This window comes from Condylostylus longicornis, unplaced genomic scaffold (assembly GCF_029603195.1).
Source record: "Condylostylus longicornis isolate FDR11 unplaced genomic scaffold, ASM2960319v2 ptg000105l, whole genome shotgun sequence".
NCBI classification, from domain to species: domain Eukaryota; kingdom Metazoa; phylum Arthropoda; class Insecta; order Diptera; family Dolichopodidae; genus Condylostylus; species Condylostylus longicornis.
In genome coordinates this window covers 516697-630000 of record NW_026578073.1, presented here as the reverse complement: position 1 = coordinate 630000, position 113304 = coordinate 516697, and the positions used below count along the sequence as shown (strand labels likewise).

The following is a 113304-nucleotide window of genomic DNA, read 5'->3' as shown; positions in this document are numbered from 1 at the left end:
TTTTCCAAGATTGATCTGGTCCGTGCTTACCATCAAATCCCTGTGGCAGAAGAGGACATTCCCAAAACCGCTGTAATTACACCTTTCGGTTTATTTGAATTTTTACGCACGCCTTTTGGTTTGAAAAATGCTGCACAGACCTTTCAACGATTCATGAATAAAGTCCTAAACGGATTAGATTTCTTATTCATTTATTTGGATGACATACTTATAGCTAGTAAGTCAATTGAAGACAATAAAAAACACTTGTGTACTCTTTTCGAACGGTTAGATGAGTTTGGTATAAATATTAATGTACAGAAGAGCGAATTCGGAAAATCCGAAATCAATTTCCTTGGTCACACGATAACTGCGGCAGGTATTTCTCCTTCAAAGGACAAAACTGAAGCCATTAACAATTTTCCGCCCCCTAATTCATTAAAAAAACTATAACGTTTCCTGGGCATGGTTAATTTTTATCACAGGTTCATACTCGAAATAACGCAGATGTCAATTCCACTGTTAGATCTTTTGAGAAAGACGAACAAAAAGACAGCTATTAGAGAATTTATCTGGTCTGACTTATGTCAGCAATCCTTCGACAATATCAAGAAATGTTTCGGCGAACATCTTCTACTCGTCCATCCGGCTGCGCTCGCACAAATTAGCATATGTGTCGACGCATCCAGCGACACTGTTGGAGCTGTTCTGCAGCAAATGTAGGGGGAAAATACGAACCCATTGCTTTATTTTCAAAAAGATTGACTCCCGCGCAAAGGAAGTATTCTACGTTTGACAGGGAACTTTTAGCCATTTACCTCGCTGTCAAACATTTTAGAAATTTTATCGAGGCTAGGAATCCTATCCTTTTTTTTGGACCATAAACCCTTAGCAAATGTATTACTTTCAAAATCGGAGAAATCACTTAGGGAAACTCGTTATTTAGATTTTATTGCACAGTTTACGAACGATATCCGTTATAAGAACAACTAAAGGATGCAAGCATAATGCAGTTCATTAAAGATACAAAAAAACAAACGTGATAGTTCACTAATTTTTAAAAAAGTTTTCATTCCGGTTGAAGACCAAGAGATTTGGTGTGAAACATCAACCGGTACAAACCGACCTTTTGTGCCACTTGTGATGTGGAGAAACATTTTTCTTACTCTACATAATCTTTCACATCCTGGAATTCGGGCAAGTAGAAAATTATTGAATTCCAAATATTTTTGGCTTAATATCAATAAAGATGTAGGACTATGGACAAAAACCTGTAATAATTGTCAGAAAATAAAAATAACTCGACACACTGTGTCTCCTCATGGAACATTTGAGGTTCCGAGGGGTAGATTCGACCACGTACATTTGGATTTGGTTGGTACGCTACCACCCTCACGAGGCTACACATATCTTCCTACTATTAAGGACCGTTTTTCTCACTGCCCTGAAGCCATTCCTCTCAGGAACATTTCCGCAGAAAATGTCTGCGATAATTTCACTATAAAAAAAACACTTATTTTCTTATAGATAATTCATCCTTTTTCTAGACGATTCTAATTTAATTAATAATAATGCATGTATTGTAATTTTGGAGTGTCTGTAATCTTTTGCATTGTCTTTATTTTTAAGTCTAAATATGTAAATCTGAAGTCAGTCTAAATATGTAAATTGATACGTATATTATATTGTAATATGCTTGAGCTAAGCATGTAAAATAAATTAAAATAAAATAAAATCATTAATCTATGCAGTTACTTTTTGCTTTCTTTAAGAAAAAAAAACTTCATAATTTAATTTCATTTGAATAATGGCACGAACTGCTCGATTAATTTCGTTATTCATTAAGTGAATTAATATTAATCCAGTTACTCGGTAAGTGAATTACCTCTTACTTTAATGACGTATTAGAAATAGCTTTATTCACTATTTATCATGTTTTTTTTTATAATTGCCTTTTAATGAATTTTCTTAAAAACTACAAGTATTTGCCTAAGATAATCGTGTTCGACATATTTATATCGGCTTACCTACTACTTGAACATGTTGACTCTTGCAATACAAATTTCTTTATTATTAACGTTAACATTATCTAAATACATAACTTGTTTATATCAAAACGAATTATATAACGTCGGCATATATTTAAGGGTAAGCGTATTAATAAAAAAAAACATAAAAATTAACATTAACATAATGCAATTTTTAAATTTATTTATTTTTAAAAACAAAAGAACAAATAGTTTTTAAAAGTTTTTTTTTTAACTTTTCTTTTAAAAATAGTTAGAAAGGTTAGTTTTAATTGTTCCTTTTTAATTTCATGGTAGTCCTTAACGAACCTTTTTTTGAGAATATTACAAGTTTAAAAAGAGTTCAATAACAAACTTGCTTATACATACATACACTAAGTAGAAAAAGTCTGCGTACACTGAGCTTTCCTATATATTTTGCATTAAAAAGATCAATTATATTGTTTAGAAATTTAAATTTTTTTCAATGAATTTTATATATTATTTAATTTTATAAAAAAAACAATAACAAAAAAACAAACAAAAACAAAATTCTATATGAAAATGTTACATAACGTTCTTTTAAAGTCAGAAGTACTGTTAAATTATTAAAAATTTTTAACATGAGCTCAAAGACAAAAGAAATATCCATAAGAGAACGGGAAATGATATTAAGTTTCTGGAAAGAGGGTAAAAATTTTACAGAAGTAGGCAAAATTTTACAGAAGCCACTCTTCTGTGCAAAAAGTAATAAATAATTTTAAAGAAGCAGGTTCTCTAGTCTCGAAGCCCCTAAACTGACGCCTAAGAAGAAATGCGACATAGTCAGAAGTGTCAAAGTGAATCGACAATTTACGGTTTCTGAAATTACGCTAATACTGTGCGCAAAACTCTCAAAATGGCTACTTATAAAGGCCGAGTGGTACGTAGAAAGTCATTAATATATAGAGTAAATCGTTTAAAACGTATAGAATTCGTGAAAAGGCATATAAGTAAGCCCCTTAGTTTCTAGGAAAAAGTTGTATTTTCGGATCAACGTAAATTTTGCATTTTCGGAATCCAACGACGTCAGTTGGTGAGGAGAAAATGTGGTAGAGCGCTTAAGAAAAGAAATTTACTTCCAACAATAAAACATGAGGAAGGTGCAGTAAGAATTTGGGAATGTACGGCAGTCATTGGTGTGGGAGTCTTAAAGTTTATAGAATCAATTATAAAAAAAGAGGATTATTTAGATATTTTAAAAGAAAATTTAAAGAATTGTGTTGAGAAATTAGGTTTTCAGACAGAATATTGCTTTCAGCATGACAATGACCCTAAGCATACCGCTGAAATTGTGAAGCTGTGGCTATTGATCCTGTAGTATTAATCCTGTAGAATATTCATTAGATTTGTTAGAGCGTAAAATCCGTAAAAGATTCATACGTTCTAAAGGCTACGAGAAGTTTTAGCGATAAAAGGCTAGCCAACTTCATACTAATATTCCGAATTTATTCACATTGGTTTAAAAATTCAGATGCTGTACGCAGACTTTTTCTGCTCGTTTTTCGTATGAAATTTTGTTTTTGTTTGTTTTTTTGTTATTGTTTTTTTTTATAAAATGAAATGTTACATTTTGAAAAATTATATTCTATAAAAATCAAAAAAAAAAATTGGAATATCTAAACAACATAATTGATCCTTTTTTAAAGCAAAATATATAGGAACATTTAATATGATTTAAGTACCCTTCACGAAGTGCAGGGTATATAAAATGTCAGTTCATGACTTTAAAACAAATTTCATAGACAACAATATTAAAAAAAAAAGTTTTTCCTATTAATCTGCATATACTATTTTTTGTGATGTTACCTTATATGAAAAAGAAACGCAAGTCCCTTTAGAAGTAGCCGCACTTTTTCATACCTCAGATATAGCTGATTTGTATGAGTAGTATAAATTTAATATTTTAATTTATATTTGAGTAGTAATTATTTAATATAAGTAGTAGTTTATATGAGTACAAAAGCAAAACTGAAAAAGCCAAATATGAGTACAAAAGCAAAACTGAAATTTTTGGACATTTTTGAAATTGATAACCTTCTTCAAGCTATTGTTGAGTTCCATATTAAAACTATGTCAGTTTAATGTAGAAGTAATGTAAATACATTTTCTTACCCTTTCAAAGTTTGGGTTAACCGCTAAAGAAAAACAGTCAAATTTCGCTTATGTGCACAAGGAATAGGAGGCCAAAGTGATTTTAAAATAAAAATTAAAGAAGTTAAAAATAAAATACGTTTATTGTTATTATTGTTTACTTTTAAAATTAAAAAACATAAACATGAAAATAAACAATATACGAAATGGATTAACGTAAATAAAATATATACTTATGAATAAAGAAATGTAGAATTAGTAATATGTAATTAGATTCATTCTGCAGTTTTTTGAACAAGAAATAAAGATTGACCCTGTAGAAGCAAACTATTTCTTACTCAGAACCGAGTATTTTTTTTCCTAATATATATTTCGTGCACTACATACGTAATTTATCAAAGTTTTAGATAGATACTCTAGCACCATTCACATTTAACTTTGGTGGATTTGCTAAATTTTTATTTGTCAAATTCGCATGTACAGATTCACTTTCTTTTAGCTTTATATTTCATTTATTTGTCCATTTACTTACATCATTACTTGCTAGTTGTCATTTTGTCGATTTTTCAACATTAAGTCCTTCTTCCAATTCTATTGTATCGTACGCCAATGTAGCCACAGTTATATACCCCAATTCTGGAAAAGCTCTTCTATAAAGTACGTATAATATAGGATCTAAAATATCGTCCTGGGGCTTATCTGCTCAAATTTCTTTAAGCGTCAGTCTTGTTAACAACAATTTTTCAAAAAGTTTTGATATCGTTTTGTATCTGTTTTTTTTATTACGATAACTTCTACTACTTTCCAAGCATTAGCACCTAAGGTTTACTACTGCACTCATCAATTTTTTTTCAAAAATATTAATTCAATTCTCTTATTATTTCAGCAGTAATAACAATAAAACGTGGGTTTTTATTTGATTCAGGCGGTTTTATTGCTTATCAAATTTCCTTTGTGTAAATGGATCTATAGTGTTTTCACCCATTACAAAATTGTGTACTAAACAAGCATTAGAACTTATTTCATTTACCTGAAAATTTTTTTCTAAATGGAAGGGTTTTCTAAGTACTTTTCGTTATCTTCGATAGCGATTAGTTTGTTTTCTTAATTACCGATAAGCTTTTTAAATAATTTTTCAGTATCATACTGATTTTAAATTTTTCTTTAGAAATTTATTCACAATCGTTTCATTGGGTGGGTGACGGGACTTTTACCACTTAGGTCTCAACCTTCTTTTTTGTACTAATCAGTTATATACTTAAAATAATTAGTTATATACTTAAAATAATTAGTTGATCCGGGATTTGTTGGCATCTTTAAACCAAATAGTAGGATTCAGCCCCTGCTTGGCAAAATTTCCCTACATGTTTAACATATGGAACCTCTCGCATTGAGGACTGGCCTCCTAGGACCTAGTTTTTGCTTTTTCTATATATTTTATTTATGTATGGCTTTGGTGTAATTGAATGACAACAAGAAGAAGAAAACTTTGTTGTAGTATTTATGTAATTTTCTCGATTGAGTGAAGATCTCAATTTAGTGTTGTTCAGATCTCTCTAATTTAGTGTTCTTTACTTCCAATAGCGATTCCATTTCTGCTAAAGTTTTGACTTATATCTTCTTCGAGTTTCTTTTGGTTTTAAGAACTCAATCAGTTTCTTTAACTAATTCCTCCTCTTCGGTTTCGTATACTGCGGCTATTTGAAACAGTAGTTTCCCCATAGAGAAACATTCAGCCTAGGTCTCGAAGACAACCGTTGTCTCTGATCCCACTTGGGTAGATATCCCTACCGGATTTATATTCGTTTTATTGGACATTTTATACTGTTTTAATATACGTATTAACCTAAGCCAAAAAAGGTAAGAAACCTTGGCGTTCCTCTCGGATGAGACGCAGACCAGGTTGTCGTCCATTCTAGATCAAACGCATCTGGATTTTTTAGACTCTTACCACAAGCATGCCTACTGTGAGTATTTCTACTTCCTAAACCACTAGATGTTTTAAGTAAAAATAAAAAAAATTTAGGGCAAGTCATTTAACAAATTTAAAATTTAGTTAAGTTATAAATTTAGTGTAAAGGTAGGTTAAGCCAGGTGTACGATTTTTATATGAATATATTACATATAAATAGATTAAATATAAATTGATTATGTTTTTTATGGTTGTCTTAATTAGAAGAAAACCAGATTTTATAAAGTGTATAAATTAACAAATGTAAATATTTGCTTCCAAATAAAAAGGAATTTTTTTATGATACATTAAAAATTTTACATCACTATTACGGAAATATAAGAACATTTTTAATGAACATTTCTGAGTTCCCCTATACTTAGCAGATAAAAGAAGAGAAACAAAACGTAATCAAGAATTTTCAAATGTCAAAAACCCATTTTTTAGTACATGTTAAATTTATTTGTACCGTTTTACCCTTAATACTTATATACAAATTCATTCAATTTGCTATTCTGCAACGTCTTAACCAAGTTTCTAAAAGTGCAAATGTAAGTCGAATTATTCAAATGAAGAACTTTCACAAAGCAAATATAAATCAATTTCATAAAATTTTCTTGTTTGAGCTAATTTTATTTCAAAATTATAATAGCAGCGAACTTATACATATATAAAGATAAAATCCTTTAAACAGGTTTCAGCTTCCAGCACAGCACTCCCAGATTTTTAGTGTCTCTTAAAACTAACGAAATTCGACTTTTTTGAACGTTGCTTTCATACTCCTGCTAAACAGTTAATGCGATTATATTATATACAGGGTGATTCAATAAAGAGTACAATATTATATATCATTGTTTAAGGCATCAAAAATGGGTAAAATTTTTGTTTGGAACTAGTTGTCAAAACTCAACCTAAGTAGTAAATAATGAAAGAAGTACATATGTAATTTAATTTTTAGAAGGACAGATCCCAATCCTTGCCCAAAAAGTGTGGTGCCTAAAAACGATGCTACTATTAGGAATTTCTGTAAAATGAGACCAAATCTATTCAATAATTTCTCAATATATTTCCGGAACATAACGAATAGTAAATATTCTAATAAATTTAAACAAACGCATTTGAAACATATAATCGCATAAATGAAGCGTTGTGTTTATTTTGTTACTGAATATTTTTACATTTGATCAAAAGTATTACTTCTTTATTGTAGAAATGCGAATCAATTTAAAAAATAACTTTAATTCACAAAATTTTGTTTGTAGTAGTAGTAGTAGTAGTTACCCACGTAAAGCCCCCAACATGTAAAAGAACCCAATGTACAACAACCCCAAAAACTACCTGCCTACCCTCTTGACAAATCTTCAAAACCGCGCCAAAGACTCCCCGGACAAGTACTCCATTTTCTTTATTTGCGTGTCCACTACTGGATGTTAGCGTCTTAAAATAATGTTACAAAATATAATATACAATCTGAATATATAATATACTGGAATATATCAAATCATCAACTGTTCCGATTCCCGTCCAATTCAGTACAGGTTCTCGAGGCCATCATAAAGCAAGGCTCTCAAGTAGCGCCTCCTCTTCCATGAAGAGGAGAATTCATTTGCAGAATTTCATTTTCCAGAAAGAAAATGATCCACATTCTCCATCTGTCGTAGCGACTCCAAGCCTTTTGGATATTTTCTCAAAGAGACAATACCCCGTCAGCACCCAACAACGCTTAGGCCCTCTTTTCATCCGTACAAGGCCACATCATATTAAAAATGTGCTGTTATCATAATTATTATATATTATTTCAAAATATCATAATTATTATACTTTCAGCGGTAAACGATTTTACTAATATGGTTGCTATAATTCGTTAATCAAATAAGTATTCGAAAATACTTACTCGAAAATCTATCGATATTTCAAAAAATTACATTTGAAATTTTGAAAAAGTAGGCAAAGTGAATAGGGTAGTCACAGCTCTGATACAAAAAAAAAAACAATTTAATACATAACCACTGTCCTGGTTAGGATAAGGCCTCCGTGCAGAGAGGGTAAATCTCATTTTCCTTTCATGTTTTGAAAATCGTGTTTTGAAATGTATAGAATTTATATGAAAAAAAAATTATCACCATTCTTCTATGTTTTAAGTTGTTCACATCTTAAAATACTTAAAAATTTTTTTATACAAATAAATTTTAGAGTCTTATTTTGAAGTTTGCAAAAAAAATTGTCTAAAGTTTGTTCAAAAAGTTTGCATTTAAAATAAATTTTATTAAAAATACAAATGTGTATTTTCCAAAATTTATAGAATATCAATCGATACATTTCAAATGGTACTAAGTTAGTTAATGAAAGAAAAATCAAAATAAATTTTGAATTTTGAAATTTTCATATAATAAATTCACCAACCTCTAAGCATATTTTCCTTTTACTACAAAACTTTACTGAAAACATCTTTATATCCAAGGCATAAGGAAAACATGTTTATATCCGAGATTAGGTATTTAAAATAATCAGTGCTCACTTAGGATTAATACAAATTATCTTCGACAAGTCAAAACTTTGATACCTGCCAAAATAGTATTTTTGATAAAAAAAAAATACGTTCCACAATTGCAGAATGTCCAAATTTCTAAGACATAGTTAAAATTTTGTTTAAACACAAAATTATTCCGAGTTTGAAAAATATTTATTTATTTATGTTTAGCTCAAACATTTTACATAACTTAAAATTAAGGAATGCATATACTGATACATATTTTTTAGACAGAACAAATTTTTGACTTAAAAATTAAATTTAAAAATTATACAAAATAAAACTTATTAGTAATAATATTCCATCAAATATGAATACAAAGAATGAAAAGCTAGAAAACAAACAAGAATTTGTTAAAATAAAGAAAAGGGCTATACTTAACTATAAGTAAATAGAAGCTTTTTCATCGTGTCTTTCTCCATTATTGGATCAACTCGACTAAGAGCTTGGCCATTCAAAATATAGTTTGTAAAAAACGGCCGTTTTTGCCTAGAGTAGCACATTTATGCATGTTTACTTACATTGATTTTTAGGTTGTTACTTGAGCACCAGCCGTAGAAACCACTAAAATTATTCTGAAGACACAACGCATCATTTGTAAAGCTTATTTTTTTTTAAATTTTCATGTCATCAGCATATATGCGTGCGTTAGCATGGAAACAACATCATTAATTGAAATTATGAATACCAGTGGATCTAAGTCAGGTTGGCTAAGCAAAAATGGTTAAAAGAACAAAGTGATGAAATTGAAAAACTTCAACGTATTCATGATAATTTCAATCTCCATAAAAAGGTTAAAGAAATGTCTGGAATATATAAAAGATCAAGTCCATCCGCACTAACTAATAATGGTCCAATAATTGTTGATAAGGTGGAGAAAAAAGTGATCTGGGAGAAGTATATTGAAAATTTGTTTGCTGATCCAACTAGACCAACCAATAGTTCAGACCGGCCTACAGCAAGGACTGGCTGTTCCATTACAAAACAAGTAATTATAGCCGCCATTCGAGTTTCAAAAAACAACAAAGCGACAGCGTTAGAAGATGTTCCAGCTGAAATAATCAAGTTGATTGATGACGAAAATTTAGTTTTGCTACATAGACTCTTTAACAATATATATAGGTGTCTACCCGGCAGAATGGCTTACCTCGACATTTATTCCGTTGCCAAAGAAAACCAAAGCCAAAACATGCGATGATCATCGCTTAATATGTTTAATGAGTCACACGCTTAAGATCTTCCTCAAGGTGATTTATAACCGTTTGTATCCGAAAGCAGAAAAATATATGGGTCGGGCACAATTCGATTTTAAGCAAGGTATGGATGTTAAGGAGGCTTTTTTGCACCCAGGTACTTGCACAGAATTGCTGCGATGTAAGAAAGGACGTATTTATGTGCTTTTTGGACTACGAAAAAGCTTTTGATAGGGTCCAGCACAAAAAACTTATGAACATATTGAGCATGATTGAAGTGGAAGAAAAAACTCTACGATGCATTGAAAATTTGTACTGGCATCAAAGGGTGAATGTACAAACAGACGATGGCTTAACGAATAGTGTAAATATTAAACGATGATTCTGACAAGGTTGTTTACTGTCACCGTTTCTTTTCAACTTGTATGCAGAGACCATATTTTGTGAAGCATTGGAGTTGGTTAATGTTGGAATCAAAGTAAATGGTGTATATATTAATAACATCTGATACGCTGATGATACCAAACTATTAGCAGATAACATAAACGATCTTCAATATTTGGTGGATATAATAAATCAACACAGCAAAAATTACGGCCTAAAAATGAATGTAAACAAAATTAAATTCATGATAATTAGCCGAGACGGGACACCATATCAAACGGCAATAATTAACATAGATAACATTCCTGTGGAACGCGTTACCAGCTTTATATATCTCGGGTGCTGGTTGACGGAAAAATGGACCTGCGAGCAAGAAATACTGTGCCGAATCGAGATTGCAAGAAGTGCATTTTGCAAGTTCGAAAAGGTTTTATGCTGCAGAGATTTAAATCTAGGATTACGTTTACGCTTCATGAAATGTTACATTTGGTCTATTTTATTATATGGCGTTGAGTCCTGGACGTTGAAGGTCCCGCAAATGAACAAATTGGAGGCTTTCGAAATGTGGCTATATCGACGAATGTTAAAAATTTCGTATGTGGATCATGTTAGGAACATTTAAGTCCTGCAACGCATCAAAACTCAACGAGAACTATTATCAAATGTAAAAAGAGGAAAAACGGCGTATTTTGGACAAATAATACTGATTGTGGATTTGTAGATTTGTACAACGGGGTAACAATGCACCGCGACCACGTGTAAGGATCTATTGTGCGCCCCCATCCTAGTGCGGGGCATGCCCTACAACACACGCTCCAGACCCACCCTCCTGATGAACTCAAGCAACTTTTGAGGACCAGAAGACCGTAACTCCACCGCTGTTAGAGCAAAGCCTCCCAGCACCTCCATCCTCCTACGAGCAAGAGCATCACACTCCCCCAGGAGGTACACTGAGGTCTCTCCATACCCCCACAAAACCTGCAAGCATCCTCATTTTCCAGGCCCAGCCGACTGAGGTGTTCCCTAAGCCTGCAGTGACCCGTCAAAATGCCAGTGAGAACTCTCACCTGGTTCTTGCCCATCCTTATAATTTTCTTAAATCGCTTCTGGTCATAATCTCGCAGGAGCTCTTTGGCTTGCCGCAGCCCCGGAAAACTTCTCCAGCGCTCCGACCGCCTTCTTTCTGATTCCTTCCTTAATTCCCAACGAATAGTATGGCCCAAGAAGAGGTGTATTTGCCCCCTTCCTTGCAAGCGCATCAGCGGCCTCATTTTCTTCCACGCCCACATGGCCCGGCACCCAACACAGTGTGACCCGGTTGCATCTGCCTAACTCATTGAGCTTCTCAAGCCAGCCCCATACTGCCGCGAAGGATACTGAAAACTAGTTCAGCGCTCCGATCGTAGCTCGGCTATCCGACATAATCATTATTTCTTGTCCCCGATACCCCCTTTCTAGACTGAACCGCACGCATATTTCAATGGCGTGCAACTCAGCCCGAAACACACTCGGAAAAGTTCCCATGGATTCAGAGAATTTGGTCCTTGGCCCAAATACCCCCGCACCCGTCCCAATACTGGTCTTTGACCCATCTGCGGACCATCTAATAACGTGTGTTCCACCTGGAGGCCCGAAAAATCACGCTTCCATTCCCTTCTGTTACTCAGCAACGAGGCAAAATTTTTCGCGAAGCTGTACCTCCTTACCATGTCGTCTCTAGGCATCGGCAGCTTTCGCTGCCATCTCCACAACAAGGTGCAAGGGGGTCAGTCCCAAAATCACCTCCATTGCCGCCGTTGGACAAGTCCTCATAGCCCTTCTTGACCATGCTACAGCTCCGTAAGTTAGGAGCGGCACAGCCATCATGGTATACATCCACCACATGATAGACGGGGAGCAGCCCGGCGACCTGCTCGAGATGGCCCTGCAAACCATAAGTGCCCGAATTTTCCGTGTACACAAAGCTTCCTCGTGACTTCGCCAAAGAAGCTTGGAATCAAACACCACTCCTAAGTATTTGACCTCCGATTTTCTCTCTACAGCCGCTCTGCACACGTATATTGTGCGCCGATGCTCCAGCTTCCTTCTCTTAGTGAAAGGCACCAGGGCCGTCTTGTTAGGGTTAAGCCTGAGGACCACAGTATCACACCAGGCCCGGGCTACTCGTAATCCCCTTTGGATTATATCACAAAGAGTTCCGTCAAGCTTACTTCTAGCGATGATGACTATATCATCGGCATAAGCCTGGACGCCAATTTCCTGACGAAGCAGCTCATCAAGGAGTTCATCCACCACCAAACTCCACATTAGTGGGGACAGAACCCCACTCTGTGGGCTTCCCTTGGCCACGCGCATTCTTAGGGTGCTCTGCTCCACAGCAGTCTCTGCTACTCTCATAGCCAACATATTGGACATACATAGAGAGTGCTATCATCCACGTCTCTACGCCTCAGGGTGGCCGCAATCGCCTTATGAGAAGTGTTGTCGAAAGCCCCCTCGATATCCAGGAACGCGCATAGCGCCACCTCTCCCTGCTCTATTGTGCTTTCTAGGGTACTGGCAAGGCGAAACAGAGCGGTCTCTGTCGACCTCCCCGCCCGATACGCATGCTGGCAATCGCTCAGCGGCCTCCTCGCCAACACACCCGTCCGGACATAGTTATCAACCATTTTCTCCATCGTCTTCAATAAGAACGACGCTAATCGGTCTGAATGACTTGGGCACCATGTCCCTTCTTCCCACTTTGAGAATAAAAACAACCCTAGTCACCCGCCTGGACTCGGAAATGTATCCGAGAGCCAAGCTACTCCTAAATATTCTTATTTAGAAAGGCATAATTGGCTCCAGCCCGTGTTGCAGAAGTGCTGGTGAAATCCCATCCACTCCCGAGGCTTGAAGGGCTGGAAAGTGCCAACAGCCCACCTTATCCTTTCCTCCGTAATTATGCGCGCAGCTCTCCGCCAATCCTCAGGACGTGGTGTCCTGCATTCCCACGCCACGGATCCGACATACGGAGTACTGCCAGCGAAATGCGCCTTCAGGAGGAGAAGAGCCCTTTGCTCCTCGTTATCCGTGTAGCCGCTATCCGGCCTCCTTAAAGAAGCAGTCACTGGCACCATGTCTCTAGCCAGGGCCCTGTGCAGCCTCGCAGCCGCCGGCGTCTCCGCTATGCTCCCGCAGAATAATCTAAAGCTTCCGCGCTTAGCCCTGCGGATCTCCTTGATGTAGGCTGTCAAGTTCATCTTGTACTCTTCCCAAGTACCCTCTCGCTTAGCTTTATTGAAAATCCTGCAAACCCCGACCGTCAAGTTTTCCAATCGCGGGGTCCACCAAGGTGCATCTGTGAAATCCCTTGGCACACCAAGCGGGCAGTTTGATTCAAAAGCTTCGATCATAACTTCCCTGAGCTCCTCCACAGCCCTTTCCAACACCAGGGGATGCCTGGCCACAGTTCTAACCGAGGCGCCCGACAATTTTGCCTCCAGGTCCCTTCTGTATCCCTCCCAGTTTGCCCCCCTTGGATTTCTGAAGGAAGATTTCTCCTCCGTTAACCCACCAAGACTAGGATTCTATGATCTGACATAGAAACCTCCCCCGATACCTTCCAGTCGCGTACCCAAAACCAACCCCGTTCTTTCGGGCTGCCCCATTCTGAGCCCGTGTACAGGGATTTTCCCGAACCGGTACCGCAGAATGTGACCGCCCCGCCAGATGGCTTCCGCGGAAGAGTTATCGACCCCTATTCGGAGAACCTTTCCGCCACCGTTCTGGAGTTGCCCCATCAGCTTCCACACCCGGGTGTGTATTCCCCCCTTTTGGGCCTGGAAGATGGCCAGCGTTTTTTCCTAGGCTTGGCCCCCGCTCCTGGGGACGAAGACAGTGATTACACAAGACTTAGGGATGTCATCTCCCTTCCTTGCCATCAATTCTGGTCCGCTCCATGTACCAAGAACTGACACTCGCTTGATCAGCCATTCAGCTGTCTCCTCATCTGCACAATCGACGAGTACCATCCCGGGCCTTAAGTGTATTCCTTCAAATTGGATGATGTTATCCCAGCCCTTGGCTACCTCGTCGATTGTCGCCTTCTCCAGCTGGGTGAGCTCCTGCTGGGTCAGCATTATGGAGGGATATTCCCTCGACAGAACTGCCACCTTCACAATTTTGGCGGCCGTGGTATAGCTAGTGCCCGGTTCCGTTTTCGAGGTGGAAGGTATGAGGTGCATTCCCATATTCCTTCTTTCAGCCGTCTTCCTTATTTTGGCCTGCTCTTCTTGGGGTGTCAAGGATTCAAGTCCACTCTTACCCCCCGGTGCCAGTGGAGGTACGTCTTCAATAGGCCTCTTCGTTTCTTCCGCCAGTTTCCTAGCCGCATCAGGTGATTTTCCCTGCTCCAGGAAGCGCAGGTACCATCTGACAACTGCATCGCTGAGTCCTCGTCTCCTCGGATCATCCAAGCCTCCAGTTTGACCCAGTGATGGCAGATAGGAGGGCTTCTCCCTTCTGGCCCCACGGTGCATCTCGGAAGACTTGCCCCCAACATCGATAGCCTGCGAGGATGCGGAGGGCTTATTCCGACTTTCCTCCATGCCATTCCTCCCTTTTTCGTTATTGCAAGGGGTATCACGGAGGTTAGTCTCTATTTCCCTTGCAACCGTCTCCTTTTTTATTATGTCCGGTTGCTCCCGGACCATGACGGTGTTTTCCCGTTGTATCGATTTTTCTATTTTTTTTGTTTTGTTCCTTCCATTCATGTTTTGGTCCCACGAATAGCTAGGGAAAGGGTAGTCCGCTATGCCAGAGCCCCGCATGACGTAGTAAGGTCAAAAATACTCTCTGAGGTGAGCCGGTATCAGAGAGACTCCGTTCGCGGTAGCCAGTATACCCCCCGGCTACCAACTAGTCCACCAACGGGTCGTGTAACACCATTGGATTGGGCGGGGGGGGGGGGGGACTTATTGAAGGTAAGCTTACGCCGTTACTTCATGCCCAAGAGATTCTCTTGGTTTTCAGGTCTCACTTTCGACCTTGTCGGTATGGTTACACCTGCCAGACACCGCAGAGTCGTGATATCCGGCGACATCGCTCTTAAGATCATTGACTCTACTTCAGCTCCTTCACCATGCAAGGTGGAATCCCATCGAAGGAGATATAATACTGATAGTTCAAGGGAGAATTGAAGGCAACAGAGGTATTGGAAGAAAACAGTATAATATATAATATAATACTGACAGTTCAAGGGAGAATTGAAGGCAACAGAGGTATTGGAAGAAAACAGTTATCATGGTTGAGAAACATCAGGAATGGGACTGGCATTTCCAACATAGGCGACTTAATCCATGTGGCGACGAACCATGAAGAGTACAATAACATCGTTGCAAGAATATAACAACAACAGCAATCGCCAACGACATATGACCGCTAACATCCAGAAGTGGATATGCACATTAGAGAGAGGGTACACCAGAATTAGACGACAGAGGCAAGAAAATTGCTGAACGAAAGAGGACTCTGTAAGTCCTGTCAGATAGATATCACTATATCCAGGCTAAGAAGTTGTTAGCGAATCCTAAGAGCTTCAATTTTAAAATAATAATTTCATGTGGTAGTATGTCAAAGGCTTTGTTAAAGTCTGTATAAATTACTTCCGTCTAATACCCATTTCCCATATTATTTGAGGAAACTGTCGTGGCTTCAACTAGTCACCGTGGACTTCTTTTTCAAGAAGCCATGCTAACGCGCACTAATGAATGGCATACAATGGAAATAAATATTGTCATATACCATCAACTCAAAAACCTTAGGAATTGCTGATAGTTTAGCTATAGAACGATAGTTTGACACGTCATTTTTATTGTTTTTCTTATGGATTAGCCTAATGAAAGCTTCTTTCCAGACGGGAAAATGCCCGAAGAATAAGACTTATTAAAAATTACGGTTAAGATGGGCACGCACTTGCTTAAAATAATCTCAGGAACTCCATCTGGTCCAGGAGAAGGACTTGAATCCAAATTGCAAAGATATTTTTCCACCGCAAAAGAGTTCGTGACAAAATTGGTAAATGTAGTTTTAGGACAGTTATCAATGTGCCGAAAGTTGTCGACATTTAATTGAAAAGATGAAAAAGAGTAAGATTCGGCGAAAAAGTTACGAAAAAATTCGGAAATAATTTGTAAATTATTACTTGTATTCCCGCCGAATTTCAAGAAGGTTGGATAACTATCACTTTTCCTCTTATGGTTTATGAACTTGCAAAAGACTTTGGGATTACGTATTAAGTTATCCGAAGTTTTATAATATAGTAGTCGTAACGTTCTTCTGTTGTTAATTTAAATTAGCAACAAATTTAATCATACGAAAATCGGAAATTATCACAGTCCCTGTCGCCTTTAGTGGAGAGATATTTGCGCCACAGCTTATTCTTTTTGTTGCTAAGTACCCTCAACTCTTGTGAAAATAATGGAGGGCCAGAGCTAGTATCTTTAGTTTTCAACACAGGAATAAACAAATAAAATGCAGCTAAAATGATTGCGTAAAACTTACCCGTCATAGGCTCAATATCAGTAAAGTTAAATACTGAAGAGAAGTCGTAAGTAGAAAAGAAATCATTCAGCAATACGAAATTCGCCCTTTTAAAATCAAAACGATAGAAATGCAATAAGAGAAAGATATCGGAGGATGAAAGATATCAAAGTTAACCAACTGATCCGGGACAGTTATAGGTAAACAATTGTATCAATTGGAAGTAAAGATTAGATCCATTTGCCTCGATCGATGGTTTTGTTATTGACGAAATTTGTTGCAAATTATTTAGATGAAAGGTATCTATAAAGTGCAATTCCAACTCACTAGAACACTCAATTGAAATCAAAATGGTTCCTCATCATGAGTCATCCATCTAATTTTGGGGAGATTAAAATCTCCAAAAACAAAAAAACTCATCCTCAGGGTTAAAAGAATTGCATAAATAATCAATTGGCGAAGAAAATTTCACATATAACTCGTTATTTGAGTTAGGCGGTATATAGCAATTGACTACGAAAAGCGTTTTGGATTTTAGCTCAATTTAAACTGCGATGATTTCAAAGTCATCGGAGTCTTGAATGTCAATAATACTAACTGATTACGAGTTTTTAACGGCGATTAATACCCCACCTCTCTTTGGTATGTGTCCCTGCAAGAGAAGTGCATGTCGGTCCTTTCTAAAAACAGAAAATGAGGAATCGAATAATTCAAGATTATTAATGAAGGGGGACAACCAAGTTTCCGTTAGAACATAAATATCACAGTCAAGAAGAGAAGAGTTGAGCAGGACGGTGTTAGTTTTAGTCCTAAGTCCACGGACGTTTTGATAGTACAAAGAAAGTTGTTTCACAGTCGTTGTCATACTATTTCCAAAACCAGTTAATTGCACCAAGTTATTGTTGTTACGAAAGCTACTTGAACCATCTAGACGATTGGGCTGAGGTCGTCGGAAAAAACTTATTGTTTGCTTTCCTCATCCTCTGCAAATAATCAATCCATTTACTTTTCATATGGTTCCTAAATGTTTGTAAATCTTTATCGACACTAGCGGCAGATATGATTAAAGTGTCATGAAATTTTTTGAATTAGCTATATAAAATAGTATAGTCAGACGGAAGGCCCTCACTTTCAATAAAAACCTGAACACCTAATCTAGTTTTACCATCGTGGTGGACATTCTCCGCCGCGTCGTGAAGATATGCCAAGTACAATTTAACATTCTCATATACAGCCCGATCTTTGAAGCGTGATAGTACATAAGTACTATCGCCATCTTCAACGGACTTTATAGCATAGAAAGCGGATATCATAGGATAGAAATAATAATTTATAACTATTGGATACATTTTTGTGTATACATATAACTAATAACATTTAACCAATAAATCTGCAAAATAAAATTTTTAATTATTAAATATTTTTAATTATTAGCTATAATTATGCAAAAAACTATTTTTAAGATTTTAGGTTAGAAGAGGCTATAAAGGAGCAATTTAATTGTTCATTTCTCTTATTTTATATGCAAACAAAAATAAAAAAATATTAAGCAAACAGACTTACTTCTTCAAAAGTTTTTTTCAAACTAAAAAATAATTTCTATAGAAAGTAAATTCAGGAAAAACATACGAATTGTATCGAAGTTAACCCGATTTAAGTAGTTCGGAAAATTTTTTGAATGCGGTGGCCTGATCCTTACCTGGGAAGTGGTGTAGTAATTATAATAGTAAATACATTTTTCAGAAATTTAAATTTTATTTGATATTTTAACATTTTCAATTTATGAAATGAACGAAAATATGTTTTCATTGAGTACCGATTTCTTTTATTGTGGTGAGAATACCAGTAGCTAAAACGAGGGAACTGCAAATATTGACAGCATTCGATGATATATGTATGTGTAGGAGATCAATAAAATCCATCGGAGTTATCAGAAGGTTCATTTGAGTTCACAAAGCGTTCAACTCCGCCGCAAAGTTCACCCACATTTCATTCAAAATATTTTTATATGTCATTAGTTCTACAAATTTCGGGAACTGCTTTCGATTTTTTTGTTAAACTAAAAATTTATACGATTACTTTTGTTTCGCCATAAAAGAAAATAGGTGTATTACCTGCAATAAATGCTATATAGATATTATTTATTAAAAAAACAGTCTTTTTCATTACAATTACCTTGTTATAGGTATTTAAAAATTATAAATGTTTTACCGCTTTTTCACAATAGCCTCAACATCATAAAAACTATTAACACAAAATTTTGAAATTTTTCACATACAATTCGTCTAGTTTTGACATTTCTGTCGAAATAATTTTTATCATATCATTTAGCAATTCGAGCACAATGACAATAGCTTCTCGTGCCATAATAAACCTATAAATTATCGATTGTCTGTTTTACTTTATATGAATGGTCTATCACTGTTACGATTATTAAAGAATTGACTACATTTACAGTTTTTATAATCACTTAGTTTAGGGTTTGGGATATAAAAAATTTATTTTCAGTGAGGTGGTACACAGCAGAAGATCTACTAAAACAAATTTTCGAATATTACAATTTGTTTTGCTTAGTTACTGATATCTAGAGTTTCTTAAATTATATTTTAATAAATTTAAAAAAAAAATGTATGTTTTCAAAGTAAGTATATAAGAATGTATTTATAAATAATTTTTGAATTTAATGTTAATGGTTCATACATATATAAAAAATTGTTTTTGATTATGTATGTACCTAAAAATTTGTAATCTTATACATATACATTTATACTTGTACGTATGTATTTATACTTGTACACACTGTGCATTCATATATATACATTGTATATACTTAAACATACATATAATTGTATGTATAAGTATATACAAACAAAAGACTTAAGATGGAAACTTCAAATGTAGAAAGATGATGCAATTTGCAGAATCTATGGTGATAATTATTATAATTTTTAATCTCTTTGTCAAATTTTCATATGTTTCTGTAATTAGTAACATAATTAAGTAAGAAATGATTCAAAAAGGCTTTAAATGCTTTAAATAGATGTGGTATTTAAAAACTTAAACAATTTTGGAAGTGCTGCTATTGCATACTTAGGTATGTACGATAACAATGTATGAATGGATGAATCTGCAAAGAGGAATATTTAAAAAAAATTCAATTACATAAATACAAACATATAATTTTATCCTTACAATAAAATGAAAGCAAACATAAAATAAGTTAAAATTATAAAATTTAGCCTTTTAAATATCAATATAATTTACAATATTAAAATTTTCAAAATTAAAATAAATAATCTCATAATTAACTGGATAAAATACAATTCTAATTTATATTCGTTCTAAAAACTAATCTTAAAATTTTGCTTCAATTAATAAATACCCTATTTTTTTTTTTGTGTTGCTAAATTAAGAATCGTTATTAAGCTTGTTAAAACAATAGTCTCATAATGAAACTATTTTACATAAACTCAAAATGTATAAAGTAATCTTATAATGACTTAATCTTAAAAGTAATCGCATTATGACAAATAATAAGTACAAGCATACTAATAAAAAAATTGTGAATAAGTTGAGTATTAAAGTTAATAAAAGCGAATATACAAAATATCAAAAAGTAGAATAAAGACATCAGAATAATAGGGTTTTTTTTAGAAATTTGTTCGTTAAGTACCTTACACCAAAATTCTAAAAATCCCATTGTCTCATTGTCTTAAACTTGAAACTTAGAAAAGGGAAAAATATAAATTAACACGTAGAAAAAATGCACTATTTTTTAACTTACAAAATATACTGATACTTCTCCTAATATATAAATTTGTTCTCAAACAACCTCAAATTAAGTGAAATTAATTCTCAAACGACCATTATTTTTCTTTTTTGACAATTTGTTTTTTTTTTTTATCGTACGTTTCTTGATCATGTTGCAATTGACTCCTGAACATAAGGTTAAAAAAAACATATTGAACATTAGAAAGAACAACACAACTCAGAAATCGTACATGCAATCTCGCTCCTTTGATTACATCATCCATCTGTTCTGCAGCTGTATGAAGAAATTTTCATTAAGTGTATTATTAGTGTAATATACGTAAGCACATTACTTATTATTTAAAGCAACTACACGTTGTATTAGTAATTCAGTTTCATATCTCTATCGACAAAAAATTTGCGCGACTATATGTGACAAAATAATGTGATAATTTAAAAAAATACGTATAGCAGAATAACATTATTGACGCTTTTTGTGATAAATAATAAGACGCTCGTCTAGTAGAGTAACAAATCTTTCACCTCATATTTTTATGTGCGACGACTTCAATAGAATAAAGCTAAATAAGAAACTTATGTTTATTTGCAAACTTTTCGTATAATTTTACTTTTACTATTGTAATTTTTTTGTATATTATCATCCCTATTATGGAGTCGTTCGTAGCTCTGAAATTCGGAAAATTGCGAATATTATATTATCAATTACGAATTATTAAAATTCCGCTCCGCATATTCGTAATGGAGCAATCATAAATTACGTTCGTAGTAATAATTATCCTCAAATGTCCATGAAAGACATAAATATAATAAGACATAAATATTATAACAAGCAATTTAAAGAAAATAGTCGTATTAAATTTTAAAATTTTACATTTTTTTGTTTGATTTTAAGTTACTTTAACACAGCTACCATAAAAGGAAATGAATTCATATTGCCAAAATTTTTTTTCCGCTTTTCACAAATATTCAAAAACTAAAGAAGCTGCAAAACTTTTATCGAAAATATTATTTAAAAACATATTATTTTGTATGAAAGTCATTTGCTCTAATAGCAACAACAAAACATAAATTTACACTAAACAACAAAACATAAATTTACTCCGAAAAATGATGCTGTCATTGGTGATTCATAATCTCTACGAAAGGAACTCAAAAGTGATCATTCAAAAATCTACGTCGAAGTTATGTTCGTAATTCGTAGGATTCTACGAATGGAATTCATAATAGGGCTGTTTATTACGAATATTCGCTTTTATAAAAGTTTTGTACAAAAATAGCATAAAACAACATAAATAAATAAACATTTGACAGTTGAAAGAAAGTACTGCTTTTGATACTCCGAAAAGTTGCCATTGCTGACTCATTATCTCTACGAGAAGAATTTGTGGTTATTTCAAAGTCTACGTTGAAGCTAAATTCGTAATTCGTAAACTCTAAGGCGGGAATTCATGATAGGGCTGATGCAGTTACTCACACATGTCATACATGTACTAATAAATTTTGGAAGCATACTACTGGATAAAAAGATACTAGCGCTAAAAAAAAATTTATATATATCCCATCCTTGTAAATAACAAGTCTGTTACTTCCTGCTTCATTTTTAATAAATGTAATATGTCTATCTGATGTTTTCTCTTGATTTGGTAAACCTAAATTTTTGACTGCTGTTTCTTTCAGCCTTCTTTTCTGCAAAGGTAAATTTATGTTATTACTTTTCAAAGAATAAACTTCTTTACGAAAATAAAATGCATATAAATATTGTAGCACTTTCTGCAAATTTTAATCCTTTACTTCAACATGCATTTATCTTTGTTTTTCGTAATTCTACGTTTTTTTAAAAATCTATACATAAATCACTACAGAATTTTTAGAGAATAGCGAAACCTTATTTACAAATTGGAGGCATCGTTTCAAAATTGTTTTTTTAAATATTTTCTCTTTAGCACTTTTCCAAAAATTTTTTGAAAAAAAAACTCTTATTAGTTTCACTCTGCCCGTCCGTCCGTCCGTGGACACTTTTTTTGTTTACAAAACTTCTACACCCTTTAAGATAGAAAGCTGAAATTGAACATGTACGTAGATCTTTACTAGAAACTTATTTCCGTAGAACAAAATTTTTACCTATCTCCCCCCCCCCCTAAAAGTTATACCACCCCAAAATCCTAAAAATGGCCTTTTTTAACTATTTGTTGCAATGAAACCATAAGCAGTTTTGAAATTTTGCAAACGCATAAAGACAGTAGCTTGCTTCCCCTAGCGTGGTATACTATAGTTAAACTTTAGAAAAACAAAATGGACGTTCAAATTTACCGTTATCTAAAGTCTTTTTTTTCCAAATTTTTGATGTCGTTTTTCTTCTAGACTCCAGCCTGTAGAAGGTTGAAATTTTAGGGGCTTTTAGAGATTAGTAAATACTTCATTTCGTTAGAAGAAATTTTTTTTCCATCTCCACCCTAAAATTTGTAAAATTTGAATTTTTGACACCTTATATTTCCGAAACCGCAAGCTTTTTCAAATTTCTATAAACGCAAAAAGCTAACGGTAAATTCCATGACATTAAAAAATATAATTATTTTTCTTAACTCACACAATTAACCCTTAAAATATTATATTATTTTTGAATTAACCCCATTTTATATTATTTTTGCTTTATTTCAAAAACTGCATATATGCGTCATCCTAAATATATGCAATCCTAGAAATAGTTTTGTATATGAATGAAAATAATTTTAATAGTGTGATAGGTATACATAGACTGCATTTAAAAGCAGAATTTTCACTTGTTGAAGGGAAAAGTACTACAATACAAACCATTGGTTTGACCCAACTTTATTAATTTAATTAACTTGTTTTTTATGGCGCCACAAAAATATTTCTGAACAACTATTCAATATTAAAATTAAAAAAAATTACATTTAATTTTTTTTTTTAAGCAATTTATATTTACTTTCTACTTTTTAATATAATGTAATTTATAATATTCGTTTTTTTCACACTTAAATGTTCGAAATACGTTTTGCCACAGTAAAAATATCAAACCAAATGAAAACAAATGAAGTAACGTACATAAAAGAAAGCGACAGACCATTTTTCAATGAACGTTCCTTGTACCAAGGCTAAGTCATTTTTGGTAATGCAGTTCTAGTGCTAATTGAAGTTGTCGTTATTGTATTTGCCTTACGTATGAAATCTAAAAAATATGGATTATCGAAAAACATTTCTTTAAAATTAAAATTTTTATCCTGCAAAAGGAAGTAGAAATAAAAGTTTATAAATTTTATAAAAAGCTTTAAAAAATTTTTTTTAAATTTAATCGTCATTTTCCATCTTAACTAAAGCTATTGTAGTTAAAGTGTTAGAAATGAGATGTTGCATGCTATTTCTTAGATGTCTTAGTTCCAGTTGTTGTTTTCAAAGAAGCTAATATTGCCGTTTTACATTTTTAAGAGTGTTGATTTAGAGTTTAAGCAGTTCTTATTATATCTACACTGCAATCTAGTACTAAGTGAGAGCTGCATTTTCAGAAGAATCTTTACTTTCATCAAATGTAATTTTTAAATATTCCACAAATATAATTTTTCTACAAAAAATTTTTTCAATTTAAATGAATATACATATGTCAAAATTTTTAAAGCGAAATGCGGTTTTATATTAAACATATAATACATTTATTTTTGCTTATTTCCTATACATTTGTTTTCCTACAATTTTTAAATTTTCCTACAATTTTTTCAGCCGACTTTATATTGAAGAGATTTGTGATGATGTGGAACAAATTAATAAGTTCCGTAATTTAATATCTACGACCGTGAGGAGACCATTTAACATTCAAAAAACTTTTCATTATGTGTACTTGAAAATATTTATATATGTTTTTTTTTCTTTTTCAGACATTCCACCTTGAATTAGCTGTTTGTGTCATAGCCTTTGTAAGTTTCAAAAATAAATAAAAGCATTTTGTTTCTATTTGTATATGTTTTATTTTGAAATACGTTTATTTCAGAAAGTATAAATTTGTTAATTGTTTTTGAATTGCATTGTGTTTACAATGTAAATTATTTGTCTGAAAGTATGAATGAGTTAACGCTTCAAACCTTGTACATGGAACAAGGTTAAGTTCGCATTTGCAGTTCTAACTAAGAACTGCTATTTCAGTTAACAAGTAAAGTTGTAAGGCGGTAAAAAGTTCTGAAATTAGTTTTTAATATGATTACAATTCCAATCGAATTTTCTAATACCAGAGTTTTTGTAGCCACCAGGGTTGTTTTACTAGCCTTAGTGCAGTGTAATTTCAATTAATAAAATCCGCTGCAGTCAGAAATGTGAACACAAACACTAGAACTAAAAAACATAACACCCCCAACGAATTAGAAATACTTAAGGAAGGAGCATTTGTTTCTATTGTTCTTACACTCCCTAAAAAAATATATCTTAAAAAAAACATATTGAAGTCAAAAACTTCAGGTCGGTGTCTTTCTTTGCTCCGAAGATTTTCAAACTGAAATTAACATTAAATGCCAAATGTTGTTTTTTTTTCTTAGAAAACTACGCGCCGTCATGTAAACAGTAAGAAAAGAAGATTTTGTTATTTTATTTATAAAATTAGTGCAGTTTTTAAGTAAAATCTGTATTATGCACATTTTAATTATTAAATATTACTTGTAATCGAGTTGAGTTTAACATTAACAGATAGACATTATATATTAACTTGTCTTTTCAATCTTTCAATCCGCATATATGAAGTCGATTTTCATGTCAATCTAACAATTTTTTCCCCACATCCCTAACTGTATTCTACAAATTTTCGTTTAAAATCACATTAACTCAATTATTTTCAATACCTTTTTTTATTATTTAAAATTTTTCTTTTTACTTTTTTCTTATTATCGTTTGAAAACTTTAAGTTTTAACTTTTAACGTCAACTATTTTATCATCGTCAAATTTTAGATGCCACTTACACATCAGACTAAATCTCCGATAAAATCTGATGAATATTTACACACAATGACGGCAATGTTGTTAATATTTGTAATATATAAACCGCTAAAAGCATTTCATTTATTCCGTAGTGAAAAAAATTGTCGAAATAAAATAAAAAACATCACGTTCAGCCGTGCTGCCACTTTTTTAAAAACCTAACAAACATCAGCGAAACGTTTTTCGTGCTTGCACACCAGGTTCTTCATTGTCCGTATTATGTTGTGCTGGATGGACACATACGATGGTTACTCTATGTCGCATGGTTTCGAAGTTATAAGCATTTATTTATATGCAGGAAAACTCTGGTACCTATATTCACCAGACTATAGCTCTAAAACGAGTATATCTCCATCCCCTCTGCCCACCCATACAATTTTTAGGCTGGAAATTAATTAAAGAATGATTTGCTGCCTTATGCGAAACACCCTGAAACATATGTAGGAAAAGTGTGGTACCTTTATTTTCAACAGGCTATAGCTCGAAAACTATTTATTACATTACATTATTTTAATATAGAAATTATTTTATATCATTTCATTATTAACAGGCTGCAGCTCGAAAACGAGAAATTATTATATATCATTTCAGTATTAACACCAGCAGAAACAAACCTATGCAATTATAAAATTTAAAAAAATACACTAAATTTATATGTAGCTTTAGTAGGTTTAAGTAATGAAAGCGGTTCTTTTATCATCACAATGAATCGTTATAATTTGATATTAATTTAGAAGAGCTTTATTTATTTTTTAAAATTTAAATTTTTAATGTACATATGTATATATGTCTCAATAAATTAGAACAGTATGATTTATAATATGATATGAAATTAAAAAAATTAAAATGTGTATGTACTTTTACATTTTTTATGGAACTAGTACTTTAGACTATTTTAAGAAGGAAATCTTAAAAAAAGGTTGATACTTTAGGTTTAGACAAACTAATAAGTTATATGTGCGAATTCCTTTTTTGTTTAGTAAATTTGTTAACATTAACATTCTTAATAACTTTACTGTTAAAAAACTGATTGCGAAATCCGAACATAAGTGTATTACAAATATTATATGATGTAGATTGTAGATATTCAATTACACTGCATAACAAAATCAACATAAGAATCCTTTTAAACATTTAAATTAATTTATTTAAATCCTTTTTAATAACTCCATCGGTTATAAAAACAATTACGAACGTATTTAATTTTATTATAATTATTATTAATAAATTTATAATTAATTTAATTTCAGATAAGCGCTGCTTGTGTCATGAGTGCGAGGATTCAAAAAGATACACGTGAGTAAATTTTATTTTTTTCTGTCAATACGTGTGTTTATATAAATCTCTTTTGACTCTTGTGGAACAAATCTCCTTTGAATCTTGTGGTATACAATATTTCTGTATTGCATTTCTTGTCCGATAGCGTCTGACTTTTTCGGTGTCTAATTTAAGAAGAAGTCATAGTTGCGCTATTAATTCTGATCAGTGATCAGTATTACGGAAAATTTCCGGATTATAGGAACTTTTGCATTGTAGGCGGTATCTTGCAATGCTAGGTAAACCGTTGCTTCTTTTGCAGTGATATATTTTGTTTATTGCAAACTTAACTTTTTTTTTCGTATCAGTATCAATTCTTTTGATTAGGTGTTTTTATATTAAAAGTTCTGCATTTACAAGATAGTAGAATTAAAACCCATATATTTGCAAAATTTAAAAAAATAAAACTAATGATAAGGTTTTATTCCTTTTTTGAAAAATACACATTTTGCTATTATAAATGTGTTGCTAAACCCCGTTATTTCACAAACAAAGTCGTAGTAGAATCAAAATTCTACAATACATATAATTAAATGTTTAAAAATCCTTTATTTGCAACAAAATCCTATGTTTGCTTGGATTGTAGTATTAGTAGCCGTAAAATGTTTCAAAATGCATTACTTGCAGATCTAAAGTTTAACGTAATCGCCCTTATTGTGAATTTCATTAGAAAGATTTTATGAATTTCAAACTAAGTTACGCACGTAGACTTTTGAGAATTATAAAAATACTTGTAGAGATTATGAATCTGCAATGGCGACACTATTTTTCGGAATGTCAAAATCGATATTTTGTTGCAGCTTTCTAGTGTCAATATTTAAATTCTTCGAATTTCATAGTAGACATTAAAAAAATAATAAACATTTCATAAAACAATAAGCAATAAAAAAAAATTAATTAAAATGAATTCGTTTTCCTTCAAAAAAATTTTGATGTGACATAAATAAATTAAATTGTTCTAAATACTTGCATTTTCTTCTTTTACATAAAAACATCTTAAGAAATAAAAACAAACTTAAAAAAAAATTTAAAACTGGCTTTTTACGTGTTAAAATTTCATTAGTACAATTTTGACATTTATTTTTATTACGAGTGTGGTTAATACTTATTGTATTACGAATTTCGGGATACAATTCTACTACTACGCGATATGAAATTAGTAACTTCTCCGTATTTTAGTGTTACGAGTGAGATATTAATTGACGAATTTCATATATCGGTAATGCTTTTGAGAGTATGTACATAATTTATAGTAAATCATTTTATGGCTTTAGTAAATCAACAAAATGAATTGTGAATAAATTTCAAACGTTTATGCTATTTCTAGTTCTTAAACAGTTAAAATAATTAAGCAATTAAGCAGTCAGAAAATTTAAAAATTATGTGCAAGGTTAGCAGGATAAATTAAAATAAATTAAAAAGTAAAGTAGAAAAATGGCTGGGAATGATTGAATGAATTGCACAATATTCAAATTAACTTATAATTGTTTATGAAATTGAAAGCTAAATAAATCGTAGATCAATGCTTAATTGTAATGTGCTTTTATCTGATAAAAAAGATAGAGAAAAACTTAGCTTAGATAAACTCACGAAAAAATAGTTTGAATTTTATTAAGCAGTTCAAATAACACTGCTTTAGCAATGAATTTGCAAAAGATTTTTCTCTATTATAACTCTTTGATAATATTGAAATCTTTACAGAAAACAAATCGAAAAGTACGATTGGTATAAAAAAGCGCGTTTAATATTTTTGAATTCCTTATACTAACCTTGTGCTAACCTTATTCTATTTACGTTGAATTAGTTCCTTAGATGTGAATTTAGCGTTCCCGTTTTGACATCTTTGTGCAAAAGTTTGCACTTTTTGAGAATTTGTGCACCTTTTTTTACACTTTTTTTTTTAAATTTTGCGTTTTTTTTCTAATTTTAAAAACAAAAATTTATACTATCACATTTACCTAACAAATATTACAAAACTGATTTTTGCAATTCCTACAAATAAGTTTTCAGAAGAATATATCACATAAGTGACTCGTAATATTTCGCTTTAATGCTGCATTGTTTACACGATTTATATTATGTGTATGACTTCTGAGTTTTTAACAAAAAAATCGGGTCTCGAATTTTGATTTAATTTTTGATTTAATTTAAATATGTACCAGAAGCTGGCTGGTTTACTTTCCAAAACTAATATTTGTTTCTTTTATATACATATATGAAAAGGCAATGCAAATTGTAAGTTATATTACGAGTTAGAATGTTGTTTAAAGTTTTCAGAGCAGTCACTTTTTGAAATAAATAAAGTAAATTTTCAAAAAAAAAAAGAAAATTTGACATTCTATACTGTAAACAACAAAACCCGTGACTTCAATAATGCTTTATAAAAGGCTTAAGTACGGTACTAATACGATTGTACTACTGTCTCAGAGCTTTTAATATCTTTACATTGTAAAAAAACTGCTAAAGCTTTTGATACATTTTGGAATACAATTTTTACAAATTTAATAAATACTTTGAAGTTTGTTTCAAAATTTCAATTTAAAATTCTCTTGTAAGCGTTAAATTTTAACAAACGTTATCACTTCATTGAAATATAACATTTCTATGCTGCATTTGGTTAAAAAATCTTAGCACCTTACTGCTGAAAATATATGCTAGTTTATTTAATTGGTTAACTTGCAACATTTATACACACATTTTATTTACATGTATAAGAAAAGCGTGCTCGATTTTTTATCGATACCCGATTTACTTTTACGTATCCACTACGTATAAAACGCATCTAGGAAAATTGTACAATATCAAGAGCTTTTAAGCTGGATTCAATGGTTCGTCGTTTTTGAGCTGACCTATTTGAAGTCGAACTATTTTTTTTCTTGATTGTTCAATGGTTCGTCTGAAAAAAGTTGATCGTTTTTTTTTATTGTGATGCATTTATTACTTTTTTGACAAGAATTATATGCAATTGCAATAGTTCAGTTAACGTAAATTTGACGTTTTAAAAAACCTCTGCACTAAAGTTGAAGTTGATTCAACTTTTTGAGAGAGAGAAAAAAAAACTGTACTAAAAATAAAGAGAATGTCAAAATACAAATTTTTATACAAAATACATCAGCTCGTCCAGTGAATTCAGCTTTACCAAACTTTTTAGAATGCGATACTTTGTAAAGTTTACGCTCTAAGCGCATTATTGAAGTCACGGAATTTTTAAAGAATATCCTATCACGTCTCGTGAATTTTTTGAAAATAAAAGTTTTTCTGAAAATAATTGCATTTTTTTTCGTACAAACAACTAAAATCAAAAATATATTAGTATTTTATTTAGCTCAGCTTAATTTCACAATGTTATTGCAAAAGTAAAATTTTGCCCTTTTTTTTTGGAAATTGCCTTTTTTTTGCACCTTTTGAAATTTCCCAGCGAGAGCACTGGATGTGATGAGAAATGTAAAACCGATTCCGCGAATTTTCATTTGTTTACTAAGCATGTCTACAATTTACATAAAAGTACATAAAATATGAAATAAAGTAATATGTTAGTTTGAAGCCTTTTATTAAACATTTTGCCTGAAGCTCCTATCAGTTTTCTACTAAATTCTGTAAAATACACATTTCGGAATGACCCCGTAAATAAAACACTTGACTTAAAAAAAGTACAAAATTATAATATTTTTCATATAACGTTGCAGTACTTTAAAAATTTGTAAATTATGTTGCAAACTAAACTACTTTTCAACAGAAGCTTACTTATTTATAAAACTACTATACTTAAATAATAAAGTTATACCAACATTTAAAATGATTTACTTATACTTGCTTATACTTAACTTAACTTAAATAAAAGTAGATTTCAATATATTTTATAAAACAAATTTCGATTGCAATATGCTCAGGACTTCTAGTCTGTTACAGTATTAAAAAGTTACAATTTTTTTGCATTTTATATTATGCAACAAAAATTTAATTTAAATTATTGTTCAATTTAAATGAAGTTGAATAAAATTGGGGTGAAAAAGGTGTCTGATCAAAATCGTAGCAACAAAAATCATAATTTGCAGCTTTAATTGCAACAAAATCCATTACTTGCGTATAATTGTAACAAAACCCCACATTTGCATTGTCAAATTTCGGTTTTTATTCTGTCTTGTTTATCATTTATATTTTTTTACAAAAAATCTTAAGCTCATCTTCTTTATGAATATAAATATATAATTTGAAATATAAATGTTGAATAACTCACAAAGTGTTTTTTTTATTTTACTCAAAACTAATTAATTTGCAAATATATGGGTTTTATTTATACAATCTTCAGTCCGTTAAAATTCTAAATCTAAGAAAGTTTGTTTGTTTACCGAAACGAGATTATTACACTTATTGTTACCACAGTTAATTCAAAAATTCGTATTTTCACCTTTTTCAAACCCTATTTTTTCCCATATAATTTCTCTTTAATATTTTTTTTTTGTTTATACATACATATACATCTAGCATTTTACTCAAATAAAATACGTATTTAATCATTTAACAAAACAAAAACATTGCATTTATTCAATTGCGTAACTTAATTAATGATAATAACTTACAACGGGTGCTTTCATTTCGGAATGTAGGTAAGACTATATCATTCAAAAAGCCGCAAAATGAATAATAAGACTTTTTGTTTTTGATCAAATGTCAAAAATGCATTTGACCGAAAATAAAATGTCCCATTACTTGTTTTAATGCTCGGATTGCAAAACAATTCTACCACAGAAAAAAATTTTTAAGTCAATTCTATGCTTAGGTATAAATTTTTTTTTTTTCGTAAGTATCGTTTGGATTCCACAAAAATATAAGGTTTGCGTTAGGAATAAATGTGGTAAAATTTATATTTTTTTTTAAATTTAAATTCAAATTTAGAATGAAATGCTTATTAATAATAGGTCTGTCTGGGTAATGTATTTATATCTAACAAGTCCCAATGCTCAGAGAGAAACCTAAAAGCACGACCTTATTTTATATGGGTTTTTTTAAATGGCTATTTAAAAAAACTATTGAAGTGGCTATTTTTTGAGAAGAAATTTTAAAATAAATTCACACTTATTATAAAGCAGGTAAATTTTCGAAAATATATTTAAAAAATCAATTATATATATTAATATTTTCGTTCATAATTATTTTAAAATTCTTAAAATACATATAAAAAAGCGGAAAAACAACGAGTACAACCTTCGCCTTCAACATTTTATATGTTATTGAAAGCATTTCATTATTTTTAAGTGAACAGCTTTTTTTTCTAATAGGGTAAGTTAACTCAAGAAATTGAAAGTAAATGTAGTGTCAAGTTGAAAATATAATTAATGAAAGATAATTATTAAATATTGATATACATATATGTACATAGCAAAGAAAAAATTTGAAGAGGGAAGTAGAAAATAATATCTAAAATACAATTAAATATTATTTTTCTAATACAAATTTTATATACACTTTTAAAATTTTTAAAACTTAATATATGTATTACCTAAGTAAAAAAATATTTAAAAGGTTTTGGAAAAGACAATAATATATTTTTATGACCGGATTCGAATATCTTTTTTATTTTTGAAATAAATAGGATCTTAGCAAATGACTCAAAAACTCCGATTGTAAAATGACAAGTAGTAGGTACTGATATCCGTAAATTTTTGTCCGTTTGCTTTTACTTTTAAAATTTATACACAGGCAGGACCATTTTATAAATAGATCGCTCTTGTTTACCCGCTAATAAAATATGAAAAAGAACACAACAAAATTTTTGAAGCACTCAATATAACATGTTTGAAATAGTTTTAAAATAATTATTTAAAAAAAAAATTGATTGGAGGTAGGTATTTATTTTTAATAACGTAAAAACTAACTGAAATTATTTGAAACAATTTTATAAGTAACGTATAAATAACCGAAACGAGATAACTCAAATTGTTGAAATATGTCAACCTATATTACTTTTATTAACATTTTTGTTAGCCGATACTACTGAACTTGCCTTATTGGGAAATACAAAATGTGCATCAGAAATCATACAACCTTCCTCATTAACAGTTGAAACCATACTGAAATATGAATATGCATTTTTTACACCCTGCACTTCGTGAAGGGTATATTAACTTTGATATGGAGTTTGTAACTATATATTCATGCTCAGCGTCATCCGTCCGTCCGATCCCACGATAACTCAAAAACGAATAATGATATCGAAACCAAACTTTCACAAGTTTTTTCTTTTGTGCCAAGGACGAACCCTATTGTAATTGGGCTAATTCGGACAACGGGTTCGGATAGCTGCCATACAACTCAAAGAGTTTATTTTAAATATTTCAAAAACTAACAAAGCTATCAATATAAAATTTTGTATACATGTGTTCAATTATATTCTACATATTCTCTAAAAATTTTAATGGAATAGCTGCACCGGTTCGGGTGGCTGCCATACTACTCCAAAAGCAAATTTTTTATATTCGGAAAAATAATAAGGGCAGATTAATGAAACTTGGCAGTCACATGTCCAATTATAGGTCAGATATATTTCTGAAGTTTTGGCTGAATTGCTTGACATGTTCGAATAGCTCCCATACAAGTCTAAAAGCTATTTTGAATATTTGGAAAAATAATAAAGTCACATTCATAAGACTTGGCAGTCGTGTGTCCAATTATAGGTTAGATATATTTCTGAAGTTTTCGTGAAATTGCTTGACAGGTTCGGGTACCTGCCATACAACTCCAGAAGCTAATTTTAAATATTTGGAAAAATAATAAAGTCAGATTCATGAGACTTGGCAGTCGTCTGTCCAATTATAGGTCAGACATATTTCTGAAGTTTTGGTGGAATTGCTTGACAGGTTCGAGTAGCTCCCATACAAGTCCAAAAGATTATTCTAAATATTTGAAAAAATAATAAAGTCAGATTCATGAAAATTGACAGTCGTGTGTCCAATTATAGCTCTGACATTTCTGAAGTTTCTATAGAATGGTTTCACAGGTTCGAGTAATTACTATACAACAACGAAAAGTGCAGGGTATAATTCAATCGGTTTATACCGACTGAAACGTTTTTACTTGTTTTTCATTTGTTCTGTCCTTCTACCTTTCTTTCTTTTACGTGCAATTGAATTTAAATACGAAGCTTTTTAAAAAATGTGTATAATATCCTGTAATGTCTTTACATCTTACAAGTCCCAATACTCATTTTTTTTTAGAAATGTTACGAATTTTTGGCTTCGCTCCTGTTTTTTTTTTAAATGCCATTGATCGTGTCATATTTTATACTTCATATTTCTTTGAGAAAAATTTTAATTCAACATAAGAATTATGAATAAAACCAATTACTTAAAATAAGAAAAAAAACAAAGAAAATTGAAATAAATATACTTATATATAAAACGAGAAAAAAAAATAGAGTTGACCTTGTCAACTCTGTAATACCCGTGCGAATTTGTTATCCTATGTGCAATTAAAGATTCCTTAACTAACTTTGGGACAGACTATGACTTTAAGTTGCCGTATTACCATATTAATTTATGCAAAATTTCAGTACTGTGTGTTTTTCAAAATACTGTGTGTGCCAAACTACTATTTAAATTGTATGGCAGCTACCAGAAAGAGCTAAGAAATTTTAACAAATTTTATCAAACACATTGGCCCTACTTATATATTCGCTTGTGCGAAATTTCAATACCATAGCTTTTATAGTTTCTGAGATATAGCCAAATAACTTTTGAAGTTGTATGGCAATCACGCGAACCGGTACCCCGATCTTGTCCAATTTAAATAGGGTTCTGGCACTTAGTACAATAAATCATTTGTGAAAATTTGGTGAACTTAGCTCAATTAGTTTTTGAGTTATCGTTGGGACGGACGGACGGACGGACAGACAAAGCTAAACCAACTCAGAATTTGACGCTGATCAAAAACATACACTTGAGTCTATATCTAAGACCGTTATTTCTTAGCGTTACAAACGGTAAGGCAAATTTAGTATACCCTTCGAACATACGTTCGTACGGGTATAAAAATATAAATCATAGAAAAATAATATGTTCGTGAAAAGTTTACAATGGAATTTCCCACGATTTTTAGCTTTTTTCCCTTCAAGGTTTTTATATAATAAAATTACTAATATTTCCTAAAATAATTCTTTTTTCAGGAAGTACTAATAGTTACAGTTTTTACAATCCTTCCATTCAAGTGGAATGTAAAACCGATATGATGTTAATAATGATTGAGAATAATCCAAAAGAGGGTCACACAAATAATTTGTTTAGTGGAATGGTATACCCAAAAGGTTTGCCAAAACATTCAACATGTTTATCAGAATATAGGTAAGTTTCTTTATTTTAATGAAAATTTTTGATTTATTTTCCTTTATTCATCAAATTAAGTTTCTTTTTTTTTTTTGTTTCCATCGTAAAGAAATCATGAAGGACCTTTGCGATATACACTACCTTTGAGAAGTTGCAACACAATGCCTCAAGAATCTGTAAGCTAAATTTCATGTTTTTTTTTGTTTTTTGTGAAAAATTGTGTAAGTAATTTGTTTTAACCTAATTTTTAATATACTAGTTTAATTCGGTTCTAGTTCTTAAAACGAAATTTAGCAATTTTTTTTATTGACTTTAAATGCTTAAAAACACCTTATAATAGGATCAAAGATTTTTTTGTAGAATTTTTCTAGACCATTTAAGTCAAATTTTCAAAAGACCTTTCTCAGAACCTTGAAGGATTTATTTTTAAAAAACTAGAAATAAATAGAATATCTAATGCCATCAGGCCTCCAAGCTGAAAATATTTTTCGAAATTTTGAATTGGAAAAAGAAACAAAAACAATTCTTAATGTTTCATGTTTTCGAAGTATGCCGATTGAAATACTTTTTTAATTTTTTTTGTGAAATTTTTGAGTATTCTTTATGAATCTCATTTTATTTAGTATAGTTTTAAAAGCCATCTAGATTAAAATTATTATTTTTTTGCTTTTTTCTTCAATTTATTTTTAAATTATATTTTTTATTCAAAAGTTTTACTATGTAATTCAGTACCCTTCTATTTGGAAGACAAAAAAGGTGGTCTGCGCTAAAAGTTGCATTTTTTTATACCCGTACGAACGTATGTTCGAAGGGTATACTAAATTTGCCTTACCGTTTGTAACGCTAAGAAATAACGGTGTTAGATATAGACTCAAGTGTATGTTTTTGATCAGCGTCAAATTCTGAGTTGATTTAGCTTTGTCTGTCCGTCCGTCCGTCCGTCCGTCCGTCCGTCCGTCCGAACGATAACTCCAAAACTAATTGATCTAAGTTCACCAAATTTTCACAAATGATTTATTGTAGTAAGTGCCAGAACCCTATTTAAATTGGACGTGATCGGGGTACCGGTTCGGGTAGCTGCCATACAACTTCAAAATTTATTTGGCTATATCTCAGAAACTATAAAAGTTGTGGTATTGAAATTTCACACAAATGAATATATTAATAGGGCCAATGTGTTTCATAAAAGTCGTTGAAATTACTTTGCTCCTTCTGGTACCTGCCATACAACTTCAAAAGTTATTTGACTATATTTCAGAAACTATTAAAGCTATGGTATTGAAATTTCACACAAACGAATATATTAGTAGGGCCAATATGCCCCATAAAAGTCGTTAAAATTACTTGGCTCCTTCTGGTACCTGCCATACAACTTCAAAAGCTATTTGGCTATATCTCAGAAACTACAAAAGCTGTGATATTGAGATTTCACACAAGTGAATATATTAGTAGGGCCGATGTGCCTGGTAAAAGTCGTTGAAATTACTTGGCTCCTTCTGGTACCTGCCATACAACTTCAAAAGTTATTTGACTATATTTCAGAAACTATTAAAGCTATGGTATTGAAATTTCACACAAACGAATATATTAGTAGGGCCAATGTGTCTCATAAAAGTCGTTGAAATTACTTGGCTCCTTCTGCTACCTGCCATACAACTTCAAAAGTTATTTGGCTATATCTCAGAAACTATAAAAGCTGTGATATTGAGATTTCACACAAGTGAATATATTAGTAGGGCCGATGTGCTTGATAAAATTCGCTAAAATTTCTTGGCTCTTTCTGGTAGCTGCCATACAACTTCAATAGTAGTTTGGCACAACCAGTATTTTGAAAAACACATAGTACTGAAATTTTGCATAAATTAATATGGTAATACGGCAACTTAAAGTCATAGTCTGCCCCATAGTTAGTTATGGCACATTAGTTATTCGCACATAGGATAACAAATTCGTACGGGTATCACAGAGTTGACAAAGTCAACTCTACTTTTTTTCTCGTTTTTAAATAAATTTTTCAGATGGAATTTGCGAACTGATTTTTTTGAAATTTAAATATTAAATTTCGAAAAATATGTAGAATCAGTAGAGCCAAAAATATTGATCAATTTCCTTCACACAAATAAATTCCGACACATCTTCCATTTAAACTCCATATAAATTTGGAATTTATTTTTGATTTGCTCTCTGAGCTTGATGGCCTGTAGATATATATGGCATTAAAATATCGAGCAAAAGTGATACTTTTCAAATTCTATAAAGTGCGAAGGAATAGTTTGATGTTTAATCTTTCAAAAAAATGTAATAATCATTATATTTTATGAGCTTAAAAAAAACAATTACTCGATGCTAAGAATATAGAAGTCACCTTGCTGCGTGACTAAATTCAATATTTTGTGAGAACATGCTTTGGTCTTTTTCATATTAAGAACTTGGCATATAAAAAGAATATTCAACAATATTTAGGAATTTTCAGCAATGTTTTGTTAAAAATGTTTAATACATTTTTGTCAAAGCCCTCAGAAGTGTTCAAGTTCTTAACGGTATGAAGAATTTAAGCTAATAAGGTTTCCTTCACCTTTTCAGCAACACCTGCCGTATTTGAATATAATGACATGGTTATTTGCGATTATTTCGACTTCGATTTTATAGAGAAATTGATATTTTTTGCCATGTTATAAGACTCGTGCTTCCGAATTTGAGATCATGTTACTTGCTCAGTTTGTTCTTCAATTTCAACATGAATGAACTAGTACAAACAAAACACGTTCACTTCAGAGTTCCAATAATATTATATTAATATATAACTAAGTAAATAAAATTCCTAACTATGAGTTAAAATTTTTGAACTTTGTATTTACGCACAGAAACATTTTATTCCTAAAACAATCAAATTAAAAGAAAGCCTCTCAGAATTTCTGTAAGTGTATATCTATATAGTTTATCGAGTTGAATCAAGGTTGAATAAAAATGATTTTAATCCATATCTGTTTCATCTCCGAAATTCCGCTTGTGTATATTTAATAAATTCTTTTCTGCTTTACTTTTTCGTTAATATTTTATCTCATCGTTTCAGGACTCAGGCGAAATTGAATTCTTTAATACGATTGTTGTTCAACCCCATTTAAAATTAGTAACAGACTTAGGGCGTGGGTTCCACGTTCGCTGCACTTACAAGAATCGAGAAGCAATTAATTTAAACAATATTCATCCTCATAATTTTTCAGCAGACAACATAACATCAGTTAAAAATCCAGAAGCGTACAAGAGCAAACTTACCTCCAACGCAGAAATTCAGATTTATTCTCAAAATGGAAGGCAAAATTTTGGTAGATCAATTGATTCGCACTCATTAAATTCGAAAGAAAAGGCTTTTGAAATAAAAGGCAGTGAATTACAGAAAAATGATATAAATAATTCTCTTATTGACACGCAAGAGGCAATCGATACTGACATTCCAATGCCAGGAATTCATATGAAGATTTATAGTCAAAATAAGATAGCTGAAAATGTAAATATTGGTGATCCTCTAAAACTGTTAGTATATGTAGAAAAACAAGAGTTCTATGGTCTTCATGTAACGAATTGTGTGGTTCGTGACGGTCTTGGATTGGGAGAACAAAAACTGATAAACGAATATGGGTAAGATATTTTTTCTAAATACCAGATAACCAGTTAAAGTATTATCCAACATAACATCTATAACTATGTAAGATGTGTGTGTGATGTTTATCTTAACCAATATGTAAGTAACGTAAGAAAATTAGCATTTCTTCCGAAACTTGGATCAATGATTAAATCAATGTCATGTACGACGTCCTCATTGATATAAGGTTTCAACTCTTACAAAATTACAGCGAATGAATGCTGCCCAATGCTGAATACACTGCTTTTGCCAATTGGTCGTTAGTGACCCATTTAATAATTCTTCGCAACGAAAAAAAAACACAATTTTTTTTAAAATTAGTTTTATAGGTATTACATATAAACAATTTTCACTAAAAAGTAGCACAAAACATAAAAAACTACAAAAGAATAATGGTAATTATCACGAATATGCAAACGACCTCTCAATTTTTTTTTAATTCAATAATTTATACTAAACACTTACTATTTACTCACTAAAATCAATGAACACACTATAAAACATTAACAGGAGGCTTAAAGATAAAGCCGTAATTTGTTTTGTTTTTTTTGTTGTGGGACGCTCGTTTTTAAATATTATTTTTGGATGCCGTATAGCCATATTGCTTTAATAATTCGGTTATAAATTAATACCTTACTATTAATAGCCAAAATTGGACTTACGACCAGCGTTCCTACTTGGATACAATTGTATCCATTTGGACACATTTTGACTTTAAAATTTAGCGTGGATACAAATTTGCTAAAATATCGAAATTGGCTACAATTTTTTACAATTCACAATTTTTTCAATTTATACAAATTTTGCTGAAATATGGATACAATTCTTTCTCGAACTTCCAAAAAAATGTTATTTGCTGACTTTTTCTTCAATTTATTTTTAAATTATATTTTTATTCAAAAATTTTAATATGTAATTCAGTACCCTTCCATTTGGAAGACAAGAAAGGTTGTCTGCGCTGAAAATTGCAATTTTTTTTTGAAATGCATTTTTCATTTTTTAAAGAGTACTCAGATTTGGAAAACATTTTCTTTTTAAAGAGTACTCAGATTTGGAACACATAGAGGCCGGGATTCTCCAGGGCAGTGTCCCTGGTCCCCTGCTATACTCGTTATACACAAATGATTTACCTCTGGGGAACCCAGTCACTATAGGCACATTTGCGGATTAGCTGGGCAAAGAAATGGCGTATGAAACTGAACGAGACAAATTCTACACATGTAAACTTCACAAATAATAACATTGCAACACTTCCGATCACTGTCCACTCTAAAACTATTCCAACATTCAAATACTGCAAAATACCTGGATATGACCCCAGACGCGAACCTAAGATTGAAAGAACATATAAAAATGAAAAAGGAGCAATTGAACATGAAAGCAAGAAGGTTAAATTGGTTCTTGAGCAGAAATTCCGTGCTGTCTATCCACAACAAGACCCTAATTTACAAACAAGTGCTAAAACCAATATGGACTCACGGCATCCAACTCTGGGGTTGTGCAAAAAAAAAACAAACATAGAAATCATACAAAGACCCAAAAACAAAATCCTTAGGCAAATTGTTGAAGCACAAAGGTATGTTCGCAACGAAGATCTACATAAGGACCTCAAAATTAGAATGTGTTGAAAATGAAATCAAAAAATTTGCCTGTAAACACAAAGAGAAATTAACCAATCATCAAAATGAGGAAGCGAAGAAGTTTTTACTTACTGGCAACGAAGTGCGTCCAAATGAACGAATCCAAATGAACTGGCTCATCAATAATTTATAAACCAATATTATTTTAATAGAGATAAAGATGTCCTAGTCAAAATCTATACTTTGGTCAGGTATGGTATTTACCAACCGATTTTTTTGAAATTTAAATTTTAATTTTCAAAAAATATGTAGTAGAGCCAAAAATATTGATCGATTTCCTTCACACAAATAAATTCCGACACACCTTCCATTCAAACTCCATATAAATTTGGAATTTATTTTTGATTTGCTCTCTGAGCTTGATGGCCTGTAGATATATATGGCATTAGTTTAACAATAAGTTTAAATTTAAAAATAATAATAATAAAGTTGGGTCAAACCAATGGTTTGTATTGTAGCACTTTTCCCTTTAACAGGTGAAAGTACTGCTTTTAAAAACAGTCTATGTATATCCACCACACTATTAAAATTATTTTCATTTATAAACGAAACTATTTCTAGGATTGCATATATTTAGGATGAACCATTTATGCAGTCTTTGAAATAAAGCAAAATTTAATATAAACAGGGGTTAACATAATCCTCGATTTTAAGGGTTAATTGTGTGAGTTAAGAAAAATAATTATATTTTTTAATGTCATAGAATTTACCGTTAACTTTTTGCGTTTATAGAAATTTGAAAAAACTTGCGGTTTCAGAAATATAAGGCGTCAAAAATGCAAATTTTACAAATTTCAAGAGGCCATAACTTGAGAGGGGGTGGAGATGGAAAAAAAATTTCTTCTAACGAAATGAACTACTTGTTAATGTCTAAAAGCCCCTAAAATTTCAGGCTTCTACAGGCTGGGGTCTAGAAGAAAAACGACATCAAAAATTTGGAAAAAAAGGACTTTAGATAACGGTAAATTTGAACGGCCATTTTGTTTTTCTAAAGTTTAACTATAGTATACCGCGATAGGGGAAGCAAGCCACTGCCTTTCTGCGTTTGCAAAATTTCAAAAATGCTTGTGGTTTCATTGCAACAAATAGTTAAAATAGGCCATTTTTAGTGCTTTGGGGGGGTATAACTTCTAGAGGGGGGGAGATAGGTAAAAATTTTGTTCTACGAAAATAAGTTTCTAGTAAAGATCTATGTACGTATTAAATTTCAGCTTTCTATCTTTAAGAATGTAGAAGTTTTGTAAACAGACACACGGACAGACGGACGGACGGACGGACGGACGGACGGACAGAGTGAAACTAATAAGCACTTTTTTTCAAAAAATTTTTGGAAAAGTGCTAATAAAAATAATAAAAATAATAATAATAACAATAATAATAAAAGTAACAATAATAGTAATAATAACAATAACAATAATAATACTAAATAATAATATTAATAATAACAATAACAATAATAATAATAACAATAATAATAAATAACAATAGAGCCTAATTTATATTATATTATACAAGCTAAATCCGATGGCGCAACCATCGTGTAATTTCAGTTATATGCTTCATCTTCGGAAGAATATCATAGAAAAAGAAAAGGGAAAAAAATTTATTCTAAATTTTTCCAACATTTAAGGTATGTTCATATATCATAATTATAACTTGTACAAAGATTTGTTGCAGAATAACGCATATGAATTAAAGTAATACTCAAAAAGAAGTTTGCTTAATGTAAACATAAGTAAATAAAAAAAACGATAAAAAACAACATTTTCAGTTTGTTAACAGATGAAGGATACGGAAAGGTTTTAATTCTCTCGGGTTTCAGGTACAGGGTTCTTACATACCATAGATGCACTCTTAGGCAATAACATATTTATATATTATTGTACTTATTGAAGCTTTTACCGACCGCGTTCCATACCAGAGGCATATGGTCTGCACATACAATAGGTATGTACAGATCTTTGTCTCAATTTCGCCTCAACCGATTTCCATGAAAATTCATATCTGGTTTAACTTCGGTTATGTCACATTTCTATTGATTTTTAGGACATTTCAGATCTCGGGAACTGGATTTTTACTATTAAAATTTGAAATAGATTTTTTTGAAATTTCATAAGTCAAAATCAGGTGTCAGAAATAGAACTTTTAATACGGGCCAAGTTTACATTTTTGCCCATATAAAAAGAAATAACGACTCAATTTCCCTGAAATTTAATATTTAAATTCAGGGTGTTAGCACCATGAACTAATAATTTTTTTGAAAGTGTCAGAGCTCGAAAACCGAACCAGGGGCCGAAATTTATTTGTTAACATATCTGAATTTTTAATTTCTTGAAATTAAAAATTTGAGTTCTGTTTGCTACGAAAACTAACTGAAGAACTTTTCAGGGAATTTAAAATCAGGGAAGCATAAAATGAGAAGTCTTAGGTAACATTTTAGCTAAACTAGACAATGTCTTCCGGTCGGTTATCTGTTGTTCATATCACTTTTTTTTTATGTTATTCAACATAATGCTTGCAAAGGATATTATGACATACATATTATGTTATTTAATATGATAAGTTTATATAGAACCTAATGTGTATATGACATGTGTATGTTTAGCTTCATTTCAATATGAATTTATTCTTGGAGAACATTACTCTATTCATACTAAACATATAATTTATGCAGATTGAACAGGTGCTAGAGGTAGAGAGACGAGCTTTGTATTTTTTTTTTTAAATTTAAGTTCATGTCATTTCAAATCATTACTCATTGATTTACTATAATGAGCACTGCGGGTATATGAATGTAATTTTTTATATTTTGCGAGTCAACGACTTAACTTATCTAAGTTTTAATTTTCCTTCCTTTATTAAATGAATTATTAATGTACATGCATTATACTTGTATTACCGGTGAGCAAATCTAAAATGCGAAAAATGGTGAACGTAAGAAAACCTATATGCGTTGAATCATTGCTGAACATACGAATAACAAAGTAACGCAGAGATAAATTTAATTTCTAAGGAAAAAAAACTTAAAATTGTATATATGTAGCTCTTTTACTATACATATACTTAGCTTCCCCAAATTGCGGGATTACACCTGTGATACAGGGACTTAAAGTAAGTCCCTCATAGGTGGGTAGGCACTCTACGAATCCTGTTAAATTTGCCTATGGGTCACACGATGGAACTCAACGTAAATATTTTTTATAGTAATGAAGCTCAATGTGTTAATTTTGTTTTAATGTTTTCAAAAATATTTGAAATTATTGCGATTCGCAATAGGGGCTTCTATAATTAGTATATTTTTATAAGCAAAAAGAACATTTGAATAAAATAAACTTCACAGAAGACGCTATTATTAACAATGATAAAATTTGTTTTCTAATTTTTTAAATTTCATATTACATTTAAAATGCAATTTATTTTTATTTTACCATAATTTATGAAGTATATGAATAGGTACGTTTACTAATTTAATATAATTTCAATTTTCATAAACTAAGAAATAGTAGACAGGAATAAAGGAGGTAAACATTTTTTTTTTATTTTTATTTTCTTAATTATTACATCTGGTTACGTAACACAATTTTTATGTTTATTTATTTAAGAATTGTAGTCAGAGAATGGGTACAGATAATCAATTGATATTTGACATGGTTTGAATTTTGAAAACTACTATTAGAAAAGTATTTATTGAGGAAGTTTGTATTATGATTAAGGAAGTACAAATATTTTTTATTTGCCAATAATGAGCAAAGAGCTCCAAAAATAGCCAGAATAACAACACCTAGCAAGGTGTTAAAGAAAATATCATATTCACAGGCACTTTAAAGCAAAAAAGAATATAAGAATAATAAGGAACCTGAGAACAAAACCCCGCAAATGAAAAGAACTGACGCAGGCATTACGCAAATGATACATAGTAAGATTATTAAAAATAGAAAATAGATACACTGAGGTGTTTACGGGGAGACTAAAAAAATTAAGAAAATCTGTACGTAAATGAGATACGAATAGTAACTTAGAACGCTAATGGTGTTCTTAATAAAAAAAAAGAATTAGAAGTTTTTCTCGAAACGAGAAATATGGATATTTGTTTGCTATCGTAGGCTCATTTGACATATTATACGGGCCTTAAAATAAAAGGCTATGATTGCTATAAAGCTGTATATCCCAGTAATCAGCCAAGAGGAGTATTGCACTACCTAATAAAACAAAGTATAAAACTTAATGAGGAATTCAAGATAGAAACAGCTGAAATTCAACTTATTTCGATAAAAATTAAATCTACTGCAGGGCTTTAGTGATGGTGCTGTATACTGTCCACCAAATTGCAGCATTACAAAAAAAAAAACACTTTTAAGGATCTCCTGTACAAACATGGACACAGATATCTAATAGGAGGTGACTATAGTGCCAAACATATAGATAGAGGTTCTAGAATCACCTCAACTAGAGGAAAAGAGTTAAAAAAAGCTAATCAAGAGCTAGTTTGTTGCTAAAACTCCACTTTACTTATTGGCCTACTGACACTAACAAGATTCTTGATGTTATTGATTTTTTTTTACCAAGCCTTGAAGATGATTATGATTTTAAAAATAACTAGAACATTATTTAAACCCACTAAAGTGAGTTTAATTAAAAAGAAAAAAAATATAAATAAATAATCAAATTCTAGATTAAGTCAGGTAGATAATTATATTAAGTTAGGTATAATATTCCTAATTTTAATAGATTTTAATTTTTATTGTTTGTTGTCTTAATTAGAAGAAAATCAGCTTTTATAAAGTGTGTATGTAGCGCACGAAATATATTAGCAAAAATAAAAAAAACTATTTTATTCCGAATAAAAGGAACTTTTCTTTTCATACCAATAAAAAAAAAAGAATTATGTTTCGGAAAAATTATCAACCATTGAAGAATTTTTTGAATAAAAAGGGACTTTTTTTCTTTTGAGCACAAAATAAACATAAAAACAACAAACACAAAAAGTAAAAAAAAAATCAAAAAAAAATCGAAATTTTAATAATTTGAGGATTTTACAAAATATATTTAAATAATTTTAAAAATGATGTTGTTGAATTTGATGTTAAGGATGTTGATTATTTAGTCTTTCAGTTATTTTTATTTCATTTTTTTGGAACTCTTCAAAAAATTTGAAAATAAGTGCTTATAGTTTCCCTCTGTCCGTGTTCAAGTTTGCAAAACTTCTTTACCCTTGAAGAAACAAAGCTGAAATTTCATAATATATAAATAGATCTTCTTACTTCCGTAGAAGAAAAGTTTTAGCTATATCCCTCTTTTCTCTAAAAGTTATAACCTCTCAAAGAGCTATTTTAAAGAAACCATAAACATTTAAATGCAAAAAAGTTGAGCCTGGCATTTGTACAGCGTCACAACATAACTGAATATTAAAAAGAAATGTTTGCTAGAATTAACGATTACCTAAAGCCCGTTCCTTTTCAAGTTTTTGAAATTAGTTTTCTTCTATAAAGTAGGTTGTAGAAGTCTGAAACGTTTCAAAAATAAATGACAATACAAAAACACCACAAACACTACAAAATCTATATAATTGTAAATTTAGTGTTTCTTGTCAATTTGAAATTCCTATTGGGGCACTTGTAATAAATCATGGAAAAAATAAAAGATTTTCAAAAATTATCCTTATAATAAAATTATTGATGATATTATACGAATGCTGCAATGTTATAGCAAGATTATTATTGTTTTCACAATACAATTGTTCGAAAAACGTTTTGGGTTTTGTTATAGGACCCCGCAGCTATACACTTATTACAACATTACTTACACACTTGCAGAAAGTCCTATTACAGCAGTTGTTGGCAAGTGGTATAAAAACATTTTTATAAAAATAATATTCCCTTTATAAGAAGGAAACATCTCTAAAGAACTAAAACTTTTGCTTGGAAGTGTTAAAAGAGCCTTATAAGACGTTTTCCAATATTTAGCGCACTAAAATGTTACGTGGGTATGCTACCGTCAACTTCTCTAGAATTTTGCATTGTGCGATATTATTGTCAATTTCTTTAGTTTTCATGCCTTCCTTTATTTATACAATTTTTCGCAATTTTGAAAGCCACTTCTGAGTATGTAACACCATACCTTATTTGATGTAAAAGCATTTATAGTTCTTGGAGTCCCTTCATGTTTTCCTAGGACTCGTTTCGGCCGATTTCTTTTATTCTCATTTTTTGTAATTTCTTAGCCAATAAACAGCCTTGGTAACGAGCAGGGTCTGCCTCGTTGCAGTTTACACACCTGACCTCAAAATTATCTTCCTTATAACATATGAATACTAGCACATTTAAAACATTTAGGTTCTCTTGGGAAAAATCTTTGTATATGTCCGAACTTTAAGTATCTCTTGTATTACAGGATGGACCCATTATTTCTAAGAGGCTCAACTTGTCCCCTCATGTGCTGAAAATATTCTATTTTATCTATTTTACTAGAAGCCCCTAGTGCGAATCGCACTAATATCAAATATTTTCGAAAACATTAAAGCAAAATTAACATATTGAGCTTCATTACTGTAAAAAATATTTACGTTGAGTTCCATCGTATCACAGGTGTCGCAGTATCACAGGTGTAATCCTACAATTTAGGGAAACTTGGTATATGTATAGTAAAAGAGCTACATATATACAATTTTAAGCTTTTTTTTCTCCTTATAAATCAAATTTACCTCTGCGTTACTTAGTTATCCGTATGTTCAGCAATGATTCAACGCATATAAGTTTTCTTATGGTCACCATTTTTCGTTTTAGATTTGCTCACCAAAACTTAGATAAGTTAAGTCGTTGACTCGCAAAATATAAAAAATTACGTCCATATACCTGCAGTGCTCATTATAGTCAATCAATAATGAGTAATGATTTGAAATGATATGAACTTAAATTTAAAACAAAAAATACAAAGTTCGTCTCTCTACCTCTAGCACTTGTTCAATCTGCATAAATTATATGTTTAGTATGAATATAGTAAAGTTCTGCAAGAATAAATTCATACTGAAATGAAGTTAAATATACATATAGACCCTAATGTCATATACACATTAGGTTCTATATAAACTTAACATATTAATTAACATAATATGTCATAATATCCTTTGCAAGCATTATGTTGATTTACATAAAAAAAAAATGAAACTAATCGGCTTCTGTCTCCAACCCTTCCTCCTCTGTTTCACACACGATCGCACTTATTTTGTCTTTCTCGCTGCTATTTAAAACTCCATTTTGCAGTCGCAATAATCTTAATTTTTCGGCCCTAAATTTGCAGATCTCATCTTTTAACTCCTTACACAGCTTCTCCATATACGCGAATCGACCATTGGCCCACTTTCCTGATGTAACGGACCTGCTGTGGGTATTTCTACACCCCAACCCACCGAGGAAACATGGGTTAAAAATAAAATTAAGTTTGCGTTTGTGTATATATACTGGTCAGAAAAGATCTAGAACATTGTCCGATACCAGCATTAAATATAAAAAACTTATAAAAAAAAGTTGGTTTTCAAATTAAGTTGAAAAATAAAGTATTAAAACTCTTTTTTCTTTGTATACTTTTCAGGAGCAAAAAACTATATTAATAAGTTGAACTTAAGAGATACTGATAGATCAGGCATCAAATTTTTTTTTAGAAAGGACCTTTTACTCATTTTCCGTGTCACTGGAAGTTTTTTAATTAGTAGGTCATCTAAACTCACGAAACAGAGATGCTTTCGTGCATACACATGGAGCAACGCACTGCAGGACTTAATTTCAACCGGTAGATTCACTATACCTTACCAATGTACGTTTTTTCACGTTACGCCTGCATTTTACAACATACGTATGCAATAAATTTTTTCTTAACAAACTTCTCAAAATTTTTCACTCAGCTTGTGACTGATATAAATCTTTCATCTGCAAGTTTACCTGTACTATTGAAAATAAGCGATGGTGCATATTTGTATAAGATTACTCATTTTGATTATAAAAATTCAAACTGGATAAAACATACGAAAAAAAAACTTAAGGAATCATTTTTAAATTTTAACACTGATGATTTTATAAATCTTCTTATCATATTGATAAGAGCTCTGAGATAACAACGCGTTATCCCAGCTTAGTTCGCAAACATTGACAGCTATTGAATATGCCAAATCAAGAAAGCTAATTAAAATTTAAAATAAAAACTTTCCTCTATAGGTCTTATTAAAAAATTAAATTCTATAAGAAGGAAATTTATTAGACATAGGATTTTTTGCACACTGTACAATTAAATCATTTCAAATATTTAATTGAAACTGAAATAAATAACTATCGCAAGAAGAAATGGTTAATTAGATATTAGCAAACGCTTTAGCCCAAATTTTTTGCGAAAAACATAAATTGTTTATAACTGCTCGTTTAAGTCATTTATTTACTGCAAGAAAAGTTGTAATTTCTGTAAATGAAATTAACAAGTTTTGTGTTGAAAATTTTCCACACATCACATACAATTTAGTAAATAATATAATTTCGGAATTGAATAAGGCCCCTAGCATTGAACGCATTTCAAATTTATAAAAAAATTACCAAAAATTTTAAAATTATGATTCACTAAAATTCTAAATGGATACCCCCGCTTTATTTACTTTCAAACAAAGTGGAAAGAAGCTAAAGTTATTTCTATAGTTAAACCTAACACAACTGTTGAAGATGTTTTTAGTTATCGTCCTATCAGTTTGTTGCGTAAATTCTCAAAAATATTTGAAAATATTATTAAAATTAAATAAGATGAAAAAATTGTTGAGAATATATTCCGAAAAAATCATTACGAGTTTTCGAATAGGAATATAAATCTATCAAAATCACTAAAAGATAAGGTTTGTTTTTTAGTAAATAGAGCACTAAAAATCGACACTAGCGAAATAGCCTGGACTGACATTAGATACCTTGGTATAATATTTGATGAAAAGTTGACAGAAAGTCCTCTTATTAGAAACTTATTTTAGGATTAAAAATGATTTAGCGATAATTTTAATAGGGTAATATTTAATTTTAATATAGTTGTAAGTTTTATAAACATAAAAATATTTAGGAAAGGTTTTTATTATCCTCCATATAATTACAATAAACATCAAATATCATTAACATTAATACTAAAGGTACAAATGAAAAGATTAAATTATATCGACATCTCTGTAAATACAAGTTGCATTATAAAACTATGGTTTTCTTTCAGAACATGATACTTACATTTAATTTTTCCAGTAGTTTATTATCCAGTATTATAACTAACCAATTGTTTTCTGACCATCGTTATATAGAATTCGAGTTGGTAACTAACCAGAATGCTCCCTTGACCTTCAGAAACCGCAAAAGGACTGATTGGTCAAAGTTCAGAGACTCGCTAAGCGATCTCTTGGGAAATGGCGTCCGGGCCGGATGATATAGGACTGCGGACGACCCAAAGAATTCCTCTTTCGGTGACCACTTCTCCGGAATAAAATTCGTCGGCGGAATAGATTTCCCTAAGAATTCTGAGAAGTGCGCATCCATAAGCAGCCTTAAGGACTCCGAAGCGGAGCACGACTGGCTCACTTGCCAAGACCCTTCCAAGTCTAGATACCTTCGCAGCCCCGCCAATTCTTCAACAAAACTTCCTCCAGGAGGATCGCTGCGTCCTTTTCACCTGAAGCTTTTATTTCCTAAGGTCACTCTTTTATGCGTACTAATCAGATGATGTCCAGCTTAGCTTTGCTCTGTTGAACTGACTTCTGCATTTTTTGCGAAGAGCATTTAACTCATCGGACCATCATGGCGGCTCTTTTTTGCCTCCTTAATGAGTTAGCGGCACGCTACCGGCCCGGACGATATAGGACCTGCGGGAAATGCGACGGAGGTCATCTTGCACTGGCTGAAAATTATCTACGAATTCTAGCTCACATTCCAAATCATGGAGTGTTGCCAGGGTAGTGTTGTTTCCTAAAACTGGGAGGAGCTCTCACAGCTGCCCAAAGGATTTTAGACCAATCAGTCTAACATCGTTTTTACTAAAAATATTGGAAAAATTTATAGACGCATACATAAGGAGCAGACACCCGAGGTGGGTGTCTGCGGCATAACATGCGTATCGGCAGGGTGGGTCAACGGAAGCGCCCCTACATTCCTTCATACACTACATTGAAATTTCCCTTAACACTGGTTGCCTTCCTGGATATTGAATGCGCTTTCAATAATGTCGAGTCATGGTGTATCTCTCGAGCTCTGTCGGAGCTCTCAATTCATGGCTGCCTGACTACCCTGATCGGAAATGCATTGAACGCTCTGTTGAAAGGGGCACTCCGCAAGGGGGTGTGCTTTCTCATTTTCTCTGGAACTTGATAATATATCGGTTACTGGTACTCCTGGAGGGGGAAGGCTATAAGGTGGTCGCCTACGATGACTTGGTAGTAGCACGGGTAGGGGCACGGGGTGGAGGAAATTAATTCGGCTTCTCCCATGTTTTCTTTCGTGAAAAATTTTCGGGTCTCAGACCTGCCGCGGCAAAGCTGACGCCAGGGACGGCTCCATTCGTTTTTACACGAATGGATCCAAACTTGACGGAAGGGTAGAAGCGGAAGGGTTTTCAAGCAGAGCTGGTTGCAATTGAAGAGGCTGGCTTGGCGAGCACGTGGTAACCGTGGGCAGCGCTAGCATCTTCATGGACAGTCAGGCCATAATAAAGACGCTAGAGTCGAAGACCTCTACGTCTAGAACGGTCCTAGATTGTAGGTCGTCTCTTAAAGAGGTGGCGGGACAGTTCAAGTTAAACTTGGTTTGGGTTCCCGGACACAGTGGGATTTCGGGGAACTGCAAGGCGGATGAGCTTGCGAGACATGGAACGGCTCTCGGAATTCTACCTGGAAATGAGCACCTTGGCATGCCTTTAAGTCACTTGCCATTTACGCAGTGCAGCAGTGGAACGTACCAATCTCAGATGGGCGAATGGAACAACGTGTAACGCGACAAGCAAGTTGCGGCCAAAGCCAGACTTGCGTCGCACAAAGGATCTGATATCTCTCCGGCGGGATATTAGCGCAGTGATAGAGTTTTTGACTTGCCACTGTCTGATTGGTGACCATGCCTGAAGGATGGGACGCCCCGCAAACGATCTCTGTAGGAGATGCTGTGACGAGGAGGAGGAGGAAACGGTGACCCACCTTGTGTACTTGTGTCCGGCTTTGGCGAACTCCAGGCAGAGGTTTCTTGGGTCCCACTTTTTTTGGTGGGATACGGACCTAGCGAATGTAATGCTAGAGATCTTGGCCGGTTTCTGAGGAAGTCAGGCTGGTTCTAATGAGGGAGAGGGGAAGTTTACCCCTCGGGGAGCTGTTCAACCTATATGTACATACCTAAATTGTTGGAAAAATTCAGAATAAATATTTTTCCCATTTTTTTATTTCATGTTATTTTCCAAAGATGAAGCATATAACCGAAAATACACGATGGTTGCGCTAACTTTTAAACCACCTTCACTAAACTTTCACTAGTGTTTTAGTAAAACAAAAATAACGCAAAAAAATTCAATGGTATTTTACTCGAAATGGCAAAAATGTAGATATCATTTGTTGACAGAGAATCCTGGAAAATATCTTTTGGAGCAATAAATTAATAAATAAAAAAAAATATTGTCAGCTTATCAAGGTTAAGGGAGTATTTTAGTTGTTTAAGATTGACTGAAACGTTTTACCTTGTTACGAAATTACGCTTTGTTTATTATTCATAAATATTTTGTCTGTATGAATAAAAACATAAAAGTTTATTATCCTAAAATCGTTAATCTCTAAAAGTTCTTGAATCGATTGCTTCCGAAAGTTTCGTTTCATGTAAAAAGCATGTCATTTTCTTTACAAATTTCAATCAGTCCATGGGACTCAGTTATTGTGTAGTCACCGAAAACTTTTATCTTAGCATTTTTATAAATTGAGACAGTCAAAACTACCTCTTCCTATTTTAATTTTTCTTTGAAGGTATAAAATTAAAACTATTAAATACATATTCTATATTTACAGTTGCCCAACCGATGATGAAATTATGGGCCCCTTCAATTATGCAGGTGACAAAATTTCAGCCAGTGTTGTATTTCCAGCTCATAAATTCCCGTATACCACTTCGGTGTATTATCAATGCAACGTTAAGCTTTGCGATGTTAAAAATTCAGAATGCTTTAAGGTAATAAATTATTCGCTCACAAAACAACTTTGATTACTAGTAATTTCTTTAAATTTTGTGTTAATATTTCCAAATTTGTTAAAATTGGAATTTTTACAAGCGTTTCTTTTCGAGTGCTTGTGTTCCTGAAAGTGCATGTAATAGAAAAAAAGTTTATAGGTTGGTTTTAAGCTAAATCTTTTAAAAGTTTTTACTTTGAAGCTTTTATCTTTTTCGGAACGGAACTTATTAAAATCATAATATACATTTATGTATATAAAATTTTTTTTTAAGGAATTATAACAAACAATTCTTAAACAAAAATGACAAAAGAGTTCTTACATATTACGTGCATATGCCTTACATTTAGAACTAAATTTGTCCATTTATTTTATTGATATCGTATTATCAATGTTTTCGTCAATCTGTTTTTAAACAGAAGGGGATTTGTTCTGAAGAGAGAACAATTAAATAATAATAATATTAATTTATCGTAAAATTTCTCAAAACCTACAGTATAAAAATAATTTATTTGCGTGCATTGGTAAATAAGTCGCAATGCTAAAGATGAAATCATGGCTTCGTCGATTTTTCGTGCAAACAACATTAAGAAATATTTTTTTTATCTTAGTATCTATAATATGTAATTTGGCAAAAATATGAGAGAGAGGAAAATGTTATATGGGTTAACTTTTAGATCTCATCGAAAAAAAAAAAACTAAACAAAAATTTTCCAGTTTTGTAAAAACAATTTAAAAAAAAAACAAAAATTCTGACAATGACGAGCTGTATCTCGATAATTATGGCTCAAATCAAATTATTTGTTAGACTGAATATAAGGGACAATCAATCGTCTATAAAATAAGTTTGCAATGGTTACTCTATGTCGCATGATTCTGAAGTTATAAGCATTTATTTATATGCAAGAAACATCTGGAACCTTTTTTTTTTAAAGGCTGCATTTTGAAAATGGGTACTTCTGAAGCCACACCTTTCCACCCAAACAATTTTTTGCTGGAAATTGATCAAAGAATCATCGCTGAAATTATTTGCCACCTTATGCGAAACACCTTGCAATATCATACGAGTAGCAAATGTGTGCTTCAAATTTACGAAGGCAAGATTAAAATAAAAATATAAAATCGATAACTTATATTTATTTATATCAATTGATTATAGTATAGGCACTTACTGATTACAAATTTAAATTTTTTTTTAAAACAATTTATCCTTTTAAAATTTAGTTTTATTAATGTGTATATATACCACTTTTAGCACTTTGGGCTGGAATAAATTACAGCAATAAATGGTAATAGAAATGGAAATGAACTAGATTGAAAACATGATTTTTTTTGTGCTGTATAATCCGAGTTATTGTAACCCGGTTGAGCTTACTTTTACTCTTTATTCTTTCGCCACATACAATATACAAAGTGCGTAAGTAAAGAGTACAGTATTATATTATATCAGAGGTGAGGGGCGCGCCACCTCCATGTTTTTTGTGCAGCCCCTGCCTTTTTTTTGTATTTCTATGTTTTTTATATATTCCATTACTTTCAAGTAAAAAACAAATGCAAATATCTCACTAAATAAAGTTAAACTTGAATTACATTTATTAAACAATGAATTTGAAACCGTTTTTTCGTTATTTATGCTTAATTATTTACTTTTCATTGAATCGATTTTTTGTTTTATTAATTTAATTTTATTAATTTTTGTATGTATTTATGTATATATAATTAAGAAAAGTATTGACTTTACAAAAGCTACATTTATGGGTATTAAACTTATGCGGAATCCTTAGTTTTGCTATTTTAAATTTGGGCTCCATGGGTAAAAAGGTTACCCATAAAGAAATACACCATCGTTTGGCTAAAATTTTAGTTTAAAACTGAGTTATTTTTAGATTTTTCAGTTGTTAAATCTCAACGGTTTTTGAAATAAGATAAGTGCATGTTAAGATTTTTAACATGTACGTGCAGCATTTCATTTTCGATATTACTGCTGCGGAAACTAGTTTTTGCAGGTGCGTCTTCCTGTTTTCTAAGTTATTTAATACCATTCTGTTAGAAGCATCACTTGATGTGATAGGTTATTATTTAAAAATCTTGTAGTTTTCTGAATAAAATCAACTTCGAAATTCGTAATTTTATATTGAAAAATGAAATTTTTTTAATATAAAATTCACAACACAGGGTTTCGTGCTGAAACAGATTCTTTTTCTTATACACTCGAATATTTTTTTTAAACTTCCATTTACTGGTTAGCCTGAAGCTATTTTCTTATTTAAACAAAAAATCTTTCTGGTGTTAACTTTATATATAACTCTCCGGAGTGCAGGGCTGTTAGAATATTTAACGAAATAGAATATTATATTTCTGAAAAATTTGGCGATGTTTCGAGTGTACTACGACTAGGAACCTTAACACCAGCCTTACTATCTAATTCGATTCTTGTGAAACGGTTTTCGTATTCGGAAAAATGGTAAGGTAGCATCAATCAATTTGTATGGTACCTTTTTATACCAGTACGAACGTATGTTCGAAGGGTATACTAAATTTGCCTTACCGTTTGTAACGGTAAGAAATAAGATAGACCCGCGTGTATGTTTTTGATCAGCGTCAAATTCTGAGTTCATTTAGCTTTGTCTGTCCGTCGTCCCAACGATAACTCAAAAACTAATTGAGCTAAGTTTATCAAATTTTCACAAATGATTTATTGTAGTAAGTGCCAGAACCCTATTTAAATGGGACATGATCCGGGCACCGGTTCGGGTACCTGCCATACAACTTCAAAAGTTATTTTTAAATAATTAGTAGAATTAGTCAAAGAATGTATTAGTAGGGCCAATGTGTTTGATAAAAGTCGTTGCAATTGCTTGGCTCCTTCTGGTAGCTGTCGTACAACTTCAAAAGTTATTGGTCTATGTCTCAGAAACTATAAAAGCTGTGGCATTGAAATTTCACACAAGCAAATATATTAGTAGGGCCGATGTGCTTGATAAAATTCGTTAAAATTTCTAGGCTCTTCCTGGTAGCTGCCATACAACTTCAATAGTAGTTTGGCACACACATTGTTTTGAAAAATACATAGCACTGAAATTTTGCACAAATTAATATGGTATCACGGCAGCTTAAAGTCATAGTCCGTCCCATAGTCAGTTATGGCATCTTTATTCGCACATAGGATAACAAATTCGTACAAGTATCACAGAGTTGTCAAGGTCAACTCTATTTTTTTTCTCTGTTGTTTAGATATAGTTTAGTACGTGTTATAATATATATGTATTATACAAATGAATAATTAGTACAAAACCATTAAAATGTTTCAGATTTCAGCTTAAAAATCTTATATGCCCATTATCAGAACATAGTTCAAAATTTGAATTTTATTTTTGTTTTTCAACAGTAAATTTTTCATAGTATTTTTTAGACACAATGTGAGTTTTTTTATTGTGCCTTAACTTAGCTTTTGGTGCAACTGCACTTTATTATATTTATAACTCAAATTTGTATAAAATAAATCTGGAGATAACTTGAACAGTATTGAAAACTAACATTACTTCATAAAAAAAAATCTTTACTTCGTTCCAAAATTCATTGAGTATTTTTTTAATACATGCACTTTAATTTTAGGTATCAGAATGCATCGATTCGAAACGAGAGAAACGGCAAACCTTTGAAAAAAAAGAGGAAGATAATATTCCCGCTATTATAGAGGTTTATTCAGGTCTCTATGTAAATGAAAATGCAGATATAGATACTGAGAATGATGTAGTTCGCCAAAAGGTTCGTAAATTTTTTTTTTTTAACTTATACATATGTACGTATTACTCGTATACGTATAAATACATAAATATTTAATTTTACGTTTAAAATAAAATTTGTAATATCTAGGCTAACGGAGAGAATGAATTGTGTGTGTCACAAAAAACATTTGCTATATCAATAGCGATAGCTGGTTTAGTACTGATGTTAACAATAATAGCGGCTGTTATATGCATAATGTCCAGAAGAAAAACCAAGACTTTGTCAAATTCAGAAAGTTCAATTTATAGTGGTCCATACACAAATACAGCATTTTCCCACAGTAGTTAATTTCATTACATTTATTGATTGCTCACGACTAACGAAAACTATTAAACCACCATGAGGTACATATGCATGTATCTATGTCAAACATTCTGCTTTGTTTCGAGTATATTAACAATAATTTAAATAAATATGTGTATATATAAGTAATTACTAAATTTATACCAACTGAAATTAATAAAGTTTTGGAATTATCTCCCTCTTCATTTTATTATTGGAATAACGAAATAATATATTTCTTTTTATCGAAAATTACAAAATATATTCAGAAGCAGGAACGGATAAGTGCGAACACCCCCTACTGTTCGACATTTTTTGCAGTTATCTGTGAAATGGTTTTTTAATGAAAACTACTACATGCCATATACCTTGAAAGTATGTGGGTTGGTTGCTTGACATGGCCGAGCAAGTCATCCGCCTCCCAATTAGCATAAATGTGTCCGTGATCACCTGACCGTCATTGAGCACGTTCCCGATGCTAAACTTCTTTCAGCGTTCCCACTTGAATACAATTGTTTCCATACATTCTTTGCTTGAAAGTTAGCTTGGATACAAAGGAACTCAAATCTGCTAAAATGCCGAATTTGGTTACATTTGAAAATTTTGCTGAAATATGGATACATTTATTTCTCAAACACTTAATAAATATTATCAAATTAAATTATAATTATTGTCAAACACTAAATAAATAAAATCGCGAAATTGCTTTATTTCCAAAAAAGTTATTAGAAGAAAGTAAAACATACTTTATGGTGAATTATATTTCGTTTTTATGGTGAATCGTCTTAACCGCATAGTTCAACAACTACAGAACATATACGTGTGTATTTTCTGACCTTAACTTTTACATTTAAAATGTAGTAGAAAATGTGTGTGATTTCTTAAAGAATTTACTATAAATAACAAAACTGTTAATGGTGAATAAAGTAAATTAATATTAATTATGAGTTAATTTATAATAAGGCGACTTAGTATAATAATTTTACTTAAGAGGTTGGGTACATTTTGGATACATTTTGTTTTTACCGAGTGGGAATACTGAATTCGATATATTGTCCAGCCCCGCCACACAAGCCGTTCATGAGACCAGTCTGCTTTCTCCAAGAGCAAGACACTCGCAGAGATAGTGCAAAATTGTCTCCCTCTTGTCCACTTCCCGGCAGCTGCAACACACTGTTTTGAAGGGCAATTACAGTCTAGTCACATGCCCCCCCCCATCAGCCAATGTGCGGTATAGACTGCCGTAAGGCAGACAATACTCTTCGGGTCATCTTCAAAAGTCCATCCCATTTCCTAAGAGCATATTTTGGACACATCTTTCTTGCCGCCCCGCGTATGAATAAGAATTTCCACCTGCGATCGAATTTCCACGATAAAAAATCATCCATATTCCGTATTCGTATCGCACACATTAATACGTCGTCTTTGTATTATTCTAATAGTCGTACACGTAGTAATTAAAGGTCGTACCAAGCTTTGATCTATCATTTTCGAGAATACCCTACACGACGTTAAAGTCAGAATCGCCGCCCGGCTGTCGGTTACTATTGCGAGGTTACTAGTTCCAAGAGGGAGAACTATATAAAATGCTTTCAATATGGTGAAAGCTTTCGCCTGAAAGGCGGGACGAGTCAGTCAGCCGTTACGAATCTGGCGACCCCAATGTCGAAGAGAAAGCTCCAGTATCGACCTCATTCCCGCCGATATTTAGAGCCGTCGGTGAATAAATCCACCTCAAAATCCCTTAAAGGAGCAACTAATCATGAGAAGGAAGGTCGACACAAAAATTCTTGTCGAAGCTCAATCTTCTGATACAATAGTCCTAGATCACATCGACCATTCCTGTAGTGACGCAAGAGTACTACCTCGGTCGTATAGTATAAGGCACAGCTGGCTGCCAGGTAAACGATATGTAATTCCACCGGAAGCAAATGGAGAAGCGTATTCGAGCGTCGAAATTAACGCCTCAGTAATATCAATACACGCAGCCCTCTGAATCTTACTATATTCTATAAGTGAGTACTTAAATATTTATTTGTTGTACTTTCGTCACCTTAGATCAGAAGTGTTCTAAGTCCAACTTTTGACAAAATACGTTTTTTTTTGTTCATTAGATTTAAGTACTTTTTTTCCTGCAGCTGTGAAAACATAGACTTCGTTAGAGTGCTTTTTGTTTCCTGAAATCCGTAAGTACGAATCAATCCTGTCTCTAAAGCATCTTTTTTTATAGCGGAAATATCCTATATCCTATGTCCGTCTTTTCGGAAAAAAGTGACTCTGTTTTTTCAGCGAAATTTTAGTTAGAAATTTTGTGACATTAGTATTGTTTTGTACCATTGGTATAGCCGCCACATGTCGGATTTTTTAGTGCAGATGTGGTTTAAACTATTGGTAAATTCTTAAACGTCAAATTTTACAAAATCTGAGTTGTCTGAGTTTTCGAATACTCTACTGCGTTTTTTATTTCAGTCAAAGTTTAAATTCTTAAACGTTTAAAAAAAGTCAATTAAGCGTCAAAATTGTAGATTTTTTTTTATATGCGGACAGTCTGACGTAGTAATTCAGTAAATAAATTTGATGTACTCGTATGTAAGTATAAAATTATTTTAAATCTAAAAAAAATTCTTTTTTTGTTTTGACGTTTACGGATGATCAAAATTTAAAGTCAATTACGGGTAAAAAGTTTACTACATTTCTGTCCGAAAAAGTTTTATACGTCAGACAGTTTGCAGACTGAAAACAAAATTTTAACGTAAAGAATTTGCGGTATGCTTCAAAATGGTAAAATTTTAATCAAAATTTTATGACGCTGTAAGTAGGATTAACCTTTAAATTTAAAATCAATAAAATTTACATTGTTTTGGTCCCCCTACACGTGCGAGCCTCCGCCCCCAAGACCCCGCTGCTCCTGCTACACTCACCATCTATGACGCCATGTCAGCATGTCCGCTCGCCCTAGCCCTCGCAAGACGATCTGCCATCTAACAACTCCGTATCCCGCTGTGACCGGGAACCCAGCATACAGTCACCCTGCACATATTTCAAAGTGCTCCAAGTGCCCCCCCGCATCGACCCAACCGAATAGGACGCGAGGGCCCCAATCCACCGGTTTAATGGCATCTAATTCCGCCGCCATGACACCGCCAAAATCTCTGCCCCCCGTAATCCACTCTCCAATCGATATATGGCATCATAAAATCAGGCCTAATGTCCATAGGCCCCATTCAATATTCTCTCAGAATTATACTGTGTGTGTATTCCCTGTTTTTAAGTATGCCTATTGCTTGTAGCCTCAAGGTACTCCTCGCAGCCACTGCTTTCACCTGTTCACTCACCGGATCCAAGTTGAGATTAACCTCCAAACCTAAAGTGGATGTAGTACACAATGCATCAGTTACCGCAAAACACACTATACGCTGGACCCTCTCCAACTTCCTCCTCTCCCTATTCCGAAGCACTTCTGGCCACCAGACCAATGCCCCATAGGCCTAACCACACACTCATACAACCAGTATACCAGCCGAGGACTCACTCTCCAACGTCTACCAGCCGTGCCCTTGCAAGCAAACAACGCATTCGTGGCCCTCCTTACCCTATTCTCTATGTTTTCCCTCCACAGCAGCTTACTATCTATAATTACGCCCAGGTATGGCGCACAACCCACCAAACCCAGTTCGACTGGGCAAACCCAGGCACCTTCCTTTTCCTCGTGAACAATACCAGCCCCGTTTTTGCGGGGTTCAATGAGAGACCGCATCCTCGCGCCCAGCTATTCATTCTGTCAAGGCCCCACTGCATTATTGCACTCATTACTTCCGGATACTTACCTGAGACCAGGATTGCCACATCATCCTCATAGGCAGTAACTCTGCACCCACTATATCCATGAGCCTAAGATAACCTTCCATAACCAGGATCCAGAGACATGACAACAGGACCACCTTGAAGGGTGCCTCTCATCGACAACATCCTCACCTTACTTGCGCTTCACCTTCCTTACGCGCCGTCTCCACAGATCTCCCTCTTCTGTAGGCATGCTGGTCATTTGACAGACCCGACTCCCTTTCCTCATTCCTTATGTATTTTTCCACTAACCTCTCCATAGTCCTCAGCAAAGAAGACGATAAGCTGATTGGTCGGAAACCCCTCGTGCTGACAAAAAGCGTCATTACCTCTCTCCATTCTCTAGGGACATACCCCATATACAGGCAGCTACGAAAAATTACCACCAAGCAATCAATGATAGGCAACACCCCATCCGTTCCCGGAGACTTGTAGGGGCCAAAAGACTTAATAGCCCACTGTATTCTCTCCCCCATAAAAATTTCTTTAACCAAAACTCGTACGTTCTTTACCCAAAGACCGCTCCTCTCCTCGGGACCCCTCTGACTTTAGCTCTTCCTTATCCGTAGGGAATTGATCCCAGAAAGTGAATCCATCAGTTCCTCAAGCGTTTCTATACTAGAGCCAGCCCAAGTACCGTAATCTCTTTTAATAAAACCAGGTACCAGTGGCTCCACCGATAGTAGCTTCCTTAATCTTTCAACCTCATTGGTATTGCTATTGCACCAATGACGTGCAATAGCTCCTCCAAGACCTCCGTTTGACCTTCCTTATTGTGTACTGAAAAGCCTACAGTTCCTTCTTATATTCATCCCACATGGTTGGGCTGCTACCCCGAATCGCTAAATTATGTAGCCTCCTTACCTTCCTCCTGGATTCACCAATTTCGTTACACCACCATTATGGTCTACTAAAATTTGCAGGACGGCTGCTCCCCCCCCCCCCTCCAGTTGCAAATTTATCCTTAAACGAATCCAGCATCGGTCCAAGAGGGAAGACTCCTCCGATACCATCCAGTTACTGACCATTAAGATCCCCAAATTAGTAACCAAAGTAAGGTCTAGCACCTCACCCCTATTCCTTATGGTGAAAGTAGGGTCGCAGCCCCTATTACATACACAATGGTTAGTACCACTAAGAAAATGTACTAAGCACTCACCACGCTGACGGAAAAGAACGAAACTATAACAACAAAAACCTTTAAGTGGAACTAAACATATAACCAAATAACAATTTGTACGAGTAATAAAATTTGTACTCGTATATAAAACGTATTTCATAAGTTTAAAAACATTTTTTCACATTGAAAAAAAATTAGAAATGACATCTCCAAAAAAATTTTTGCATTAAATTTTAAGAAACATAATAGCTAAATCTTTTAAAGAATGACGGCAAATCATGAAAAGTCTATTAAACGAGTAACATAATCTAATTATCGTCACCATGAGTCAGAAGTATCCCAGGTCCCATTTTAAAAATTTTACAGGAGAGTAATGTTAAATTTGCTAAACTTCATTTCTCTTATGATTTTACACTTACCCAAAATCGAAGTAATAAAAGCTTATAACTTTTGAAAGTTCATTTTTTATGCATATAAATCAAACCCTTAAAACAGTTTTTTCTAAGTCTTAATTAATAAAAGTTTTAACAAACAAAAATAAAGAAAAAACTTAATTGCTACTACTATTCAATTAAGTTTTTTTTTATTTTTTTTCACAGTTTACATATCTGTTGATTTTAGGCTCTTATACTCGTAAAAGGGATGGTAAATTAGAGGTAAGACTTTATTGTCACAGAAATATAATGAGGTCGATGTAATTGCTTTTTGAAATAGCTAACTGTGTTGGCCATAAAAATTTCAATTCATAAGTATTAAAGTCTGACAAACTGAAAGATATTTTTTATTTTATTATATAAATAAAAGATTTAGGCCCTTATTATGATCGGCGAATACAAATTTTTGATATTATGATTAGCAACCTCGCCTAAAGGAGCATTCAAATCTGTCGACTAAAACCAAAAATCAAAATAATACATACATAAGTGTTTTTTTATTGGATACTCGTATTACAGCATTTATAGTGATATAAAGAAAAAAGCTAAACTATCTGTAAAGTAAGATAAAAAATATTGATTGTTTATTATTAATTTAAGCGTGAAAAAAAAGAACCAAAACCAATTCGAGCATTTGAATAAATTAATGGACAACAACCCCGAAATTGCAAAATAGGAAAATTCAATTGTTTTTGCAAAAACACAAAAACAATGCACATATGTGTGGTGTCAACCTCATTATTTTCGGTAGGTTTTCTGATATCTTGCGGTAGCAACATTTTGGATCTGGCGAATGAAAGCATTCACCGATCGTAATTTAAAATGTCATTCGATTCGCCTAGTCCATTCGACTCGCCTAAATGTATTTATATAGCTCGAACATTCGTGCAGAATTAAGCGAAGACGGTAGGTATCTTTTCGCTGAATTTTCTCTACAATTAAAATGGCAACGTACATATTGTTTGATTTCTTCCAGCAATTTCGTGTTATTGGTGACAGGACCCCGATGATCTTTTTCTACGATTGATGCGTCCTTACCAAATAACTTTTTAGAAGCAGTTTTAGCCATTTGGGGACTAATAGAAAGCGTGTTTAGAAAAAAATGGTTTTACTTACTTAAATACTTAAAAGTTTGTTTGACATACTTTTATTTTTTCTTCGTGTTTTGAGCCGTAATTTGGAATATAATAACAAAAACTACAACTTTGCTTTTAGTCACTATTTTGAGCTCGAGATTGTTGGCCTTTCTTTTTATACCCTACACTTCGTGAAGGGTATATTCACTTTGGTATGGAGTTTGTAACCACTTGAAGGAGTCATTTCCGGTATAGACCTATATATATTCCTGCTCAACGTAAAATTCTGCGTTGATTTAGACAGGACCATCCGTCTGTCCGTCCATCCGATCGCACGATAGCTCAAAAACGAAAAAAGCAATCGGCGCCAAACTTTCAAATATTAGAAATATTTCTAAAACTAATAAAGATGACAATATCAAATTTTACAAAGATGTGTCCAATTACACTCTACATAATGATGGAATGACTGAACTGGTTCGGGTAGCTGCTATACAACTCCAAAAGCTATTTTTAAATATTTGGAAAAATAATAATGTTAGACTCATGAAACTTGGCATTCGTGTGTCCAATTGTAGGTTACATATATCTGAAGTTTTGGTGATATAACTTGAGAATTTCGGGTAGCTGCCATACAACTCTATAAGCAAATTTTAATGATTTAGGGAAATAATAGAGTTAGATTTATGAAACTTGGCAGTTGTGTGTCCAAATATAGTTCAAACATATCCACGCAGTTTATATAGAGTGGTTTGTCAGGTTCGAATACTTGGTATATAACAGTGAGAGCTAATTCTAGATATTTCAAAAACAAATTTTAGACTCAAATTGCTGATGTACAGGGTATAATTCGGTAAGTTTATACCAACTGAAACGTTTTTACTTGTTCATTATTTGAACTTATCTGTGAATAAAGCTCCGCTGACCGTTAATGTCGCCTGTAACCCGAAATTTTTCCAAATCAAAAAATTTTTTTCGTTGCGCATCATTTATGTTCTGATTATATTTCAACCTGTAACTTTTTGGAAAAGGAAGATTCATTTCTCTGCTGCAGCTTTAAAAAAATTGTTGTTGATGAAAAATTTTTTTTTTAAAAATTTTTCAAATTTTACGAAATTTTTAAAAAGTTTCTGACACCAGATAGAACTTGAAATAACACAATTTCAGACTTAAATAATAACGACGACATATTTAAATTTTTATTATTATATTTTTATTTTATATTTAATATTCGGTAAAGTTATATACATGTAAGCAATATATAACTTTAATATTAAATTAAAATTTGATTATTTTCCCTTTAGTGAATCTAAAATAAAACAAACACTAATATTAGTTCTATTTTAAAACCACAAAAGGAAAAACATGTAATTAATTTTTAATGCAAGATATTAGCGATGGAATACATTTGTAATATCAATTTAAATCTTATTATGCTGTAAATAGTTACCTGTGGAGTTATAATTCAATGGTTAAGATCGTTTTTGGCTTTCCTAATTTTTCGCACTATCAGTCAGAATAAAATCGGGGTCGTTTTTGTCATGGTCTAAAATTTTAAATTTTGTTCAAAATATATTACAAATGGTAAAAAAATGTAAAAAACCTTACTGTAAAAGTCAGGAAGTAGAATAATTCCAAAATACTCCTTTCGAGCTTTAATTCTAAGTTTTTTTTGGAGGTTTTAAGTTTTAAAAAGTTTTCAGTTTAAGTTTAATTAAATCATTTAAAATAACATTTCAAGCAAAATGCACTTACTTTTCAATATATGTATGTACTTCTCCATATATTATGTATCTGATGCCGGCGATGATACTTGCATGCAAAGCGTCTGGGATAATACTTTTTGAACAAAAATGATAGAAAATAATGACATTCTCAGTTTCTCAAAGTTTTTTCGAGTTTTGTAAAGTTAAATTTAGTGTTTCAAAACCTCTTAAAATCTAACAGCTGTCAAAATATATGTTTCTTTTGGTCATGTCAAAAGATTTTATTTTTGAAAAAAAAAATTTCGTCAACAATAACTTTTTATTCCAAACTTTTCAATTAAAAATAAAATAAGGAAAATGGGTTCACAAATGGTTTTTTCTTAGTTTCACACTTTAATAATCCAAAATCAAAATTTCGGTTTTTGGTATAACCAAAAAATATTTTATTATGTTTGATAAATACTGTGAAATTTCACGTTTATCGCATATTTATAAGGTTTTTAAAAGTTTTTTCAAGTTTTCCGTTTGGTTTATTTTTCTAAGGTTTTCCAGACAGACCTATTATTCCATGTGAATGAATATAATTCATTTTAGCTGGAAACGTGGAGTAAAATACTCCTATACTTACCTCAAAAACTTAAATTCAGACACATTGTGCATCATAAATCACTTTATTGCAACCTTATCATAGAATACCTGAATGCAGGATTAATTATAGAATCAAAGCCTGGAACTAAACTTTCAACTTTTGACTCAACCAAAAATTACAAAAAAAATGTCACAAAATCTAAATCTGGATGAAACTGCTGCCAAACAGAAGGGGTTAGGAGAAGACATAGAGAAGTTACTAATTAACTTTAAGAAAGTTCCAGCTTCAAGAAAGACAGAAGATGAGTTTATCTAGCTGGTAGGCTAGATAAACTCAACAAACTATGGAAACAGTTTAATATCAACGACTTAATAATAAAAGAGTTTTGGAGTGCGAACACTGATCACGCATATTTCAAAACTGAATACTACAACAATGTGAAGCAACTCAAGGGGAACCTACAAGACCGACTCACAAGCACGGTACCATCTGAAAGCGCAAGCCAATCTAAAGGCGATTTAGAAGAGAACAATAATGAAGGAGCTGATGATTTGATAGACATAGAATAACAGCAGCATTACAAAAAGCAACATAATAAAATAAAAATGTTTTACCGAGTTGTCGATAAGGAGACGAATGCATGCAACAAGAGGACTCTGTCACAGGGTGTGTGCAGTACCTTGAAAACTGACCATATATTGGAAAGATATCATTAGAACAAGTGATGACATCATTTCTCATGCCGCAAATTAACAAGAATCTGAATACCTAAAAGGTGAGCATTTCGAAAAAGTGCAAGAGAAACATCAGAAAATCGTTACAGGAATAAGAGAGCATACGCAGAAGAAAATTCAATGTGGTGAGTCTGAAATGAACATACCAATGTTCAACAGCCAGTATGACTCATGGACCAGCTTTTTTTACCTGTTCAATTCGTTTATAAATTCAAATAGCCAATTGCATAACGCTCAAAAAATTTATTATCTCAAAAGTCTACTGTCGTGTAATAACCTAATTAAAAATCTGCTAGTAACTAATGAAAAGTACGTTACTACATGGGAATTAATGACAACCAGGTACAAAAACACAAGAATACTGTTCTCAACATATATGAATAAGCTGCTATCTCTATCACAGTAAAATAATGACACATCGGTTGGATTTAAAAACATGTTGGACACTACAAAAGAATGCCTTTGTGCTATAAAAACTTAGGCATTGAAACAGATTCCTTAGGTCCTATAATTAGTTTTCTAATTCCTGGAAACAAGGTTACAGGCGTTAGAAACTTTGTGGGGCCCAGCAACAAAACCAAAACATTAAAAACGAGGCAACTAAATGTATCACAGCGTGATAAAGGGAAAAGAATATTCAATTTGTAAAGAGCAGCACAAAATTTACTCATGTCAAAAATTTAAAGACATGAGTATTGCTCAAAAATGGGCAGCAGTAAGAAGAGACAATTTATGCTTAAACTGTCTCAGCAGCAATCATGTTAGAAACAAGTGCATTTCAAAGAGCACTTGTATGAAATGCAACAAAAATTATCACAGCCTGTTGCATGATAAAAACAGAGTAAAAACCCATAATACACCTATTAATTTAGGCGAGCAATCATACAACTGCGTTATACCGCAAAATGCGACAGTTTCATTACCTACAACAAATGTATGCGTTAGAAATATACCATTGCGAGCCCTGATAGATCAAAAGTCGCAGTCGTCGTTTATAACAAAGGAAGTTTCAAATCAATTACAGCTCAAAAGAACAAAAACTGATGCCATAATAACTGGAGTCGTTGCAAAAGAAATAAGCTCTGTAAAAATAGTGTGAGCATAACAAATATATCAAAGCAATGTAAAGAATTTCCGGTTATCACCACGCCTTACGTTTTGGAAAACTTGACAAAAATCCTCCCGCAAAAACAAGTACGTAAAGAGAAATGGGAGCACTTTAAGAACATAGAGCTAGCTGAGCCTGAATTTGAAAAACAAACAAAAATTGATCTCACATTAGGGTCAGATGTCATTGGTGAGATATTGCTTAGTGGAATAATAAAAAGACAATCATACCATCCCATAGCTCAGCAAAAAGTCTTTGGTTGGATTGTAACTGGCCTTGGAGCAATAAAAACCCTTAAAAACAGCTTGATATGTCATGTTGACATTGATGCACAAGTTAAACAGTTGTTGGCCGCCGAGGAAATTCTGAAAAATGAAATGGTGAAAGAAGATGAAGAATGTGAAGCATTTTATGAAACTACTACTCAGCCTAATAACGAAGGGAGATATATTGCTCGAATCCCGTTGCTTTTAGTCACTATTTTGAGCTCGAGATTGTTGGCCTTTCTTTTTATACCCTACACTTCGTGAAGGGTATATTCACTTTGGTATGGAGTTTATAACCACTTGAAGGAGTCATTTCCGGTATAGACCTATATATATTCCTGCTCAACGTAAAATTCTGCGTTGATTTAGACAGGACCATCCGTCTGTCCGTCCGTCCGATCGCACGATAGCTCAAAAACGAAAAAAGCAATCGGCGCCAAACTTTCAAATATTAGAAATATTTCTAAAACTAATAAAGATGACAATATCAAATTTTACAAAGATGTGTCCAATTACACTCTACATAATGATGGAATGACTGAACTGGTTCGGGTAGCTGCTATACAACTCCAAAAGCTATTTTTAAATATTTGGAAAAATAATAAAGTTAGACTCATGAAACTTGGCATTCGTGTGTCCAATTGTAGGTTACATATATCTGAAGTTTTGGTGATATAACTTGAGAATTTCGGGTAGCTGCCATACAACTCTATAAGCAAATTTTAATGATTTAGGTAAATAATAGAGTTAGATTTATGAAACTTGGCAGTTGTGTGTCCAAATATAGTTCAAACATATCCACGCAGTTTATATAGAGTGGTTTGTCAGGTTCGAATACTTGGTATATAACAGTGAGAGCTAATTCTAGATATTTCAAAAACAAATTTTAGACTCAAATTGCTGATGTACAGGGTATAGTTCGGTAAGTTTATACCAACTGAAACGTTTTTACTTGTTCATTATTTGAACTTATCTGTGAATAAAGCTCCGCTGACCATTAATGTCGCCTGTAACCCGAAATTTTTCCAAATCAAAAAATTTTTTTCGTTGCGCATCATTTATCTTCTGATTATATTTCAACCTGTAACTTTTTGGAAAAGGAAGATTCATTTCTCTGCTACAGCTTTAAAAAAATTGTTGTTGATGAAAAATTTTTTTTTTAAAAAATTTTTCAAATTTTACGAAATTTTTAAAAAGTTTCTTACACCAGATAGAACTTGAAATAACACAATTTCAGACTTAAATAATAACGACGACATATTTAAATTTTTATTATTATATTTTTATTTTATATTTAATATTCGGTAAAGTTATATACATGTAAGCAATATATAACTTTAATATTAAATTAAAATTTGATTATTTTCCCTTTAGTGAATCTAAAATAAAACAAACACTAATATTAGTTCTATTTTAAAACCACAAAAGGAAAAACATGTAATTAATTTTTAATGCAAGATATTAGCGATGGAATACATTTGTAATATCAATTTAAATCTTATTATGCTGTAAATAGTTACCTGTGGAGTTATAATTCAATGGTTAAGATCGTTTTTGGCTTTCCTAATTTTTCGCACTATCAGTCAGAATAAAATTGGGGTCGTTTTTGTCATGGTCTAAAATTTTAAATTTTAAAATATATTACAAATGGTAAAAAAATGTAAAAAACCTTACTGTAAAAGTCAGGAAGTAGAATAATTCCAAAATACTCCTTTCGAGCTTTAATTCTAAGTTTTTTTTGGAGGTTTTAAGTTTTAAAAAGTTTTCAGTTTAAGTTTAATTAAATCATTTAAAATAACATTTCAAGCAAAATGCACTTACTTTTCAATATATGTATCTACTTCTCCATATATTATGTATCTGATGCCGGCGATGATACTTGCATGCAAAGCGTCTGGGATAATACTTTTTGAACAAAAATGATAGAAAATAATGACATTCTCAGTTTCTCAAAGTTTTTTCGAGTTTTGTAAAGTTAAATTTAGTGTTTCAAAACCTCTTAAAATCTAACAGCTGTCAAAATATATGTTTCTTTTGGTCATGTCAAAAGATTTTATTTTTGAAAAAAAAAAATTTCGTCAACAATAACTTTTTATTCCAAACTTTTCAATTAAAAATAAAATAAGCAAAATGGGTTCACAAATGGTTTTTTCTTAGTTTCGCACTTTAATAATCCAAAATCAAAATTTCGGTTTTTGGTATAACCAAAAAATATTTTATTATGTTTGATAAATACTGTGAAATTTCACGTTTATCGCATATTTATAAGGTTTTTAAAAGTTTTTTCAAGTTTTCCGTTTGGTTTATTTTTCTAAGGTTTTCCAGACAGACCTATTATTCCATGTGAATGAATATAATTCATTTTAGCTGGAAACGTGGAGTAAAATACTCCTATACTTACCTCAAAAACTTAAATACAGACACATTGTGCATCATAAATCACTTTATTGCAACCTTATCATAGAATACCTGAATGCAGGATTAATTATAGAATCAAAGCCTGGAACTAAACTTTCAACTTTTGACTCAACCAAAAATTACAAAAAAAATGTCACAAAATCTAAATCTGGATGAAACTGCTGCCAAACAGAAGGGGTTAGGAGAAGACATAGAGAAGTTACTAATTAACTTTAAGAAAGTTCCAGCTTCAAGAAAGACAGAAGATGAGTTTATCTAGCTGGTAGGCTAGATAAACTCAACAAACTATGGAAACAGTTTAATATCAACGACTTAATAATAAAAGAGTTTTGGAGTGCGAACACTGATCACGCATATTTCAAAACTGAATACTACAACAATGTGAAGCAACTCAAGGGGAACCTACAAGACCGACTCACAAGCACGGTACCATCTGAAAGCGCAAGCCAATCTAAAGGCGATTTAGAAGAGAACAATAATGAAGGAGCTGATGATTTGATAGACATAGAATAACAGCAGCATTACAAAAAGCAACATAATAAAATAAAAATGTTTTACCGAGTTGTCAATAAGGAGACGAATGCATGCAACAAGAGGACTCTGTCACAGGGTGTGTGCAGTACCTTGAAAATTGACCATATATTGGAAAGATATCATTAGAACAAGTGATGACATCATTTCTCATGCCGCAAATTAACAAGAATCTGAATACCTAAAAGGTGAGCATTTCGAAAAAGTGCAAGAGAAACATCAGAAAATCGTTACAGGAATAAGAGAGCATACGCAGAAGAAAATTCAATGTGGTGAGTCTGAAATGAACATACCAATGTTCAACAGCCAGTATGACTCATGGACCAGCCTTTTTTACCTGTTCAATTCGTTTATAAATTCAAATAGCCAATTGCATAACGCTCAAAAAATTTATTATCTCAAAAGTCTACTGTCGTGTAATAACCTAATTAAAAATCTGCTAATAACTAATGAAAAGTACGTTACTACATGGGAATTAATGACAACCAGGTACAAAAACACAAGAATACTGTTCTCAACATATATGAATAAGCTGCTATCTCTATCACAGTAAAATAATGACACATCGGTTGGATTTAAAAACATGTTGGACACTACAAAAGAATGCCTTTGTGCTATAAAAACTTAGGCATTGAAACAGATTCCTGAGGTCCTATAATTAGTTTTCTAATTCCTGGAAACAAGGTTACCCAATTACAAGGTAGTAGTAATGGGGTCACCTGAGCATGGGAAAATAATTATGCAAATGAGGCGCGTGCCACCTAGGTGCATGGCCTTTTTATTGCATATTTAATTATGACTGCATTCCTGCATGCTTGAATAGTTAATTATAACTGGATTCCTGCATATTAAACGAGATGAATGACTTAACAGCCGGTGGCGTCAGGTGCACATGCATGACCCCGGAAGTGCACATGGTATATAAATGACTAAATGCAATGATTCAGATGAATGAATGAATAATTGCACATATGAGGTCACGACATAGGAAGGTCATCCAGATGCAAGAGCGCACACCTATGGGTCACGCCGAAGGTCGTTGAACCTTGTGGAATGCGCGCGCCAGGTTTATTATGCAAATTAAGCCGGTTTGTTTTTGTTTGTTATTACACGAAAGCTTTTTTTTTTACTTGTTATTGTTATAATAGAATAGTGGTTATTTCAAGTGTAAGAGGAAAATAATTTATGCAAATGAGATCACGTATATGGGGTCACGACATGGGAAGGTCATCCAGATGCAAGAGCATTCCAGATTGTGGAATGCGCGCCAGGTTTATTATGCAAATTAAGCCGGTTTGTTTTTGTTTGTTATTGCACGAAAGCTTTTTTTTTACCTGTTATTGTTATAATAGAATAGTGGTTATTTTCAAGTGTAAGAAGAAAATATGTACATACATGTGTACATGTTTTAAAGCTTTTTTTTATTGAGAAAGAAAAATCAAGTTCAAGAATAAGAACTCAGGTGTGGTATGTTAAGATTAATTTTTATTTTTCTAATAAAAATGAAATACAAATAAAATGACACGATTTATGTAAATTTGTCTACTGGTGCAAATAATATTTCAGAAGAAAAATTAAATTGTACAATGTAAATTTCCAATTCAATCAAGGAAGTCGAGATTTGCAAAATGTATAAAATACTATTGCAAATAAATTATTAATAGAGTTCTTACTACTTTGTGTGATGCAAATTATATACATTATTATACCCGTACGAACGTATGTTCGAAGGGTATACTAAATTTGCCTCACCGTTTGTAACGCTAAGAAATAACGGTGTTAGATATAGACTCAAGTGTATGTTTTTGATCAGCGTCAAATTCTGAGTTGATTTAGCTTTGTCTGTCCGTCCGTCCGTCCGAACGATAACTCCAAAACTAATTGATCTAAGTTCACCAAATTTTCACAAATGATTTATTGTAGTAAGTGCCAGAACCCTATTTAAATTGGACGTGATCGGGGTACCGGTTCGGGTAGCTGCCATACAACTTCAAAATTTATTTGGCTATATCTCAGAAACTATAAAAGTTGTGGTATTGAAATTTCACACAAATGAATATATTAATAGGGCCAATGTGTTTCATAAAAGTCGTTGAAATTACTTGGCTCCTTCTGGTACCTGCCATACAACTTCAAAAGCTATTTGGCTATATCTCAGAAACTACAAAAGCTGTGATATTGAGATTTCACACAAGTGAATATATTAGTAGGGCCGATGTGCCTGGTAAAAGTCGTTGAAATTACTTGGCTCCTTCTGGTACCTGCCATACAACTTCAAAAGTTATTTGACTATATTTCAGAAACTATTAAAGCTATGGTATTGAAATTTCACACAAACGAATATATTAGTAGGGCCAATATACCCCATAAAAGTCGTTGAAATTACTTGGCTCCTTCTGGTACCTGCCATACAACTTCAAAAGCTATTTGGCTATATCTCAGAAACTACAAAAGCTGTGATATTGAGATTTCACACAAGTGAATATATTAGTAGGGCCGATGTGCCTGGTAAAAGTCGTTGAAATTACTTGGCTCCTTCTGGTACCTGCCATACAACTTCAAAAGTTATTTGACTATATTTCAGAAACTATTAAAGCTATGGTATTGAAATTTCACACAAACGAATATATTAGTAGGGCCAATATGCCCCATAAAAGTCGTTGAAATTACTTGGCTCCTTCTGGTACCTGCCATACAACTTCAAAAGCTATTTGGCTATATCTCAGAAACTACAAAAGCTGTGATATTGAGATTTCACACAAGTGAATATATTAGTAGGGCCGATGTGCCTGGTAAAAGTCGTTGAAATTACTTGGCTCCTTCTGGTACCTGCCATACAACTTCAAAAGTTATTTGACTATATTTCAGAAACTATTAAAGCTATGGTATTGAAATTTCACACAAACGAATATATTAGTAGGGCCAATATACCCCATAAAAGTCGTTGAAATTACTTGGCTCCTTCTGGTACCTGCCATACAACTTCAAAAGCTATTTGGCTATATCTCAGAAACTACAAAAGCTGTGATATTGAGATTTCACACAAGTGAATATATTAGTAGGGCCGATGTGCCTGGTAAAAGTCGTTGAAATTACTTGGCTCCTTCTGGTACCTGCCATACAACTTCAAAAGTTATTTGACTATATTTCAGAAACTATTAAAGCTATGGTATTGAAATTTCACACAAACGAATATATTAGTAGGGCCAATGTGTCTCATAAAAGTCGTTGAAATTACTTGGCTCCTTCTGCTACCTGCCATACAACTTCAAAAGTTATTTGGCTATATCTCAGAAACTATAAAAGCTGTGATATTGAGATTTCACACAAGTGAATATATTAGTAGGGCCGATGTGCTTGATAAAATTCGCTAAAATTTCTTGGCTCTTTCTGGTAGCTGCCATACAACTTCAATAGTAGTTTGGCACAACCAGTATTTTGAAAAACACATAGTACTGAAATTTTGCATAAATTAATATGGTAATACGGCAACTTAAAGTCATAGTCTGCCCCATAGTTAGTTATGGCACATTAGTTATTCGCACATAGGATAACAAATTCGTACGGGTATCACAGAGTTGACAAAGTCAACTCTACTTTTTTTCTCGTTATTTATCAAGTTATTTTTTTATTTCAAAATAGACATTTTATATTCTTTGTATACTTTTTTTATATCCAAACGGAAAAGAACTATAATTTTCAAAAAATTTCCGTTTTTCTGACACTTGCCTGTATGTTTTTATTTGTGGAGCTGTTATAACGTTGTGTTGATTATTTCTTACGAAATTTGAAGTTATAATTTTGACACCTTCCTTATCATTATTTAAAACAAGATCTTTAATTTTTTCAAAGTTAATAATTTCAGAATTTTCGTAAGTCATTTTTATTCCTTTAACTTTACATGTTGCTACCTGACTTTGACTTTTTGTTGAATACACTGCGTACCCGTAATTTTTTGGTCCTCCAGAAGCAAATTCAGTTATAAAACTACCATCGCCATATGACGTGAGCTCATCTGTCATGTCCCCGATGAAGTTACCTAACGGTGGTTCGTATTCACCTTCTTTTGAAATAAATATAATAGAATCAGTATCGTAATACAACACTCAGTTTTCCAGCTTTTCTAAATAACTATAGAGCTTCAATCGTGCTTGTGCAGTGGTGTAGCTTGCTACGCATACATTTACAGTTTTCAATGGTTTTATTTCATCATGCTTAAACTTCCAATTAACAACCAAAGTCTCATCGTTTATAATCAATATATGATGAACTTCCTTGTTTGGATCAGTCATTAGTGTATAAAAATTAGCTGGAGTCTTAATTATTTCTGTCTGTGTTTGGTTTTCTTTTTGTCCAAATTTACCCCAAAATGAATTTAATATAAGTTTTGCAACTGATCTTTTTCCAGGATTTGCACATATTTTATTTTCGTCTAATTTTATGTTTTCCCTTTCGAAGAAGTCTTCTATGTATTGCTGTTTCAATTCTTTATTAACACACGTTTTAGGCCAGTCTGATGATTCTTGTTTTATTTTTAAAAATTTATCCATTATATCAGTAAATAACCCAGGTTTAGATGAAGTTTTATCATATTGCTGGACTGAATATTTCCAAATCTCGTGAATTTCTATTATTTTGTATCCCTTTGTTAAAGCTTTCACCACTTCATCTATAACCCAAGTACCATTCAATGTCCTTTTGTTGTCAGCATGTGTACAATCGTCCATATTTTTTTCTTCACTACATGTAAAGCAAAGAGTAAAGATTAGTTTATTGTTTTGTTTTATTGGAAGTACTGGGATAAATAAGTCTGTTGGAGGAAGAATGGAGCACTTTATTAATCCGTCTGTAGTTTTTAAATTTTGTTTCATGCATTCATCGTTTCCAACAATAATCTCTGGGTGTCCGATGGGAAATTTACCATATTTACAAACATAAGGATAAAGAGAACAAACGTCAATATATTTAATTTTTTCATTTTCCATAGCTTTGTAGTAAGTAACTATATTTTCAGTTCGTCCACCAAAGAAAGAGTCCCTAGGATCAAGTGGAAGATTTATTAAAATAGGATGATCGTTTAAATAAAACATATCTGGGTTATCAATCAATTGTTCTCTAAATTCGCACTCCCATTTTTCAATGACTTCATAACCAAATAAACGCAGTCGGGCTGACTTTGAAATTGTAGCTTCATATCTTGAATTTAGCGTGTCTGTTGCGTTTTTTTCTAATGGTTCGTCACGCCTGTAAGAAAAACACTTTGGATGTCCATGATAGTAGCATCCATGAAATTCAAAAACTTGATTGGTCTCTTCACAAAATCCATCTACTTTTAAATTATTTATGATAGCTTCTTTTTGTTTACCGGCATGTTGGATATTAATTTTTCGCTGGTCTTCTTCCCAAATTAACCATTGTAAAGCTATTTTTGATTGGATATCTGTAAATCTATATCCATTTTTTGGTATTAGTCCTATTGTTTCAGCTTTAAGAAAGTTCCGTCGAAAAATCAAATTGCAAGTTGATGCAATGGTTGTAGCCTCAGTAAACGGACATACATTGTTATCTTTTAGTATAATATTTCTAAACTTTAAACAAGCTTTCGTTAAAATAATTACGTCGTTTTTACAGTATTCTACAATCTCCTTTCGCATGTTAAATTCGGTATTTTTATTTTCATCGTACCATTTAAAGAAAATTAATCGTTCTGGTTTTGACATTAAGTTTGGATTGTAGTATTCATGTGGTGGTAATGGTCCAACGTATTCTTTGTTTTTTTCTGTATTGAATAAGTGAGGAAAATATCCTTTCTTTAAATTAACTGATAAATCGAAAGCTTTTGGCAGTTGAGCAAGTGGCATCGGTAAATAGTTCAACGAATCTAAAAATCTAATGTTTGATATTGACATTTGGATTATTTTTGTACCTTTCATTATTAGCTGGGGCTCCAAATCACTTTTAAGTAATAACTCATTTAATATGAATTGGTGATCAAAACTCTGTCCATTGTGTGCAATAACGGTTACTGTTTTAAATTCTTTTGACAATTTGAAAACGCAACCAATAAAGCTTGGTATTACATTTGTATCAATAACTGTTAATCTATATTTACACTTTGAACAGAAAAATAAATTCTCTTCATTTATACAATTATGGCATCTCGTTGAAAAAACACATAAATCTGCTTCATGTAATTTTGCGTTTTGATTATATTTTTCATATACAATTTTTTCTTGTCTAGTTTCCAAATCGTAAAAAATAAAGAGAAAATTATCTATGTTAGGTTTTTGTTTGTTAACTGTAATGTAGCAAAAATGATTTTGTTCTACTTGTTTTAGGCAATTCTTGCATATTTTTGTGTTGCATTTATGTGTTCCATATTTAGTAGAATAATTCTTAAAGCATGTTAAGCATTTACGCAAATTTATACAAATATTTTTAGTTACATGATTTTCAAAACATCTTAAACCTTTAAATGTCCGTTTACATGTTAAACAGGATATATTTTCAATAACGTTTTTGCAAGCAGGTGATTGCTGACAACATTTACAGCGTCCTCCACACATATGTCTATCTATAGTGTTATATCCGATATTACATTTTTCACAATAATAAGTTCTACAAAAAGCTGAGGTAAGAGAGGTAATGACGTTGTAATGCCTATTATAATAAAGAAGATTTATTCGTTTGCCCTCAGTTTTTCCTTCAAATATTACATTTTTGTTGTTGCTATAGTCATAAACCACTATGTTGTATTTATCACCAAAGTAATCTTGAATTTTCTTCAATTCAGGTATTCCAGAGCCACTTTCTTTGATATTTAAATTAGTATCTTTGACAAGTGTTAAAGCCAATTGTTTTTGAATTTTTTTGACGTCCATGCAAATTTTTTTATAATTGGGCTCTTTGTCAACAAAAGCTTTTCCTACCATAATAGCACGTGGTAGGCAAAGACTGTCTTTTTTTTTTATGGTAACAATGCCTTTTCGTTTTAGACATTCTTCTTCAAAAGTAAGATATTTTTTTACCCTTCCTTTTCCTGAAGGTAAGCGAACAGTTGTAATTGTTATTTCGAAAGAATCAGGGTTAATTCCTTCTGTATTGCTTTGAAATATTTTGAATATCAGTTCCCAGATATCGTCAAACTTTACTTCACTTGCCTCTTTAAAGTTCATCCATCCTGGTGTACGCCCTTGAAAGTTGTTGCCGTAAAACATTATCCCATTACAGAAACTTTGTGGGGCCCAGCAACAAAGCCAAAACATTAAAAACGAGGCAACTAAATGTATCACAGCGTGATAAAGGGAAAAGAATATTCAATTTGTAAAGAGCAGCACAAAATTTACTCATGTCAAAAATTTAAAGATATGAGTATTGCTCAAAAATGGGCAGCAGTAAGAAGAGACAATTTATGCTCAAACTGTCTCAGCAGCAATCATGTTAGAAACAAGTGCATTTCAAAGAGCACTTGTATGAAATGCAACAAAAATTATCACAGCCTGTTGCATGATAAAAACAGAGTAAAAACCCATAATACACCTATTAATTTAGGCGAGCAATCATACAACTGCGTTATACCGCAAAATGCGACAGTTCCATTACCTACAACAAATGTATGCGTTAGAAATATACCATTGCGAGAGTTACGTACACTCCACTATGTAAACTCATATATAATATAACTTTCCTACACTATTAGCATATAATATAAATTTTCTATACTATAACCAATCATATTAAATCATATAAAATCATATTACAATTATTTTCCCAGACTATGTATTTTAATAGCCAATTAAAGTCACATGTTCTAAACATATGTATTTAAAATAAATAATTATGTTCCCATAAATACTTTAAGTTATATATCATATTACATTATTGTTTCTCACAGATTTTTGTCAATTCTAAATATTCAAATTACATACTGTTACCTAATTTTTATAATTTCTTTGTTAAACTAAAATTGCTGAACTAACATAAAAAATGTATAAATACTGTAGAAATAAAACAATCAAATCAGTATAAATCTTAAGTTAAGTTAATTAATTAAATCTTTAAATAAAGTGTATTTTTGATAATCTAAATTCGCATTTTTTTTCCTACCTGCGTTAATACGATACGTAATTGGCGCAGTCGGTAGGATCGGTAAAAGTTAGATAGTTCGCATTGAATAAGTATACAACGGTTTATTGTATAATTTATTTAATTCGGTTCGCGGTAACAACATAAAGCTTTAAAAATTTAAAAACATAAATATCACAAATTAAAATTTAAAACTTTGAACTTATACAGTGAATGTTGTTTTAAAAAAAAAAGTGATACAAACTAAAAAAAAAAAATTTTTTTAAAGAGTGTTGTGTGTTGTGCTACAAATCAACGGATTATTGATTAGTGAACTACAGTGTCAAGAGTATATTGGTGCTGGTTCTGGTAACAACCCTGCGGATTGCGGACTTCAACTTGGATTTCAATCCTTTATATACCGATCTGATGAACCTATCGAAATTAATGCTGGTAGAATTAATGTAAGTGAATTTATTATCATTGATACAATTTTACACAAATATTTACACAAATTTAAAGAAAAATTTTGCACAAAATTAAAGAAAAAAACAAAAGAAAAATTATAAAAACATAAATTTTTAAATAAAAACTAAAAATAATTTTTAATTAAAATAAGAAGTAAAATTAAAATATAAATAAAAATTTAAATCTTAGAAAAAAAAGAAAGAATCAATTATAATTTTATATAATTTTCTAAATTGAGTTAAGATTAAGCTCTTACAAAATTGTAAAATTAAATGAAAAAAACTAAAAGAATTTTTCCTGCACCTTATCCAAGAATTAAATCCAAAAATTTTGAAACTAATAGCGAAGATTACAGCTTAACATTAGATTTAACACATTTATTTGAAATTAAGACTTTTGATATGGCTACAAATCCTTCTCCAACTACCACTACCTCAGATATTTTTAACTCCTTACGAGTACCTGATCTACCACAAGTTAAGGATCTACCACAATTCCAAGGCAATTTCAAACTTTTATTTGATTTTATTAACAATGTAGAAGAAATTCTTCAATTAATTTCATGTACACAGGCTACACCATACTTCAAACTTTTACTCAGAGCAATTAGAAATAAAATAGTTGGCCCAGCCAATGAAGTTTTAAATATGTATGGAACTTCTCTAGATTGGGATAGTATAAAACAGAATCTTATACTACATTACTCCGATAAAAGAAATGAAACTTCTCTCATTCGAGATCTGCATAGCTTAAAACAGGGAAATAAGACAGTTGAGAATTTTTATAGCGAAATAATAGAAATCCTTGCTACCATAACGGCGCATGTGCAAATGCATGAGGACGATTCAAACGTTATCAAATCGAAAAAAGACCTTTATACGGAAATGTGTCTGAACACATTCTTGGCAGGACTAACAGAACCACTTGGGTCCACAGTGAGAGCCATGAGACCCGAAAGCTTGGCAGTAGCTTTTTCATACTGCATTAGGGAACAAAATATTTCATATAGTCGACTGGAAGCACATCACCCTAAATCGGCTTCCACACATAAAACCCACACACCCATACAGAAATTTAATATATCCACAAATAACAGAAATAATTTTCAGAAATATCATTCGTCAAATAGTGGAAATTTTAACAATAGGAATTTCAGTAATAATCAATTTAATCGCAGTCATAATCTTCACAATAATCAAGTTAACTCAACTAATCAATTCTCTAAACCAATTAATCAATTTCCTAAACCTGAACCAATGGACACTTCCTCTGGTAATACAAACTTCCGCAAACCTCCTCAAAGCAATTTCTTCAGGCAAACAAACCGGCCTACATTTACTAGTAGGGAACTTTTCAATATATCCTCATCTCCCTATCAAAATTTAGATCAATACTATAACCATAACTATCAAAATTTAGAGCAGCATAACGGCGAGAATTGTCAGAATCTAGAACCCGAAATTGACGACACAAATTTTTGTCCCACAGCCTCGAAGAACCGATCGGATACATAGATATCAACAAACATGGATCCGTCCTTCCATATATTAATATAAACTCTCCTTTTGGAAGACCTTTAAAATTCCTTATAGACACGGGTTCATCTTCATCTTTCATAAATCCTGAGTATATAAACCCAGAAGACCTCCAAAAAACAAATCCTATAATAATTAAGACTATTTTAAATTCTCATACATTGGATAAACAGGTTACACTACCAAATTTTATCGAATTCAACGAACCAGGCAACACAACTTTTCTCATATTCAAATTTCATAATTATTTTGATGGTTTACTTGGCCTAGATGCATTGACATCTTTGGGAGCCACTGTAGATCTTTCTAGTAAAACATTAAACACTAGGAATTCAAAATTACAACTACTATTCAAACCCAATTTCATGTCGAATAAATATATCATAGAACCAAACTCAAAATTAATAACTAAGTTACCGGTAGATGTGGAAAATGGAAACATTTTCATAAATAGGACAATAATAGGACCAAGGTTATACATCCCTGAAGGAATTTACAATTGTCGCGATTGGTATAGTTGTGTCGAAGTTATAAACTCTTCGAATAAAAATCAAACCATCTTCTTGGAACAACCACTAAAAGTGACTCCGTACCGATCTGACGAATTCATCGAGATTAACAATTTTAACGTTGAATGCCCTTCCAATTCTTTTTCTGCTGATATAACCAATTCAATTAGGACTTCTCATCTTAATAAGGAAGAAAGGAATCTACTGATAAGTATCTGTAAACAATATGACGATATATTCTACAAGGAGAACGAGACTCTAACTTTTACTAACCGGGTTAAACACAAGATAGCGACAACAGACGACATTCCCATTCATACGAAATCATATAGGTACCCATTCATACACAAAGAAGAAGTCAGGCGACAAATTAATGACATGCTTAGTCAAGGAATAATTCGACCTAGTTACTCTCCTTGGAGTTCTCCGGTTTGGATCGTGCCCAAGAAGAGGGACGCAAAAATGGCGTTTGGTAATAGATTACCGTAAGCTTAATGAGAAGACCATCAGTGATAGATATCCGTTGCCAAATATAACGGAAATTTTGGATAAGCTTGGCAAAAGTATGTATTTCACAACTTTGGACCTTGCGAGTGGATTCCATCAAATAGAAATGGATCCAAGCGATATACAAAAAACGGCCTTCACAGTGGAAGGTGGACATTTCGAATATGTTAGAATGCCATTTGGGTTGAAAAATGCCCCTTCAACCTTTCAACGCGTAATGGATAATGTTCTTCAAGATCTTCAAGGCAAAATATGTCTAGTCTACTTGGATGATATAATCATCTACTCAACCTCCTTACAGGAACACGAAGAAAGTTTAAAAAAGGTCTTTGACAGACTTCGACAGTTCAACTTAAAGGTTCAACTCGACAAATCAGAATTTTTACATAAAGAAGTAGCTTTCTTAGGACATATTGTTTCTACCGATGGTGTAAAACCAAATCCAGAAAAGGTTAAGGCTATAAAAAATTACCCCGTTCCAAAAACACAGAAGGAAATCAAAGGATTCCTCGGACTATTAGGGTACTATCGTAAATTTATAAAGGACTTTGCCAAAATAACTAAACCATTAACGGAATGTTTGAAAAAGGGAGCAAAAATAGATTTTAGTGATAATTATATTAAAGCCTTCGAAAATTGTAAAAACTTACTCATAAATGACCCTATCCTTCAATATCCTGACTTTTCAAAACCTTTCATTCTAACTACAGACGCTAGTAATTTCGCGATAGGTGTTGTGCTATCACAAGGCCAAATTGGAAGCGACCTACCTGTCTGTTATGCAAGCAGAACACTTACAAACTCCGAAACAAATTACTCCACAATAGAGAAAGAGCTGTTAGCTATAGTTTGGGCTACCAAATATTTTAGACCATATCTCTTTGGGCGACAATTTAAAATCGTTACAGATCACAAACCACTAACTTGGCTGATGAGCTTGAAGGATCCTAACTCAGGAGACTCAAGCTTGAGGAATTTGACTATCAAATAGTGTATATGAAAGGAACACAGAATGCTAACGCCGATGCACTTAGCAGAACTAAAATTGAAGAGCAACCTGAAAGAAAAATAGAAGTCAACAATTCTGACACTACTAACACATCCTCTTCAGAGCCAGGAAACGTTTCTACCATTCACTCTGCTCAGGAAAACTATAATGACGGTATTCCTATTTCGGAAAGACCTTTAAACGAATTTAACCTTCAAATCGTATTAGACAAAACTGATAAAAAACCATTCACATCCCTAGAAATTCCCTTTCGAAATAAATTGCGAAAAACGTTCAGAATTTTGAACCCAACAACAGATAACATAACAAAAATTTTTAAGGAACACCTAGCACCTAATAAACTTTCCGCAATATTTACAGACGATGAAACATTTGATATAGTCCAATCAGTTTATTCTCAACATTTTTCACACAGTAAAACATTTAAACTAATTCGCTGTACTGAAATTTTAATAGACGTTAAAGAAGATGATGAACAGGATAGAATAATATTAGATTATCACACAAAAAACAACCATAGAGGTATTAACGAAACTTTAGCACATTTGAAAAGGCAATTTTATTTCCCATTTATGAAACAAAAAATAATTAAAACTATAAATAACTGTGAAACCTGCCAATTACTTAAATACAACAGACAACCTGTAAAACTAAAATTTGAAAAACCAGAAACCCCTTCTAAACCTCTAGACATAATCCATATTGATGTATACACTATAAACAATAGATCCAACTTAACGATAATTGATAAGTTCTCAAAATTTGCCGCAGCTTACCCTCTCAATTCTCGAAATAGTTTAGAGATGGTTAAATCGATTAAACATTTTATAAGCCTACACGGCGTCCCATCAAAAATTGTATGCGATCAAGGTACAGAATTTACCGCAAATATATTTAAAGACTTTTGTAATCAATATAATATAAAATTGCATTATACATCCTTCCAACAATCTAGTAGTAATTCCCCAGTAGAAAGATTCCACTCTAGCTTAACTGAAATATATAGGATAATTCTCTATAGGTTCAAGTATGCAAAAATGGAACATAGTCACGAAGACATTTTAACTGAAGCAATTATAACTTATAACAATGCCATTCATGGTTCCACAAAATTGACTCCATACGAAGTTTCCTATGGCAGAACTTCTAAATTTAACGATGGTGTTCAGTTTAATAATGAACACGACTATTTAGAAAAACTAAATGCATTTCAGAAAGAATTTTACCCGTCTATAAAAGCTTACCTAGACTACATCTCTACTAAAAATATAGAAAAAATAAATGCAAACAGAGAAGATCCAGTAAGTATTAATGAAAACGAAATAGTATTTAGAAAGGAAAATAGAAGAAATAAAACTACCCCTAGGTTTAAGAAACGTAAAGTTAAGAAAAATAATAAAGTTAATATAATTACTTACAATAACCAAAAAATTCATAAATCCAAATTAAAAAGGAAACTTAAATTTCAGAATACTACCACTCATAATAACCCAGAGAATGGAAATTCTTAACCTGTCAAATAATAACGGTATACTCCCACTGCAGTTAGGTTCAGCTAGAATAATTCAAAATCACATAAATTTCTTACACATAATAAAATTAGATCAATATAAACGGAACATAATTAAATTACAAGAATCCCTATACACCTTTAACACAGAAGACTCACTTAACCCATCCCTTAGCATTACAAAATTAAAACTTCAAAAATTACAAGACAAACTTCAAACATTAATGCCAACATCTAGAATAAAAAGAGGTCTTATAAACGGCCTAGGCACAATAGTTAGGAGCATTACTGGTAACATAGATGCCAATGATGCTCAAAAATTGAATGAGGAGATTGAAGCCATAATCAAAAACGAAAATACTCTAAATAAAAATCAACAGTCTCAAAACTTAATTAATAATAGTATGATAAAAAAATTTGAAAATATAACTAATGATATCAATAATGATCAAGATATTATAATAGAATATATAAGTAAATTTCAAAATCAATTTAAAAACAGTATCAGATCCGAAGAAGCCAAATTTAAATTTATTCAATATCTTAATCAGATAAATTATAATATTGAATTGCTATACACACATTTGAACGATATAGCAGAAGCTGTAATTCTTGCTAAATTAAATATAATATCCAAACAAATTTTAAACCCTTCAGAAATTTCGGAAATACGAAATAAATTTTTAAAACAAAATGTAACTCTTAACTCCGATGAAAGTATATACGAACTTTTAGAACTTCAAGCCTATTATAACGGCACTAATATAATATTTAACATACAAATTCCTATAATTTCCCAAGAATCCTATTCCTTATTTCATTTAATTACACTACCAATCAATAAACACAAAACAATAATCACAACACCATACATAATAATCAATGATAATATTATTCAATATCTCGACACCAAATGTCCATATATAGAAACCAATTATTATTGTAAAAATACTAACCATAAAGAAAAAGTAATAAATTCGAAATGTATAGGAAATCTTTTAAGTAATAAACCAGCCAATTGTGAAATACACAACAGAGAAAAGGACATCGAAATTCTACAACCAGAACCAAATTTCATCGTAGTAGTCAACATTCCAGAAACCAATATTAACACAACCTGTCTTCCAAATAATATCAAAATTAAAGGCACAATTCTTATTCACTTTAATAATTGCGAAATCACGATCAACGGCATAACATACACAACCGTAAAGCACAACCATTGGGATGAAATCATTATTCATCCTGCAATATTCAACGAATTAAGTATCACATACACAAATATTAACACAACATTCAAAAAACTAGAAAACTACCAATTTACAAAAAGCGAACCATTCAGCCAAATTGATTTTTACGATAACAAATTATATTCAACATTTAACATAACTACAATTACATTCAACATAATCTTGGTAATTTCAATAATCATCGCTTTAACACTATATCTACATCATCACCGTAAAGTATACTTCGTCAACAATAGAGCTTCAATCAACACAACGCAAGTTCCTGCCGCTGAACATCAGAAACCTCATGTCATCTGGCCGTAACTTCCAACTAAGAGGGGAGGAGTTACGTACACTCCACTATATAAACTCATATATAATATAACTTTCCTACACTATTAGCATATAATATAAATTTTCTATACTATAACCAATCATATTAAATCATATAAAATCATATTACAATTATTTTCCCAGACTATGTATTTTAATAGCCAATTAAAGTCACATGTTCTAAACATATGTATTTAAAATAAATAATTATGTTCCCATAAATACTTTAAGTTATATATCATATTACATTATTGTTTCTCACAGATTTTTGTCAATTCTAAATATTCAAATTACATACTGTTACCTAATTTTTATAATTTCTTTGTTAAACTAAAATTGCTGAACTAACATAAAAAATGTATAAATACTGTAGAAATAAAACAATCAAATCAGTATAAATCTTAAGTTAAGTGAATTAATTAAATCTTTAAATAAAGTGTATTTTTGATAATCTAAATTCGCATTTTTTTTCCTACCTGCGTTAATACGATACGTAATTCGAGCCCTGATAGATCAAAAGTCGCAGTCGTCGTTTATAACAAAGGAAGTTTCAAATCAATTACAGCTCAAAAGAACAAAAACTGATGCCATAATAACTGGAGTCGTTGCAAAAGAAATAAGCTCTGTAAAAATAGTGTGAGCATAACAAATATATCAAAGCAATGTAAAGAATTTCCGGTTATCACCACGCCTTACGTTTTGGAAAACTTGACAAAAAACCTCCCGCAAAAACAAGTACGTAAAGAAAAATGGGAGCACCTTAAGAACATAGAGCTAGCTGAGCCTGAATTTGAAAAACAAACAAAAATTGATCTCACATTAGGGTCAGATGTCATTGGTGAGATATTGCTTAGTGGAATAATAAAAAGACAATCATACCATCCCATAGCTCAGCAAAAAGTCTTTGGTTGGATTGTAACTGGCCTTGGAGCAATAAAAACCCTTAAAAACAGCTTGATATGTCATGTTGACATTGATGCACAAGTTAAACAGTTGTTGGCCGCCGAGGAAATTCTGAAAAATGAAATGGTGAAAGAAGATGAAGAATGTGAAGCATTTTATGAAACTACTACTCAGCCTAATAACGAAGGGAGATATATTGCTCGAATCCCGTTCAGAGAAGACTATAAAGCTGCATTGTTTAATAACGACAGTAAAAAAAGAGCAATCGCACGCCTAATCAATATGGAAAAATAGTTCGCAAATAATCAAAAGCTTTCCGAAAGCTACAAAGCATTTACACGAGAATATGAAAACCTAGGCCATATGAAAAGATGTGAAATGGGCAATCAAGAAGAATCATACTTTTTACCACATCATGCAGTTATATCAATGATGTCATGAGGACAGGGCTTAAACGTCAACAAGATTTAACTTCTGTTATAACCCGATGGAGAAAACAAATATGTTTATACGGCAGTTATTTCAAAAATGTATCGCCAGATTTTAATCAATGATGAAGACAGGAATATGGAAAAAATTGTCTGGAGATATTCTCCAAATATTCAAGAGCATACGTTAAACACAATTAATAAAGATTATACGTTAAACACGTCAAACAGCAATAAAAATTCCACTAAAACTAAGCACGGATGAACAAAATACATTTCCAGTGGGAGCAAAAATCTTACGAAGGCGATACGTATGTAGATGATGTAATTTCAGGTAGCGATACAGTTGAACAAGCCGTACAAGGCAAATTAAAACTTGTAAACATCCTAGAAAGCGATGACTTTAGACTTCACAAATGTGCAGGTAACAGCCCACAACTCGTAAACACCCTTCTCCTTCCCCGTGCCAAAGCCGGGCATGATCACAGAAAATGAGCCACCGCTTCCTCCTCCTCCTCCTCATCACAGCAGCCCCTGTAGAGGTCGTTAGCGGGTCGTCATTCCTTCCTTCTGGCATGTTCACCAATCAGGTAGTGCCCAGTTATAACTCGGGTCACAGCGCCAATGTCACGTCGAGAAAAGGACAACAGATACGCCGGCGACGCAAGTCCAGCCTAGGCAAATACTGCCTGGTCGTCCGGCACGTCGCCCCATTCTTTCGCCGGCTATTGGTCTAATCTATTGCCGCATTGCGTAGCAATAGCTTTCACGTACTTAGCGGCATCCCCAAGTCCTATTTTTCAGGTAGGACCCCAAGAGTCGTTCCATGAGTCGCGAGTTCATCCACCCTGCAGTTACAATGGATTCCGCAATGGCCCGGAACCCAAACCAGGTTGATTTCGAACGATTGCGCCATCTCGTCAAGAAATGATGTACAATCCCGGACCATTCTTGAAGTGGACGTCTCCGCTTCCAACGCCTTTACGGCAGCCTGACTGTCCGTGAAAATGCTGATGCACCTGCATGTTATCACATTGCATGAATTACTGTTTATTGATTAGATTGTACGTATTAACGCAGGTACGAAAAAAAATGCGAATTTAAATTATCAAAATACACTTTATTTATTTATAGAAGTATATTATTTATTATATATATATTTAAGAGTTTAATTAATTCACTTAACTTAAGATTTATGCTGATCCTATTCGTTTTATTTCTACAGTATTTATACATATTTTATGTTAGTTCAGCAATTTTAGTTTAACAAAGAAATTATAAAAGTTAGGTAACAGTAAGTAATTTGAATATTTAGAATTGACAAAAATCTGTGAGAAACAATAATGTAATATGATATAAAACTTAAACTATTTATGAGAGCAATAATTATTTATTTCAAATACATATGTTTAGAACAACTGACTTTAATAGGCTGTTAAAATACATAGTCTGGGAAAATAATTGTAATATGATTTAATATGATTGGTTATAGTATAGGAAATTTATATTTTATGCTAATAGTGTAACAAAGTTATATTATGTATGAGTTTATATAGTGGAGTGTACGTAACTCCTCTCCTCTTCGTTGGAAGTTACGGCTAGATGAACTGAGCGGCAGATGTTTGATGTTCAGCGGCAGGAACTTGCCTTGTGTTGATTGAAGCTCTGTTGTTGACGAAGTTAGAGTTTCGTTTTCGTTGTAAAATATATCTGTAAAATGTTTTCGTATAGTTTACAGATACTTATCAGTAGATTTTTGTCTTCCTTATTAAAGTGAGAAGTTCTAATCGAATTACTTTTATTAGCAGAAAAAGAAATGGAAGGGCATTCAACATTAAAATTGTTAATTTCGATGAACTCACTAGATTGGTACAGAGTCACTTTTAGTGGTTGTTCCAAAAAGATGGTTTGATTCTTATTCGAAGAGTTTATAACTTCAACACAACTATACCAATACCGACAATTATAAACTCCTTCAGGGATGTATAACCCTGGTCCTATTACCGTCTTATTTATGAAAATGTTTCCATTTTCCACATCTACCGGTAACTTAGTTATTACTCGTAACTTTGAGTTTGGTTCTATGATATATTTATTCGACATGAAATTAGGTTTAAATAATAGTTGTAATTTTTAATTCCTAGTATTTAATGTTTTGTTTGAAAGATCTACAGTGGCTCCCAAGGATGTCAATGCATCTAGGCCAAGTAAACTATCAAAATAATTGTGAAATTTGAATATGCGGAAGTTTGTGTTGCCTATCAGTTGAATTCGATAAAATTTGGTAATGTAACTTGTTTATCTAATTAATGAGAATTTAAAATAATCTTAATTACAGGGTTTGTTTTTTGGAGGTCTTCTGGGTTTATATACTCAGGATTTATGAAAGATGAAGGTGAACCTGTGTCTGCAAGGAATTTTAAAGGTCTTCCAAAAGGAGAGTCTATATTAACATATGGAAGGACGGATCCATGTTTGTTGATATTAATGTATCCGATTGGTTCTTCGAGGCTGTTGGACAAAAATTTGTGGCGTCAATTTCAGGTTCCAAATTCTGACAATTTGGTAGTTATGGTTGTAGTATTGGTCAAAATTTTGATAGAGAGATGAGGATATGTTGAAAAGTTCCCCACTTGTAAATGTAGGTCGGTGTGTTTGTCTGAAGAAATTATTTTGGGGAGGTTTGCAGAAATTTGTTTTACCAGAGGAAGCGTCCATTGGTTCGGGTTTAGGAAATTGATTAATTGATTTACAGAATTGATTAATTGAGTTAGACACATTATTGTGGCAATTATGGTTTCGATAAAATTGATTACTCGTATTACTGAAATTTCTATTGTTAAAATTTCCACTGTTCGATATTTCTGAAAATTATTTCTGCTATATGTGGGTATATTAAATTTTTGTATGGGTATGTGGGTTTTATGTGTAGAAGTTGGTCTAGGCTATGCTTCCAGTCGACTATATGAAATATTTTGTTTGTTATATGAAAAAGCTACTGCTAAGCTTTCGGGTCTCATCGCTCTCACTGTGGACCCAAGTGGTTCTCTAAGAATGTGTTCAGACACATTTCTGTACAAAGATCCTTTTTCGATTTGATAACATTCGAATCGTTCTCATGCATTTATACATGCGCCGTTATGGTAGCAAGGATTTATATTATTTCGCTATAAAAATTCTCAACTGTCCTATTTCCCTGTTTTAAGCTATGCAGATCTCGAATGAGGGAAGTCTCATTTGTTTTATCGGAATAATGTAGTATAAGATTCCATTTTATACTATCCCAATCTGTACCCTGTGTACACGAAATTAATTGAAGAATTTCTTCTACATTGTTAATAAAATCAAATAAAAGTTTGGAATTGCCTTGGAATTGTGGCAGATCCTTAATGGCATCAGGTACTCTTAAAGAGTTAAAAATATCTGAGGTAGTGGTAGTTGGAGAAGGGTTTGTAGCCATATCAAAAGTCTTATTGTACTTTTTTAAATTGTGTATCCGAAACTTTTAATTATTATAATCTCTTGTATTTTTAAATTACCTTTATTAGCGTAAAATTGATATTGGATTTGATTGATCAAATAAAAATTTTATTGCTAAATTTAGCAATTCATTATATTAAAAATTCGATTCAATCTGCAATCCGAACGTACATAGTAAGTAAGTATTTAATAAGAGAAAATTGCAGAAATACGTCAGTTAATTGAAAAACTAACAAAATTTTTTTTTTTAAAATTAAAAAATCTGTTAAACCTAATTTTTTTTTTCCTTACTCCTCTTGGGAGCATAGGGCTTCCACTTGGCATCTCCATCTTGTTCTATTTTGGGCTATTTGCTTGACTTGACTCCATGTTAGACCTGCGTTTTCTAGTTCTGATTTACAGATCTACGCCAGGTGTTTCTGGGGCGTCCAGGTCTTCTTGAACCCTGCGGGTTCCACTCTAAGCTCATTTTAGCGATATTATTGGCGGGTTTTCTTAGAGTGTGTAAAATCCATTTCCACTTTCTTCTTCTTATTTGCCTTCCGATAGGTTCTTCGCCTGTTATAATCCAGAGGTCTTATCTATCTTGGCCAGAATATGCGGCATATAATTCTGAGGCATCTATTGATGAATACTTGCAACTTTTAACTGATAGATTTTGATGTTAGCCAAGTTTCGCTGCTATATGTCAGAACTGATTTCACGCAAGACCGGAATATTCTGACCTTAGTCGTTCTGAATATACCTGCTACTTCCCCATATCGGCTGCAGTCTACCGAACGCCGCTCTTGCTTTCTTCAGTCTGTTGTTTATATCTTCTTGGGCCCCACCCTCTGGTGTTATGATGCTTCCCAGATAGCAGAAGCTGCTAACGAACTCTACTTGTTGGTTATTGAGTTCCAGACTGGCTGTGCTAGTAGAGTTTATTTTCATCGCCTTTGTTTTGTCTATGTTTATTTCTAACCCCACAAGTTTGGCAAGTTTTTCAAGGTGTTTTAATTTGCTCTGCATGTCGCTGATCTTGTGGGACAGAAGGCAGATGTCATCTGCATAATCTAGATCCTCCAGATGTTGAGTGAGACTCCAGATTATGCCAATTCTCTATGAGCAGACAAGTTGCAAGATGTTATCTAGCACGATTGTGAAGAGCAGCGGTGAAAGTGGGCAGCCTTGTTTCACTCCTGACTGGGTGGTGAAGGACTCGCTTATTTTCCCTCGGTGTAATACTGCTAGCTCGGCTTCTTCGTACAGTGCTTAGATTATTTTGTCTGGGGTTCCCCTATCTTTTAACGCTTTCCATATTGCATCGCGCTTAATTGTGTCGAAAGCCTTCTTAAAGTCTATGAAGAGCATGTATAATGGTGTTCTGTACTCTATTGATTGTTCGACTATGATTCGAAGCGTATTTAATTGATCGACACAACTCCGATGCGGGCGGAACCCAGCCTGTTCTTCGCGTATTGTTTCCTCTAGTTTTTCCCTTAAGTGATTCTGGATAATTGTTGCCAAGACTTTGTATGCTATGTTAAGTAGTGTGATGCCTCTCCAATTATCACAGTGAGTCAAGTTGCCCTTTTTTGGTAATTTGATAATAAGGCCCTTTTTCCATGACTGCGCAACCCTTTCTTCCCTCCAAACTTGTGAAATATGTGGTTCTAACAGCTGGGTCATAAAAGTAATTCCGCTGTTATGCCATCACTGCCTGCAGCCCTGTTATGTTTAAGTTTTTGTATGACTGTTTTTATTTCGCTAATATTTGGTGGATCTTCAGAAATTCTTAAGTTTGTTTGTCTTCTGACTGGGTTACTACTGTCATGCACTTCTTCGCTGGTCGTATGTGTTACGTTGCTAATTGTTTCGAAGTGCTGTTTCCATATTTCTATCTGGGCCTCTTCATTTGTCACTAGGTTACCGCTTCGGTCTCTGACAGGGCGGGTTGTGTTTTCTTTTTTTTGCCCGGTGAGATTATTAATTATTCGGTGCAAGCCACGCATGTTGTTCTGCCTTGCGTGTTGCTCCGCTTGGGACGCCATCTTTTCGAGATATCTCCGCTTGTCTCTTCTAGCAGCCTTCTTTACTTGTTTTGCTAAGCTCTGGTACTGTGGAGACTTGTTGTTGTTTTCGCTGGTCGCTAGTTGCTTAGCATCTCTCCTTTTATTGATGAGGTCCCAAGTCTCGTCAGAGATCCATGTTTTGGAAAAATGTTGGACAGCTAACAACAACTGAATTGCAAATTGCACTGTATTCCATAATCAAATTAGAACAAACTGTCTATTACAATTAGAAATTAGCTGCCCAATAAAAAACAAGTTGCTGCTTGTTAACAGCAATGTACTAGAGCTTCGGTCATTTTTTAAAGATGTTATCTTAAGAAGTGAGAGGCAGACTACTAATATCGACGACAATTCCAAACATTCCATTATAATACCAGGTTCTTGCCATTTGACGTCATTAATAATAGACCACGCACACCAAAAAACACTTTATGGGGAAGGATTTAACAATGTCATAGATCCTGGGAAAATTTTGGATTACCAATGGACTTCACAAAGTTAAAAAACCAATATAGAGTGTTGTTTATCGCAGATATAACGCATGCCAAACATACAACTTATGGGTGAACTAAAGGCAGCCGGTGTTACCATTGCCGCATTAGAACGATTCTTGGAAAAACGAGGAAATATGGCACATATTTACCAGAGAAATCGGGCCATTTTGTATCAGAACAGTCAATTCAGTGGCATCTTATTCCACCAGGCACTCCCTATTTTGGGAAGCTGGATTAAAAACAGTAAAACATCATCTCTCAAAAACTGTTGCCGATACTAAACTCACATTTAAAGAATTGGGTACCCTTCTAGCAAAAATCGACATTAATTTTATCTCCCGTCCACTTACACCATGTATAGGAGACATAGATGTAATAGGAGCGTTAACATCGGAGAACTTTTTGTAGCCTAAAAACTATTCAATGTACCTACCAAAAACATGATGAATATGCAAGAAAATTGGCTTCGGCGATAACCAAATAAATTATAAATTCTGAAAAAAATTGTCAAATGAATAGCTGTTAAGACTTCAAGCACGTAAAAATTGGCAACAACAAAAAAAAATTTAACAAGAGGCTCTTTGGTTTTAATTCACGAACCTAATTTTCCTGCTCCAAGATGGACTTTAGGGAAAATTTTAGAAGAGCATAAAAATCGAAATGATCTTACAAGAGTGGCCACACTACAGACAAAAAACGGAGAAATTAAACGCCCGATTACGTCGCTTATATTTCTAGCGGTGAAAACTCCAAATAATGAACCACCTAAAGTAGTATCAAGTCAAGATACAGCTGAAGTCAAGCCAAAGCCCTTATCAGAACCCTTATTCTACCATATAACAGCAACCCAGAAAGCACAAAGCGCACCTCTACACTACAACTTACATTATCAAGTAATGTCGCTGTAATATCTGTCCAGAAGAGAGAAGCTAACAATAACAAAACGCTCGGCCTTACATAAATTATCACAAGTAAGTAAATGAAGCAAGTTTTTTATTAACCTAACTTCGATTTCTATAAAACCACCAATAACTGGATTTACAATCAGTTACAATACAATCAGTTTAACGTCAGAGCAAGCAGGAATGTACGGTGCTATTACCAGTAAAGTTGAATTATCGTATCTCCCTGCATATTCATATCACCAACCTCGTAAGCTCTATCAACAATCTAAAACTCACTCACAATGTTCACAATGTGATGCACAATGTAAATAGCACCATCATCTATGTAATCATACTAGCACTTGTATTATGGTTCATTATCACAAAATGGAGAACTCGTCAACAAATTCCGCAGCCTCAACCCCGAGCTCGTAATCGTTCATCTATGACGGCTCAAGACTTCTCGCTTGCCTTTCAAAGGGAGAATGTTATGTAACAACAATTATTCTGAATTCTTTTTTTTTTATTATTTTCCTATTTATTTTAATTACCAAAATTGCTAATATTCTAATTTGTCAAAAGTTAATATTAACGCACATGTATTTGCAAACATTATAGTTAGTTACATGTAAATATTTTCCAATATATAGTTATGTCACCCTCATCTCAACTACCAATATTGAATCATCCTGTACCGCTTTCGTAAATTTTATTTCTCGCACCACATTCTTTTTAAATTCCATAAGTTATTATAACTAATTTTTTTTTCTTTCCTAGAATTTTTAGTATTTGTTCTCACAAATATCAAGCATTACTAGAATGCTACATTCTAGTTTTTTTCCCTTTTATTTTTTTTTTACCTAAAAACGCCGAATATGCAAAAATGCATAATTACCTAAGTTTTATTATAAACATGAGTAACTTTTTTTCAACTGATATTGTTACAGTAAAAATAAAGTACATGTTAGAATATTTTAAAGATTTACTTTTTTAATTCTTATTTCGGAGTCATTACAGTAAAGTTTGTTAAATAAAATTAAGGAGTACTCGTATAAAAGTTGTCAATAAAAATAATAATAATAAAAAGAAAAAGAACATTAATAAGTGGAACCTATTTATAAGAAAATAATAATAATAATAGGAATTTAATTTAATAATATTAAAATCTGCTAAATAAAATTATGAAAGTTAACTACACTAGAACATTAACAAGTGGAACTTATGTATAAGAAAATAATAATAATAATAATATGAGTTTAATTTTAATAATATTAAAATTTGTTAAATAAAATCAAGAAAGTTAACCACACTGAAAAATTTTTGTTGTTTTAATTACAAACAAAAGAAAAGCGCCTAACTAAATAATAAAAAATTTAGTTTTGAAAAACAAAAATTAAATTTAAAATAATAAAAAATTAAATTGGCGCAGATCCGGTTAGGATTCGACTGTAAAAAGTAAAGCGCTTAATAATAAAAGTGGATAACTTTAAAGACTTGGTGAACATAGAAAAAAGATACCAAAACATTTTAAACAAAAAGAGACAAGTTCCTATCTCAGAACAAAACACCGCAAGTGCTACAAATACACCCTTAGTGCTGCAGATAAACCCACTAAAGTACATCGATGGAATTCCAGAGTACAATGGAAAAGGTGAGGACTTATATAAATTTATTGAACTGGTAGAAAACGAGATCCCGTTAACTCTCCAATATGACGTAAGTAGTCAAACTATATTATTAAGTAGGATTAAATCTAGATTTACTAGTAGAGCTAGAGAAATGATTGAGATAAATTCGCATTTAAATACTTGGTCGGGTATTAAAGAGGCATTAGTAAATTATTTCGGGGGAAAAAAAATGCATTAGAAATTTTTGACGAGTTGCGAGGTGTAAAATTCACTAGTAACAGTGTGGAATTTTACAATGACATTAAAAGTATTTTGAGGAGACTCAGCAATAAAATTAAAGATGAACCAAACGCACACGCGTTAATTCAAGCAAACACGCAAACGGGATTGAGAGTGTTCAAGGACAAAATTCCTGAACCAATGAAATCAATTCTTTTTAGTAGAAACCCAACTAGTTTAGAAAATGCCATTAACATCTTACATGAAGGGAATTACACGAAATATAATCCTTTTAAAAAACAAAAATTTAAGGATAACCTTCAATCATCGAGGCACAATAGTAATAGTTTTAGAAATTCAAATAATAATAGTAATAATTATAGTAGTAGTCGAAATTTTAGTAACAACAGAAACAATTCTAATTTTAGAAATTCTAATAACAATTATAACAACACTCAAAATGCAGGTTTCCATAATAACAACAACTATTACAACAGAAATCCTAATTCACATCAAAATCTTAGAAATTCTTCTCACAATAATTAATAAAACATTATCACAATTTCTATAATAATAATAATAATAATAATAATAATAATAATAATAATAATAATAATAATAATAACAATAATAATAAAAATAATAGTAATAATAATCGTTATAACAACAATAATCGTAACATGGTAACACCAATGGAAGTTGACCCGAGTACTAACACCAGACTAAATACTATCAACACACAAAATGTAACACCATATTTTCAATCAACAGCCTCGGACAACCTTACCAACTCTTACCTTATATAAAAGTCCAGTCGAAGGGTAGACCACTAAAATTCATTATTGACTCGGGTGCAGCAATGAGTGTAATAAAAACTGGAATTTGTAACCCAAAATTTCATAAACAAATAACACCAATAAATATAAAGACTTTAACAAATACTTTATCCTGTAATCTTAAAGTAGAAATTGACTCCTTTATAGAATTTGACTCAAACGAAGGGATGGAATTTCTTGCAGTAGATTTCCATGACACATTCGATGGTATCATTGGTAATAATATTTTGATACCCTTTGAATGTGAAATAATTTATAAAGAAAAAATGCTAAAAATTAACGCGGGAAATGAAATTCCTATGTACTTCAGCGAAAATGAAGAACGGGAATACTATGTGCCCGTACCGTTACAAAATTTGGGTATTTTTCAAAATGAAATATTTTTATGCGAAGACCAACTCCGACTAGATCATTTAGACAGTATAACAAAAAACAAACTACTAAGTACAATAAAAAAATTTAGCAATCCATTTTATCATGAAGGAGATGATTTGACTTTCACACATCAAATTAAACATAGAATAAATATAATTAATGAAATACCAATTTATTCGAAACAATATCGTTACCCTGAAATCTATCGTCAAGAAGTAGACCAACAAATTAATGATATGCTAAAACAAGGAATAATTAGGCCAAGCGAGTCACCCTATTCGGCCCCTATTTGGGTTGTGCCCAAAAAGGCGAATGCGTCTGGTAATGCCAAATGACGCATCGTTATCGATTGCCGAAAATTGAATTCGGTGACCGTCGATGATAAATACCCTATTCCTAATATTGACAGTATTTTAGATAAATTCGGGAGGGCTATGTATTATACGACTATTGATTTAGCTAAGGGCTACCATCAAATAGAAGTAACTGAGGACGATATACAAAAGACAGCATTTAATACAAATAATGGCCACTATGAGTTTGTCAGGATGCCATTCGGGTTAAAGAATGCTCCTGCCACCTTCCAACGGCTGATGAACTCAGTGCTGGTGGAATATATCGGAAAAAACTGTTATGTCTATTTGGACGACATTATAATTTTTAGTACAAGTAAAGAAGAACATTTCGACGCGTTAACCAAAATATTAAGCAAATTAAGGGAAGGCAATTTAAAAATACAACTCGACAAGTGCGAATTTATGAAGCAGGAAACTGACTTTTTGCGTCATATTATTACAACAAATGGTGTTAAACCTGATCCCAAAAAGTTGGAGGCCATAAATAAATTTCCAATTCTACAAACTACAAAACAGATAAAATCATTTTTAGGTCTTGTGGGGCACTGTCGGAAATTTATTATGGACTTTGCAAAAATTGCTAAACCTATGACAAATTGCCTTAAAAGGGGGAAAACTATTAACATTAATGACCCTGAGTACAGAGAATCTTTTAATAAATTGAAATTACTAATTACTACAGAACCTGTCTAAGCCTATCCCGATTTTACGAAAAAATTCGTTTTAACTACCGATGCCAGCAACTTTGCGATTGGTGCTGTCCTCTCGCAAAATACCCATCCTATTTGTTTCGCCTCACGTACCTTAAATGAGCATGAGTGCAATTATTCCACCATAGAAAAAGAGTTATTAGCGATAGTCTGGTCCGTAAAATATTTCCATCCTTACCTGTACGGTAGAAAATTTACGGTCAAAACAGATCACAAGCCCCTTCAATGGCTACATAATTTGAAAGAACCGAATTCAAAATTACAGAGGTGGAAAATCAAGTTAGAAGATTATAATTTTGATGTTGAGTATGTAGCAGGTAAAGAGAATAAAGTAGCTAATGCTCTGTCAAGAGTAGAAATTTATGTAAATGAGGCGGAGGTTGAAGAAATAAGGTCAACGGATGCAACCATCCACTCCGCTAATGACGATAGTATTGACTATATCAAAATTTCGGAATCTCCACTAAATTTATTTAAGACACAAATCATAATAAAAATAGACAAAAACGAAAAAATTAATGTACAAAAAATTTATAATAGAACTAGAAAAACTTTTACACATCCTAATCCCAACGAACAATTCTTTATAAAACTATTAAGGGATCATACTCCATCCAAGGGAATAGTTGGAGTAATGATTGATGACCTTGAACAGGCCCGTCTCGACCGTGGATGCAGAAGATGCACGGCATCGGGGCGCCATTCTGAAAGGGTCTGAAAGGGCGCTAAAATCGAAAAGTGATTTTCCACTTAATTGTTTTTTGTAATTTTTTTTTTTTTAAATCAAGTTTCCAATCCAAATTTTTTTTGAAAAAATTTTTGCTTCGCTCAAATTAAAAAAACATACAAAAAAAAATGTAGTCGTAGTAGGCTTTTCTTTAAAGAATTTTTTTTTCTTTTTGGTTTATAAAATACAGACATTTTTCATTTTCGTTGCGATATTTTCAGTAAGAAAAAATAGTATTTTATTTAATTTAAATAAAATATAATTTGTTTTGTGAAATATTTAATTTTAATTAGACATTAAAGTGTAAGAAAAAAGTGTAATTTGTTGGATAATACCATTTTTGTGAGTATTGTGATTTTTATCAATTTTATATAGATTTCAAATTATCAAAATTTTCAGATGTAGATATTAATCCTCAATTTAAAGAAAACCCATTACGACGGCGTAAAAAACGTATGTTTGATTACGAACGTCGTGATGAGAGACCAAGAGACCCGGAATAGAACTATAAAATTTCATTCTTTCTTCCAATTGTCGACAGTGCAATCAACTCCCTAATAGAGAGATTCGAACTTCTAAGTAGTCATGCCGAAAAGTTTCACTTTCTTATAAATTTTAATGAAATTTATAATTTGGGTGACGAAATAATGAAAAATAAATGTACCGATTTACAAACTGCATTAACTGATGGTGAAGAAATAGACATAAACTCTTCTGAGTTATATAATGAACTTTTTATATTTAAAGATACCATAACGCCGCAACTAAACAATTATGATTTTAAACTATGTATACAAATGATTTATTTGGGATATTTCCAAATTTAACAATAGGTTTGCGGATACTATTAACTCTACCAGTTTCTGTAGCAAGTGGCGAAAGGTCATTTTCTAAACTTAAATTAATTAAGACATATTTGCGATCAAATATTTCTCAAGAGAGATTAGTTGGGTTATCAATGATTGCTATTGAAAGCGATATCTGCGATGAACTAAAAATTAATAATATTTTGGGTGAATTTGCTGCGATAAAAGCAAGAGAAATAAATTTTTAAGCTCACTATCGTGCAATTGATTTTATGTGTAATTGATATCAGTTACAAATAAATGTTTAATATTAAATATTATACAATAATCAATATACTGTTTAATTTGCATTTGATTTTTTTGATATTTTTTTTGATAAAGGGCGCTAAATAGAAACTTGCATCGGGGTTCTAGTACCGCTAGAGCCGGCGCTGACCTTGAAGTGTATAACATATTCCAAAATACCTACGTAAAACATTTCTCCAAAAACAAACTGTTAAAATTAAATAAATGCACCTTTGTACTGGACGATATAATAGACCGCTATGAAATACACGAAATTATTCTCGACCAACACATAAAAACGAATCATAGAGGCATTAATAGTGTATATCAAAGTCTCAAAAATAAATACTATTTTCCCAAATTCAAGTTAGAAATTCAAAAAATTTTAAATAATTGTCATGTATGTAATTCGGCTAAGTACGAGAGACACCCTCCTAAATTACCTTTTAAAATTACTCAAACACCAGATAAACCGCTAGAAATTGTACATATGGACATATGGTTCCCCAGTGAGAGAAACCCATTTTTAACTTTTATCTACAAATTTTCTAAACATGCTCAAATTTTGCCCTTGAAATCTAGAAACTGGCTAGATATCAAAAATTATTTTATGCAATACATAGCCTCTTTTGGTAAGCCTAAGTTAATAATTACAGATCGTGAAGGAAGTTTCAATAGTGTAAACTTTATAAATTTCCTCAAAAATGAAAACATTGACATACACTTCACTACACCCAATAACCATAGTAGCAATGCCGACATAGAACGGTTTCACAGTACGCTAAATGAACATATGAGAATATTAAATGTAGTTGAAAAAGAACAGGCAACCCCTTCTGACGAAGATCCAATTTTAAAAAGTTTAAAGATTTATAACGAGACAATACACTCTGCAACAGGTAAAAGACCTATTGACTTTATTAACGGAAATATTGACCCAAGTACTCATCCTATGATTAAACAGAAAATGGAACATTATAAAAGAAAAATAATTACCAGATGTAATAGAACAAGGAAACCAACCAAACCTTCAAAATATTTAAAATTAAATCGAGTTACAAAATTACAACCATATTTTAAAAAAGTTAATGCTGAAAGTGTAGGCGAAGACCATTTGAAAATTAATAATGAAAATTTACCGCGATATAACAGTCAGTTCAAAAAACAATATAAATTCGAAAGTAGGTAATTAGATATAATTAACTTTACTCGTAGGAATTACACTTCTTCTTCTAATATTATCACTGGGTTATGTAACAACACAATTAATAGAGATAAATGAAATAAATACTGATAATGGTTATTCTTTAATCAGAGAAAAGCAATTACAGGTAATCGAACAATACAAACGAATTTTCCACATAGTAGGTCTAATTCAGTATGAAGAATGTATAAGAAAAATAGAACTAAATATTGAAGAAATTTCACATAGAACAGAAGTGCCCATGATTGTCAGTTACAATTTAAGAAAACTGAAAGAAGAATTCAACAGCATAATTCATCATCACGTAAGTAAAAGTGGTTTGTTTAATATAGTAAGTCATGGTTTAAAATTCTTAACTGGTACTATGGATGACTCTGATAGAAGAGAAATCCAGCAACACTTTTTAACAATAGAACAAAACGAAAACAATATTATTGAAAATTTAAATAAAAAAGTTTCGATTAACCAAGAAATATCAGACCAAGTAAAAAATATGACAGACCATATAAATTTAATTCAAGATCAAATTAATGAAAAAATAAAAATTTGGAAAGTAATATTATTAAAGTCATCTGACCATTGGTGCAGTGGTTATGGCACCGGTCCTTTAACCGAAGGGTCTCGGGTTCAAACCCCGGTCAGGTCACTATAAAAATTATATTCAATATTATTATAACTTAATATACAATACTAATAAATATTATACAAGTAATTTTCAAATATTCGTAATATTCCATATTAAAAAAAAACTAAGAAAAATAAACAGTAAATATTAATAACCTCAAATAATTAATATAAATAAAACTACGGCAGATTAGTCACCTACCTAGTTAAACTCTATGATGCTATGAAACTAGTGCATGAGAAATCATGCACTAGCCCTATGCTCCTTCTAGGAGTGAATAAGGAAAAAAAAAAAAAAAAAAAAAAAAAATTATTAAAGTCAGTAATGACTTCTGTAATAATTTCTGTATATTATGTATGAAATAAACGAAAATATGAAAATTTTAATTAAAGAAATTTCAAACATTAAAGAGATAGTTTTAAGTAGCAAGCTAGAAATTTTGTCAAAAAATATTCTAACAGAGAAAGAAATATTAGACAATAATGTAACAATTGAGGTATTGCCATATATAAAGAGTTGTGTTTTATTTAAGGAAAATTTAATAGTCTTCGTGATTTCAATTCCTCAATTCACTGAAAATAAATTTGAAAGAATTCTTTTAGAAAAAATTCCAAATAAAAATTATAGTTTAGAACTCGACACAGATGTTAATAAAATAATTATTTCACATCAAGAAGTTTTTGTAGATCCCGGTAAGAAATACATTATGAAAAAATCTGATGTGGTCAGCACATAACCGACCGCATTGTGTATTGTCTAGTTAAATGAAAGTGTTACAGAATATTATAAAAATGTCTGTTAAATACTTCTTTCCAATTTTTAGGACATTAGTAAGCTTATAGTTAACATACTTAGAAAAATGTAAATTTGGCTCTTAGTAGAGTTTCGCTTTGTGCTACCCGAATTCCCTGAAATGCTCGCCAGTTAGTTTCGGTAACAACCAGAACTCAAATATCAAATTTCAAGAAATTCCATCAATTTGTTCTGTGGATATGGTGAAAAATGTAAAATCGGCCCGCAAATCAGTTCTCGAGCCCTGATCTTTCCAAAAAAGTTATGTGTTGATTGCTTTAATATGAGGAATTCATATATTAAATTTCAATGAAATCGGTTGATTATTTCTCTTTATATACACAAAAGTGTATGTTTGGCCCGTAGTAAAAGTCTAGTTGCCGATGCCTGATCTTTCCAAAAAATTTACATGTTCATTGTTTTAATACGGGGAATTCATATATTAAATTTCAATGAAATCGGTTGATTATTTCTCTTTATATACACAAAAATGTAAATTTGGCCCGTAGTAAACGCCCAGTGGCTGATGCCTGATTTCTTCCAAATATTACGAATTTTTGCGTATGATCGAGCAAAGCTTATATATGAAATTTCAAGTAAATCGGTTTAATACTTTCTTCAAAATGGTGAAAAATGTAAAAGCGGCCCGCAAATCCGTTTTCGAGCCCTGATCTTTCCAAAAAATTTATATGTTCATTGTTTTAATACGAGGAGTTCATATATTAAATTTCAATGAAATCGGTTGATTATTTCTCTTTATATACACAAAAATGTATATTTGGCCCGTAGTAAACGTCTAGTTGCCGATGCCTGATTTCTTCCAAAACATACGAATTTTTGCGGACGGTCGAGCTGAGCTTATATATAAAATTTCAAGTAAATCGGTTGAATATTTTCTTCAAAATGTTGAAAAATGTAAAACTGGCCCGCTAAAAAGTGCAGTTCCCGAGGCCTGATATATACCAAAAGTTGATCGATCCATGCCATGGTGGAAACAAACTTACATATAAAATTTCATCAAAATCGGTTCGGCCGAACTTGAGATACACGCGTGCACACACAGACCGACAGACAGACAGACCGACAGACCGACAGACCGACAGGTTGCTAAAAATAGTTTATTTACACTTCCCTACTATGGAGAAGTACGTCCCCACCGAAAACTCGATATGCAAAATTTGTTGGCATCACATAACCTACCTATTGTTTACACAATACGGTCGGTCAAAAGACTTAATTCAATTTAAAGACTCATGCATTTCCAACTTAATTAACGCAAGAAAAATGCACTGCAGTTACCTACAAAAATACTACAAAAGAAGTCAAACTAATTTCAACCGATATTATAGTAACAAAAAATTTAAGAGAAACCACACTTTTTAACAATTGCGGACATCAGCAAATAATAAGAATAAGAGCCAATAACATAATTAAGTTCAATAATTGTAAAATTTTGATAGGAAATTACTCCTTCTGGAATAAAAAAGAGACTTATTATAATCAAATATTACCAAATATCGAACGAAATATAACAGTTCAAGAAGTAATAAATAACTTTCATTTAAACCATCTTTTCCTTCAAAACATAAATAATACTGAACGTATTAAAATGATAACAAATAGTAACACGTGGAGATGGCACACAAGTATAACCTCCGATGTGATAATTATTATCATCATCATAATTTTAAGCTTCTTCCTCTTCTTGTCAATAAAAAAAAAAGAAATCGAATACGAATATACTTCAATCGGTGCAAGTAAGAGAGTATCGTGCGGACCCGATACTTAAGAAGAGAGGAGTTATGTCACCCTCATCTCAACTACCAATATTGAATCATCCTGTACCGCTTTCGTAAATTTTATTTCTCGCACCACATTCTTTTTAAATTCCATAAATTATTATAACTAATTTTCTTTTCTTTCCTAGAATTTTTAATATTTGTTCTCACAAATATCAAGCATTTCTAGAATGCTACATTCTAGTTTTTTTCCCTTTTATTTTTTTTTACCTAAAAACGCCGAATATGCAAAAATGCACAAGTGGAACTTATGTATAAGAAAATAATAATAATAAGAGTTTAATTTTAATAATATTAAAATTTGTTAAATAAAATCAAGAAAGTTAACCACACTGAAAAATTTTTGTTGGTTTAATTACAAACAAAAGAAAAGCGCCTAACTGAATAATAAAATATTTAGTTTTGAAAAACAAAAATTAAATTTGAAATAATAAAAAATTAAATTATATGACTTTCTCACAATATCTTAGTAGGAGTCAAATAACATATATTTTGTTTGTTGATTTTGATTTAAGTAAATTTGAAACCTATATGATACGTAAGTTATCATGGGAAAATTATGAATTTTATAAATGCATAAAATTACTTACTAGTCTATTTCTGTGGTCGACTAAATGTAACGTTTTTTAATAACGCGTCTGGTAAAATAAGATTCAGGACGATTTTTCTAACAAATAGTGAGACACGCGTCTAGTAAAATTGCAAATCAGTAGTGAGGTTATGGGGGTTCTAAACCGGAAGCGACGTCATAAAAGTATGCAATAATGTATATGTGGGTTGTAGATAAAGTGTAATCCTAAAGGTATGCAATAATGAATATGTGGGTTGTAAATATAAAGTATATGGGGTTTTAGATGTGGTATTATTGCATACGTTTAGGATGGCACATGTGGTTGTTGTTTATTTGTAGAGGAGTTGTTGTCTCAGTTAAAAGTGGGTAAAATTTTAAGTAAAGTGTAATCCGAAAGGTATGCAATACTGAATATGGGGGTTGTAGGTAAAAAGTGTATGAGATTTTAGATGTGGGATTATTGCATACGTTTAGGATGGTATATGTGGTTGTTGTTTTATGTGAAAGTAAGCGGAAGTGTGACTGGAATAATTGTAGAGGAGTTGTTGTCTCGGTTAAAAGTAATTGTAGAGAAGTTGTTGTCTCGGTCATAAGTGGGTAAAATTGTAAGTAAAATAGTAGAGCGCCACGTTGCGAAAAGAGTTAGCTTTATGCTGTTTTATGTAAGAGTAAGCAGCAGTATGACGCTAAGAGTATGCAATGATGAAAATGGAAGTAAGGATTTTGAAGTATGATTGGTAGTAGAGCGCCACGTTGCGAATAGAATTGGCTTTATGTTGTTTTATATAAAGGTAAGCGGGAGTGTGATCTTAAGCGTATGCAATGATGAAATAGAAGTAAGTTTTTTGAAGTATGATTGACAGTACAGCGCCACGTTACGAGTAGAATTCGTTTTATTTGTAAGACAGCGCCACATTTAAAATGAAGTATGAAATATTTGTAGAGGAGTTGTTGTCTTGGTTAAAAGTAGGTAAAATTATAAGTAAGAAATATTTTTTTTATATTTTTCAACAATCTTATTTGAGTTATATTTCATATTTAATACATTTCTTATAAAGTAATTTCTACATTTAATTTTCTGTAGCATGGGGGCATTATGCTGTAGCATATGTATTTACTTTATCACTTAAAATATATCTTTTTTCATCTGCATTACTTAAAGCTACCTTATTAAGATTTTGAGTAAATATAGTGTGTAGTTTGGATGTGAAAACCTTCATATTTCTATATATTATTAAATTATTTAGTAAAGCGGATTTTTAATCTTCTAAATTTAAATCATTAACTATATTCTTGTAACTCCTTTCCCTTTTTTAATATTTTTATTTTGTAGAGTTTTAATGAAATACATTTTCGACCTTAAACCTATATGTGTCAAAATAATCTGTTAAAAATGGTCTTATATCATTATAAAAATCATCTGTAGTGGTTCTGTAAATAAAACTATCATTGTCTATATAAATAAGCATTAAATTATTTGAAACCTTGGTTTCATAAAATTATAGTGAAATTTATACATTAAAATTTTCGATTGATCTAAAATTGTAAAACCTATAAAGATTGGTTTATTGTAATTTGCTTTTGTTTTGTTTAATTCTACTGCTGCTAGATTAGATTTAAAAATTGAATCCAATGAATCAGCAATATACACTACTCTTCTGTTATCAACATTTTGCAAGATTTTACCAAAAACGGAATTATTCATTAATTTAAAAAAGAATTTTGAGTATTTGTTCTATATTTAGTATTTAAATCAATGTATTTTTTTAACTAATTACCCTGTTGGAATTGTAAAACTCTATGTACTTTTTTCAAAATTAATCCATTTTCAAGACACTGCTTAAGATTTCTATAGTGGATTACATAATTTTTCTTATTGTTTAAATTAGTTAATAATTTTTTTGTTTTTCTATTTGGAGGGGTACTAATTTCAGGACAGAAGGGTAAATCATTATAAAGATCATGAAGATCCTTGGGATAATCTAAATCTACTTCTAAGATATAACCGATATCTGAATCATCAGATATTAACGAAACATCAATTGGGTTATCAATCCACTTGAAATCTTTCTATGGGATATACTGAGACATACCCCAACCGTACAAGTTATTTGTATCTTGATAAATGATGTATCTGGAAACATCATTAGAATTGAATTTTTCATTCATATATTTTTTATTGGCTACAGAATGACGCGAAGAACATTGACTAATACCTCCCCGTATTCCTGACTTTACAAAATTATACATGTTGATATCTGTAAATAGCTCTAACTCTATTTCGGTGTATTTAAGCATCGCTTGCCATGAAAGACCTGGAGCAGTGTAAAAATTAGCAGGATCTAAATTGTAGATTTTTCTACATATTTTTCTAAAATTTTCGAAAACATCTGCTAATAATAAAACATCCGTTTTTAAGTATAACTTAAGATAATCAGACAAATTTCGACAATTGAAGGTATTCCACACGGTAATCGCATGTTCGTCATTGTATTAAAAATTCTTTTTATGGTGGTAAACCTTCTTGTAGTTTTTCCTAACTGTTTAAATATTCATAGGTAAAAACAACTTTTCTAATCATTAGGTCGGATTTATCACCAAAAAAATTTAAAATATTTTTCATATTACTTTTATCTATATCCTTGGCAAGACTATCTAAGCCAGCTGCCATGAAACGAAAGCTATCCAAAAATCTGATATTGAAATAACAGTTTTCTTTGGGGAGTGTAATCCTCTTAGTTAGAGATATATACTTTTCCTTATTTAAAGGAATAACTGAAATATTTCCCGGTAGTATACTTAATGATTTAAATAGAGTATGACAATCATACACAGAAAAATTATGGAAAACACGGGGAAATATGAAGGTTTTCTAAATAAAATATTACAATGAGAGTGAGCTGGTCCTCGATATTTACCACAATGAAAATGGTCTCTTACTCTATCGCTAAAATCAAAATCCTTACCACAAATGTGACAGATAGTTTCCATTAACTGTCTTAGCTCCTCACCTAGTGTCATTTTCTTCATTGGTTTTATACTCCGGAAATATTTCAAATAAATATTGTATTTGAACAGTATTCTGTCAATCTATAACAAGTTAAAAATTAACAATTAAAAATATATTATAAACAAAAAGTCTGAAATATAATAATAATATACTAACCTTTTAATAAAATCATCTGCTAAAGTTGGTCCAACACATTCTACATATTTCTTTAAAGATGTGTCAAATGAGCACATTATAAAATAGGAGAACGCAGCTGGAATATGTTCTGTATATTTGTTGTAGATGATGTTTGTCCATTTGGTTGACATGTTGAAATTGGTTTTAATAAACTTTCACTATCCGCATATATCACAAAAGGCGTTTCCATTTGTTGCTCAAAGTTTTTAAATTTTAAAATATTGTCATCTTTCCTTGGTAAAATAGTAACAACCATATTATATTCATTTTTATGGATTTTAAGGTCTACAGATTTATAAAAATGTTGTAAACAGCTATTACATACATATATGCTTTCGAGCTTTATGTTTACTTAAATTACTGAAAAGTTATTTTGCTAAACTTTTAATCAATACGAAATGGCATTTTTCTCCATTTCAATGAAGAGTAAATTAATGTGATGTTTCTTTTCATTTTGGCTAAATAATAAGGTCCTACTATTTCATTATTTTTCAATCAAAAAACATTAACGCTAATTGTTGTGTTTTGCTCTTCAAATGTTTTTAATTGCGTAAATTTTGTATCAATGGGAAATTCTAAAAAAATGGGAAATTATATCCCATCAAAATTCATCACCGGAACCAAACCATGATTTAGCTTTATTTTTGATTCGTTAATATTATTTATTTTATATATTCCAGAAATTGAGGTAAGTATGTTGTTTAGCTGGTTGTAATGCTGATATTATAGCCCATTTAAAGCAGTAAATATCAAAATTTTTCATATTGATACAACTTTTTTTATTTTCTATTTTTGCTGGAAGTCTAACATATCCTGATACTTTTAATGGTTGATACTCATTAACACTTAATTGTATACCAAGAATTTTTAATAATGCCCATCCACTGTCTTTCTCCTGGAAATCTTCCGTGCGTTCTTGTATTTTTAAGATTATGTTTTCTAGAGTGTCCCTTAGATCTTCAATATTTAATACAGAAACCATATGTGTTTGAAATGATTTGACTGATATTTGAACATCGTCATCATCTTTATTCATTTTGATGTATTCAGCAAATAATAAAGCATTCACTTTGAAACGTCCATGTTTTACCAAGCAATCTTCTAGCAGTGTAAAAATATTGGAATAATTAGTCAAGAGAAAATCCAAGGGGCATATTGTTAACTCTTCCTTGTTTTCGAAGAAAAATGTTTTCACTCTCCCCTTGAAACATGTTTCCGTTGACTTAACATTTTCAGAAACTTGAGTTGCAGCATTTTCCTTGTGCGAGAATGAGCGGAAATGTGCACTCCTGTTTACTACGCTGGTATTACATTTACCGCATAAGTGTGATTCCATTTTTTAAATAAATTTAGCTTGACTATAGATTAAACTAATTATACTGATAGTTTTTCAAAACAAGATTTCAGTATTTATACTTTTGCTTTATCAAAATATTTTTTTTTGCTTTATCAAAACCGTAGGTACGTTATAATTAAGGAATTCAAAAAATTATACTATGTGTAATGAAGTGACGTCAGTAGATTCCCTATTATAATCACACTAGGGGCCCCTGTGGTTTGCTTATAAGCAGCATTATCTGTTGTAAAAACAGGATTGTGGCAATCAATTTTAAAATAAGTTTAGAAAAATTTGTACATATTATGGCATACATATGCAGGATTCCGAGTTGAAGTCGCTTCTGTATTTTGACTTTTTCGTTCGAGAATTGCTTCACGATTTGCTGCATAATAAGATTGCATTTGAATTTGAATTTTTTTAGAATTTTCTGTACGATATGCTTTCATATATTCTTTACGTTTGTTTTGTTTGTTATCCATTTTTTAAAAAGAAAAGAATCCGCAATTGGAAATAGTACCTTTCATGTTAAACTTTAAAACCAAAGTGAATGTGAATTAATAAAAAATCAATGCCTCTTTTCTTTATACAGACCTGGCTTGGCTACTTACTCAATTGAAATTTCGCAATCACACGAAGAATAATTGCCTTAGTACGTAACGTAACGTTATTCGTGTTCTTATATCTCTCACAATTTTTAGTTTTACTTTTTTTTAATTCCATTCCATGCTAAATACAATAACAAAAAATTATTTTACTCTTACTTAACTCATTTAAAATATTTCGCTTCCTTTTGCTTTTTATTTTTGTTTATGGTAGTAAAGCAAAAAAACAAAAAAAAAATATTACTACTCTTTTTTTATTCTCTTTCGCTTTTCGCTTTTCGCTTTTCTTTTTTTGTTTTTGTTTTACAGTATGTATAATCAATTGAGTAATGTATCTACCCAGTATGCTCTTTTGCTATTTTCATTTTTTTGTTTTTGTTATTTATTAGATTATATGTATACCTGTTCATGAACTGGAAAAATCTTGTAAAATATAATATAGATTTTGTTTATATTTAGAAATAATGGAAACATTTTGAAAGTTCCTCAATGGCGTAGCGTTTAAAATAAATTTCTTTCCTGAAAATGGTAACTATAAAATATATTGAGGTTCGATGCCCACTAAATTCTTTAATCATGGAGGAACTTTTTTGTTTTTTATATTAATACAATTGTACAGTGCTTGCAGCTTCATTTTTTAACTTGATAGCGATCATAATGTTTTGGATTGATCCTCTTAAGCATTGTGACAAATATTGTATTTGTTCACAAAGATGGGCAACAATACAAATTACATATTACAAGGCGTTTCATATATATATCTAACTTCAGAAAATGGTGATCAAGTTTGTTTTTGTAAAATTGAAAATGGGGAATCATTTTCAACTAATAATCTAACAATAACATTTGGATTGGCAACAATTGAAAACAGAGGTGTACGGTGGTGATATTAGCATATCTGGTAAAATTAGAATAAATGTAAACCGAAAAAAATCTAAAAATTTTTCATCTGGCTGTCCGTTTGCTGATGAAGCTAATCGGGAAATTATTGAAAAAAGTATAACAGATATACTATTTGATGAAAACAAGAAGACAACAGAACGAAGGTCAAATACACTCGGCTCTATGAATAAAATAGTGCACAACACAAATGAGTAATATAATTCTGTAATATAATTCAAATATAATTCTGAAAATAATAAAGATAAGCCTAATAATGAAACTATAAAAGTAAAACTGCTACTTAAGCTATAACAGAAACAATAGCAACAACAACAGCTAAAGAAAAAACAACAACTAATACATCTTTTGAGCCGGATAATTATTTAAAAGCTGATTCAGTTCCGCAATATGTAACAGTAGCAGAAGCAATCGAAGCTTTTAAGAAAGATTTAATTGCAACAGATCTTGCTATCGGTGGATTAATACAAAGTACGCACGTATTCTACAGACATTTAAGATTAGAATACGGAGAGGATAATGATATTAAAATACAATGTTCATATGATTCCAACTTTCAACAAAAAACGTTAAAAATTAATTGTGAAGAGTGTGCTGTAACTTATGGTAAAAGACTTACAATTAGTGGTGAACTGGAAACATATACTGCTTTTAATACGGACTATCAATCTTCAGCAGATACTATATTAGATTTACGTAAAGTAAAGCAAACTTATCATATGGAAATATCTTTAAAAAAATTATCATTGTGCTATCTGAAAATATGATTCTAATAAAAAGTCAAGAAATAAATGACATCTGTTTTATTTATCCAAGAATTATGAGTTGATGGAAAACCAAGCCATTTTACAAATTCTTTGTCGTCTTTATCTTTTACAATTTTTTCAAATACATAAATAAATATCATTATTTTTTGATTTCAGTAACTCATGTTCATAGAAACCACCCTTAATGGGTTGTGCTTCATAATTTTCTAATAAGTATGTGATGGGGTTTGTTATCTGAACTTTCCTTATCTTAAATATTTCTGTAGTCCAATTTGGTGTGTAACCTCCTCGAAAACATGTTTGTACTTGTTTATGCGAACTGAGTCACTAATTTTAAATTTTGATGGTTGTCAAATTTTAATATGATTATATGCACTTGATAACAGCTCTTTAGCATTACTTTTGTTTACATCAGCAGATTTTCTTTGAATGGTTCGATGTTTTGTATTATTGTATTGGCTGACTAATTTGCTAATTATGTCCATCCAATCGTAATTTCCATTGAAGCTGAACTCTTTCCACATTTTTTCTTTTAAAGTTCGATTAAAACCTTGCACGATTGAGGCTAAATGATGAGTAATGATTTATTTGATATTTCATTATTAAATTTTTAAAAAGTTTGTTGAAGAACTCCTTTCCATCATCTGTTTGAAGATTTTTTGGTTGAAGTTTGGAATGTTTAAAAATTGATTGCATTGCTTGCATGACTCTATTTGAAGTTTTATTCTTTATTGGGATAGCCCATGCATATTTAGAGAAGATACGAGTATCAATCACATTTAATAGAAATTTGTATCCATCATTTTCTCTAGCATAAGTTTCTATTTCAATTAAATCAGCTTGGCACAGGTCATCAATACCCTTAATGATTACTTTTCGTCTTGAAAAATTTCTTCTCGCAGACTTATGCAATTCCTCAACAACCTCTCTCTTACTCATTTTTTCAATAAACAAGATATTGAAAGATAACTTCATTTTAATTTACTTATATAATATTCATTACTAATATAATGAATCTATGGCGATAGGGGGGGGGGGGGCAGTTATTGTTATAAAATTATAACAAAACAAATTGCATTTAAAAAAAAAAATATTCAAAAATACACATGCACACATAATTTATATTGTTTAATATGAATAAGATCAACGCTAATGCTTACACATATAATTATCTCATAAAGCAAGATTTTTATTTTGCTGATATTGCTCCCTATCAACACTCGCTCGTACACATATAATTATATCACAAAGCAAAATTTTCATTATGCTTAATGATCTCCCTGGCTACACTCGTTCGTACACATTATATTTAAATTGTTTCATATATGCAAAATTTTATTTATGCTTAGTTGTCGCCCACTCACCAAACAAACAAACACATTATTATAATGTATTACTTTTTCTGTATACTATTGCATTAGTAAACAACAATAACAAAACAAAAAAAACAAAAATTAAGAATGAGAATAGAAAGAAATTAGAAAAAGAGAATGAGAGCAATATTCTTAAATAATGGAATGTATAGCTTGATATTGAGATTGTGTATACCAATACATATTTTCTTTTTGTTTAACAACAAAAAATTATGAATGAATTTCAAAATTACATGATCGTTATGAATTTCTACTAGTACTATGTTTTGCTTTCGTTTTTGAGTTAAAACTGTTATCAATCACAGAATTAAACATTAATTTATTGGTAATATCTATTAC

At 31.9% G+C, this 113304-nt stretch overlaps 4 protein-coding genes across 5 annotated transcripts; 2 read left to right on the top strand and 2 right to left on the bottom strand.

Moving 5' to 3' along the window:
- Nucleotides 1–14021: 14021 nt before the first annotated feature.
- On the bottom strand, nucleotides 14022–14870 carry LOC129614169 (uncharacterized). Its single transcript, XM_055528587.1, has one exon. The coding sequence runs from the start codon at nucleotides 14868–14870 to the stop codon at nucleotides 14022–14024; it is 849 nt and encodes a 282-aa protein (XP_055384562.1).
- Nucleotides 14871–19160: 4290 nt separating this feature from the next.
- Nucleotides 19161–56828, top strand: LOC129614161 (uncharacterized). 2 transcript variants are annotated; one of them, XM_055528579.1, is made up of 9 exons: nucleotides 19162–19339; nucleotides 24360–24398; nucleotides 26698–26743; nucleotides 34926–35100; nucleotides 35192–35258; nucleotides 38156–38721; nucleotides 52403–52562; nucleotides 56177–56329; nucleotides 56438–56828. In XM_055528579.1, the coding sequence occupies exons 1-9, from the start codon at nucleotides 19325–19327 to the stop codon at nucleotides 56636–56638; spliced, it is 1422 nt and encodes a 473-aa protein (XP_055384554.1). In that variant the 5' UTR covers nucleotides 19162–19324; the 3' UTR covers nucleotides 56639–56828. The 2 variants fall into 2 exon arrangements, with proteins under 2 accessions (XP_055384555.1, XP_055384554.1); XM_055528580.1 differs by lacking the exon at nucleotides 24360–24398 and having other exon boundaries at nucleotides 19161–19339.
- A 13791-nt stretch (nucleotides 56829–70619) lies between these two features.
- LOC129614167 (uncharacterized) lies at nucleotides 70620–77674 on the bottom strand. The gene is made up of 5 exons (XM_055528586.1): nucleotides 77398–77674; nucleotides 74590–77289; nucleotides 74359–74520; nucleotides 74187–74292; nucleotides 70620–70638 (listed from the first exon to the last, which is right to left on the bottom strand). The coding sequence occupies exons 1-5, from the start codon at nucleotides 77672–77674 to the stop codon at nucleotides 70620–70622; spliced, it is 3264 nt and encodes a 1087-aa protein (XP_055384561.1).
- Nucleotides 77675–92969: 15295 nt separating this feature from the next.
- On the top strand, nucleotides 92970–96257 carry LOC129614166 (putative uncharacterized protein DDB_G0278921). The gene is made up of 4 exons (XM_055528585.1): nucleotides 92970–93049; nucleotides 93555–93873; nucleotides 95404–95680; nucleotides 95731–96257. Exons 1-4 carry the CDS (start codon nucleotides 92970–92972, stop codon nucleotides 96255–96257), a joined length of 1203 nt encoding a protein of 400 aa, XP_055384560.1.
- Nucleotides 96258–113304: the final 17047 nt, after the last annotated feature.

What these genes read in the sequence shown, in the direction of transcription:
- LOC129614169 (XM_055528587.1), bottom strand. Translation starts at nt 14,870, where the DNA reads ATGGTCCGGGAGCAACCGGACATAATAAAAAAGGAGACGGTTGCAAGG.
- LOC129614161 (XM_055528579.1), top strand. An exon ending in ACACAATGCCTCAAGAATCT is followed by an intron (nt 35,259 to 38,155) that starts GTAAGCTAAATT and finishes TCATCGTTTCAG; the next exon opens with GACTCAGGCGAAATTGAATT. An exon ending in ATGATGTAGTTCGCCAAAAG is followed by an intron (nt 56,330 to 56,437) that starts GTTCGTAAATTT and finishes TGTAATATCTAG; the next exon opens with GCTAACGGAGAGAATGAATT.
- LOC129614167 (XM_055528586.1), bottom strand. Translation starts at nt 77,674, where the DNA reads ATGTTTTACGGCAACAACTTTCAAGGGCGTACACCAGGATGGATGAAC. An exon ending in AGCACGATTGAAGCTCTATA is followed by an intron (nt 74,521 to 74,589) that starts GTTATTTAGAAA and finishes TTATTTCAAAAG; the next exon opens with AAGGTGAATACGAACCACCG. An exon ending in TCAAAGTCAGGTAGCAACAT is followed by an intron (nt 74,293 to 74,358) that starts GTAAAGTTAAAG and finishes AAAAAATTAAAG; the next exon opens with ATCTTGTTTTAAATAATGAT.
- LOC129614166 (XM_055528585.1), top strand. Translation starts at nt 92,970, where the DNA reads ATGGACTTCACAAAGTTAAAAAACCAATATAGAGTGTTGTTTATCGCA. An exon ending in GCCAAACATACAACTTATGG is followed by an intron (nt 93,050 to 93,554) that starts GTGAACTAAAGG and finishes AAATTTAACAAG; the next exon opens with AGGCTCTTTGGTTTTAATTC. An exon ending in ACTACAACTTACATTATCAA is followed by an intron (nt 93,874 to 95,403) that starts GTAATGTCGCTG and finishes TTAAACAAAAAG; the next exon opens with AGACAAGTTCCTATCTCAGA.